The following is a 144,179-nucleotide window of genomic DNA, read 5'->3' as shown; positions in this document are numbered from 1 at the left end:
CCAGGCTGTGCTCTTGCTCCTTCCACAAGCAGTGTTTACTGAAGCATTTCTGTTTTCTGTCCAGAGGGAACTTAGTTCTTCCTACAAAAATAGTGCAGGAACTCCGTTCCCATGTGTTCCCGCTCGACTTGACCCCTGATGAAGAAGCCAATTGTCACCTTTGGATTAAAAAGAAAAAAAAAAAAGTCAAATTAAACCTTTGTGATTCAGATATGGGGGGTAGATTTATTACTAGTCGTGCGTATATGATTTGCTACAGCGAATCATGTTCACGCGACATCGCTAAATGCCGACAGTATACACTGTCGGCATATATCATTGCACAAGCATTTCTAGTGAAAAGCTTGTGCAATGCCACCCCCTGCTCACTGGCGGCCAATCAGCCTCTAGCAGGGGCTGTCAATCATCCCAATGTTATCATATCGGGGTGATTTCAATCTGTCACCTTTAAGGTGGCGGACAGGTTAAGGAACAGCAATCTTATGACCTCTGCTTCTTAACTTACATTTCAGGCAAGCCAGAAATGATGGGTCTCTGAAGCAACATTCACTGCTTAATAAATGGAGCCCATAGAATGCAATTATAAGCGACTTTTCAATCTAATTCTATTATCAGATTTACTTTGTTCATTTGGGATCCTTTGTTGTAAAGTTTACCTTTGTAGGCTCTGGAGCTAAATTGCACTACTGAGAGCTAGCTGCGTATTGGTGGTCCCACAAAAAATGCCTTTTGTCATCCGCTCACCTGTGTTTAACTAGGTCTCAGCCATGCATTGCTGCTGTGGAGCTGTATTATGGGGACATGAAACCCAACATTTTTCTTTCATGATTTAGATAGAACATACATTTTAAACAACTTTCCAATGTACTTCTGTGATCTAATTTGCTTTAATCTCTTGGTATCCTTTGTTGAAAAACATATCTAGATAGGCCCAAGAGCTGAGAGCTAGCTGCTGATTGGTATCTTCACATATATGCCTCTTGGGATTGGCTTACTGATGTGTTCAGCTAGTTCCCAGTAGAGCATTGATGCTCCTTCAAGAAAGGATAACAAGAGAATAAAACAAAAGTGATAATAGAAGTAAATTAGAAAAATGTTTACAATTGTATGCTTTATTTTTAATCATGAGGGGGGAAATGTAAAGAGTTTCATGTCTCTTTAAACTTAAACTGTGTTAAATCCAAATCAAGCAATAGTGCAATAATACAATGGATCATTTACTTTAATATCCCTTTTAAATCATCTAATGCACCTGTGTTCTGGAATTAAACAGGAGGCTCAGGGATATCTGAAGACCTGCAAAAAACAAACTATATCCCTGGATATTTCACTCTCCCCAGTAGCTGCAGTAGAACAGTCCTAGCATTATATACACTGACTGGGTTAGGATAGAATGGTTTCTGGATATAAATAAATTATATATAAAAAAAAACAGCAACACAAACGCCCAGTTAAAACATTATCTGGACACCCACACTCAAAACACTAACTTTTATAGAGAAATTACAACATTTGAAAAGCTCTGCCTCTTAAACCAGCTGCCTAAACATTATCTGGACACCCACACTCAAAACACTAACTTTTATAGAGAAATTACAACATTTGAAAAGCTCTGCCTCTTAAACCAGCTGCCTAAACATACGATTTCACTGACCTACAGGTTATTGTTAAACAAAGGCGACAACTCTCCCCCACCATATGCTATGAAGTGGAACATGGAACTAGATTCTCAAATATCTAATAAAGAGTGGAATAAAATTTTTACAATTAATGCAAAATCTTCTGTTTCAGCGAAAGTTCAGGAAATGAACTATAAATACTTATCTAGATGGTATCTTACACCCCAGAAACATAAAGCGATATATAAAAATTCTGACGGCAAGTGCTGGAGAGGATGCGGAGAGGTTGGCTCTCTCTCACACATCTGGTGGGGATGCAGTAGGATACAAAATTTCTGGAAGGGTGTCATAAGTATTATGAGTGCAAAATTAGGCATAATCATCCCTGGGCAACGTCAACTATTACTGCTCCATGGATTACCCAAGTTAACTGACAAAAGTAAACGAGATTTGCTCCTACTGATGCTGAATAGTGCTAAAATGTTGATCCCCAAAAACTGGAAATCAACCAATGTCCTTACTGTAGAAGAATGGAAGAAACAAGTAGAATGGCTCTTATAGTTAGGGAGATATAGATATGTTTGTGATGGGAGAGCAGAGATTCACGAGTATATACAACAAATGTGGAGAGGTGATTAAGCGTACAATCCTTTCACAATAATTAAGGTGTGTGTGAAATCCCCCCTCCCCTTTTTTTTTCTTCTCCTTCTCCCCCTAACTGTTCCCCCCCTGTTCTCATCCGCTAAACTTCTTCCCCACTCTATGCAAGGAAATTATACCCCCTCCCTCTGACTATTATCTGAGTAACATGTATCAGTCAACATAATTTAACATTTTTCCTCTCAAAAGGATTTTGGACTCTACTATTATATTATCAATTTGTTTAATTTTGTAAAGATAGGAAAGAAAAGAGAAGAGAAGAAATAAAAAGAGAAAACCTTGAGCTTACTGGATCTTGAGATGCGGAATTCATCTGATTCCAGGGGAAAAAAAAGAAAGAACTAAAGCAGTGAACATTATTAAGCTCTCTCTTTAGGAAACATAATAATAGACCACGCAATACGGTTTTGAGAAAATGTATTTCTTTATTGTCGTTGGCATCATAAGACATGTATTGTACATTTTTTCTTTTCTCAATAAAGCTCATTGAAGGGAAAAAAAACCAGCAACAAGAGAACGAGAGAAAAGCAACTACTTGGCTAGTATCTGTGGAAAAAGGATAAAGGTCACAACTATTTTTCTGGTGGTTGCCTGCAAAAATCCTTCGTTCAGAACAGAATTGCCTGGTATTTCGGGGCTGGACTGTTTTTATGGATGGGGTCAGACTGATATACTACAGGAAAGTTCTTTTCTGTGAAAACCACATCTGATCTAAAGGAGACAGCACCCTGGCTGGGTTTGATCCTATATGGCAGACTATTTATTACTGTCTTTTCCTAGTTGAGCACCTCTTTCCCGTAAAACATGCTAATTACTTTTTGGTACCTGGTCTCCCTACCATAAAGTTTTGGTACAAAACCATCCTTAACAATTCCTCAAAAAACATTATTTGTGCTGTAGTATATTCTGTACAATTAGCCAAAGCTCTTCGTACTGCAGATATGCCACTTTCATGTTTTATAGCAGTATATAAACTGCAAACATCTACACTGAAGATTATTTTGTCCGTACTTAATTCTAAAGATATCTTTAATATATGAATTTGAACTAACCACCAGGGGCTGTAGAAATTTTTCTAAAAAAGTGTCAATATTAGTGAAATCAGAGTCCACTCCTATCACAATAGGCCTACCTGATGGATTTGCTTGTGTACTTTAGGAAGCACATAAAAAACTAGTGCTATCGGGTGTTCTTTTATCAAAAAGCCTCCTTTGAAATAATCCCATCATGTACTGCTGCTGAAATAACCTTCTGTATCTCATTTTGTATCTTGTGTAAAATAGAAACATAGATATTGACGGCAGATAAGAGCCTGCTTAATATTACTTTAAAATATAAACTTATCTAGTTCGCAGGATAGCCTTATGCTTGTCCCATATGGGAGTTCACAGTACACATCTTTGTCATTCAATTGTCTCCTGATCTCATTGACATACATAGATTTATCCATAATAGTAATTGCTCTGCCCTCGTCACTATATTACTCTTAAGCAATTTTAATGCTTCCTTCTCATCTTTAGTAATGTTAAAAGTTACAGGGGTGGATACAATTTCATCCTTTAAGGATATAAACCAAACTCAAATTCATGTATGTAGCCACACTATGATTAATTATATCTGGTGAAAAAACACTTCTATTCCTTAGACCAAAATCTCTTATTTATAGTTCGGTTTCTTAATTTTTACATTTTGTGTGGACATAATTTTATCAGCAAAGAAAACCTTACGTTTATGGACCTTAAAAATGTCCAAGCCTTGTCTAGAGCAATATGACAGACCATTCTTTAATAATCTCTTTTGCTGTTCAGTTAAAGACACATTAGCAATATTAATCACCAAATTCTGTGCATGAAATACATTCTTACAATTTTTTTTTATTTTTAGATCATAGCAATTGTCCTGTGCTGCTGCCCCCAATGTACCTTGCATCACTTCCTCGGTCCTCCATTGTTGCGTGCCGCTCTTTTTGTGTTTATGCCTCCAACCGCCCCTGTGCCTTCTCCTTCTGACTCCTCTGTTAAAAAACTAATGTGAGGAGTCAGATTCACTTGTTCCCATCTCATTCTGTTTTCTGGATTGGTAGCGTCGTTGATTTTGCTTGCCTGTGTTGGGCTTCTGGCTCCTCAGCTCTTCATTACATGACCAGCGATACACAGCCCATGTCTGATAATACTGGGCATCCCTCTGGAACTTAGATCTTTTTATAAAATTCCAGTAATTTGTGATGCTCATTCTCCCGTTTTTCCACTTTCTTTAGCAGTTTAGACAAAGCCTAATTAGAAAATAGTCTGTCTCTTTCTGCCATGCTTTATCCTTCTTGTGGCTTTCTATTTCCATCTGTAGAAATTTTATTGTTAATACCATCTAGTCATAAGAGCACTTGTTCAGGATATTTGCAAATCATTTACAGTACTCCTCATTGTAAGCAAGTAATTGGGGCGTTCATTTATCCTTAACCACCTTGGGATCCTCTTCACATTACAATACTCTGTCAAAGTAAGGGCATGCAGTTCCAATGACACTTGCTTATTGGTTTCCTTTTCAACATTGGCAACCCATTGATGTCACACCCCGCAACTCCTAGCACACCAGTCTACACAGTATGAATAGTGAGCGACTCCAGAATACCAGCTGTATCAACCTGGAGCATGTAGTAAGTGGTGGATCACTCCCCTTACAAATCCAAACCATCCACTTAGAAAAACACACTACCAGTGTGCAATAAAACCAAAAATCTTTATTGTTGATTCAGTTAATACAGATAGCTGAAAACAGCATGGCTAGGAATCTCAGGAAACAACTGTCTAACACGTTTAGTGCTACCTGGTGGTGGTTACTCATAGACTGCAGGTGTATACAATACATGGTCTTAAATACAGCCTCAATTTAACCCTATATGGTAAATTAAAGGAACTGCTCATTTAAAAATGCATACAAGATAAATTCTGGCACCTCTAATGCACAATAGAATATCAGAATTTTTAGACATATTAATTAATGTAGACATTTATAATTAGATGTCTGATTTTATATTCAACTTAAACAAATGCATTCAAGATGTAAGAAAAATTACAAATAAAACACAGATGAGATATGGCTGACCAAATTTTCTTTTTTTTCTTATACTTCTATATGAAGCCATGGTATGAACAATGATATCTATCTCTAATTTATAAGATAATTAGTAAAACAATTAAGACATCTAATCATCAATAAAGAAATTGACATACTATTTTCTGTTCATGCCTGTTTAGGTGTTTTGAAAATTGCTGTACAGATGACCAACAAACCGTGAGTTAGTAAGAACTTTTTTTTTTCTACTTTTTTATTTATACAGGAGGACCGCATTTGAACTTGTGGAATTCACATAGTACCCAAAGGGACTGACTAAGTGAATGAGTTTATTGGAACAAGCGGCTAGTTGCAGTAATGTCTTTGGTTTGAAAGTTTGAAATAGAAAGCTTTTTTCTGTTATTCATACAATTATACATAAGTGAGCACTCAACACCGGGCTGAACATTTAATTACCTGTTAACAGTGTGCATACATATTTAAGCTGACAGCATGGCAGGCATAGGCACCAATAATACAGAGCAGATGACTGAAGAAAGTGTAACATCAGACCCTGCCTGTATAGATTTTACTACATTATTTTCTAATCAAGTATTATATGAGCGCAAGATAAGAATTTTTTGACAATTTTATTTCTAAAGAAAGTAATTAATGAATGATCTAAGACTAATGTGGGACATTGTTGCCTTTAAACATTATGTGCAAGCCCAGAGAATTCCAAGAGGCTTAAAGATAAAGAAATATCTGTCCTTTTCATTTGATGATGAAATAGATATAGAGGAATGGAAAATAGCACTAACAGGGTGCTCTTTCAAACTAATTAATATCCTAACTAGGGTTAAAGAGAAAAAGTGCCTAAAACCTAAAGACACCATCGTTATGGCAAAGAACCAACTGAAACCCTATGAAGGGTATAACAAGTTTCCAGTTCTTAAGAAAGAAATGGATGAGACAATTAACAAGTTTGATACTGAACAAGCATCAATAAAAGGCAATACATTCAACAGGGACAAGGAGGACTATGACTAAATTTGGGTCTACAATTGGGCAGCCCTATGCCGACAATAGGAATAATGCTAACCACCATTGGAACAATAACAATTCAAGAAGCATTAAAAAGTCCGAAGGCCCTAGTAGTGAAAACAACCAGATACCTAAGTCTATTCTAAAGAAGAAATCCAGGTGCAAAGTGGTGTTCCATCCTTCCGAAGGAGAATCTACAGATGTATATGAAACAAAATCCTTTGTTTCTAGTGGCTCTTCTCTTTCTTCTTCCTCTTGTGCTTTTTAACAGGACACGTCAGGAGAGGAATTAGAAGTGATCCCTAAGGTGGTGCGTCCAAGGAGAATAACATCGAAGGAAAGGCAAAGAGAAGAAGAAGACAAGGAAGCAGATCCAAGATAAACTCCATACAAGAGTGCTCAGGAAGAAAAGAAAACACTGTCCAGATACAAGAGCTAAAAGATCAGAATGAAGGACTCAATGTTATAAATCTATCCCATCATATATCAACAGAGTATGAACAAAATGTTTTAGCTAGAGGTTTGGGATTTGCCCCTACTAATCGTTTTCTCTGTATTTAATACCCTATTAGAAGTGAATAAGTTTGTCAGAAAATGAACAATAAAACAATACGTCTCCAGTTGTGACCAAGGCACAATCAATAATTGGCGTGACAAAGATTCTATAACAGAGGTATCAACACCACTTTCTTCATAAAAAGTTCCAAGATGCATGTGCCTTGGCCACATTATTGGAATTTTTAGATGAAACAGGGAACCAAATGGTACCTTTTGATATCACCAATCCTAAAAAATCAAAGTCTGACTTCTATCCAGTTGGATATATAGGACCTATGATTAATGTCTACCAGAAAGCAATACAAGAAACAAATAATAGAGACAATGCTTAACCCTTTAAATTGAGTTATAAAGAATAAATGGCTTTAAAGTAATTGCCAGATTATAAAGATATTATCATAAGAAATTCTGACAAAAAAGGGGGCGAGCATTGTAGTAATGAATAAGGCTGACTATTTTGGTGAGGCTTACAAACAATTATCGGATTCATCAGTTTATCTGAAATTAAATAGAAATCCGATATCACAAATTACAAAATAACTTGATCATTTGGTCTCAGAGAGAATAGCTTTAAAAAAATTCTGATAAAGATAGGGAATTATTGATTCCTATAAATCCTATTACTCCGATTTTCTATCATGTACCGAAGGTACATAAAGTTCTCTGCCACCCACCAGTGAGACCTATTGTGTCTGGTATAGGCTCTGTATTAGAACCTTAGGCAGATTGACTGGATTCAGTTTTAAAGCCTGTAGCAGTTCATTAGCTAAGCTACATTAAAGACACAGGGCACTTACTAGACACTCTAAGTAAGATAGAATGGAAAGAGAACTATTCCTAGATGGTGATAGATGTTGCATCACTATATACTAGTATCCCTCAGCACTTGGGAATTCCTGCAGTAGAATCCCTACTGCATAGGGAATATAATTGGGACAAGGCAACAACTACATTTATTTGTGAAGAGCTTTAATTTCTTCTGAGTAATAATAATTTTATGTTTGATGAGGAATATTACATGCAGTTAAGAGGCACAGGCACAGCCATGGCGGCAAATTTTATAGCATGGAGGAAATTGAACCATATTTTGACTCACAACAACCCTTTTGGAGATCAAATTATCTACTATTCTAGATATATTGACGATCTGTTGTTTGTAGTAAAAAGCCCTCTGAATGAAGATAGGTTTAAGTCATTTATGTATTATCTGAATGACAATACATTGGGTCCAACATTTACAGGCATTTATGATAACCAGAAAGTGAATTTTTTAGACCTTACCTTAATAGGAACAAATGAGGGTATAGTAACATCTACCTATAGAAAACCCACAGCTGGTAACACTATTTTACATGCCACTTCACAACATTCAAAACCTCTAATCAAGGCCATTCCTAAAGGTCAGTTTATACGCATTAGGTGGAATACGCAACACAATTCCATATATGAAAAACAATCCCTAGAACTAAAAATATGTTACAGTGAGAAAGAACTCAAAAGTTGTAGACAGGAAAATATAAATTATTCTAAGGTCCTACATTATTCTAAGGCTAATAAAGGTAGTTACAAAATTAAACTTTATACCAATTGTAACACAAAATTTGCTATATACTTACTAACTTGTAACCTTTGTGAGGACCAATATATACTGTAGGTCAGACATCCAGGGAAGTAAGGAAAAGTTTCAGTGAACATGTTAGAGAATTTACAATAAAGATCAGCCAATAGGATTGAGCTCGCATTCTATTGGCTGATTGGAAAAGCCAAGAGAATGCAAGCTCAATCCTATTAGCTGATTGCATCAGCCAATAGGATTTTTTCACCTTTAATTCTGATTGGCTGATAGAATTCTATCAGCCAATCGGAATTCAAGGGATGCCATCTTGGATGATGTCATTTAAAGGAACCTTCATTCTTCAAGAACCATCGAAAGAAGAGGATGCTCCGCGCTGGATGCATTGAAGATGGAGCCTCTCCGAGTCAGAAGGATGAAGATAGCAGATGCCATCTGGATGAAGACTTCTGCCTACCTGGAGGACGAATTCTTGCCGCTTGGATGAAGACTTCTCCCGGCTTTGTTGAGGACTTCTTGCAGCTTGGATGAAGACTTCTCCCGACTTCGTTGAGGACTTCTTGCCGCTTGGATGAAGACTTCTCCCGGCTGGATGAGGATGGATGTCCGGTCTTCAAAAACTGTAAGTGGATCTTTGGGGGATAGTGTTAGGTTTTATTAAGGGTTTATTGGATGGGTTTTATTTTTAGATTAGGGTTTGGGCATAGTAAAAGAGCTAAATGTCCTTTTAAGGGCAATGTCCATCCAAATACCCTTTTCAGGGCAATGGGGAGCTTAGGTTTTTTTAGATAGGATTTTATTTGTGTGGTTGGTTGTGTGGGTGGTGGGTTTTACTGTTGCGGGGCTGTTTGTATTTTTTTTTACAGGTAAAAGAGCTGATTTCTTTGGGGCAATGCCCCGCAAAAGGCCCTTTTAAGGGCTATTGGCAGTTCAGTTTAGGCTAGGTTTTTTTTTATTTTGGGGGGCTTTTTTATTTTAATAGGGCTATAAGATTAGGTGTAATTAGTTTAAATATTTGATAATTTCTTTTTTATTTTGTGTAATTTAGTGTTTATTTTTTTTTGTTTATTTTTTGTAATTTAGTTAATTGTATTTAATTAATGTAATTTATTTAATTTTAGTGTAATGTTAGGTGTTAGTGTAACTCAGGTTAGGTTTTATTTTACGGGTAATTTTGTATTTATTTTAACTAGGTAGTTAGTAAATAGTTAATAACTATTTACTAACTAGTCTAACTAGTTAAAATAAATACAAACTTGCCTGTGAAATAAAAATAAAACCTAAGATAGATACAATGTAAGTATTAGTTATATTGTAGCTAGCTTAGGGTTTATTTTATAGGTAAGTATTTAATTTTAAATAGGAATTATTTAGTTAATGAGAGTAATTTTTATTTAGATTTATTTTAATTATATTAAAGTTAGGGGTGTTAGGGTTAAACTTAGGGTTAGGTTTAGAAGTTAATATATTTATTTAGTGTTAGTGATATGGGAGGCCAGAGGTTTACGACGTTGGGGGCGGCAGATTAAGGGTTAATAAGTGTAGGTAGGTGTCGGCGACATTGGGGGCAGCAGATTAGGGGTTAATAAGTGTAATGTAGGTGTCGGCGATGTCGGGGGTGGCAGATTAGGTTTGTTTAGACTCGGGGTTTATGTTAAGGTGTTAGGTGTAAACATAAATTTTCTTTCCCCATAGGAATCAATGGGGCTGCGTTACGGAACTTTACACTCCTTTATTGCAGGTGTTAGGCTTATTTTTAGCTGGCTCTCCCCATTTATGTCTATGGGGAAATCGTGCACGAGCACATAAAACCAGCTCAATGCAGCGCTGGTATTTGTGTGCGGTATGGAGCTCAACGCTGCCATATTGCCTGCTAATGCCGGGTTTTTACAAACCTGTAATAGCAGCGCTATTAAAGGTGAGCGGTGGAAATAACTTGCAAATTATTACCGAGCCGCTCATAATGCAAAACTCGTAATCTTGACGTTTATAAATTAATATGTCTAAAGAATTCTTATATTCTATTGTGCATTAGAGGTGTCAGAATGTATATTGTATGTGTTTTTAAATGAGCAGCTCATTTACTTTACCATATAGGGTTAAATTGAGGCTGTATTTAAAATCATGTATTGTATACACCTGCAGTCTATAAGTAAGCGCCACCGGGGGGAGCAAAAACGCATTATACAGTTGTTTCCTGAGCTGCTGTTTCAATAATAAAATATCTTTATTATTCATCTTAGGCACATTGGAACTATACTCTGAATTCAATGCAACCTACAGTAATGAATAAAGAGATAGATTTCTTAGTTTTCTTATAGTTAAGCATTTCAGTGTTAAGGATTGAATTTGAATCTGATATAAAAAAAATTGCTGATTTTATATTTTATATAGTGTTTTGCTGCAAGTGATTTGGTATAGGGTTTTAGCTTTGGTATCTACAGGGTTAATTCATGTGTACAAGTGTATACATTTATTGTGACCACTAGGTCGCGATAAGAAATGTGAAGCTCCATTCATTTTTGTGGAGCTAAGAGAGCTATTTAAATGCAAATTCAATGTGAAGAAGAATGCATAATTAAGGGCTTGTAGCCAGAAACGTTGCATATGGCATGACCATAAGATGAACAATAAGGCATTTTATGATTAAAACATTCGGTGCTGCTGCACTTTGCTGTGTGTAAGAGATTGTGGAAGGGCTTTTCTGTAACCCCTGTCAGCCTGCACAGGAGAGAGGTACTGCACTTCATTTCTACATCTGTTAATACCTTGCTTGTCAAAGTGTGTCTATGATATTAGAAATATAGAAACATACAATTTGACGGTAGATAATAACAAAAAAGACCCACCAAGTCTACCCATATTACGTTACCTTTTTCTTAGAATAGTCTTATGCATGTCCTAGGCTTTTTGAATTCTTTTACAGTCTTTGGGGTACATTTATGACGCAGCGGACGCTGCTTATTCCGCGCAAGCCTTCAGGTTTACCGGAAATGTAAGTTAAGAAGCAGCAGTCTTAAGACTGCTGTTCCTTAACTCATCCGCCAACTCTGAGGCAGCGGACAGCAATCATCCCAATCAGATACGATCGGGATGAATGACACCCCTTGCTAGCGGCCGATTGGCCGCGAATGTGCAGGGGACGGCATTGCACAAGCATTTCACCAGGAATGCTTGTGCAATGTTAAATGCCGACAGTGTATGTTAAATCAGCCCCTTTGTCTTTACCACCTCAATTGGAAGTTTATTCCCCGAATCCACCACCCCTTCTGTAAAAAAATTGCGTCCTCACATTTCCCCTTAATCTGCTACTCTCTGACTGAAGATTGTGATCCCGTTTTCTGAAAGCTGCCAGTTTGCAAACCCAGTGGTTTTACTGTATCCAAGCAGGTGAGTAAAAATAGATTGTAAATGAATAACAAAATAAATTATTCCATTATCTATTGGTTAAGCTGAAAGGAAAATATCACCTGAGCATCTCTATGTAAAAAAGGAAGATATTTTACCTCACAATTTCCTCAGCTCAGCAGAGTTAGTTCTTTGTAAAATGTTATTCTTCAGCTGTTGCTCAGCTGCAGGTAAAAAAAAAAAAATGAAGAAATGAACAGCAGCCAATCAGCAGTGCTGAGGTTATGATATTTCATAGTAAACTTTCTTAAACTGAATAGGGAAATAAGATGAGTGTACACGTAAGCTAACTCCCTTAGCTGTCCTGGGACAGACATACTGATTTGCTGCTTAGAAGTCCTTTACAATGGGATGTGGCTACTGAGGAATTTTTTAGATAAAATATCTTTCTTTTTTACATAGAGATGTTCAGGTGATATTTTCTAGTCAGCTTTTCACAGCTATGCTGCATCATTTTCAAGTGTTTCAACATTTGGGTATCTAAACCCAAATTATTTATTTAATATTTCATATAGAGCATGCAATTTTAAGCAACTTTCTAATTTACTCCTATTATCAATTTTTCTTCCTTCTCTTGCTATCTTTATTTGAAAAAGCAAGAATGTAAGCTTGAGAGCTGGCCCATTTTAGGTTTAGCACCCTGGATAGCGCTTACTTATTGGTGGCCACATTTAACCACCAATCAACAAGCGCTACCCAGGTGCTGAAAAAAGCTACTAAGCTTTACATTGCTGCTTTTCAAAAAAAGATAGAAAAGGAACGAACAAAAATTGACAATAGGAGTCAATTAAAAGTTGCTTAAAATTGCATGCTCTATCTGAATAAAGAAATATTGATTTCATATCACTTTAAAATAGACTAGCAATATGCTATAAATAGTCATAGTAAACAGTTTGTGATTAAAGTGAAGGTCAATTTCGATGAATTAGTGCCCGATAATTAAAGTCAATAGAGTCTTTGATGTTGTGGGCACAATGGGATCACTGTTTAGCAACAAACAATGATAATCTTCAGTTTAGTGGAACACAAAAGTAAGGCAGGCAGCACTCTCTGGATAACAATAGCTATGGAAGATAGTCCTAGTAGACAAAGGAGAGGCGCTTCATGGTGTAATAACGTGTAACACCAGATTAGAATAGATATACAGATGGCAACTCACAATTTTGAGGAGCACACTTAGTGCTGCTATACACAGCGAACCGAGACCTAAGGTCGCTCGGTAGGCTCATTCACGGCACTGCTGGGCTGGTTTCTATCAAGGAGAACCACAAACTATCAAGGCACACCCGACCTCTAGTACTAGCCTCTAGTAGAGGTACTTAGGCGTGGAGATGAGTGACAGATCCCACTATCAGGATGACCAGACGGCAAAGTGTCCAAATGTCAGGATAATAAAGGAGTGGCAGCATGTCCATAAATAAAACAGGATTTAATTAAAAGTATAAAAACATATTAAGCAACAGCAATGCTTTTCTCGGCTTAAACAGCCATTTCATCAGTGCCGTGGATGAGTCTATCGAGCAACCTTAGGTCTCGGTCCGCTGTGTATAGCACTAAGTGTGCTCCTCAAAATTGTGAGTTGCCATCTGTATCTATTCTAATCTGGTGTTAGACATTATTACCCCATGAAGCGCCTCTCCTTTGTCTTCTAGGACTATCTGCCAATTTTAAATAAACACATAACGAGAAAGGAGAAAACAAAAAACAAAATGGCCCCTCCCCTCCAGAGAATTCATCATAGGAGATATCTTTATACATCTCTAAAACTAATTAGTCAAGTTGCAGGAAAAACTTCATTTAAAACCAGGTTTGCAAAGCTGTCTGGGTTCCTGAAAGGATAAACTGTTTTTAAGTGAAACAGCATACATTTTAATTACTGGTTGTCAGGGTGCCAGGAATCAGACAGACGAGAAGTGCAAAAATAATCACACCTTTATTAATAGCAAAAAATAATAAAAAGTCCACAAGTCAAATAACAAGCCAGGAATCAAAACCAGAGCTGTCAGACGAGCCGAGTCAGAAGCCAAAGCGAATAGTCAGACGAGCCGAGTCAGGAGCCAAAGCGAGTAGTCAGACGAGCCGGAATCAGGAACAAGGAGAACAGCAGAGTCAGGAACAAGCCAGGGAACAAACACAGCAGGGAAAAAACCCTGACACTGGTAACCTGTCAGGGTTTTTTTCCCTCCTTTGTTTGCCATGTGCTGCTGGCAGCCATTTTACTCACCTCTCTTGCTGACTCTGGTGCATACTGTGTGCTGCTGCTCATTTCCTGCACTCCTTTTATGGCCAGACTGGTGTTTATCATCAGTGTGAGACAGGATGCAGTCTCAGAATTGTGATGTCATCACTTATTATTTAAAGGGCCTCTGTTCAGTATGCTTTGCCCTTGCGTTGTCTCAGACCTGTTTGTGAAAGCTCCTGTGTATTATCTGGCTGTCTGACGTCCCTCCTGGTTCCTGATCTCTGGCTTGTTCCTGACTCTGCTGTTCTCCTTGTTTCTGATTCTGGCTCGTCTGATTACTCGCTTTGGCTCTGTGACTCGGCTCGTCTTACTATTCGCTTTGGCTCCTGGTTCGGCTCGTCTGACTACCAGCTCTGGTTTTGATTCCTGGTTTGTTATTTGTTTTGTGGACTTTTTATTATTTTTTGCTATTAATAAAGGTGTGATTATTTTTGCAATTCTCATCTGTCTGATTCCTGGCACCCTGACATAACCAATCTACATTTTTTTTTAATTTGTCTCTCCCCAGAGACATTTAAATGAACTGCTTAAAAAATAATTTGATTTTGAATTTCTCAGAAAAAAGCAAAAAAGCTGGCGCAGAATCTAGCTTCCAATTTTTGAGGATAAGGTGTCTAGCAGCAAGTATTATTGTATTCAATACTCTAACTCAAGAGATATGAACATCTTTCTGGAAAAATAAAAATAAAATATTATTTGTCGATAGGACCTTTCTTTCTTTGAAAACTTTGTTGAACCAGAATAATATTTTCTGCCACCCAAATTTTGGACAATACCAGAACATATGTAGAATATCTGCTCTAGGACTTTGACAGCGGGGGCAGACAAAATGAAGGGAGGGATATAACCTAGCCATTTTAAAAGGCGGGATATAGAAGTTGTTAATTAGTTTCATTTGTGATTCTTTTCACGTATAAGATATCTTAATATGACCTAACGCAGAGAAACTATCTTTAATATCCCCTGGGTCTAAAGTTGGAAAGGAAGCCCTCCAACTACTAAGTAGTTTTTCAATATAATTCTGACTTTGCTTGGCCAGCATAATATTATATAATAAAGAGATGGAAGTATTCCCTGCCACAAATTTTTGTACACATGCGTTGATATCAGACCAGTCACTAAGATCCATCCTACATTCCAAACTATTTATAAAATGTCTTATTTGAAACTAAGCAAATAGATCAGCTCAGGACATAACGTCATATTAAAATCACCTCCAACAAGGAGGTTCTCTGAAATAAAAGGGAACAGTTTAAGCTTATTATTGTCCCATAAGGCTTTGGAAAACATATTAGGGCCGTATACATTACATATTCTAAATTTGGTATTATTCACTTCTATTTGTAATATGATGTACAGTATCTAGATTCTGGGGGTCAGAATCAAGGCCTCGATCCGATATGCAACATCACCCGCAAAAGCCGTCGACGCCGAATTTTGCGCGGGTTTGGTATCCTATATACAGCGTAACCTAGAAGTTCCGCTCGTATATTTCTGCCTTCGGCCGTAGTTTTTTGGCCCATAGGCAGGTATACCAAACCCGTGCAGTTTGGTATCCAATATACAGTGTAAGGACTTACGTGGCGAAAATGGAGAAATCTTACTCCATTTTCACCTCGCCACAAAATGCAGCCGTAGTAAGCCTTACGCTGTCTATTGGAGCCCCGTAACTCCCTAAACTACCTGCTAAATAAAACCTAACACCTAACGCATGCGCAATGTCTATCTACCTGTCAACCCCGAACTGCTAAATAAAACCTAACACCTAACGCATGCGCAATGTCTATCTACCTGTCAACCGCGATCCCCCGCCGCAATCCCTAATAAAGTATTTAACCCCTAAACCGCCGCTCCCGGACCCCGCCGCCACCTACATTAAAAGTATAACCCCCTAATGTGATCCCCCTACACCGTCGCCAGCTACATTACATACCCCCTAATGTGAGCCCCTTACACCGCCGCCATCTACATTATCTACCCCCTAATGTGAGCCCCTTACACCGTCGCCACCTACATTAACTACCCCCTAATGTGAGCTCCGACCCCGCCGCCAGCTATATTACCTACCCCTAATGTGAGCTCCTACCCCGCCGCCAGCTATATTAAAATTATTAACCCCTAATTTAATCCCCCTACACCGCCGCCAGCTATATTAATTAATTAACCCCTAATCTAATCCCCCTACACCGCCGCCAGCTATATTAAATAGATTAACCCCTAATCTAATCCCCCTACACTGCCGCCAGCTATATTAACTATATTAACCCTAATTATATTAGGGTTAATATAGTTAATATAGTTATTATATTATATATATTAACTATATTAACCCTAATTATATTAGGGTTACTATAGTTAATATCGTTATTATATTATATATATATATATATTAAGTATAATAACCTTATCTAACTCTAACATCCCTAACTAAATTCTTATTAAAATAAATCTAATTAATATTAATATTATTAATTAAAATATTCCTATTTAAATCTAAATACTTACCTATAAAATAAACCCTAAGATAGCTACAATGTAATTAATAATTACATTGTAGCTATTTTAGGATTTATATTTATTTTACAGGTAACTTGGTATTTATTTTAACTAGGTACAATAGCTATTAAATAGTTAATAACTATTTAATAGCTACCTAGTTAAAATAATTACCAATTTACCTGTAAAATAAATCCTAACCTAAGTTACAAATACACCTACACTATCAATAAATTAAATAAACTACAAATAACTAAACTAAAATACAATAAACTAAACTAAACTAAATTACAAAAACAAACAAACACTAAATTACAAAAAAATAAAAAAAGATTACAAGATTTTTAAGCTAATTACACCTATTCTAAGCCCCTATAATAAAGCCCCCCAAAATAAAAAAATGTCCCTACCCTATTCTAAATTAAAAAAGTTAACAGCTCTATTACCTTGTGAATTTAGATAAGGCTTTTCAGCACACAGGCTTAGGTGCTGCACGTCACCCAGGGACCACTGCCTAGGTCCCCAGTTCACAAGTCAAAGGAAAAGCAAGCAGGTGACAGCAGATATATTATTCATTTATTAAGGAGGTAAAAAAAGGCAACGTTTCGGGATTAGTCTCCCTTATTCATGCCATACCTGATACAAACTAACAAGTGACTTATATACATGTATACCACTAGGTGGCGCTCAAGTGTATTTAACACTTTCTTGTCCAACACTTTAACTTACTCATAACTTTAAACTTACATTTATACATTTCCTATTCTGTATACATAGCAGTGTATCCATGATTAGTTAAATTACTAATTTCTTACCAAACCTTCACAACAATAAATTATAATTTACATCTCAACAATAATAATCATAGAAATACTGTGAGGTCCCAGTCTCTATTCAAACCTTTAGGCTCCAGACTCCCCAATTCATATATCCAATATGCAAATGTAAGTTTAAAGTTATGAGTAAGTTAAAGTGTTGGACAAGAAAGTGTTAAATACACTTGAGCGCCACCTAGTGGTATACATGTATATAAGTCACTTGTTAGTTTGTATCAGGTATGGCATGAACAAGGGAGACTAATCCTGAAACGTTGCCTTTTTTTACCTCCTTAATAAATGAATAATATATCTGCTGTCACCTGCTTGCTTTTCCTTTGACTTGTGAACTGGGGACCTAGGCAGTGGTCCCTGGGTGACGTGCAGCACCTAAGCCTGTGTGCTGAAATGCCTTATCTAAATTTACAAGTGTTCCTGCCTGTTTTCGTGCACCTGGCTTTCAAAATGGAGGAGAAACAAGATACCTGTATCACATTCTCTTACTCTGAACTAGAAGCAGCAAGAATAACAACTTTAACAAAAGGGTCAAGAGACTTTCTGAAGGTATCCCAGTCTGAACATACAACTCAGGAATATGAAAAGTTGTCTAAAAAGAACCTGGCTTTTAACCTGCATGCAAACACCCTGGCGGAATATCACCGGGTTAAGCGAATCCCAAGGGGCCTGAGGATGGGAGCAAGACCCACATTGATGAAGGAGAACCAGGATTATTGTAACCGCTTTGAACATATATTGAACAAATGTTCAATGGACATTATTGTCCTAACCGTAGAGTGCTTAAATAAAGAAATTGAAGAGCAAAATGTCAAACTGGCTGAAATGGAAAATAGCCTAAGAAAAAACTTACCGACAGCTGAGTTGGAGAAAATATTGCAAGACACCAATATGAAGATCGCTGAGCTGAAGAAAATAATAGAGGAGAGGAAACGCACAAAATTCGCCTGAGATGAATCGGATTACTCCACTGGTAAAGTGTATAGATGGCGCTATGACCCAGAGGGCGCCCAACGGAGATACACGCCGCGCACCAGAAGACGTCAGAGCCATGGGCCGACGCAAAGCGGCAGCAGCACAGAGTCACAGGATTCATCGCCAGGGGAGTCAGACCCAGACAAAGACAAGGTGGGCGCAAACATCGGCGGCAGCTCAAAGGAAACAAAGAAAGAAACCAAGAAGAAGACAGTACGACCAGTACGTTCAAGGCGAGGACATTAAAAGGGGACCACCATGATGATAAACGGGAAGAGGTCCGGTTACCAGGGGTAAGCAATGGTGCTGAGACTGTTATATCAACATTCACCCCACCAGAGACATACAAAAATAATGTTATTAACATCTCTAAACATGAACTTTCTAAGCCTGAACTAGAATTGTTAAACAAAGGTCTTTCATTCTGCCCAGTAAAAAACTGTAATTTTTTTCAGCTGCAAAAAGACCTGCACAGATTTATAAGAACTTTAAAGTTAAAAACTTTGAATTGGGCAGAAAATGTGAATTTAAATAATGAGAATCCAACGATCCATTTAAAACAGCTTGGGTTAAGAAAGAAAAGTAAATATAACCCTATTGTAAATAATCACAGTATAGGGACTTTTTCAACTCTAGTTCAGAGGGATATTTCAAAATTACAAACAAAAGTTGAGAAGTACAGAAAAAATGGAAATACCTTTAAACAGATGGGTAATAACATGACCATAGACCATCATCTAGCCCTAAAGAATTTACAGGGACACCCTGAAATTATTTTAAAAAGAGCGGACAAGGAAGGAGCAACAGTGGTGTTAGATAAAAATGCCTATATTGATGAAATTAAAAATCAACTGAACAATAAGGCAGTATATAAAAAACTTAACCATAACCCTGTATTTAAATTACAAAAAGAAATTAAAATGATTATTTCAAAAGCTGAAAACAAAGGGATAATATGTAAAGATGTTGTTTCTTTTCTGCAGGTAGATAATCCATATACACCTGTAATGTATGTTCTACCCAAAATACACAAGGATATTAAAAACCCTCCAGGGCGCCCTATTGTTGCAAGCACCAAGTAAGTCTTTACAAATATTTCAATATTTTTGGATAAGATCTTACGGCCCTATGTTGAACGTTCCAGTTCCTTTATTAAAGATACCAATGATTTTTTAAGTAAATTAGACTCCCTAGACCTTCCTAGCAGTAAATTTATTATGTTTAGTTTAGATGTAGAGAGTCTCTATACTAACATAAAACATTCAAGTGGCATTGATGCTGTAGAAAATGTATTAAAGAATGACATTCAATACACCTCTGCACAAATAGATTTTTTTGTCCAGCTTCTGACAATCATACTATGTGGAAATTACTTTCTCTTCCAGGATGACTATTTCCTCCAACTCCAAGGTACTGCCATGGGTTCCAACGTCGCCCCAAATTATGCAAATATTTTTATGAACCTCTTTGAGGAAAAATTTGTTTTCTCTAACGAATTATTTGTTCAATATGGCGCCACCTGGTGGCGGTATATTGACGATATTTTCGGCATCTGGTGGGGCGACGTTGGAACCCTTGAAAGGTTTGTGAATGATTTAAATTCATCATCAAGATATATAAAATTAAAATTGACTTGGAGTGAGAAGGTGGTTGATTTCCTGGACGTGAGAGTAATGAAATCAGACAATCAATTTAAAACTGATTTATTTAAGAAAAAGACTGACCGAAACAGTCTTTTGCGCTTTGAAAGTGCTCATCCGCCTTCACTCCTGAAATCTCTACCCCACAGTCAAATGTTGCGAGTGCGCAAAATTGTCTCAGATGAGAAAATATTAAATAAGAGACTGACAGAGATGGGTGAGAGATTCCTGGAAAGGGGTTATCCCAAAAGCTTAATAAAGAAAGAAATTGAAACTGTAAAATTAATCCCAAGAACAGATTTATTGCATCCTAAGGATAGAGCAAAGAAGGAAGATAACCAGAAAGATAGACTTATTCTTGTAACAGAATATAATGCACAGAGTAATGAAATACAGCGCATCATTAGGAAACACTGGAATATTTTGTCTGATTGTAATCCATCTATTATAGAATTTCAGAGCCCTCCTATGTCTGCTTTTAAAAGAAGTAGTAACATCCAAAATAAATTGGTCAAAGCTGACATTGGCCCTAGCACTAAAAACAAAAATAAACCTAGGTATATTACTACAAAAAATACCGGTTGCTATCCCTGTTTAGGGTGTTCATGTTGTAGCAACATGAGTAAAGGGTCAGTTTTCTATCACCCTCACACTGGCAAAAAATACAATATAAAAGGTTATTATACATGCTTGACCACTTTCATAATATATATGATTAAATGTCCATGCGGGGGGTCTATATAGGGGAGTCTACCAGATCCGCTAAGGAAAGAATAATTGAACATAAGAGCAATATTAGAACTGGTAATGTGAAAGCCCCTCTAGCTGCCCATTTTATAGAAGCAAATCATTCCATAAGTCAATTGAAATTTCAAATAATTGACAAAGTAGACATTCCACGTAGAGGAGGGGATAGAGAAATTCTATTAAAACAAAAAGAAGCATATTGGATATATGAATTGGGGAGTCTGGAGCCTAAAGGTTTGAATAGAGACTGGGACCTCACAGTATTTCTATGATTATTATTGTTGAGATGTAAATTATAATTTATTGTTGTGAAGGTTTGGTAAGAAATTAGTAATTTAACTAATCATGGATACACTGCTATGTATACAGAATAGGAAATGTATAAATGTAAGTTTAAAGTTATGAGTAAGTTAAAGTGTTGGACAAGAAACTGTTAAATACACTTGAGCACCACCTAGTGGTATACATGTATATAAGTCACTTGCTAGTTTGTATCAGGTATGGCATGAACAAGGGAGACTAATCCCGAAACGTTGCCTTTTTTTACCTCCTTAATAAATGAATACTATATCTGCTGTCACCTGCTTGCTTTTCCTTTGAGCTCTATTACCTTACCAGCCCTTAAAAGGGCCTTTTGTGGGGCATGCCCCAAAGAAATCAGCTCTTTTGCCTGTAAAAAAAACACAATACCACCCCCCAACATTACAACCCACCACCCACATACCCCTACTCTAACCCAAACCCCCTTTAAATAAACCTAACACTACCCCCCTGAAGATCTCCCCACCTTGTCTTCACCCAGCCGGGCAGAAGTCTTCCATCCGGCGATGTCTTCATCCAAGCGGAAAAGAAGAATAGGTGTAATTAGCTTAAAAATCTTGTAATCTTTTTTTATTTTTTGTAATTTAGTGGGGTTTTTTTTGTAATTTAGTTTAGTTTAGTTTATTGTATTTTAGTTTAGCTATTTGTAGTTTATTTAATTTATTGATAGTGTAGGTGTATTTGTAACTTAGGTTAGGATTTATTTTACAGGTAAATTGGTAATTATTTTAACTAGGTAGCTATTAAATAGTTATTAACTATTTAATAGCTATTGTACCTAGTTAAAATAAATGCCAAGTTACCTGTAAAATAAATATAAATCCTAAAATAGCTACAATGTAATTATTAATTACATTGTAGCTATCTTAGGGTTTATTTTATAGACAAGTATTTAGATTTAAATAGGAATATTTTAATGAATAATATTAATATTAATTAGATTTATTTTAATAAGAATTTAGTTAAGGATGTTAGAGTTAGATAGGGTTATTATACTTAATATATATATAATATCATAACGATATTAACTATATTAACCCTAATATAATTAGGGTTAATATAGTTAATATATATAATATAATAACTATATTAACTATATTAACCCTAATATAATTAGGGTTAATATAGTTAATATAGCTGGCGGCGGTGCAGGGGGATGAGATTAGGGTTTAATCTATTTAATATAGCTGGCGGCGGTGTAGGGGGATTAAATTAGGGGTTAATTAATTTAATATAGCTGGCAGCGGTATAGGGGGATTAAATTAGGGGTTAATGTAATCAATATAGCTGGCGGCGGGGTAGGGGGATTAAATTAGGGGTTAATGTAATTAATATAGCTGGTGGCAGGGTAGGGGGATTAAATTAGGAGTTAATGTAATTAATATAGCTGGCGGCGGGGTAGGGGGATTAAATTAGGGGTTAATAATTTTAATATAGCTGGCGGCGGTGTAAGGGGCTCACATTAGGGGGTAGTTAATGTAGGTGGCGGCGGGGTAGGAGCTCACATTAGGGGTAGTTAATGTAGGTGGCGGCGGGGTAGGAGCTCACATTAGGGGGTTATATAGATACTGTAGGTGGCGGCGGGGTCCAGGAGCGGCGGTTTTGGGGTTAATAACTTTATTAGGTGGCGACGGGGTCCGGGAGCAGCGGTTTAGGGGTTAATAACTTTATTAGGTGGCGGCGGGGTCCGGGAGTGACGGTTTAGGGGTTAATACATTTTTTATTGTTAGGATAGTGAAGGGGGATAGAGGGTTAGACGTGTCGGGCTATGTTTGGGAGGCGTGTTAGACAGTACGGGAGATTTAATAATTTAGTCAGGTTTTGTAAGCGCCGGCAGTTTCTAAAGTGCCGTAAGTCACTGGCGACTCCAGAAATTTGTACTTACGCAGATTTCTGGACATCGCAGGTTTATCCGACTTACGGCAGTTTAGCATCTGACGGCGCCGTATATAGGATAGCTCGAGTTGCGAGCTGAAACTACGGGCAGCGGGGGTTCCCTTGCTTGCGCCGCAAACTACGATCTTTATCGGATCGTGCCCAAACTTTTAAAATCTTATAATGTAGATCTTTATGTATCAAGATTGCTAAACCGCATTTCCTTGCAGTGCTAGGGGAGGAAATAATCTCACCTACCCACTTCGACTTTATCTTAGTGGTCTCTGCAATATTTAAATGAGTTTCCTGCAATAATACCATATCAGGATTAAATTTAGCCAGATGTTTAATTATTAGTTTACGTTTGCGTGGGGAAGATATACCCCAACATTTCAAGAAAGAACATTTAAACTCTCTATTTTAGTAGTCATGATAACAATTTACAAGGAAAATAAACCTTGCCAGGAGGGAGAGGGAACCACAGGCGAGAAGAAAAAAATAAAACTATAATCAAAACTAAAGCAGAACAGGAAAAAAAAACACACACAAAAAAAAGAAAAAAAATCCTAAAAACAATATTCAATAGGAAGATCTTTACATCTTGCAATAACACCACACACAAAATATAACCTAACATTAGCATCATATATAATTATGAATATCCACTTTGATTGAAAACATTTATCTAGGGCCATGAATGCTTCTGCTTCTTTTTCATTGTTCAATAATATTCTGTTACCATTTTCTTGTATTTCAATTTTGGCAGGATATAGTAATCAAGCTTTTACCCCTTTATTAAAGGGACACTGAATCCACTTTTTTCTTTCATGATTCAGACAGAGCATGCAACTTTAAGCAACTTTCTATTTTACTCCTTGCTATCTTTATTTGAAAAGCAAGAATGTAAGTTTAGAAGCCGGCCCATTTTTAGTTCACAACCTGGGTTGTCCTTGCTGATTGGACAGCACCAATAAACAAGTGCTGTCTAGCGTCCTTAACCATAAAATTGTCTGGCTCCTTAGCTTAGATGCCTTCTTTTTCAAATAAAGATATCAAGAGAATGAAGAACAATTGATAATAGGAGTAAATTAGAAAGTTGCTTAAAATTGCATGCTCTATCTGAATCATGAAAGAAAAATTTTTAGGTTTAGTATCCCTTTAATAAGCTGAGTGCATATAGAAGACATTTGTTTCCTTTTAGTGGAAGTTTCTATAGAACAATCTTGGAATAATAGAAGTCTATTATTATCCAAAGTAAAAGGTATCCAACCTTCTATATAGTTTTAACTAGAAAAAGTAAAGTAAAGATATATCTGTTTGTAAATTTCTACTTGTAGGCCTTGTTCTAATAATGTGTATTTTACTTTAGGTCTGAGACAAGTAGTTGTGCGGGAAGCATGTAATATATTAACAAGTTAAGGAAAAGCACCCACAAGCGTGTGAGTGTGCTCCAAGAAAGATATGCTTATGTGCAGAATATCAAAAGAGAAAACTGTGATATTAATAAAAATAATAACTTTTATTAAATTCATTTAAAATAGACAGCAGAATATTGCTTCTTACTGCACTCACACACAAATTTAAAAAAGCGGTTGCGTTTCACATACGCCGGCCCACGCCGGAAGCTCTCCAGTACTATCATTCATATACAACCTAAGGGTTCAAGTAATTTTAAAATTTAGCATGTATGTGTTGTGCCTGTTTGTAAATTCCTTAATAAAGAAGTATCAATGAATGATGAGCACGTGAATGTCAATATTATTATTTTATTTTTATATTAAATTTTTTATTGAGGTATAAAATGGTACAATACAAATAGGCAATATTTCCATAATCATCGAGAAGAAATAAAAATAAACAATTGTACATTAAAGTCTACTGCATCCCAGAGTAGATACAAAAAAGATAAAACAAAGGGTATACCTCATATTTTCTGGTCTTTTTCTTTTACATAGGATAAAAAGAAAATACAAATCTTTAACAAAACAGCTTGTATTAGATTTCTTAACAAGTGTAATATAATCCAACAAAACTAGAGTGGACATATCCAATGACAAGTCAGCCTCCTTATAAATAAAAAAATAAATAAAAAAAATATATAACTTATTATACTTTTATAAAGTGTTGAGGGAAAATGTGTTCCATTCTAGTTTAAGGATATGCCACTCCGTTAAATATAGTAATATAAGGGAATCTATCTTACAGTACCTCCAAACAACTATTATAATTAACTTTACTGGATTTGGATAGAGAGAGAGATGAGATGTCCCCCAAAAGAAAACAATCTGTTGGAGAGCTACTAATATCGTCTCTGCAGCTATCTGATATGAAGAGGAGGCACTGAGATACCAATATATATAAACAATAAAGGTTACCTTTTAGTGGGACAAATTGCAGCCGCAGGGTTTGTGCAAGTAAAAAATGATATCTTTATTGTAAGATCATAGACAGGGTGTCAAACAAACTCAGGGGTACATTGAAACAATGGCAAACGTCCGACGCGTTTCCTGCCCGGAGGCACTTCGTCAGGGACTGAACTTGTATAAACATTAAACAACTTAAAAAGGCTTGCCTGCCTACGTCACAATGAGAGCACCTGTGTACTTCAATTAAAGGGACAGAATAGTACTGTCAATGGAAACGGATTAATGCTCGGTCAAAATAAGAACCTTTTTAAAGGGCTTAGCATAAGTTAAAATTGGATTCTAAGTAATCAATGTGTATGAATCTTGTATCAATGTAAATTACTTATGGGAATGCAATATAAACGTATAATGACCGTGCTAGCATGTTGTTGATTATTTCAGTACACAGTTAATAAGATGTTAAAATAAAATAAAATAACATTGCTCCGTAGGTAGACAAAAGGAAATGTCAATAAAAATAAGTTGAAAAGAAAAATGTAGAATAAAATATCTAAACTAATTGTTATAGCAATGTACTGCAGACTCTCAGAGGAAATGGGAGTTGATTCTAATATCAAACTTTCAAAGAGTGAAATAAGTAAAATCTCATACGTAATTTCAATAATATTGGTAAGATACACGTAAACTATATTGGTACCAGGGATATAGTTATATGCATGTAGCAGACAACTGGAAATGGGAGATACTTAAACAAAAACAACTTTTGATACATTTAACTGATGTTATTTGATCAATTCCTCCGTTAACTAAGATATTAAGTTACATTGAGCATTAGGACACAAAGGGCAAGGGGTGTAACTTCGTGAAGAAAATGTGATGTTAAAATTCAAATAAAGTGAAGTAGAAAACCCATAGTTCTAGTGATAAGATGCATCTACATTCTAATTCTAGTGATAAGATGCTTCTACTTTGAACATTGGATACAAAATAAGACATGCCTCATATTGAGGTTTTGTGAAATGTGATGCTAACTATAGTATAGTAGTGAAAATTTGTAATTATTAATTTATATTTGTTATTTATGTTTTCACCAATTCGAAACATGAAATTGATTAAAAAATCAATTCATAAGTTTCAAATGATGTGTTATTATCCTTTATTTATGTGCCTTTTATAATACCTATATAGGTGGCATTATGACGTATTGGATAAGGATTGGCAAAAATCAAAATAAAGGTACAGAGAATGACAAACGCTTTAAAGAAATTTATGTGAAAAAATGGTGAAAGTTGTGCTTGTGAAAGAAACTAATTACTGTAAATAGTGGAAATAATAAAGCTAACTAATGCTTGAGGAAATACTCAGTGTATGTAACAGGTGCACAGTGTCTTCGCCTCTTGCCCATCAGAATAATACTCAATAGTAATAATAAACTAGCTTAAGCTAGTGAAAAACAAATGTTGCTTTTATAAGCTATGAGTAGACATAGGAGAATGGGATTAAGAACTGTAGGTGATATTTCTTTGGTAAACAGTTTAAGATGTTAATACACATTAAAGAAAACCATTAATCTACAAAATATCTGAGATCAGTAATTTTGTTAATGCCATTTGGTGCTCCAGTTAATAAGTTAAAGATCCAAAAGGCTTCTTTTCTGTTTAGTGTGGCAGACCTATCTCCCCCTCTGATGTCATGGGGGGGCGTGGTCAATGCCTTGAAAACTGAACATTCTCTTTAAATTGGTATCGTTAACAGTAATGCCTAGAGATATAAAGTGATTAGCAAAATGTTTAGCTACTGGAGTAGAGGGCGGATCATGTTTGATAGAGAGTAAATGCTCCCTGATCCTGTCCTTCAGAAACCGCGTCGTCCTACCTACATATTGCTTGTGACAGATATTGCAGCTAATTAAATAAACCACAAATTTAGAATTGCAGTTCAGTCTAAACCTAATGTCAAAACAGTTACCTGTGGCTGTGGTTTATTTAATTAGCTGCAATATCTGTCACAAGCAATATGTAGGTAGGACGACGCGGTTTCTGAAGGACAGGATCAGGGAGCATTTACTCTCTATCAAACATGATCCGCCCTCTACTCCAGTAGCTAAACATTTTGCTAATCACTTTATATCTCTAGGCATTACTGTTAACGATACCAATTTAAAGAGAATGTTCAGTTTTCAAGGCATTGACCACGCCCCCCATGACATCAGAGGGGGAGATAGGTCTGCCACACTAAACAGAAAAGAAGCCTTTTGGATCTTTAACTTATTAACTGGAGCACCAAATGGCATTAACAAAATTACTGATCTCAGATATTTTGTAGATTAATGGTTTTCTTTAATGTGTATTAACATCTTAAACTGTTTACCAAAGAAATATCACCTACAGTTCTTAATCCCATTCTCCTATGTCTACTCATAGCTTATAAAAGCAACATTTGTTTTTCACTAGCTTAAGCTAGTTTATTATTACTATTGAGTATTATTCTGATGGGCAAGAGGCGAAGACACTGTGCACCTGTTACATACACTGAGTATTTCCTCAAGCATTAGTTAGCTTTATTATTTCCACTATTTACAGTAATTAGTTTCTTTCACAAGCACAACTTTCACCATTTTTTCACATAAATTTCTTTAAAGCGTTTGTCATTCTCTGTACCTTTATTTTGATTTTTGCCAATCCTTATCCAATACGTCATAATGCCACCTATATAGGTATTATAAAAGGCACATAAATAAAGGATAATAACACATCATTTGAAACTTATGAATTGATTTTTTAATCAATTTCATGTTTCGAATTGGTGAAAATCATAAATAACAAATATAAATTAATAATTACAAATTTTCACTACTATACTATAGTTAGCATCACATTTCACAAAACCTCAATATGAGGCATGTCTTATTTTGTATCCAATGTTCAAAGTAGAAGCATCTTATCACTAGAATTAGAATGTAGATGCATCTTATCACTAGAACTATGGGTTTTCTACTTCACTTTATTTGAATTTTAACATCACATTTTCTTCACGAAGTTACACCCCTTGCCCTTTGTGTCCTAATGCTCAATGTAACTTAATATCTTAGTTAACGGAGGAATTGATCAAATAACATCAGTTAAATGTATCAAAAGTTGTTTTTGTTTAAGTATCTCCCATTTCCAGTTGTCTGCTACATGCATATAACTATATCCCTGGTACCAATATAGTTTACGTGTATCTTACCAATATTATTGAAATTACGTATGAGATTTTACTTATTTCACTCTTTGAAAGTTTGATATTAGAATCAACTCCCATTTCCTCTGAGAGTCTGCAGTACATTGCTATAACAATTAGTTTAGATATTTTATTCTACATTTTTCTTTTCAACTTATTTTTATTGACATTTCCTTTTGTCTACCTACGGAGCAATGTTATTTTATTTTATTTTAACATCTTATTAACTGTGTACTGAAATAATCAACAACATGCTAGCACGGTCATTATACGTTTATATTGCATTCCCATAAGTAATTTACATTGATACAAGATTCATACACATTGATTACTTAGAATCCAATTTTAACTTATGCTAAGCCCTTTAAAAAGGTTCTTATTTTGACCGAGCATTAATCCGTTTCCATTGACAGTACTATTCTGTCCCTTTAATTGAAGTACACAGGTGCTCTCATTGTGACGTAGGCAGGCAAGCCTTTTTAAGTTGTTTAATGTTTATACAAGTTCAGTCCCTGACGAAGTGCCTCCGGGCAGGAAACGCGTCGGACGTTTGCCATTGTTTCAATGTACCCCTGAGTTTGTTTGACACCCTGTCTATGATCTTACAATAAAGATATCATTTTTTACTTGCACAAACCCTGCGGCTGCAATTTGTCCCACTAAAAGGTAACCTTTATTGTTTATCTGAGCTTTTGCTTTTGGATGCCGGAGGAGTGGATCCTTACCTTTCATGGGACAGCCTGAGCGAAAGATCAGTCGGCGACAAGAGTGGTGAGATTAACCTGCTTTACTTTAATTTCAGTCTACATGCTGAAACCTGTGTTTATTTGAACTTTACTTATCACCACACCCGAACGCTGTATGATTCTACCCTCAGTTTGTTACAACTGATTACTTCCACTGACTGCATGCTACATTGATTACGGTTTTGATCAGAGCACCTGTTACAAGCTACATGATATCCACTCATTGTATCAGCTAAGCTACATTATTTGCATTGAATCAGTGGTTTAGTTACAAAGTGCAGCATCTGCATCTGTGTGTGTTTCTGGTTCATATTGAGATCTACGTGTCTCATTTCAACTCCCAGCAGAGCTGCAAAATCAACATGGCGGAGGCCATACACACCAGCCGCAGGGCTAAATTTAACTCATTATTGCAGGGTGTCAGCTCAGGAGGTGAGACTCCAGAGGACATTTGTTCTGTTTTTGTATCAAGGGAAAAGAAGGAGATTAAGGAGTTAAAACTTTGGTGGGACATCGAGTTTTTGAAACTGTACATTAATGAAGGTAAAATACCTAGAGGTTTGCGGATGAAAAAATATCCTGCGTATGCCTCACAACGCTTGGAGTTCATGACCGAATGGAATAATACCTTGAGTTTATGTTCACTTACCTTAATGAAACAGCTACTCAAGGACAAGGAGTTGGAATACACTAAAACAAGTCAAGAACTAACAGATATTAAAACCTCTTGTGAGTTCTTTATTCATGATCCAAAATATAATGATTATTCTGTACAATTGGAGACGACTCTGAAAAAACTTGATGATGAACTAACAGAGAATAAACTAAAGAAATACCATAGAGACTGTAAGGATTATGAACTCAATACAGTCTATAATTGGACCACAAGCAAACGTAATACTGGGAAGAGAAATAACAACAAAAGAAAGACAACTGACAAGAAAGTCACCTTTTCCAGTTTTGAAACTGATGTCAGTGATGAGAGTCCACGGGCATCCACTCCTATCAGTGAACAGACCAATGCAAGCGATTTAACAGTTAAACCTAAGAAGGGATCCACTCATAGATCCATAGAAGAGATCACATCAACTGCTCACACTAGCAGTTCACATGGACCAGCCAATGCTTTGGCAAAAAACGAACTAACTATGGAGGCGAGTCCAGTCACTCCAGCGAGATATCCAAGCAGAAGACCTTTAAGAGGAAGGGGTCGAGGTTCAAGGAAATAATAAGAGACATCCCTCACCAGGAAGATCTTAACGTGGTGAATTTATCGAGTACACAACTTAACAACGAAGAACTAAGCATATTATCCAAAGGCTTGGGGTTTGCGCCAAGCAGGGACTTTAACCTTTTTCGCACTCTTATCGATTTGAACAGGTTTACCAGAAAGCTTACACTAAAGAGACACTTTGCTATGGCGGAGAGGGTCTCTGCTCAAGAATCTGATGTTGACCCATTATTGAGGGATAATCTCCACGAAGAAGCTGTGAATGATATAAGTTTAAGTCTTCCTACCACTCATACAGATATTGATGAACTCAATTTTGTTGATCAATGTGAAATTGTCAATTTACTTTCACTTGAGAGTGAGAGTGCACGATCCAATTCACTTAACTTACACACACCTAAAGTTGCCACTAATGCCAGTAAATTTTTTTACCCCATACAAATGAGAGGTGACTTCATTGAAGTCTTTCAGAGCCTAGTAGAAAGGGACCTTCATGCCCTAGCAAAAGAAACCAATACCAGTCTTAATCCGAAACATGGCACAAGTAATAATCTGTCAAAGAAAGAGAGAAACACCTTGAGAAAATTACAAGACAATAAAACCCTTGTCATTCAAAATTCTGACAAGGGCGGCTGTATAGTTGTACAGGACAGGGCACAATACACTCGTGAAGCCCATAAACAACTTAGTGATAGTGCCACCTATCGGAAATTAACGTTTAATCCTACAAGACAATTTGTTAATGAATTAAATAACTTTCTTGACACGTCTGTTCAGGAGGGCATTATCACTAAGTTCAAAGCAGATTCATTAAAAACCCAATTTCCAACCACACCGGTTTTTAAACATCTACCCAAAATACACAAAAATAGGGAATGTCCTCCTGGTCGCCCTATCATTTCCGGTGTGGGGTCCCTTGGTGAAAAATTGGGGTCTTTTATTGATACAGTTCTACAACCGATTGTCCAGATAACCCCAGCATACCTTTGTGATACCAAACATTTATTGAGGCTTTTAAACTGTTTACATATTGATGAGGGTGACACCTTACTTACTATTGATGTCACCTCATTATATTCTTGTATACCTCATAACCTAGGTATAGAGGCCTTAAAAGCCATGTTGAAGATGTACACTACATATGATGATAAGTTCATTGGATTTGTATGTGATGGTGCAAATTTTCTTTTGAATCACAACAACTTCACATTTGAAGGCACACACTATGTTCAAAATCAGGGCACCGCCATGGGTGCAAAGTTTGCACCATCATATGCAAATCTATACCTAACCAATTTCGAATTTCTGAAAATATTTCACTATACCAATCCTTTCAGGTCACAGATAAAGTTCTACCGAAGATTTATTGATGACCTTGTAATAGTATGGAGTGGAGATATAAACTCCATACCTCCATTCTTAGAATATCTTAATGCAAACCGCTATAACTTAGGATTTACTTACACCGCATCTAAACATAGTATTCCATTTCTAGATATCACATTAACGTTAGACACTTTATCTCATTCAGTCCTTACCTCCACATTCAGAAAACCCACATCTGGCAACACAATTTTACGAGCTGACTCCCACCATCCAGTACATCTTAAGATGGCCATTCCCAAGGGACAATATATGCGTCTCAGACGTAACTGTACCAATCTTAATACATACAAAGAACAAGCTTCATCCCTTACACAGCGTTTACAAATTAGAGGGTATGACATGAGTACACTAGAAAAAGTCAGCAAAGAAGTGGAACTTATGCACAGGGATACTCTGTTGCAAGATGCCCCAAAAGATAAACATCGTGACAAAAAATGCTTTAAATCTCCTATAACTTTTTCAACTCGTTATAGTAGACAATTCAACTGCATTAATAACATCATCAGAAAATATTTACCTGTCTTAGACAGAGATGCATTGTTACATGATTCGTTACAGAACCAGGGCATCAGGGTTGTCAGTAAAAAAGCTACAACGCTTGGAAACTACTTAGGTAGAGATTTTTCAACTAAAGCAAGTTCTTCCTGGCTCCTGCCGGAAGTTGGATTTTTTAGATGCAGGAAAACCCCTTGCAAGAGCTGTGAGTTTGTAGTCCCTGGTAATGAGTTTAGGTCCACAGCCATAGGTAACTGTTTTGACATTAGGTTTAGACTGAACTGCAATTCTAAATTTGTGGTTTATTTAATTAGCTGCAATATCTGTCACAAGCAATATGTAGGTAGGACGACGCGGTTTCTGAAGGACAGGATCAGGGAGCATTTACTCTCTATCAAACATGATCCGCCCTCTACTCCAGTAGCTAAACATTTTGCTAATCACTTTATATCTCTAGGCATTACTGTTAACGATACCAATTTAAAGAGAATGTTCAGTTTTCAAGGCATTGACCACGCCCCCCATGACATCAGAGGGGGAGATAGGTCTGCCACACTAAACAGAAAAGAAGCCTTTTGGATCTTTAACTTATTAACTGGAGCACCAAATGGCATTAACAAAATTACTGATCTCAGATATTTTGTAGATTAATGGTTTTCTTTAATGTGTATTAACATCTTAAACTGTTTACCAAAGAAATATCACCTACAGTTCTTAATCCCATTCTCCTATGTCTACTCATAGCTTATAAAAGCAACATTTGTTTTTCACTAGCTTAAGCTAGTTTATTATTACTATTGAGTATTATTCTGATGGGCAAGAGGCGAAGACACTGTGCACCTGTTACATACACTGAGTATTTCCTCAAGCATTAGTTAGCTTTATTATTTCCACTATTTACAGTAATTAGTTTCTTTCACAAGCACAACTTTCACCATTTTTTCACATAAATTTCTTTAAAGCGTTTGTCATTCTCTGTACCTTTATTTTGATTTTTGCCAATCCTTATCCAATACGTCATAATGCCACCTATATAGGTATTATAAAAGGCACATAAATAAAGGATAATAACACATCATTTGAAACTTATGAATTGATTTTTTAATCAATTTCATGTTTCGAATTGGTGAAATTCATAAATAACAAATATAAATTAATAATTACAAATTTTCACTACTATACTATAGTTAGCATCACATTTCACAAAACCTCAATATGAGGCATGTCTTATTTTGTATCCAATGTTCAAAGTAGAAGCATCTTATCACTAGAATTAGAATGTAGATGCATCTTATCACTAGAACTATGGGTTTTCTACTTCACTTTATTTGAATTTTAACATCACATTTTCTTCACGAAGTTACACCCCTTGCCCTTTGTGTCCTAATGCTCAATGTAACTTAATATCTTAGTTAACGGAGGAATTGATCAAATAACATCAGTTAAATGTATCAAAAGTTGTTTTTGTTTAAGTATCTCCCATTTCCAGTTGTCTGCTACATGCATATAACTATATCCCTGGTACCAATATAGTTTACGTGTATCTTACCAATATTATTGAAATTACGTATGAGATTTTACTTATTTCACTCTTTGAAAGTTTGATATTAGAATCAACTCCCATTTCCTCTGAGAGTCTGCAGTACATTGCTATAACAATTAGTTTAGATATTTTATTCTACATTTTTCTTTTCAACTTATTTTTATTGACATTTCCTTTTGTCTACCTACGGAGCAATGTTATTTTATTTTATTTTAACATCTTATTAACTGTGTACTGAAATAATCAACAACATGCTAGCACGGTCATTATACGTTTATATTGCATTCCCATAAGTAATTTACATTGATACAAGATTCATACACATTGATTACTTAGAATCCAATTTTAACTTATGCTAAGCCCTTTAAAAAGGTTCTTATTTTGACCGAGCATTAATCCGTTTCCATTGACAGTACTATTCTGTCCCTTTAATTGAAGTACACAGGTGCTCTCATTGTGACGTAGGCAGGCAAGCCTTTTTAAGTTGTTTAATGTTTATACAAGTTCAGTCCCTGACGAAGTGCCTCCGGGCAGGAAACGCGTCGGACGTTTGCCATTGTTTCAATGTACCCCTGAGTTTGTTTGACACCCTGTCTATGATCTTACAATAAAGATATCATTTTTTACTTGCACAAACCCTGCGGCTGCAATTTGTCCCACTAAAAGGTAACCTTTATTGTTTATCTGAGCTTTTGCTTTTGGATGCCGGAGGAGTGGATCCTTACCTTTCATGGGACAGCCTGAGCGAAAGATCAGTCGGCGACAAGAGTGGTGAGATTAACCTGCTTTACTTTAATTTCAGTCTACATGCTGAAACCTGTGTTTATTTGAACTTTACTTATCACCACACCCGAACGCTGTATGATTCTACCCTCAGTTTGTTACAACTGATTACTTCCACTGACTGCATGCTACATTGATTACGGTTTTGATCAGAGCACCTGTTACAAGCTACATGATATCCACTCATTGTATCAGCTAAGCTACATTATTTGCATTGAATCAGTGGTTTAGTTACAAAGTGCAGCATCTGCATCTGTGTGTGTTTCTGGTACCAATATATATAGAAAGGAAATTAGTAGCAGTGTTTGCAAGGGAAACCACGGTTAAAGGGGCAGTATACACTAATTTTCATATAACTGCATGTAATAGACACTACTATAAAGAATAAGATGCACAGATACTGATATAAAAATCCAGTATAAAACTGTTTAAAAACTTACTTGGAAGCTCTCAATTTAGCTCTGCTGAAAAGGTAGCTGGAAAGCCCACTGCAAGTGGGAAATAAGACCCCCCTTCTTTTGCATATGAAAAGACCATTTACACAAACAGGAGCAAGCTGGAGTAGGTATACATCAGTATTCTCCTAAAACTTTGGGGCTTGGTTAGGAGTCTGAAAATCAGAGCAATGTTATTTAAAAATAAGCAAAACTATATATATATATTTTTTTTTTAAAAAAAAACCTTCATGGGCTATATAAATAGATCATCTGCAAAACATTTATGCAAAGAAAAAATGAGTGTATAATGTCAAGAATTTTCCTCTAATTTCTGATGGTATTGAGGTCATTTAATAGATTATTTATAATATAACTAAATATATGAGGGGATCATCGGGTATAAAAAGCATCAGCCCTCAACTAGTCAACCACTACTAAAAGTATACTTAGCTGGCAGCATACACAAATGTTATTGATTGTAGAGCAAATAAATTCAATAAAATTGTTGATACACATCTGGAAGAGTACCTCATAAAATAGTACCTAGGGCGTGCAAAATATATTCTAAATGGAAGTACCCCCGACATGAAGCTGCAACAGTCCCCACAGCAGCAGAATGTGATGTGGCTAACGGTGGCTCTGAATAAAACACAAAACATCTCTATTAAATATAAATCCTGTTATCTGGGTGTGGGCCCTACACCCATCAGCAGGTAGGCGCTACAAGTAAACAAGATTCTATAACCTAAAGGGGGATAACATAGTAAGCTCCGTGAGGTTAGCACACGACCAGGGTTGTTAATTAGTATGATACATATGGTATTCAGCTATTTGAAAAGTTCAAAGAAACACCTTTTGTCTAAATAGTAGCATATTAAGAGATGAGTATAGTGAGGTGAGATTATCGTCCATGGGCTCATTTGCATGTACTAAGACCAACCGAAGAAAACCTCTTTAGCGTATCCAGGGTAGTGATATATCATTTTTATATCTGTAGCTGATGATACTAAGGTGGTGCTGCAATCGCTTAATTTAATGTTAGTTATATTCTCTTGTCATATTGAACATAGGCACTGTGCAGTAGGTAAACATACAGGTTACAACATAGCCCAAATTGCTTCAAATTAGCTCATGTAACAGAAATATAATATGCATAATAACAGTCTATAAGAGCTGTTAGTGTTATATAAGATCTTAAGTAAAGAAAACGGGTGGGATACGCACAACCTAGTCCAAAAATAGGAATCTTCTAAATATAGATTAGGTTCGGTGCAACACCTTATAGGACCACCCTTAAGGCCCAAATGTAGTAATATAGAAAAAAGGAAAAAAGGTGGCACACGGTTTTAAAAGGCTAAACCTTTATTATAGAGCAACGTTTCAAGGCTTCTGCCCCTTTCTCAAGCTTGTGAAAGGGGCAGAAGCCTCGAAACGTTGCTCTATAATAAAGGTTTAGCCTTTTAAAACCGTGTGCCACCTTTTTTCTATATAAGATCTTAAGCGCATTATTTATATACAGGCTCACAAACAGCATTATACTTTGGAGTTACAGTATCATTTCTGGATAAGCTATTTCATGTAAAATAAAATAGTAAAAATATCACACTGAAAAAAGCAGGATTTAGATAGCCGGCAACCTACACAATAGTATACTAAGCAGTAGTTAAAGTTCAAATTAAATAATATGGGAGTATATCAGCCAAATACAGCCACCAACATAATATGGTTTATGCATATTATGTTTTTTTTTTTTGAGGGTATATAATATTTGAGGGTATATAATATTAGCCCACTAAGAGCATACTTATACTGTCTTCCAGCAGTTGTATATCTCAAACATAACACTTAAACAATACTACCTTTTAACTTACAGAGTTGCAGCATATGGGACAAATATCCTATCATCTCAAAAAATTAAAGCATATTGTCTCTGAGGGCAGTTGATTAACGGTGTCTAGAAACAGAGGAGCTTACATATAATGTGTACGGAAGGTAAAGTGGTTGCTATTGTACAGCATCCTAGCTTTAAGTCCACAAGCATAACGAAAAGAGAAGTCTATATAGAAACAACACCATCTTGAGCTTTCCCATAAGTAAACTACACAGAAGGATCTTCAGATATCTGAAACCGAGAATTAAATTGCAATGTGGAAGTCACTAGTTCCCCATACCAGCTGCCTGTAAATGTCGGTATGTTCTCACAAGTTCACCCAACTCTGATTCTTTCAACTCTTAATGGGCGGAAGGGCACAGAAACTCAAGCAGATAATGTACATGCAGGCAAACATAATTTTGCAGGCATATAAGAAAGGACAAACCCGTGTCTCCACATAAATGGCCACAAACTGGTATCTCTCAGAAGGCTGGATCTGGAGCGGAAAGCGAGCAGGGCCGAGGTTGCAACCGCAATGAGTGTCCACTTCCTATTTCCCGGTGTCGACTTAACGATCTACGGCATCAAAGCGGTTGACGGTTCAGTGATACATAGATCTATTTGTTCGCTCAGCTTAGAGTAATTCAAAGCTGTCGTAGGATTCGAATATGGGACAGCAGGATATTGAGCGGGTATCAGGGCCGCCACTAGAAATTTTGGGGCCCCTGACTTAACCATTGATCAGGGCCCCCCCCCTCCTTTGACATGTGCAAATTTTGACCAAGTGACTAAAACGTATATGCACCTTATTCTTAAGTGTCTATTTAAACTTGGAAATGTTGTAAAGGTAGTAACATACACAAACACAGACACACTCATTCACTGAAACACACACACACTCACACATAAGGATTCACATGTAGACACTCTAGCAGACACGCAAAGAAACACACTCAGACACAGACACCCAAACAGACACTCAGCACTTGGTTACATTGACCTGACAAGTAATGAGGTAAACTACAGTTTTGTAAAAAAAAAAAGGAGATTTAGAAAACAAAATAAGGAGTTCTGATTATCTTTTTGTAAAAGGAAGATGCCAACTAAATGATGACAACAGCATGCAGTGGCTGAAAGGAAAGGCCCTGAAATGCCTAAACAATAATTTAAAGATTAAATTGTGGATTGGTGACTTTCAGAAACGGTCTCAGTCTCAAAGTCTGTAGAAAGATGTGAATAATCAGTAGTAAGGTCAAAATGTCCTAAAAAGGAACAGACAATGAACACACACACACACAAACACAAACTTGCACATACACCCAAGGAAACACCGACAGACATCCTCAGAAAACACACAGACATACACACACAGAGAGACAACCACATAAAACACAGAAAGACATACATACACACACCCTCACTGAGACATCCACAGAAAACACACAAACACATACACATACCCTCACAGAGACACCCACAGAAAACACACACCCTCACAGAGACATCCACAGAAAACACAGACAGACATACATACACACACACACACACCCTCACAGAGACATCCACAGAAAACAGACGTACATAACACACCCACCCTCACAGAGGCATCCAGAGAAAATACACAAAGACAAACATACACACACCCTCACAGAGACACTCATAGAAAAAGCTCAGACATATGCACATACCCTCACAGATATCCACAGAAAATGCACAAAGACATACACACCCACCCTCACAGAGAGACCCACAGAAAAAAAATACATACACACTCATAGATACACAAACCAAAGCACAAAGACATAAACACAGACACCCACAGAAACACTCACAGGAGGAAACATTTATGCACCTTGCATCCCCTAAATCAACAGTGTGTGACATGCATGATAAAAAAATTGCAGAAATTAAGAGATCACTTTTTAAAGAATCATATTTGTAAATGTGCAAACAAAAATAATTCTGTGAATTCAAAATTGACTCAGGCACACACTGTACAAACAAAGTGCCAAGTCTGTCTCACACTGTGCATAGTGGTTTAGTGCTCAGAAATCCTCTCAAATGCTAATACTTTACTCTTTGTAATAACATTTCCCATGCTCAATTAGCACTCTGCTGTAGTACCCACTGGTGGCTGCCAAAATTTAAAAAAAAAAAAAAAATTTTTTTTTTTAGTTCTTGCCTCATGGGGCCCCCCTAGCCCATTGGGCCCCTGACAGGAGTCACCCCTGTCACCCCCTGATGGCGGCCCTGGCGGGTATGAGTAGGTTTAGTATATCAATCTCTGCTCCGTGCTCAGGCCGAGTTGTTGCAAATGCTCTCTCCAAATGTTACTTATCTACATGAGGTCGGTGAACTCCAGCATAGGGTCTGCCATGTTAACATTGTTCGTGTTCGCTGTAGGGTCCATGCCATCCTCCATTACACACATTGTATTGACTTCCTTTGTAGACTCAGTTCTGCTTGTAAGTATTAGGTTATCGAGGCTGTGTTGCGTCTTCTCTGCAAAGTTATCAAGCAGTGCTTGTACCTGCATATAGGAATCCTCCATATTTGGTTATGTAGTAGAGAGTTCCACTTATAGCAGGCTGCGTCTGGAAGGCCAACAGTCACTGCTACTTCATGGCCGTTGCAAATGGCTGAGGTCCGGATAAATGTAGTAGTAAATGTTTAAAGTCTCATCAGATGAGTCTTTATAGAAGTTGCTCTACCCATATAAGTGTATATAGATCAGAAACTTTGCTGGAATTTATTATTTATACCCCCAAATCAATTAGTTTTTCAGGAGCCCATGAATTGTGTGTCTTGTCTCTTCTGTAGCTGGCTCCGCCGTCAATATTATTTTTAATTGCACTAACCTACGTTTAAAATAAGAAGGCAAGCAATCTTTTTTTGCACAATCTATTTTGTTTTTATGTAAAGCAATTTTTATTCACACCATTATGGAAAAACTAACAATTCCCTCCATTTTTCTCCTGGTTAGCACCCACAGGACACCAACATTTATATGAATGCTCCTATTTATTTAGTTTTATTAGTATTGATTTAGGTATTTATTAAATTAAATGTAGCACGCACATAATTTAAAAGATCACATGAATTACACTTTTCATATCTAGAGGATGTCATTTGCTCTTTAAAATGTTATCATGTGCAGTAGTGTTGCTTTATTTGTTCAGGCCCCCAAAGTAATACAATTGGCTTTATTGAAGAAAAAAAAATCACTTAATAGCTTCACATTGCATAACTATATGAAGTTATATATCTGCAAACATAAGGTTTTAAATGTACTTTTGCAAAGAGGTGCAGAAATCCAAAACCAGTCAAAACCATGGACAAACTTACAAACCTAATTTTCCCACTCAGGGCTTGATTAACAGGGGCGTGCTAACTGTTGCGTGCTAGCAAAAAGGGGGTTATCCCGGCTCTCTTCGCGCACATCGGAATTAGCGTGCATATAAAGAGTTGAAAGTAAACGCTTTTGCTACACCACAATTGAATTTACTGTGCAACTTCAGAGCTCTGGTTTACTGTTATGCTCAACTAAAAAATTGCAAATTTTTTTAAATACATTTAAAAGTACAATTGTACTCATAATAACACTATCTAATAAAAATTATTTTAAAAAAAGTTGCTTTCAAAAGTTATAAGGGCTCAAAGATATGAGGTCTCAGGTGTTAGAAAAAAACTGCAATGGGCTTTAACATAGAGATGCAAACATTATGTTCAATGCAAGGCTTACAGTTTACACTGAGTCACTACGTCCCTGCCCTCCTCACCCTCACACGTGACTGCTCATCTCAATCCTGTTGGCTTTCCACCCGGCGCCCAGACATCCTAGATGATGACATAAAGAGCAGGCTGCTGATTAGAGAGCAGCCTCGTTGGGAGCTGTATGGGCCGCGAAAAGACTTAAGTGCCACTGGGTGGCGCAGTCTCTAGCGGTTAATATGAAATTAGCTAAGAGACATCCATATTGCGCAAAGGAGGGGAGCTGAACGGCTCACAGCTTCTCTTTTTTTGCGCAATATATGGATGGATTGCTATTCGCTGCAGGCAACCTTCATGGTGGCGGAGTCGGGGGTTTGGTAGGGGGGAGACATTGGGGTAATTTTTTTTTTTATATAAAATCTTTAAAAAAATGTTTTTTATTAAATATATATGTATGCCTCCTATGACAGTACGTCACTGATGTATATGTATGTATGTGTATGTATATATCACATACACTCACGGTTAACATTTCATCCACCCAGGGTGATTCCATGGTATTGATAGTAGTTAAGAATGGGGATGCACTCACCAGGATTTCCAAAGTTACCTTTAATGTAACGTTTTGGGGTGTTACCCCCTTCGTCAGATAATACAAAATAACAATGTAACTTTGGAAATCCTGGCGAGTGCATCCCCATTCTTAACTATATATATATATATATATATATATATATATATATATATATATATATATATATATATATATATATATGTCAAATAAATGCACTCACAGGAATTTTGGATAATATAAGTGACACTTATGTTTTCCAAAATGCCTGTGAGTGCATTTGTGTGATGCATATTGTTGTTGATGTTGGAGGGTGGAATTGTTTTTTGGATTGATATATACATATGTATAAGTGCATTGGATCCCTTTGCAGTCAAGTTGCTGAAAACATGAGAAAGCATATTTATATACCATTTTATATATATATATATATATATATATATATGTATTTATGAATAAATTGAAATGTGAAATATTATTTCATGCTGGGTTAGCGCACTTGAGAAAATGCAGTCGGGTTTTGCGTGCAAGCTTTCGAATGTCATTTAAGTCTATGGGGGGAATACATTATACCGGACGCAATATTCCAATTTCGTCTTTTTGCGCACGTCCGGTTAGCGCAAGTGCGAAAACTTTTTACTTTCAACTTGTAATATGCGTGCTACCCGACACACGCAAAAATTTTACTTCCAGCAGAGATTGGAGGGTGGTGGAGGGGGGGGGGGTGATGAATAGCACTCCACACGTAATTTAGCCCTCAGCTTTGCGGGTGCTCCATTTCAGTCCAGACACATTACTTATAGTTATACTGCACCAGGAATGTGACCGGAGAGAAAAAGGGAGGAGCATGATGAACTCCCCGGCAGTGCAGCCTAGGAGGACAGAGGAGGAAGTGAGCCAGAAGACAGCAGCTGCACTCAGTCTTGCGTTCTCCAGTTACTCTCTTTGCAATTGCTACTACTTATGGGTAACAATCCATGTCCACTGCACTGTTTATACTTGAGGAGTGGAGAAAGGACTTGCTTGTTGAGACACAAATGCTGACTTACCTGTACTCACATAGTAGGTATAGCCATATCCTCTGGCCTTTCTTAAACAGTGGTGGTTTTAAAATGTATTTTTGGGGCCATATACTGCAGAGCTCTGTGCAGAGAGCAGACAGCTGGGGACTAAGTCAGGGAGTCTTTTGGCTGAGTTGCAGTTTTTTGTTGTTGATAGAAGTGGAGTCAACTCATTGGTATTATGTGGGAGAAGCTGGGCTATCTTTGAGTATGGATAAGAGGTTTATAGTGTGGTTAAGAAGTCCAGGGGTTTGGCTAGGGCTGAAGGACAGGAGCGGCCATTTGTTACCCTCTTCCTCAGCTCAATGGGGGTGAAAAGTAAAAAATTTGAGTGTTTTTGAATCCTTGTGCATCACCATAGCACTTCCCCTGCTCTTAAGCTCTCTGGGATAAACATTGGAATCTCTGTATCTTTATACACCTGACTGCTACCACCAGATAATGGTTGTATTTCATTTACACCTTGCACAAATCAAAATGCCATATTATATAATCATGTGTTTATTGTTAATTATGCATAGGTGAATGCTTCTAATGTAGTTAAAAATGACACAGTTTTCCATTCAAGCCAGTTTAAACAGTAAGAAGCAGGCTCTGTAAAGATTATTTTTTAACTGTATGTCTGAAGATGTTGACCCATCCTTCATAGCATTTCCATTTGTTTTTTAATTTGACTTTCTTTGCATCAATCATTTTAGGACACATTACATTTGACTGTAATTAAAATTAGTTGGGTGGTAATTATCAGGAGCCCTGTTACTAATTTAGAAAGGGGGAGAGATCAAAATCTCCAATATATAATATTAACAATCTCAGTTTCCCTAAACCTTTACAAGTTTTACTTAGCCGATACTTATAATAGTCCTCACTAAACTCACTTTTCCCTGCAGCCACAATCAATTAGCTAGCAAGAGAATTGTTTGCCCAAACAGTCAATTTCTTATAAGATATTTATTTGTGAAGACGTTACAAGTAGATCACTCAGGGTTGGAGTGGGCTGGGGGTGCAGGGAGTCCGCACTGGATCTGTTTTATATGATTGATATAAATTATTGTGCTACAAATGTTTAGGATCGTTATTTTTAACATGTACAGCGCTCTACAGAATTGAAGCAAAGGCATAAAGAAGGGACAGGACAGGTCCCTTCTTTATGTCTCTGCTTCAATTCACTGCTATGTGTTACTGACAGCTATGAGGAATAATATCACTGCTGTGTGTTACTGACAGCTATGAGGGATAATATCACTGCTGTGTGTTACTGACAGCTATGAGGGATAATATCACTGCTATGTGTTACTGACAGCTATGAGGGATAATATCACTGCTATGTGTTACTGACAGCTATGAGGGATAATATCACTGTTATGTGTTACTGACAGCTATGAGGGCTAATATCACTCTTAGTTGTTACTGACAGCTATGAGGGATAATATCCCTGCTATGTGTTATGGACAGCGATAAGGAATAATATCACTGCTATGTGTTACTGACAGCTATGAGGGATAATATCACTGCTATGTGTTACTGACAGCTATGAGGGATAATATCACTGCTATGTGTTACTGACAGCTATGAGGGATAATATCACTGCTATGTGTTACTGACAGCTATGAGGGATAATATCACTTTTATATGTTACTGATATCTATGAAGGATAATATCTCTGCTATGTGTTACTGACAGCTATGAGGGATAATATCACTGCTATGTGTTACTGACAGTTATGAGGGATAATATCACTGCTGTGTTACTGACAGCTATGAGGGATAATATCACTGCTATGTGTTACTGACAGTTATTAGGGATAATATCACTGTTATGTGTTACTGACAGCTATGAGGGATAATATCACTGCTATGTGTTATTGACAGCTATTAGGGATAATATCACTGTTATGTGTTACTGACAGCTATGAGGGATAATATCACTTTTATATGTTACTGATAGCTATGATGGATAATATCAGTGCTATGTGTTATGGACAGCTATAAGGGATAATATCACTGCTATGTGTTACTGACAGCTATGAGGGATAATATCACTATCAAGTAATTTTACCCATTGGCTGCCAGTAAAATACAAATTAATGCTTTTACCTCTTTAGCTGCCAGTAACAAGTAAAAAGAAGTGATTTTAACCCCTTGTCTGCTCCTTACTACTTTATGCTCCATACTGTATATAGGCAGGGTGAATTTTTTTTTTTGCACAAGCACTTGTTAATTTACAATATTTAGTTCTTCTTAAAAATATTTAAGGAAATAATTGTCTCTTTATATGGCAATTAAAAAACATGGTGGGGGAGGGACATATGAGATGGGAGGGGCAGAGGAGGTAGGTAGGTGGAGCAAAGAGGAGGTGGGGGGCCTTGCCACACTTTTGCCCGGGGGCCCTGGTTGGTCTCAGTCTGCCCCTGCTTCCAGGCGGCATCTGTCATCAATATACCTTGGCAATATTGAGCATCTTGGTAAAGTGGAATCTATTGTGATAGAACCTGCACACGTATTGAAGCTGATGAGTCATATAGCCTTGATTCCAGTTACCAGTTTAAGAGATATAATATTGAGCAAAGTGGAACAGATGAAAAGTTACTGGAATAAAAAAATCGACACAATTGTTTTGCTTTCAAAAACTCTATGTGTGATTACCTACACATACAGCAATACTCTGCATTCCAAATGTGAGAGTGAACCAATGTGTAAAACTATATACGGGCCATGGTAGTCTGGGATGCTGGAGAGAGATTTTTGCTCACAACTTTCAAACTGGCTTTTACATCTCCCAAAAAGCAGGAGTGGGCTACAACAGCAAAGACAATCATAAGGGTGTACATACTACGAACTTAGTCTGATTTATTGAAATGGGATACTAATAGACACCCCTTGTATGTTGCCAATAACCTCAGTTTTATGTGGAGGGGATGTGGATGCAAATAAATGTTGAGTCATGCATAGTGGTATCGTCCTTGTCGTACCAATGATGATCGGTGCTATCTGCATCAGCAAAAGCTTCTCTGCTTTTTGTGTTACTTTTGTTATACTAGTTTCCTGGACACACCTAATATCATCAGGTGGCCCTTTATAGCACAACTCGGCATGGGACTCAGATGCCCACTGGAGATTATGGGTGTGGTACCTAACCTTGGCCTGTCTGACCTCTTGTCTGCTCATGAATCCTGTGTATCCAGTCCTTGACCCTGGCATGGGCATTCCTCCAGTCCTTGGCCCCAGTGTGGGCATTCCTTCAGTCCTTGGCCTTGGAGTGGGAATTTCTCCAGTCCTTGGCTTCGGTGTTGGCATTCCTTCAATCCTTGGCCTGGGAGTGGGCATTACTCCAGCCCTAGACCCCAGTGTGGGCACTTTACAAGTCATGTGTCTTGTGCTCAGCTCTGCAGATTCCAAGTCCTGTGCTCAGCTTTAGAGATTCCAAGTTCCTTGGTATTAGCTGTTTTTAGCGCATCCTTTTTATCAAGTATTGTTTTTTCATATTCTTTGGTAATATGTGTTAGAGGGACACATTACTCCTCAAAGGGACCATACCTATATTTTGGCACTACATAGAATATCTTTCCATAGAAAATGCTGACCCTTGTCTACCTGACCACTCTATTGAATTTGGACCTGTAGCTTCTGACCCTTGTCTGCCTGGCTACTCTCTTCAATGTATTTTCCTGTGCTTGGACATTGCTAAGCTGCTTAGCCTTGATTGCCTGACCACTCTCTAGGACTACTCCTTCTGTAACATGACACAGTCTGTAAATAAATTACTTTGTTTATAGTGCCAAGTACTTGATTATTTTATACTCATCTTTTTTTCAGTCTCCAGCGCACCACCATTCTTTGTGTGTCACATCCTTGGTTTCATCCAGCATGCTAAGGTAGTTGTCTTTCAATTACTTCTTAGCCTCTGGGTCCAAATCCAGGACTGATTAATTTAACAAGTCTGACAATCCAATAATTTTTAGATTTTGATCATACTCCATATATAGGCTGATAACTCTCTCAGGACCCATGTATCCCCTTTCTATCACAATACCATCAATATTACTTATTAACTGAAATCTCTGCTGCTAATTATTTAGAGAAATGTTGTTATAAAAAGCTGTTCAATATGAACATAATATTTTCTAATAAAAAAATAACTCTGTGACACAAAGCTTGCTGCTTATTTTACAGTCCAGCCACTCAAGGGTTAAAAAGACAGTTTCTAGCCACAAGTTCTTTTATGTCTTGCCTTTCTGCCCTATTAAATTATGTTCCCCATCCCCTTATAAAACCACCATTTTTAGGATTTTTTTCTAGCTGTGTTAATGTGTTTTAATTTACTAGTGATAGCCTCCTACCTATCCTGGCTATGCTACCTTGTGAGCAACCGGTAAACACACAATAGGCTTGTCACTCTCACACCATGTGACTAAAATGCACCAAACCAACACATGAATGAGAGCTTTAAAATGATACCAAACACTTGGGGATGCTCCCTCTTGAAGCCGGGTGCTTCGCTGTTAAAGTTACAGGACATAAAAAAGGGTGGGGCTAAATGTTATGCCCGGGAAACCTTATCTCCCGGGGTGTTCTAGACACAAGGGGACAGAGCAGGTGGCAGTATTTGAATGTCTTTTGCATTTTTATATTTTATACCTTGTATTGTATAAAAACCATGTGTCTTGACCATTAACCCTTTGAGTGCTAAGTACCTTCCCACCTGGGTGCTAAGCTGATTTAAGTTGTTTTTTAAATATATTTTTTTAACTTTTTTTCCCCAGATCTCCAAGACTTACTTTGGAAAGGTTTGGCGATTACCTTTCCAACGGTGGGTCTTGGGGGTCAGTAGCTGCTTAGATGCCTGAGATACAGGCTTCTAAGCAGCATGCCCCTTTCCCTATACTTGTCATTTTCATTTTTAAATAAAGTTGCTCAGTGATGTCATCACGTCATTGCGTGTGACGTCACCACGCAAACCGTGAAGCACCGGTGATGCCTGTCACTATACAGGCCCGATCGCCAGGGTAGGAGCGGGTGGGAGCCCCCAGATCTCCATCAAGGTGGGAGAGTGCTAGTGACGGCTCTGAGCCGTCGTTAGCACCTGAGTGGGAATCTTTGCAACGGCTCAGAGCCATTATTAGCACTCAAGGGGTTAAAGTATTTTACTCTCTACTACACTAAGCCTTGTCTGGTGTTTGTATAGAAGGGAAAGAGCTTCACTGCAGAGTTTAATCCCTGCAAATAGGGCTATTAGTCCAGTAGACTGGTCCTTGAAGCTCTCTGGCGGTACTTGGAGAAGGGCGAATGGCACAGTGGGACAGATCCTCAGTTTAGGATGCAATCCACTAGGTCCCATTGAACGCTCGTTATTGGGAGCAGTTGTGTCTATATTACCATGACCCTTGTCTATTTTACCACACACTAGTTTGTTGTGATAAATTACCACCACAACCACATTTTTACCAAATAAAACATTTATTAATGTTTGTAACAAAATAACTGTAAGACATTGCAAAGTCATTAAGAAAAGTCAATATTAAATGCATTTTTTTTATATTGCAATACATTTTAACATTATTTTTTTATTAAATAGATTGTGTTGTTACAGCAAAAATAATGATACTTTATATTTAGCAGACATTAACACTGTCATATAAAAGTTTCAAACACAAATTAAAAGTATCCATGCCCTTTCCCAATCTGGTAATATTTAACAAAAGCATTTTTTCCATAAGTATTCTGTTTTAATAGGTTGAGAAAATGCTTGTTTCATCTGAGAAAACTAGATAAGAAAACATCTGTCTCCTGTACAGGAGATGTCAAAACTAAATGGCCTCACTTTGAGTGGCATAAACCATTAATATAACAGGTATACAAGACACCCCTGTGTAAAAAGATGGTTTGCTCCCAGATTATTTTAAGATGATGTGTGGCTATCAGGGGCATATGTGATACAGAACTATAGGAGCAATGGCGTGGCAGCTAGTTATATGTTTCTTGGCATTGTGCTTCAGTGCAAATGCAACAAACAACAGCACAGAAACAGAAGAAATAAAAGACACAGAAATTGCCAGGGGAACAGTGATAGTAAGTATTTATTTATTACTTAACACATTAATGTGCCACTGTCTAAACTGTTAATATATTGTTTATCAAACTGCAAGCATGTCCTTTATTTATAGGTATTATTTATCATTTTAAGACAGGTACAATCACATTCATTTATTTATTTTTTTACTTCATTGAGACAGCTTTATATTCTTAACAAAACTGCATACAAGTGGGTTTACTTAATTTAATTCATTATCTGTGGAAATTTAATTAATGGTAATTGGAGGCTATGTGCTTTTCACATATTGCCATAACTTTTTTTGAGCATAATTCCTTTGATTACTATTTGTATAAATAAAGCAATATACCTTTTAAGACAAATTAATTGTTTGCATCAACATATAGTTTGATGTAAAAAATACAATATTTCATATGAAATATACAAATGGCTAAATAGATAACATCTTTTAAAATGTTTTCATATACAATTTGTATATAGATATAAATGTATTATATATGTATAAAGCCTTGATTTGCCTGAGTACATAAGGGCCACATTTTTCAATTTTTACATGGACACATGCTCATTAAGATGACATATTTTACCTTTTTGTGACTTTCCTTATACAGCACAAGGTATTAAGAATAAGGTATAAATTGCATTTTTAAGCAAAATACAACTTAGAAAGTGTATACTTCAAGAAAATAGTTACCCTAAACATTTTAAAACCGCACACAACACACAATAAGCTGACTAGTATTGTCTAATCAAAATTTTAGATGATGTAAATCAATTTGAAGAGCAAATTGATACACAACATTAATACAACAAATACCCATAAGATAAAACAAATGTGTTGATTACATAAGCACCTTATTGATATCCGTGCAAAGCAATTGACACATGTAAGGATTCTATGGTTAGACTTAGACTTTTCTTCTTGTCTACCATCTTGCCCCCACTTATGACATACGCGGATCTCAAGACACTCCCTATACCTCTGTCTCCCTTAAGCTTTTTTACTAGCTGTATCCCATCTCTGGGGCTTCCTCCCGACCCTTTAAATCTTTTTCTGTATTTCAGTTAGTGTTCTGTGCATGAACCTGTACTCTCCTCACGCAGACTTCTCCTCAGATATCATGTATTTTCTTATTTGTCATGTATCATATTTCCCTTTTACCTACCACATCTCCTACAACCCAACAAACTCTGCTTCCCACCTCCTTATGTGTTCCTGTAATATAGTTCTCACATATGTCTTATTAACCCATTGTGCAACCATGTGTCTCACTCCATGTCCATGTTTCCTGATTAAATGTTACCCAGGATCACATGATGCTTCCTTTAAATTATTTGTAGAATTTTGGTCTTATGCCATTTCCAATGTAGGGAACAGCTGATCACCTTCCCTATGTTGCAACAAAGAGGGTGTCAGCTGTGTTCCTTCATATGGGAAACTCACATCTGTAGAGCCCTGATGATCAGTTGTTTCAATTATAACTTTGAAGTATGGAGTGAGAAATGATCTCTTATTTTCCCCACACTTGCAGGAAGAAGTATTTCATTAAATTTCTTCTACTCAACATTTTTAAACGATTATGGCTAGTTCTATTTTCTACATTAGAAAAACATTTAAGGTTGAATTTAAAAATCTAGTATTAATAAAAATAAATAGTATCATTACATTTCATATAGATAATTAATAAAGATATAAAACATACCATAGTGCAGAGAGTATATACAAGAGCTGACTAAATACAAAGAAAAATCAGCAGCCATATAGAAGAGCAATAATCTGTATTTGAGAATGCTTTTGTTTTGTATTTAGACCTGGGAATAGACTCTTGGTAGCTATTTCTTCTAAAATGAGACTGGAGTAATTTTAAAATATGGTTTAAAAATATTGAAAGATTTATTTAACAAATTAATTATTAATGATTAAATGACAATTAAATACAGTCGATTTGCATAGCCATGTTTTATAATAAAAAGACAATGCAATAGCAATTACTTTGAATTTTAAAACAGAAGTAGATTTAAAAAGAACAAAAAACACTTCAGTTTGCTGCCCCTTGTATCATGTGACAGGCACTATTGCACATGCTCGGTAGTAGCTGGTGCCTCAGAAAGTGTGCATATGAAAAGACTGTGCACAATTTGATAATTGAAGTATATTGGAAAGTCTATTAAAACTGCATATTGTGTCTGAATCATAAAAGTTTAATTTTGACTTTAGTGTCAAAGCATCTACAAGATTTACTATTACAAGGTTGAACATTTTTTTCTCTCTAAAATCTAGTATATTTTTTAGACATTTCCCCTCCTTATTTATGAAACTTTTACACGCATTTGATTATTTATTTTGAATTTGATTGCTATTTTCTGTATATAATGACAAATAACTAAATTAATTCATAATTAACTTTTCTTCTTTTTATAGGCTCCAAGTGTTGTGGGATGCCGCATAAAAAGCAATACAGAGCTTTACAACTTCATGATGGAGATCTTTGGATTGTAGTATCCTTTTTATATTTAAAAACATGATCGTCCCTTATATTTCCATTTTTTTACTGTAATTGTTAATACTATAGTGTTGCTGAATGGTAAGACGTTTTCATTAGATTACTGTTCTTCTTTTATTTAATTGTCTAGGTGCCTCCGTGATTGGTTTAATAAATCCAACCATAAATACAGGAAACTGGCTCTTCAACGAGTGATGAACCTATAGCTAATTAAATAATAATAATAATAATAATATATAGGCTCAATTTTTTAATTCCAAATGTATTTACCCATCATAACACAATTAAACCAAATTTAAAAAAAAAACTTACCTGATTTTTCTGTAACTTAGGCCTTGATTTCTTTGGAAGCAAATTGTGCGCATGCAAGAAACACGTCAGATCAATAGAAATATCCTGTGTGTACTTTATTGAATGGCATTACTTTAACAAATTATTTTGTTGATTTCAACTTTTTGAGAGCCTGCCAACCCTTTTTTTCACACTTTTTATATGTTTGGTAGTGGGTAGTTTTTCCCGGAAGGCCCTTACATACAGTTACAAATATCACACTACCAATTGGTAAAGCCACATTTGAGGTGGCATTGTAAAGTTTATGGACTTTGTGACTGTGACGCTTACAGATGGGGCTTGGTATCGGCCTACTTGCTAGTCCTAGTGCTGTACTATACGCTATACAATATCTGCTGGAGTTTGGAGAGGGTCATCTGTGACCATGCCTTCCAATTTGAGGACCACAGAAACAAGTGAGGGTATTGGGTTACACACTTAGACATCGCCGCACTGGGGTCCTTCTCTCCACTAGGACAGGTGCACAGTAGTTAACCAAAGTAAACACCATAGTAAATGTCCTTAAACTGAATAGGAAAATAACATCACTGTGCCTGCACATGCCAGATGCACACTCCCTTGCAAGTCCTGGGACTAGCATCTTAATTGGAGGTTTAAAGTCTCTTTACAGTGGGGTGTGAAATTTTTAGGTAAAATATCTTCCTTTTTTACATAGAGATGTTCAGGAGATATTTTCTACTTAGCATTTTACAGCTATGCTGCATTACTTTCAAGTGCTTCAATGTTTTGGTATCATTCATTTTAAATGCATGACTAATGTACTGTAAACTCTGGCATCAATATAAATTTAAGACAGATATGTAATATGTAAGTTGACTTTTCTTGCACAATATTATGATTATGCTTTTTCCAAGTATTTTGTAATGGTTAACATTTTTTTTAAAGGTCATTTAATCTTTTTGAAGAGTCTAGAACACTCTAGTGATAGATTGAATGTGTCTGTGATAATACACTGAATGGATAGTTCAGCACATCAAGGCAAAAAATGTGCACATAGATATTTTCCTTAATCCTATATTTCTCAGTCATAATCTTAAATATGACTCCAGAGAAGATAAGGAACCTCAGATAATCTTCTACAATTATAATAATGAAGTACTCAAGGTTAGTATCTTGCTTATGCTGTATTAAGTTAATAATTAATCATAGCCTGTGTATTGTTAACTGCAATAAATTACATGTACAATTTCAAGGTACATAATTATGAAATAAGTGCATTGGGTTATATATATATATATATATATATATATATATATATATATATATATATATATATATATATATATATATATATATATATATATACAGTATATATAAATGTCATATACAGAATTAACTTGACTTATTATTTTACATATTTTTTTAGGTTTTTTACTTCTTTCCTAGTATATTAGGCATGATAGCATCTTTTGAAAAGACATAAGGGATAAGCATGTTGTCAACCATGGAAAATATGCCATTGTGAGGCATTTTTTAATTAATACTAGATTATTGTTATGATATTCTTTTTTCTAAAAGATATCATGGTACAATTAAAGAAATTACAAAAGTCATATTTGTTCAATGTTTTTATTGATTCTAACAATATTTTATTTAAAACAAAATATAATTTCATAAGTGTAGATAAGCAAAGAGTTTAGCATAATGTGTAATGTTTGGTACTGGAGGTAACAATTTAGTAATTTAATAGATAGGCCATAAAAATAGTACTGGTGCTGGTAAGCAAAAACATTACTAATATGGACCAGTTAAAAAATACTGTTGTGTTTGTACAATGGTTGAAAATATTTCCGTAATTTGACAATTTCTCTGTGAGGTTTAAAAATGTTTAATGAGAGTGAGGATATGGCAAATGGAAGTAATTACTTTATTTTAAGAATTAGGATCTATTTATGGTAAGGGAGGGGGGGGGAGTTCAGGGTTTATGCACCAGTTAACGGTTGGATGTGAGCATATAATTGTTAAACAAAAAAAGGGCTGCAATGGATATGATTATGATCTTTGGTAAATGTTGAGCTGAATATAGTTCAACAGTTGCTCAGTAGACAACTTGTAGCTGCCGCAGCCATGTTTCATTAGGGAACATAGGAATCATAATTATGATTACTGGGGGCGTGGGATAACATTCAGTTTGTAAAGACAAGACAGCTGAATTCAATTCAGAAAATAAAGGACTTAATTATTTATTATTTAAACACATACAACGTACAGCTCACCCGACATGCACACATCATTAAATGAACAAGGAACACAACCTAAAAGCATAGGCAAGGTACAACACAAACACACACAATGCACACAGCTTTAAAGGGACATGGAAAGTTCACATCACATGCACAGGACACACAAAACCTTAATAGGGATATCCAACTCCACACACCCTCATTTACACACACAGTCTTAAAGGGACAGGTCCCAACATTCATGCACAACCTTAAAGGCACGGCATCACACACACAACAATGAGCTTTCCCTTGAAGGCTGTGTATGCTATGAGTTACACATTTTTGGCTGTTTGTGTGCATGTTAAGAGCTGTCCTTTTACGTCTTTGCATTGTGTAAGTGCTGTGATCTGTCTCTTTAAGACTGTGCTTGTTGTGTTGCGTGTGTGAACCTGTACCTGTGTATTTGGTGGGAACTGTTCTTTTTAGGGTGTGCGTTGTGTTAGTGTTTGTGCATAGTGTGATCTGTCCATTTATTTACCAGATTATTTGGCATAGGGTCACATATAGTAATAGAAGATTAAAGGAGCAGTCTTCTTGAACATTTTTTATTGTTTAAACATATAGATAATCCCTTTATTACCCATTCCCCAGATTTTTTTTAACCAACACTGTTATTTTAATAGACTTTTTACCTCTGTGATTACCTAAACCTCTGCAGATTATCCTTCTTATCTCAGTGCTATTTACAAATTTGCATTTCAGCCAATTAGCTGACTCATGTATAACTCTATGAGAGTGAGCATATGTTATCTATATGGCACACATGAACTAGCACTGTCTCACTGTGAAAAGCTAATAAAAGGCACTGAAATAATTAGTGGCCTTCAAGGGCTTAGAAATCAGCCAATGAGCCCACATAGGTTTAGCTGTCAACAAAAATTCTCAGAGAACAAAGCAAATCCTATAATATAAAAGGCCAATTGTGTTTGTCCGAAGCTGTCATGCGCAGTAGAGACAACACAAAGACAAACACACCTGGCCTTCAACACACTGACCTCCTGGCATCTGGGCCTGGGCCGACTGTGCGTGATGGAGGCGGGGCCGTGTGTAACGCAGACGTGAAAGGGTGGGGCCAGGGGTGACTCAGACGGGGCAGGGTGTGACACAGGTGGGGTCGGGCATGACATGGGCAGGGCCAGGCGGGGCCGAGCCAATGGGAGAGAGAAAGCTCAAAAGAGGGGGGATAGAGAGAGAGCAAAAGAGGGGGGATAGAGAGAGAGGGAGAGAGACAGCAAAAGAGAGGAGGGAGAGCAAAAGAAAGGGGAGAGAGAGAGCAAAAGAGAGGGAGACAGCAAAAGAGAGGGGGGAGAAAGGGGAGAGAGAGAGCAAAAGAGAGGGGAGAGAGCGCAAAAGAGAGGGTAGAGAGAGCGCAAAAGAGAGGGGGGAAAAGAGAGGAGGGGAGAGAGAAAGCAAAAGAGAGGGGGAGAGAGAGAGAGCAAAAGAGAGGGGAGAGAGCGCAAAAGAGAGGGGGAGCTGTCCTTTCATTATAAGCTTCTCTTAGACTCCCCCCATTTTGTCAAACCGGGAGCCGTGAGGGACTGGGAGAGGGACCTGGGGGTGGTGCATCGGGATGCAGTTTGGCAACGAGCCCTCCGAGACTTAAAAATAGCAGTCCGCTGTTCAAATCTATTTGAGTTATATATAAAACTAACCCTGCGTTGGCACTGGGTCCGGACTAGGTTGCATAGGGTATTTCCCCTTAGAAGCGCAGATTGCTGGAGAGGGTGCGGGCAGAGGGGTACCCACCTACATGTGTGGTGGGATTGCCCCAAATTGAGTGCTTTTTGGAACTCTGTTGCAGATATGCTCCGCCAGCTACAGCTGTTACAACAGTTAACTGGAGATGTTGCGCTCTTTCACCTAGGGCTTCACACACTCCAAAAAAACCCTAGAATCTTATGTACTATCATTTTGCTAGCAGCCAAACTAACCATAGCTAGACAATGGGCTAGGGACTCTCCTTTAACTCTAGCTCCAGTCCTCGAAACACTAGATTACCTGCAGAGGATGGAGGAATACTCCCTGAGAGTGGAGGCGCGATCTGACTTCTACTCCTCAGTTTGGTGCCCATGGGACGAATATCAGAGACCTAACCCGTAACCGAAAGGTAGTCGCTCTAGACCCCCTAACCTTCAGTACCCATCCCTCACCCAAGGCCCCCTTATCTGTTTACTTCCCTACTCCTCTTTTCCCCTTCTTCCCGCACTTACCCCTCCCCCTCCCATACTTATATATATATATATTTATTTTTATTTTATTTTTTTTCTCTCTCTCTCTACTATATGGGACAGTTTATGGTGGAGCTCCTCGGACCTTGCAACCAGTAACATTATTTATGTGTTCATATTAAACACAAAATCTTTTTTATTTTCCCCTTCCCTTGTCATCCTGCAATTCCTGAACCCCGTGAACAATATCTCGCTGCCCACTGGGAGGCAAATACTTTGCTCCCCCGTGTATGCTTGATAACTTTATTTGCATATCCTGAAACTTATATTTGTTATCAAATATCTCCTTTGTCCTTTTCAACGATGACTATTGAGTTGTTTGACTATTGAATTGCACATTACGCCTTATGACCTTTTTATTCTCTCGGAAGTCTTGATCCCACAGTAGGATCGGGCAGCCATAGAGGTCAATGTGAATTCTATAGTAATAAAATGAGGTGATTTAGACTGCTCACACATATCAGTCTGCTGTCTATAGTACTGTGTGTATTCTCCCACTACAATGTAAATTCTGTTTGTACCTGTAATGCACTACCTGTTGTCTGATATGTGTTGTTCTGTTACTGTTTACCGCCTCAATAAAAAAAAATTAAAAAAAAAAAAAAAGAGAGGGGGAGAGAGAGAGCAAAAGAGAGGGGGAGAGAGAGCATAAGAGAGAGGGGAGAGAGAGAGCAAAAGAGAGGGGGAGAGAAAGAGCAAAAGAGAGGCGGAGAGAGACAGCAAAAAAAAGGGGAGAGAGAGAGCAAAAGAGGTGGGATAGCGAGAGCAAATGAGGGGTGGATAGAGAGAGCAAAAGAGAGGGGGGAGAGAGAGAGCAAAAGAGAGGGGGAGAGAGAGAGCATAAGAGAGGGGGGAGAGAGAGCAAAAGAGAGGGGGAGAGAAAGAGCAAAAGATAGGGGGAGAGAGACAGCAAAAGAGAGGGGAGAAAGAGAGCAAAAGAAAGGGGATAGAGATAGAGCAAAAGAGGGGGGATAGAGAGAGCAAAAGAGAGGGGGGAGAGAGAGAGCAAAAGAGAGGAGGGAGAAAGAGAGAGAGAGAGAGAGAGCAAAAGAGGGGGGATAGAGGGAGCAAAAGAGAGGGAGAGAGACAGCAAAAGAAAGGGGGGAGAGAGCAAAAGAAAGGGGGGAGAGAGATAGCAAAAGAGGGGGGGATAGAGAGAGCAAATGAGAGGGGGAGAGAGACAGCAAAAGAGAGGGAGGAGAGAGCAAAAGAGGGGGGATAAAGAGAGCAAAAGAGAGGCAGAGAGACAGCAAAAGAGAGGGGGAGAGAGCAAAAGAGAGGGGGAGGGAGAGAGACAGCAAAAGAGAGGGGGAGAGAGAGCAAAGGAGAGGGAGGAGAGCGCAAAAGAGAGGGAGGAAAAGAGAGGGGGAGAGAGAGAGCAAAATAGAGAGAGGGGAGAGAGCAAAAGAGAGGGGAGAGAGAGCAAAAGAGAGGGGGGAGAGAGAGAGGGGGAAGAGAGAGCAGAAGAGACGGGGAAGAGAGAGCAAAAGAGAGGGGGCAGAGAGAGCAAAAGAGAGGGGGGATAGAGAGAGAGCAAGGGGTGGTTATAAAAGTAAAACGGAAAGTTGTTTAAAATTACATGCCATATCTGAATCATGAAAGTTTAATTTTGACTATGCGGGGAGTGCTCGGGAAATGTAGAGCTTGGTACAAATACAGGGAAGATAGAAGATTTAAAAAGACAGAGCAAGGGGGGGGGGGTAATGTATTATTTAATATTTTTCATATGTGAACAGAGCAATACAGTAGATATAGAGACAAGAAGAGAGATAAGCATGCAGAGAGATAGGCATAGAGAAACAGAGAAACTGAGACACAGATATAGAGAGACAGAGATAGGGTGACAAAGAAATAAAGAGAGAGGAAGAGAGAGGCAAGCAAGAAGAGAAAGACAAGTAGACAGAGGGAGACAGAGATAGACAAGCAGAGAGACAGACAGAAGCACAGGCAGAAAAAAAAGACAGGCAGACACTATTACATTCTATCAATTTTAAATACATTATTAAACATTTTATGTGCATTTCTTTTTTTATAATTCTAATACATTTGTCACTAGATGATGTACTATACTGGTTCTTTGGCAAAAACCCCAATGTGAAACATTTTAGTACATATGTATTTTAATGTAGAAATGTAGGTTATAGAAACTTAGCAAAAAAGAAAAGTTCAAGACAAAACACAAAAAAACACTAAATTTAAAAAACAAATGTAATATTTTAACATAATTATAAATTCATTTTGATATAAAAAGTAAGGAAATGCAATGGCAAAAAACTTTCATTAATGCCAGAGTTTAGGTTCCAAATCAAATGTTAAAAAGCATGAACATGTTTAAAGGGATAGTAAACACCAAAAATGTTATTGTTTAAAAAGATAGATAAGCCCTTTATTTACCATACTCCAGTTTTGCATAACCAACACTGTTATATAAATATAATTTTTTCCTCTGTAATTACCTTCTAAGCTTCTGCTGACTGCCTCCTTATCCCAGATCTTTTTACAGACTATTAGTGCTGACTCTTAAATAACTTCACGTGCATGAGCACAGGGCTATCTATATGAAACACATGAACTAATGCCCTCTAGCTGTGAAAAACTGTCAAATGCAGAGTCAGACTTCAATGGCTGAGACATTAGCATATGAGCCTACCTAATATGTATATTAACAACAAGTATAAATGCATGCTTTCAAACAAACCAACTGGGAACCTCTAAGGGTGACACAGGCATTTGTAATTTCCTTGGGTACATACAAAACACAGGAATGAACCGCACTCTCAGACCGGAAAAGGTACACATCCTAAGTCACTATAAACTCTACAGTCCTGAATACTGACATACAGCTTTACAGTTCCAATCAACCTAGGCAGTTAACCCCTGAGCCACCTAGGTGACAGGCCCATAGGCAAACTTACAAAAATTATTAATAAAACACACTTTTAAACATTGCTGGTGCCTGATGGTGAGTGCCAGGTATATGTAAAGGGAAAAGGCTTTTGAGAATTTCTGTATAATCTTAAAAGGCTCTAGAATAAACCAACTGAGAACTTTACTAATGGCTAGATTATGAGTTGTGCGTTATGAGTGAAAAAGCAGCGTTATGGCTCTTTTTCACTACCGCTGGTATTACGAGTCTTGTAGGTATAGCTGTACCGCACACCTTTTTGGCCGTAACGCAACGTAACTACTGCACCTTTTAAAAAGTCCTTTTTCAATGGGACTTCCACAGCGCCGGTATTATGAGTTTTGCCTGGAAGGCCAAAAAGTGAGCGGTACACCCTATACCGACAAGGATCGTACCGCCATCTAAAGTCAGTAGTTATGAGTTTTACGTTACAAAGCTGTAGCATAAAACTCATAGCTAAAGTGTTACAAAGTACACTAACACCCATAAACTACCTATTAACCCCTAAACCGAGGCCCTCCTGCATCGCAAACACTATAATAAAAATATTAACCCCTAATCTGCCGCTCCAGACATCGCCGGCCACTATAATAAACATATTAACCCCTAAACCGCAGCACTCCTGCATCATAAACACTAGTTAAATATTATTAAGCCCTAATCTGCCACCCCCAACGTCACCACCGCCACTATACTAAAGTTATTAACCCCTAAACCTAACCCTAACCCTAAATCTAACCCTAACACCCCTAACTTTAATATAATTAAAATAAATCTAAATAAAAATTGCTATCATTAACTAAATAATTCCTATTTAAAACTAAATACTTACCTGTAAAATAAACCCTAAGCTAGCTACAATATAACAATGCAATCAGCCAATAGGATTGAGCTTGCATTCTAATGGATGATTGGAACAGCCAATAGAATGCAAGCTCAATCCTATTGGCTGATTGGATCAGCCAATAGGATTGAAGTTCAATCCTATTGGCTGATTGCATCAGCCAATAGGATTTTGTCACCTTTAATTCCGATTGACTGATAGAATTCAAGGGACTCCATCTTGGATGACGTCATTTAAAAGAAAATTCATTCTTCAAGACCCATCGAAAAAGAGGATGCTCCGCGCCGGATGTCTTGATGTCAGAAGGATGAAGATAGAAGATGCCGTCTGGATGAAGACTTCTGCCTGCCTGGAGGACGACTTCTTGCCGCTTGTATGAAGACTTCTCCCGGCTTCGTTGAGGACTTCTGCCCGCTTGGATGAAGACTTCTCCTGGCTTGATGAGGATGGATGTCCGGTCTTCAAAAACTGTAAGTGGATCTTCGGGGGTTAGTGTTAGGTTTTATTAAGGGTTTATTGGGTGGGTTTTATTTTTAGATTAGGGGTTTGGGCACCGAAAAAGAGCTAAATGCCCCTTTAAGGGCAATGCCCATCCAAATGCCCTTTTCAGGGCAATTGGGAGCTTAGGTTTTTTAGATAGGATTTTATTTGGGGGGTTTGGTTGTGTGGGTGGTGGGTTTTACTGTTGGGGGGTTTGTATTTTTTTTACAGGTAAAAGAGCTGATTTCTTTGGGGCAATGCCCCGCAAAAGGCCCTTTTAAGGGCTATTGGCAGTTTAGTTTAAGTTTTTTTTTATTTTTTTGGGGGGATGTTTTTTTATTTTGATAGGGCTATTAGATTAGGTGTAATTAGCTTAAATATTTGATAATTTCTTTTTCATTTTGTGTAATTTAGTGTTTATTTATTTTTTGTAATTTAGTTAATTGTATTTAATTAATGTCATTTATTTAATTGTAGTGTAATGTTAGGTGTTAGTGTAAAACAGGTTAACTTTTATTTTACAGGTAAATTTGTATTTATTTTAACTAGGTAGTTATTAAATAGTTAATAACTATGTACTAACTAGTCTACCTAGTTAAAATAAATACAAACTTACCTGTGAAATAAAAATAAAACCTAAGCTAGCTACAATGTAACTATTAGTTATATTGTAGCAAGCTTAGGGTTTATTTTATAGGTAAATATTTAGTTTTAAATAGGAATAATATAGTTAATGATAGTAATTTTTATTCAGATTTATTTTAATTATATTAAAGTTAGGGGTGTTAGGGTTTAGGGGTTAATAACTTTAGTATAGAGGTGGCGGCGACGTTGGGGGCGGCAGATTAGGGGTTATTAAATTTATGTAGGTGGCAGCGACATTGGGGGCGGCAGATTAGGGGTTAATAAATGTAGGTAGGTGGCGGCGATGTCATGGGCGGCAGATTAGGGGTTTAAAAGTGTCATGTAGGTGGCGGTGATGTCAGGGGCGGCCTATTAGGGGTTAATAAGTGTAATGTAGGTGTCGGCGATGTCAGGGGCAGCAGATTAGGGCAGTTTAGACTCAGGGTTTATGTTAGGGTGTTAGGTGCAAACATAAATTTTCTTTCCCCATAGGAATCAATGGGGCTGCGTTATGGAGCTTTACGCTCCTTTATTGCAGGTGTTAGGCTTTTTTTTTTTTTAGCCGGCTCTCCCCATTGTCTGTGGGGAAATCGTGCACAAGCACATAAAACCAGCTCAAAGCAGCGCTGGTATTAGTGTGCGGTATGAAGCTCAACGCTGCCATATATATGAAATAGCACTGTAAATTTGTGTATCATGTAATCTGTCTGTCTATCCGTCTGTCTGTCTATCATCGATCTACTCATGCATTCTGCTTAATTAGTATTCTTGAATTTAGTTTATTGTCTAGAGTCATTTCATTATAGGAAATCTTTTAACATTTTTCACAACTATTGTCTAGACCATTCCCATACAGGATAAGAAAGCAAGTGAAATCAGTGCCATACTGGATGAGGCTGGGTTTTACAAAAAATCACAGAAAGGAGAAGAGGTGCCTAAAGAATTCCAGCACCTTCCTTTGAAAGCACCACGGGATGAGCTTTAATTATTCCCAAACCCAATCAGAAAGAAACAAATGTCAGAGCCATATGATCTCCCCATGGGTGGTAAAACACCAAAGAGAAAAAAATATTAATTGTAACAACAAGGAGCTGTATGTGATTATGTACTTTTATATTAAACTTATGCTGATCATTTTACCTGAAGATGCTGTCTTGTTTTTATACCTCAAATTAGAGAAATATAAAAATGTTAAGCAGCTACACATAGCAGCCACTCATAAATATACTACAACAAAAAGATTATGGACAATATCCTGTTTATGTTTATGCATTTTATTTCTGACACATCTAATACACTTGGGCCTAGATTGCAAGTGGAGCACAGAGCAGGGTGCACTAATCATATTGCGGTCCTACGCTAAGAATAGCACGCAATCTTGTATTACAAGTGTATGATAATGCTAAGATAACTTGTATTACAACGGGTGAGTTATGTGTGGTTTGTGAGTGCTAAAAAATGTATTATGTCTACAGACCTGTAGCCAAGTGTATTAAAATAAAGTATTTCACACACATATATGTATATTAAATATATATATATATAATTATTATTAAAATGCTTTAACAGCGATTTAAAGGGATATGGTATATGACAAGGTGTCGAACTGGGAAGGACACAAAGGTGAAAAGAAAAATGAGATCACCACTTATAATCTGGCCCAATGTCGGTAATAACACAGAGATATTGTAGTGCATACCATGTTGTCTCTTTAGCAATCTTCATCAAGTCCCAATAGTGTTGGACTAAAATATAACCTGTAAATCAAATAACACCATTCCATTGGTGGAAAATACAAAAGCAAAATAGTGTTAAATAAAATGTGTCAAAATCAAAATCAAATACAGACCTTCAAAGTGTCAGATATCAAGCAAAAAGAGACTCTTAGACTTTTTGCTTGATATCAGACACTTTGAACCCTAAAAATTGTATAACATGAGGAGATAGAGAAATCCTGATTTTTTTAAATTAATTGTAATAGTTTTAGAGATTTGACAGTTTCTTAGGGTCCATCACAAAATAAAGCATATTAAATACAACAGTTGGCTAATCTTTAAGTGATGCAGATTGCTACAAATCCTATTCAGAGATTATAATCAGCAAAGGAGGTGACAATTAATCCAGTCTGATCTGTACAGAAGACTGTTGTGGCCATGACTCTTCGCTCTCCGTTGCCACATAATGTAAGGCAGGGACTGGCTAGCATCAGTAGTTCTTTGTTCATCCAAAACAAAACCAGAGACTGTGGGGATGGACATTCATATCACACAGGTATGAAAACATTAATTAACAGACTGTATTGCTGAATGTTTCTTTATTACTGTTTATAATTAGTCTTAATGGAGAAAACCAACATATAAAGACTAAGAACATGATTTAATTAGACACACTGACAAGAGAAAAATATATTGTCTTTTATTTTTGTCTCTGTATACTAATGATTGATAGTGGATATCGTTATAAGCATTGGTAAAAAAATAAATCCCTGACGCTTTAGTTTATAAATGTTTTAGCTGGTTTTTAAAGTTGCAATTGTGTTTTATTAATACATTTTGGTGACAAGAAGAACAACCAATCTCAATCAGAAGGCACAGCAGCTCTATATCATAAGCTTTCTTCAGACCTCTGCTGTTATTTATGTTATACTTAATGTATACAGCTTCTATTCCTGTATACAACGGTCTGTGAGATTTCAAATGATCCAGCAACAAATTAGCAGATGGTGAAAAAAGTACAGCCTTGTTGTTGTATCACAATTATGGAAACAGTACATCCCAACAAAGGCAAAGTAGTTGTGAGTTAAAGGGACAGTACATTGAAAATTAAACTTTAATGATTTGGACAGAGAATAGAATTTAAAAAAAACTTTCAAATTTACTTCTATTACCAAATTTGCTTTGTTCTCTTGATATTTTTTTGTTGAAAAGCATAACGTGGTAGGATCAGAAGCAGCAATGCACTATTAGCTCACTGGTGATTGGTAGCTGCACACATTTGCTTCTTGTCATTGGCTCATAGATGTGTTCAGATAGCTAACAGTAGTACATTGCTGCTCCCATGTTTATATTTAACAAAGGATGCATAGAGAAGGAAACTTATTTAATAATTGAACTAAATTGAAAAGTTACTTATTATTTACTGTTCCTTTAATAAGACCTTAGCTATATTGAAGAAAAATGCCCATATACAATATTTGCCACAGCTTCCAACCACAAAATAGGTATACATTTAACTTCAACAATTTAATATTACAACAGTTCATCCAGGGTAAATATATAGCACACCTTTACAACAATTCATAAAGGGAAAACCAATAGTACACCCTTACAACCATTCATCCAGGGGAAACTTATAGCACACCCTTACAACAATTCATCCAGGGGAAACTTATAGTACACCCTTACAACAATTAATCCAGGGAAACATATAGAACACCCTTACAACAATCCATCCAGGGGAAACCTATAGCACACCCTTATGACAATTCATCCAGTGAAAACATAAAGCACACCCTTACAATTATTCATCAAAGGGAAACATATAGCCCACCCTTACAAACAATTCATCCAGGGAAAACCTATAACACACCCTTACAACAATTCATCCAGGGAAACCTATAGCACACCCTTGCAACAATTAATCCAGGGAAACATATAGAACACCCTTACAACAATCCATCCAGGGGAAACCTATAGCACACCCTTACAACAATTCATCCAGGGGAAACCTATAGCACACCCTTACAACAATTCATCCAGGGGAAACCTATAGCACACCCTTACAACAATTCATCCAGGGAAACATATAGAACACCCTTACAACAATCCATACAGGGGAAACCTATAGCACACCCTTACAATAATTTATCCAGGGAAACCTATAGCACACCCTTACAACAATTCATCCAGGGAAACCTATAGCACATATAGAGAGAAGAGAGAAAAAGACGACGGCACTACTGGTGTTGTGTCCCTTATGCTATTGATTTCTCTAATATAATGATAGAGCTAACATTAATATAATCAGGGACTTAGGTGCTGTACACTAAAAGAAGCAAACTGAAGAATACCAATTGCTGGAAGCAATTGAAAGAGTGTACTTAGATAGCACTCAACAACACAGGTAGGTTACTAGCAAATGTTACCATAGGTGAATAAGCCCAAAAGAGGCGGTATTAAAACTTAACTTTTAATAAAACAGTTAAAAATAAAAATAGTTAAAATATTCAGACAGTGTGAGAGAGAACGAGGGTGATGAGGAGGGGGGAGGAGTCTCCAAAATCACCATATATCTAATATAGGAACCCGGTATGTTCCACAGAGATTATACCCTCAGTCAATGGGGGACAATTTTAGATTTGTACCTGTGTTCTGTGTTATTCCGAATGTTTGAACATATATCACATTCAGAATGTAAATGTCCTTATTGTTGCTGTAACTCAGAAAACGGGAGTATCTGCTACAGTATACCTCCGTGTAAATTATATGGTATAATTCCCTATGGGTAATAAGTGTGAGTAATAATGTTCTCTTATCGGGTGTCAGACTTGTAAGTATCCCTTATTATCATAGATATCAATGGTGTCCTGTATGGTTCACCGCCTGGCGATACCTCACTGTTATAGAGCTGCTTGTTGTATCGATACACTCATACTCACACACATACCGTTTTAAATTAAATTCTATAAACACATTCGTTCAAAAGTCACATATAGAACACCCTTACAACAATCCATCCAGGGGAAACCTATAGCACACCCTTATGACAATTCATCCAGTGAAAACATAAAGCACACCCTTACAATTATTCATCAATGGGAAACATATAGCCCACCCTTACAAACAATTCATCCAGGGAAAACCTATAACACACCCTTAAAACAATTCATCCAGGGGAAACCTATAGCACACCCTTACAACAATTAATCCAGGGAAACATATAGAACACCCTTACAACAATCCATCCAGGGGAAACCTATAGCACACCCTTACAACAATACATCCAGGGGAAACCTATAGCACATTATTCCAATAGTTTAGTCAGACCAGCTCTAAGGATACCTGATATAATCTATATAAAGATAGGATTACCTATGACTACTAATGTATGAGTCAAGGGTGCAAGGTGGAATCAAAAGGTTACAATTTACTCAAAAAGACAGTTAGAAATTATAAGATAAGATAAAAAGTCAGAAAAATACAAGGATTCCATAGCCAGCACTATCCTATTCTAACATAATCTATACTGGGAAAGTATAGCACCAAAGAGATATACAAAACCAGGTACACAGCAATGATTCACACATGCACATGTCCAATTACAAAGCAAAACTCATTTATTGATCACCTACATATAGAGAAAGAAAGGCATACTGGTAATACCCTGAATGCATATAGAATATAAAATAGTTAAAACAGACCTATGGCCATAGGGGAAAACTGTATGTCTATATAATTATACCATCACAAAATTAATAGATATCAGTATCATGCAGAAAATGTCATAAATAACATGACATTCAATAACGGTATACAAATTACAGACAAAATTTGTAAGAGACAGATATAGTAATGTGCCTGTGGTTATGTATATCTGTTAGCAGACAATGCAATTAGCAGCATGGCATAAACAGTTAGATTAGATGCAATCATTAATAAATTCAAACAGTGCATGCATATGAATAGCTATTAGTGCATATCGAAGATGCATATGTATGGTCATTAATGAATCAATGCAGTCCAAGCATCCTTACATTAAAGGGACATTAAACACTAAATACATGCTAGATAGAATGATGCATTCAAAGAAAAGATTAGTCCATGACTAACATGTAGATGTATTTTTTAAAGTTTCATTAGTTGTTTAAAAAGTGACAAAATAAGTGTAAAGTTTTAGTGTCTATAAAACAATGGGAGCTGCCATGTTGTAACTTGTGTTACCTTCTCTGCTGTGGCCAATTAGGGTCAGTTATAAATAGGTCACTAGAGTGTGCAGCCAATGGCTGTGCTGGATTTAACAGTGTTCTGCACTTCCATTTCTAACAGGAACTGAAAAGCTCATATTTTCAGAATGGAATTACAGGCAAAGAGGACAAAATAAATAATGAAAGTATATAGCAGAGTTGTTTTATTATATACAATTTATCATTTTATATTACCATCTCAAAGTGTTTAATGTCCCTTTAAGACAATTTGCAATATTGCCCTGTTGTTATTGGATTGAAAAAAAGCAATATGGATATATACAGTTCAGCAGTTCATGCAAATGTAGTGAGTGCAAACAAAGTCATATGTTAGTCAAAGCAGTTCATGCATCTGTCATTTAGCTCCCTCAGGACACAATTCTGTAGTCACAAATAGCTGTAAGTTGTTAGAAAGCAGTTTATGCAAATGCGGTCATTGAGTAGATATATAGCATTTCGTGTATAGGTTCACAGTCATCGGTATTTGGGGATAATCCTACTGAAAGATATACTTCCATCTAAGGGTCCCATATACACTCTCACCACCTCTTGGGCTATGTGATACCAATTCGTTATGCTTCTGCGTGGCCTCTGTTGCAATAATCGTCACTTTCCAAACCACTTTGGTGCTACAGCTGTGTCCGTTTCCCTTTTCCAGGGCCCGGTCAAGGCACAACAGATCCTCTGTTAACTCGGGCAAGCCATCCCGAGTAGTGTTTGAAACAAGTGTAAAAAGAAACCTATAGCACACCCTTACAACAATTCATCCAAGGGAATCCTATAGCACTCCCTTACAACAATGTATCCAGGGGAAACCAATAGCACACCCTTGCAACAATTCATCCAGGGGAAACCTATAGCACAACCTTACAACAATTCATCCAGGAAAAACCTATAGCATACTCTTGCAACAATTCATCCAGGGGAAACGTATAGCACACTCTTACAACAATTTATCCAGGGGAAAACTATAGCACACCCTTACAACAATTCATCCAGGAAAAACCTATAGCATACTCTTGCAACAATTCCTCCAGGGGAAATGTATAGCACACTCTTACAACAATTTATCCAGGGGAAAACTATAGCACACCCTTACAACAATTCATCAAGGGGAAACCTATAGCACACCCTTACAACAAATCATTCAGGGAAAAACTATAGCACACTCTTACAATTATTCATCAAGGGGAAACATATAGCACACCCTTACAACAATTTATCCAGGGGAAACCTATAGCACCCCCTTACAACAATGTATCCAGGGGAAACATATAGCACATCCTTACAACATTTCATCTAGGGGAAACCTATAGCACACTCTTACAACAATTCATCCAGGGGAAACCTATAGCACCACCTTACAACAATGTATCCAGGGGAAACATGTAGCACACCCTTACAACATTTCATCTAGGGGAAACCTATAGCACACTCTTACAACAATTCATCCAGGGGAAACCTATAGCACACTCTTACAACAATTCATCCAGGGGAAACCTATAGCACCCCCTTACAACAATGTATACAGCGGAAACCTATAGCACACCCTTACAACAATTCATCTAGGGGAAATGTATAGCACACTCTTACAACAATTTATCCAGGGGAAACCTATAGCACATTCTTACAACAATTCATCCAGGGAAAACCTATAGCACACTCTTACAACAATTCATCCAGGCTAAACGTATAGCACACTCTTACAACAATTTATCCAGGGGAAAACTATAGCACACCCTTACAACCATTCATCCAGGGGAAACATATAGCACACCCTTACAACAATACATCCAGGGGAAATCTATAGCACACCCTTAAAACAAATCATTCATGGAAAAACTATAGCACACCCTTACAACAATTCATCCATTAACACAAAAATCCTGTTTAAACCTTAGCAATTGCTACCCCAAATAGGTATAATCCCACAAATATACCTGAATAAGATAATAACAACGGTGAGGGTGCGCTAAAAAAAGCCGCTAAGAGAGGTTAATATGTAATAGTAGAAGGTACAAATGATGAATTATGAAAAGAGTTAAAAATAATACAATTTAATAGACATAAAAACATATATACTAAAAAGAAAACATATGTATTGACCACCGGTGGAAAATTTAAAATGCTCAAAAAAAATGTTAATATGTAAAAAAAAAAAAGGGAAAAAAAATCAATGATGCTGTGTCCCAAAAAGTGCGATGATGTTCATACAAAGAAGTATGGAAAGTTCATTCAGTTAAAAGTTTATTTATCTGAATGAATATTGTCCATGATATCAAATGAATGTAATATTAAAGTCCTGATATAATGATATTAGTGATGGAGGTATGGGGTTAAAAATGTATTGAACTATAACGTGCCAACAATGAATATTTGTTTAGAAATCACCACTCACCCGGGATACCAAACCAGTATTCAGCTCGGTCTCTCCAAGCTTTTCTTATCCACAGAAGTAACACGTCTCGACCCTCCATTGAGCCTTTGAGGCCAAATTATCAAATGTCTGTCAGACCTGATCCGACAGTGCGGATCAGGTCCGACAGACATCGCTGAATGCGGAGAGCAATACGCTCTCTGTATTCAGCATTGCATTAGCAGCTCACAATCGGCCGCCAGCAGGGAGGTGTCATTCAACCCGATCGTACTCGATCGGTTTGAATTGTGGCGATTCCTGTCCGCCTCATCAGAGCAGGCAGGCAGGGTTATGAAGCAGCGTTCTTTAGATCGCTGCTTCATAACTGCTGTTTCTGGCGAGTCTGAAGACTTGCCAGAAACACGGGCCCTCAAGCTCCATTCGGAGCTTGATAAATGGGCCTCTTTGTTTCATGCAGGTTTAGCGTTTTAGCGTGTAACTTGTATTTCGCTCACTGAGTTCCGGGTCACGTTATAAGTTGTTCAACCAATCTGGGAGCTGGATTGTCGGGTCTCAATAAGTGGGGATGTTTTACCTCGGTTCTCTGAGTAGCAATCTTGATCCTTTAAAACAGACTTGCTGCTTTGATACAAGGTTGCAAATGTAGGTAGATCCTGGTAGTGTGTAATAGCAAATTCTCTGCACTTACTTGCAAAAAAACTTCTTGAGGAATTCCAAAATTGTTACAGAGCGCTCTGTTAGTTGGAATTCTTAATGCAAAGGTAACTGATTCATCAACGCGTTTCAGCTGCTCACAGCCTTTCTCAAGATGAGTTGAAAAGACCTCCTCATACCTCCTTTTATTTGTGATTCCATAATTACATTCTCCTCCTATTTTTAAAAAAAGGAATATAAATTTCCTATTTGTTTGTCACAAACAATAAAAATACATGTGTAATAATCGTTTTTGTTCTGAATCTTAGATTTCACTGATGAGATGATGTAGAAAATATCTAGAATTTGATATTCTTGAGCATTTTATAAAAACTGAGCATAAAGAATAAATAAAAAATATCTAAGAAAGAAGCAAAATGCAATATACTCTTAAATAAATATGTAATTATAAACATCTATCTATAAGACTCTCAAAGAATAAAATTTAATTAAACTTAATAAATTTACATACAAGTGGGGTGTCTACTGTTCAAAATTCATAACTCTTGATTCATTTTTTATTAATTTTATTATTTTCCTGTGGTTATTTAACAAGGGGTGCAAAAATGCGAAAAAATACATGTCTAAATCTTGAATTCTGTATTTCTATGTGAAGATAGAAAATTTGTATTTTATTATGTGAATGTGAAAAGTGACCAGTGTGTCACTAAGGGATACTTATTCTTTATTTCATTTCATAATCCAGTGTTCCTTGAATGCAATATTAGTTCTTGATTTCTTTTGAAAAAAATATTTATTATATATATATATATATATATATATATATATATATAAATACTAAAAAATGTGAAAAAAATGAGAAAATAGTGTATTATTTCTAGATCAAAAAATTATTAAATTTCTCATATCATAACTTTCATGTAAATAAATTATTAGAAATATATGAATCGTTTAAAAAGGACCTCTACCAAAAGAAATGGACATTTTCAGAAACCAGAAAGAATTCTTTATATATAATAGATATCTGAGGGAATGTAAATATTCTGATATTTTCCATTTATATCTTACTCCATAATGGAATTAAGGTCAAGTTCGGCATTTAAACCTAAAGGTTCTAGTTTTTTGAATTTGAAGATTAACTCGGCTTGTGTACGTAAAAGTTTTTTTATTTAAATCTCCACCTCTCCAATTTCCAAGAATTTTTCTTATACCCCAATATTTGAAGACTGTTGTATTATGATCGTGATGTTCTTTAAAATGTCTTGACAGAAGATGGCCCATGAAGCCATGTTCGATATTTAATAGATGTTATATTTTTGAGGGGACGAGTAGTCTCCCCCAAATATTGTTTTTTACATGGGCATTGAATTAAATAGACCACATTTCTGTCTGAGCATCTAATACAGTCTCTTATTTCATATTCTTTTTTTGTAATGTTGGACGTTACTATTTTGGTTTTAGTGCTAAAGCCACAAGCTTTACAACTAATACATTGATAGAATCCTGTGATTTTTTTTGTTTATAAAGATCCCTTTGACTATAGTTTTTTGTTTTTGAATTTCTAAACGTACTAGGGGCTAGAATATTTTTCACATTTTTTGCTTTTTTAAAAACGACATTGGGTTTTTTGCGGAGTAATTCACCAATAAAGGGATCTCATTGTAAAATATACCAGTGTTTGTTCAAAATGGTCCTAATTTGATTATGACTATTTTTATAATCTGTTATGAAAGGTACCCATAATAGTTCTGTGTTTTGTGGAGTTTTTATTTTGCGTTGTAGTAGATCTGTTTTGCTTTTGATGAAATGTATTCTCTAAATGTATAGCTTGTTCATCGAAGTCCTCAATCCTTGTACAATTCTTTCTGATTCTAGTGAATTGATTGATAAGGATATTGTCTAATCATTTTTTTTTTAATCAAAGATTTTTATTGAGGCAATACAAGAAAAAGAAAGAACATGAACATAATATACAATTTGCATCACTTTGGTACATTTTGCATACAGGACATTATTTATCCATTGGGAAATGAAACCTTTACATAGAAGAGAATAAAGAAATCTTAAATCAGAGATTATACATGTATCTCACCAAAAGAACAAAATAAATATAGGACATTGTATGCGAGTACAAAATCAAATACATATAATCAAGCATTACCTCTTTTTTCTTTTTGTTTCCTATATAAAAACATAATAAAAAAGTAATAGATTTTAAACAACCCGGAAAACTTATACTTCTTATAGAATAAGATATTAATTATAAAATAAGTGTATTTATTATCTAAAAATTTACAAATTATAGGGAGTCATAACAAGTTGCTCCTACTAAATGCATGTAAGTGGAGGGCAAAGTGCCTCATTTTCTTTGTAAACAGAAAGCTAAGAGCAACTTATAACAGAACGATATCAATAGCGGATAAATACCGCTTAACATAAGGGTGGACAGTAGCTAAAGATGAGGGCGGGGGGAGGAGCCATAAGTTATATTGGGTGAGCCCCTCTCCTGGGGAAATGTCAGCAATAGACGATATGGGAAAAAGGAGAAGGGGTATGACCCGCAGGCAACCAGTACCGGCGGGAAAGGAAAGAGAGGGGCCCATCAATAACAGATAAATTGTATAAGCCATAAAGTCACCGCAGAGAATATAATTTTCTTGAGAAAGAACGATAATAATACTTACAGTGTAACTCTCATATATATCCTTAGTGTATATAAAATGGGAGTTATAAATAGGAGTGACATCACAACCAAGGAATAGTATAGACTGTCTCTTTAAGGCCCAAACTGGCATGATATTAGCTAGTATACATCACCTAAAAGTATATAACGATAATGGTACAAATATATACTGTGCAGGACAATTATCAGTATTCTCCTAGCGTGACAATAGGTAGAAAATTTTATATATTTAAAAAAAAAACCATTAGACCTTATAACATACCTGGGCATGTCACATTGTTTATGCTATAAACTCAGATACACATACACACACAGTTGGTGACAATTATCCCTTGCACATAGTTGTCATAATATCCATACAGAGACTCAACATTAAACTGCATGACACAGGAAGGTTTAAGCAGGGCGTAATTAGGCAGAAATTCTTTAAGTAATGCTCAGTCTTCTAGAGAATGATAATGAAGGTCTGCACCACGCTACTCTAGCTATAGGGACAACACATTTTAAAGTAGGGAGATAATACTTAACTATGCCATAACAGGGGTACATAGAGCTATATTTTAAGGTGACTAATATATATACAGATTAAGTCTAAATCTATATTTGTCACATAATAAGCCTCTTCTTACCTGAACTCAATGCAAGTATGGCTTAGGGTAGTATTGATATAGGCTATAGAATGCTAGGTCTGGCAGAGAGTATGTAACTAGTCATTGAGGGTATATAGAGTGGTGTTCTGGTAAAATAACAGATCATGTATAGAACACAAGAGCTAACAGGGATCATGAGCTATATACATAATAGAGAGTATGTGAGAGTGGATCTATAAACTCATAAGCTTAATTCAACAGTAACAACACCATTTTAGCTAGGCATAGATAACCAGGATATATATAGGCATATCTAGAGAAGGGAATATTATGAGTCTTGAGGGTTAATTATGAAAACAAATACTGCTGGCTTACACAATCTTCAACCTCAGGCATCCAAGTCTCTATTTAGAGAGCAGCGTAATTCAAAACAGGGCATTATAACAACTTAACTGTCCAAGAGCTGGGAAATATTTAGAAGCATAGGTTCTAACATTATTAACATACAGAGTCAGGATCCACTGCAAAATGTGGAAGTGTCCCCAGATATAAGTAACAATGTTCAGCCAACACCAATTTTCCGGCTCCAGCAGGTCTGCAAATGGTGTCTTATCTCAAGCAGTTTCAGACCGCTAATGAACTTTAGATAAGGGCTGAGGCACATAGTGAGGGGATGTTCACGATAGTACATCTCTTGCTGGGTCCCAGTGAAACGGCAAGGCAAACAGACTCTATCGTGACACAAACGTGTTTCAGGCTCATTAATAAGTCTCACTGTGACGTTGTCGTGGATTTGACTCCCTATTTAGGAAACCTCAGTTTGTCCTGATTGTTGTGCTTCGCCCGATCTGAATAAAGGAGATTCCTCCACCTGGGTCCCATGGCAAGGCCACCACAGACAACAAAGTTTGCAATCTCTGCTCGCAGCAACTGTCCCACTTCACTGATTCAGGCGTATGGTCGCTATGCTGCTTTATGTAATCAAGCCGTGTTGAAAGTCCAGATATGAGTAGGAAAGCAGGTTTCAGGATTAGGTGGATAAGTGGGTTAGGTAGAATGTCACTCCCACATCGCTGAAGGATCCCGAGGTGCTGCACCGGCCCAGATTCAAAATTACACGGGAACACCATGAAGCTACGAACATCTTCCCACAGATGATATGAAGTGCCCAAATGAGCTACTCCATTAAAGATGTGTGATTTCACTCCCCCTATGTCCTCCGCAGGCAGACTCAATTCCGTGAGCTCAGCTTTTACCAGATGCGGTGAGTTATAGCCGAGATCCAACGCTCTCCTGTTATCCTGTGATCTGTCGACCCTTGACCCGGGGCTAAACACACATACTCCTGCCCAAGTAGCAACTGCAGCAGAGGGTATAAAATTATTCAGTGGGAGTAGGTGAATCAGGCGCGTTGTCTTCTTGGTTCCTTGATCGCCGCCGCCATCTTGCGTGCCGTCACCGTGTAATAAGTGAATTTGTTTAAGAAGCTGTGCAAATGACAGTCTAAGCTCAAAAAAATGCTCCTCCAAAATCCCATAAACTTTGTCTTCAAACTTGCGCAGGGCAGCCTCCGGATCCATTTAGATAGTATCAGAAAGACACTACTTCATAAATATTAGGAGAGATCTCGGCCACCTAATCCAGTCCACTGCTGTAGGCCCCAAAACGCAATTTCACTGAAATAGCTCCACAGTTCATATATCCAAACTCACGAAGGAGCTGGCATATGCATTCATCCTCACTCTCTATGGCCTAGATTTAGAGTTCGGCGGTAAAAGGGCTGTTAACGCTCCGCGGGTTTTTTTCTGGCCGCACCATAAATTTAACTCTGGTATCGAGAGTTCAAACAAATGCTGCGTTAGGCTCCAAAAAAGGAGCGTAGAGCATTTTTACCGCAAATGCAACTCTCGATACCAGAGTTGCTTACGGACGCGGCCGGCATCAAAAACGTGCTCGTGCACGATTCTCCCATAGGAAACAATGGGGCTGTTTGAGCTGAAAAAAAACCTAACACCTGCAAAAAAGCAGCGTTCAGCTCCTAACGCAGCCCCATTGTTTCCTATGGGGAAACACCTCCTAAGTCTGCACCTAACACCCTAACATGTACCCCGAGTCTAAACACCCCTAACCTTACACTTATTAACCCCTAATCTGCCGCCCCCGCTATCGCTGACCCCTGCATTACACTTTTAACCCCTAATCTGCCGCTCCGTAAACCGCCGCCACCTACGTTATCCCTATGTACCCCTAATCTGCTGCCCTAACATCGCCGACCCCTATGTTATATTTATTAACCCCTAATCTGCCCCCCACAACGTCGCCGACACCTACCTACACTTATTAACCCCTAATCTGCCGAGCGGACCTGAGCGCTACTATAATAAAGTTATTAACCCCTAATCCGCCTCACTAACCCTATCATAAATAGTATTAACCCCTAATCTGCCCTCCCTAACATCGCCGACACCTACCTTCAATTATTAACCCCTAATCTGCCGACCGGAGCTCACCGCTATTCTAATAAATGTATTAACCCCTAAAGCTAAGTCTAACCCTAACACTAACACCCCCCTAAGTTAAATATAATTTTTATCTAACGAAATAAATTAACTCTTATTAAATAAATAATTCCTATTTAAAGCTAAATACTTACCTGTAAAATAAATCCTAATATAGCTACAATATAAATTATAATTATATTATACCTATTTTAGGATTAATATTTATTTTACAGGCAACTTTGTAATTATTTTAACCAGGTACAATAGCTATTAAATAGTTAAGAACTATTTAATAGTTACCTAGTTAAAATAATTACAAATTTACCTGTAAAATAAATCCTAACCTAAGATATAATTAAACCTAACACTACCCTATCAATAAAATAATTAAATAAACTACCTACAATTACCTACAATTAACCTAACACTACACTATCAATAAATTAATTAAACACAATTGCTACAAATAAATAAAATTAAATAAACTATCTAAAGTACAAAAAATAAAAAAGAACTAAGTTACAGAAAATAATAAAATATTTACAAACATAAGAAAAATATTACAACAATTTTAAACTAATTACACCTACTCTAAGCCCCCTAATAAAATAACAAAGCCCCCCAAAATAAAAAATTCCCTACCCTATTCTAAAATACAAATATTACAAGCTCTTTTACCTTACCAGCCCTGAACAGGGCCCTTTGCGGGGCATGCCCCAAGAATTTCAGCTCTTTTGCCTGTAAAAAAAAACATACTATACCCCCCCCCCAACATTACAACCCACCACCCACATACCCCTAATCTAACCCAAACCCCCCTTAAATAAACCTAACACTACCCCCCTGATGATCTTCCTACCTTGTCTTCACCATGCCAGGTTCACCGATCCGTCCTGGCTCCAAGATCTTCATCCAACCCAAGCGGGGGCTAGACATCCACTGAAGAAGTCCAGAAGAGGGTCCAAAGTCTTCCTCCTATCCGGCAAGAAGAGGACATCCGGACCGGCAAACATCTTCTCCAAGCGGCATCTTCTATCTTCTTCCATCCGATGACGACCGGCTCCATCTTGAAGACCTCCAGCGCGGATCCATCCTCTTCTTCCGACGACTAGACGACGAATGACGGTTCCTTTAAGGGACGTCATCCAAGATGGCGTCCCTCGAATTCCGATTGGCTGATAGGATTCTATCAGCCAATCGGAATTAAGGTAGGAATTTTCTGATTGGCTGATGGAATCAGCCAATCAGAATATAGTTCAATCCGATTGGCTGATCCAATCAGCCAATCAGATTGAGCTCGCATTCTATTGGCTGATCGGAACAGCCAATAGAATGCGAGCTCAATCTGATTGGCTGATTGGATCAGCCAATCGGATTGAACTATATTCTGATTGGCTGATTCCATCAGCCAATCAGAAAATTCCTACCTTAATTCCGATTGGCTGATAGAATCCTATCAGCCAATCGGAATTCGAGGGACGCCATCTTGGATGACGTCCCTTAAAGGAACCGTCATTCGTCGTCTAGTCGTCGGAAGAAGAGGATGGATCCGCGCTGGAGGTCTTCAAGATGGAGCCGGTCGTCATCGGATGGAAGAAGATAGAAGATGCCGCTTGGAGAAGATGTTTGCCGGTCCGGATGTCCTCTTCTTGCCGGATAGGAGGAAGACTTTGGACCCTCTTCTGGACTTCTTCAGTGGATGTCTAGCCCCCGCTTGGGTTGGATGAAGATCTTGGAGCCAGGACGGATCGGTGAACCTGGCATGGTGAAGACAAGGTAGGAAGATCATCAGGGGGGTAGTGTTAGGTTTATTTAAGGGGGGTTTGGGTTAGATTAGGGGTATGTGGGTGGTGGGTTGTAATGTTGGGGGGGGGGTATTGTATGTTTTTTTTTACAGGCAAAAGAGCTGAAATTCTTGGGGCATGCCCCGCAAAGGGCCCTGTTCAGGGCTGGTAAGGTAAAAGAGCTTGTAATATTTGTATTTTAGAATAGGGTAGGGAACTTTTTATTTTGGGGGGCTTTGTTATTTTATTAGGGGGCTTAGAGTAGGTGTAATTAGTTTAAAATTGTTGTAATATTTTTCTTATGTTTGTAAATATTTTATTATTTTCTGTAACTTAGTTCTTTTTTATTTTTTGTACTTTAGATAGTTTATTTAATTTTATTTATTTGTAGCAATTGTGTTTAATTAATTTATTGATAGTGTAGTGTTAGGTTAATTGTAGGTAATTGTAGGTAGTTTATTTAATTATTTTATTGATAGGGTAGTGTTAGGTTTAATTATATCTTAGGTTAGGATTTATTTTACAGGTAAATTTGTAATTATTTTAACTAGGTAACTATTAAATAGTTCTTAACTATTTAATAGCTATTGTACCTGGTTAAAATAATTACAAAGTTGCCTGTAAAATAAATATTAATCCTAAAATAGGTATAATATAATTATAATTTATATTGTAGCTATATTAGGATTTATTTTACAGGTAAGTATTTAGCTTTAAATAGGAATTATTTATTTAATAAGAGTTAATTTATTTCGTTAGATAAAAATTATATTTAACTTAGGGGGGTGTTAGTGTTAGGGTTAGACTTAGCTTTAGGGGTTAATACATTTATTAGAATAGCGGTGAGCTCCGGTCGGCAGATTAGGGGTTAATAATTGAAGGTAGGTGTCGGCGATGTTAGGGAGGGCAGATTAGGGGTTAATACTATTTATGATAGGGTTAGTGAGGCGGATTAGGGGTTAATAACTTTATTATAGTAGCGCTCAGGTCCGCTCGGCAGATTAGGGGTTAATAAGTGTAGGTAGGTGTCGGCGACGTTGTGGGGGGCAGATTAGGGGTTAATAAATATAACATAGGGGTCGGCGATGTTAGGGGTAGCAGATTAGGGGTACATAGGGATAACGGAGGTGGCGGCGATTTGCGGTCGGAAGATTAGGGGTTAATTATTTTAAGTAGCTTGCGGCGACGTTGTGGGGGGCAAGTTAGGGGTTAATAGATATAATACAGGGGTCGGCGGTGTTAGGGGCAGCAGATTAGGGGTACATAAGTATAACGTAGGTGGCGGTCGGCAGATTAGGGGTTAAAAATTTTAATCGAGTGGCGGCGATGTGGGGGGACCTCGGTTTAGGGGTACATAGGTAGTTTATGGGTGTTAGTGTACTTTAGGGTACAGTAGTTAAGAGCTTTATAAACCGGCGTTAGCCAGAAAGCTCTTAACTCCTGCTATTTTCAGGCGGCTGGAATCTTGTCGTTAGAGCTCTAACGCTCACTGCAGAAACGACTCTAAATACCAGCGTTAGAAAGATCCCATTGAAAAGATAGGCTACGCAAATGGCGTAGGGGGATCTGCGGTATGGAAAAGTCGCGGCTGAAAAGTGAGCGTTAGACCCTTTAATCACTGACTCCAAATACCAGCGGGCGCCCAAAACCAGCGTTAGGAGCCTCTAACGCTGGTTTTGACGGCTACCGCCGAACTCTAAATCTAGGCCTATGTGTTTGAGAGGTTTAAATAATTACAAAATTAAATATTTGCCCATTTTAAGTCAGTTTAATCAGGAGAGCTCCAGATCTACACGTCTGCTCTCTTTGCTACCAGGCTCCGCCCCCGTCTAATCATTTTTTATGATGGCAGCTCGAACTATGTACATATTTGTTTGATTCAACTTTTTTAAAATTAGTTTTTGTATGAATTTCTTGATTAATGAGTTCAATGTTAATATCCAGATAGCTAAGGGTGAGTTTACTTTGTTCAAAAGTGAAACTCAAACCAAATTTACTACTACTAAGATCTTCTATTAATAAGTCAAACAATTCGAGATCACCCTTCCAAATTATAAAAATATCATCTATAAATCTGCGATCAGTGAAACCTAAGATTCAGATCAAAAGCGATTAATACACACATATTTTTATTGTTTGTGACAAATAAATAGGAATTTTATATTCCTTTTTTCAAAAATGGGAGGAGAATGTAATTATGGAATCACAAATAAAAGGAGGTATGAGGAGGTCTTTTCAACTCATCTTGAGAAAGGCTGTGAGCAGCTGAAACGTGTTGATGAATTAGTTACCTTTGCATTAAGAATTCCAAATAACAGAGCGCTCTGTAACGATTTCGGAAATTCCTCAAGAGGTTTTTTGCAAGTAAGTGCAGAGAATTTGCTATTAAACGCTACCAGGATCTACCTACATTTGCAACCTTGTATCAAAGCAGCAAGTCTGTTTTAAAGGATCAAGATTGTTACTCAAAGAACCGAGGTAAAACATCCCCACTCATTGACACCCGACAATCCAGCTCCCAGATTAGTTGAACAACTTATCACGTGACCCGGAACTCAGTGAGTGAAATACAGGGTACATGCTAAAACGCTAAACCTGCATGAAACAAAGGCTCAACGGAGGGTTGAGACGTGTTACTTCTGTGGATAAGAAAAGCTTGGAGAGACTGAGCTGAATACTGGTTGGCACGTTATACTGCAATACATTTTTAACCCCATACCTCCATCACTAATATCATTATATCAGGACTTTAATATTACATTCAACTGAATGAACTTTCCATACTTCTTTGTATGAACATCATCGCACTTTTTGGGACACAATATCATTGATTTTTCCCCCTTTTTTTTTTACATATTAACATTTTTTTGAGCATTTTATATGTACCACCGGTGGTCACTACATATGTTTTCTTTTAAGTATATATGTTTTTATGTCTATTAAATTGTATTATTTTTAACTCTTTTCATAATTTATCATTTGTACCTTCTACTATTACATATTAACCTCTTTTAGCTGCTTTTTTTAGCGCAACCTCACCGTTGTTATTAACAATTCATCCACGGGAAATATGGAAGTGGCTCTCTAGAGAATGAGTAGGTACAGGGAATGACAGTATTAATGGTGCACAGGAAAGATCCAAATCAGGGTGAAAAAGCAAAGCCAAGATCAAGTCAGGAAGTCATTGCATACAAATAACAGTAAAGGGGTTACAGCATAAAGCATAAATCAGAATAAAGCGCCAAGGGTAAAGAAACCATAGGTTAGCAGGATACAGAGTACTGAAAGAGAATGGGTAACAGGGACAGAAACCAGAAGAATCACAGAGGGTTTTTGGGAGTGAGGGAGTTTTACACTAGTGTATCACAATTGCTAAGCACAAAGGGTTTTTTGTTGTATGAATTTATAGTCTTATACATGATGAAACCACGTAGGTGTGAACCCAAATAACTAATTTAGTGCAATCACTGGCCCATTAACAACAAGCTTAAAGTCTCATGTGCTCATGCATGCAAATGAGGAGAATTACACGACTGGGACATGCTGATGCGGTAATGTACATGGGAATTACCTCCTATCATCTTAGGTTAAAATGGGGTTTATGGGAAAGAGGTATGTGTACACCCTGAGTGATAACCTGACATTTTGGGAAACGATAAAATATAAAACCAAGCCCTGAGTGTTAACCACAGCCTTTCATGTACTTGACAAACACTGAACAAAACACTTTGCATACTTCATTCTGTGCCTAGAAACTTGCACCTTATTTGGCTTCAAAGATCAGGAACTACAGTCTCTTATTGGCTGTATCATCCCTTTCTTTATTCGGCATAAAAAGATGCAAAAATGCCAATTGATACTTAAAATACAAAAATACTATACATGGGCAGTATAAAAAATAACATATTATATTTACAGAACTGAAAATAAAACATTACATTAAGGCATAATTTCCACGTCCCTTTAATAAGTCAAACCATTTGCCCCTAAAAAAGGTGTCCAAAAGATCAGAGGCAATCCATACAAACACACAGAAATTAAAAATAAGCAAAGCAAAGTAATTCAACTTGGTAAGAAATCAAGAAGTGAAGGGCATATACAATATAAATGATAAATGAAGAAACAGAAAGCTTAAAGCAACATGCAGCTAGGGGCGGAACTACAGGGGGTGCAGAGGTTCCCAACTGTGACTGGGTCCCCGAGGGTGGGGTCCAAACTTAAAAAAAAAAAAACAGCAAATTACAGACCTTGTTACTACAGCATGGGGGGGGGGCGGGGGGTAAACAGTGTCACTATACAGTACCACTATATACAGTACGGGGGGGCAGGACCATGTCACAGACTACTGTGGTCACTTTATAAAGTACTGGGGCGGGTAAGGTCAGGCCAGCCATCTCACCGGCAGATTACAAACTGTGTCACTAACTCACTATATACAGTACTGGTACTTAAACAGTGTCACTATATACAGTAATAGGGGGTTAGACCATCTCACAGACTGTGGGCACAGGGTACCTCCTTTTGCACACATGTAATCTGATTCACATTTTTTTTTCTGTGTTAGATGTTAGAAAAAAAAAAAAAGATAAGTATCAAATTCACCTTTTTTGAGGGGTGGGGGGTCCTTCTTAGATTCTTGCACCTGGGCCCTGTGGTTTCTAGCAGCTGAGCAAGGTTAAAACTAGAGATGTGCATTTCTTTTCTTACCAAAGCAATAATAATAACAATATTAAAGGGAAACTTAACCCAACATTTTTTTCTTTCATGAGTCACATTAAGCATGCGATATTAAGCAACTTCCTAATTTACTCCTAATATCAATTTTTTTTTTCATTATCTTGATCTCTTTATTTGAAAAAGCAGGAATCTAAGCTTAGGAGCCGGCCCATTTTTTATTCTGCACCCTGGGTAGCGCTTGCTGATTGGTGAACCAAAAACGGGCCGGCTCCTTAGCTTACAGTCTTGCTTTTCGAATAAAGATACCAAGAGAATGAAGAAAATTGATAATAGGAGTAAATGAGAAAGTCGCTTAAAATTGCATGTTCTATCTAAATCATGAAATAATTAAATTGGGTTTAGTATCCCGTTAATAATAATAATAATAATAATAATAATAGTAATTAATAGTAAAAACTAACTAACTGATGCTTCAACAAGCTTTGGGGTCAATCACAATCCTTAAGAAAACTTTGTCCAATGATTTTTTTTTATGAATTTCACAATGAAGGTCTATGGGGATTTTTGTAGATAAATTATTTGATAAACATTTCTACAGGATTGTGGTTGGCAAGGATATTGTTTATTTTCTGTCTTCTTGCAGTTTTCAGTCAGGGCGTTTCAGTGGAATGGTTCAGACTTCTTCATATAAGGCTCTGTGGTCTCGCTGCCAGAGTTTTATTTCCTTTCCCTCTACTCCTGAGGGCTTTCACAGTGTGATGAGTTTTTTTTTGCACAGAGATGAATATCCATTATCCCTGAAGCTATAGAATGCACCATGTGGCACTTAGGGGACCCTAAGAGAATGAGGTGCTTTATAGGAACCGTAAACCGTTGCTCGCTATCAATGTGCAAATGGTTTGGGATCATTCAATGTGTTCAATAAATGTTTATGCAGCATTCCCTGGAAGTAGTCATGACTCATATATCCTATGTTCCTCTGCCCAATAGTTTGAGGTGGGCAATTTCTCTCAAGAAACACAAACATCTAAAAAAAAAAATGTAAACCATACATTTGTAAATAAAATGGTAAAATTGTATCATACATTATTCTGCCCATATATATTACCAAATACATTCCAGGGTATTTTTGTTTAAATGTATGAAATGAATATGCTTTTAAATAAGTTTATTTAATTCATACAGGCAGATGTCTTGTACTTACCACCAAATATGTTTTTAAATGAATTAGCTTTTTTTGTCAAAAAGGTCATCAATGTATTACATCGAATCTGCTTTTACAATGTGTAACATGCACATGTTTTGTATGCGCTGTATAACTGGGTTTCACAGAATTGTAAAAAAAAATGTAATTAAACAAATAGCTCAAATTATCATTTTAAATCACAATTGCATAGCATAGATAGGTTAGCAATTTGAATTTCCCTATGATTTAATAGTTGGGCTGAATAAACCTGGTTACTCTGACCTGTAACTTTCAATTTAGGTAAAGGGGAGAGAACATATCATATTTCCCATATATGAGGCAGATCCATGACTGAGTGCACCACTTGTATACTTAAAGGGATAGTAAACCCCAATTTTTTCTTTGATGATTCAGATAGAGCATGCAATTTTAAGCAACTTTCTAATTTACTTCTACTATCATTTTTTGTTGTTCTCTTGGTATTTTTATTTAAAAAGCAGGAATTTAAAGCTTAGGAGCCAGTCCATTTTAGATTCAGCACCCTGGATAGCGCTTGCTTATTGGTGGCTACATTTAGCAAACCATTAAGCAAGCATAACCCAGGTTCTCAACCAAAAATGGGCCTGGTCTTTAGCTTTATATTCCTGCTTTTTAAATACAGATAGCAAGCAAACGAAGAAAAATTAATAACAGGAGTTAATTAGAAAGTTGCTTAAAATTGCATGCTCTGAGTCATTAAAGAAAAAAATTGGGTTTAGTATCCCTACGTTTTTTGGTGTCTGAACAATTCAGGTTGAGCTTTATTTTTAGAATTTAATTTCTGTTACAGCACTTAACCTTTTGGCTTCCAATGAGTTGCCATGGAATGGAATGTTTTGCATCTCTTTCTGGCTAAGTGGTTAAAACCTGGAGTTATACGAATTGCAGGCTACTATTTGTGTGCATGGTAATGGTTATTATCAGACTTCTGTACCTTCCACTGGCATTGTCCTATTAGTATTTGGATTGCATTTGAAATTATAATTTTATGTAGCCCCTAAAGACTGGGGCTGTCACTGTGCCAGTGTGTGTGGTTGAAAACAAATAGAATGAGTTCAGCACCCAATTTCTTTAGAAACTTTCACAAATACTTTTTCAGAGAGCACCCTGCACGCTGTTGTAGGGGTCCTGCTCACCCTTAAAGTCAGTGTAAATGACATGAAGAAACAACAGCACTTCTGTGCAAATGAACACATCGTTCTTTATTATACTGATAGGTCCAAAAACTGTTTTTGGACAGGACCTATCACTATAATAAAGACATTTGTGTCCATTTGCACAAAAGTGCCTTTATTTCTTCACGTCATTGAATAAAAAGATCACCTAGCGCCTTATTGCACTAACCCTTTGCTAAGATAAATTGACCCCTAGTGGTCAATGCATAAATATTCAAGCTAACAGTTAACTATCAAAGCGCCAATAAGGCAGGGTCTGAAACTCATACGTTATATTTAATCAATATTTATTACAATATAGATTTAAAATGGATATATAATTATCCCTTCACTAGAACAATATTAAAACATATAAAACATAAATGGATGACGGTTGCTGAATATTATCAGGTATTGTATTACAATGATCCTCAACTCGGATTCATGCAATGAATTAAAAACAGTGAGATGTTCCCTCATGGATCCATGTTAACAGTCTAAGATATTTACAATAATAATGATTGTTATTGTTAGGGTAAACCAATAGAACTGTGGGTCTATTACCCCAGTTGTGAATTTAATTAATTGCATGAATCCGAGTTGAGGATCATTGTAATACAATACCTGATAATATTCAGCAACCGTCATCCATTTATGTTTTATATGTTTTATATGTTTTAATATTGTTCTAGTGAAGGGATAATTATATATCCATTTTAAATCTATATTGTAATAAATATTGATTAAATATAACGTATGAGTTTCAGACCCTGCCTTATTGGCGCTTTGATAGTTAACTGTTAGCTTTCTTCACGTCATTTACACCCGTGTGTGGGGTTCCTGTATGACAAAGATCATGTATAGGTGATTAACAGTAAGAGGAGCTGCCTATGGTTATGGTAAACAAGTTATAGAAGGAGGTACATAGTGCACAGCGTACACTATTAGTACACACTGCACAACATACACATGTACACAAACATTCTCACACACACACACATGTACACAAACATTCACACACACTGCACAACATACACATGTACAGTTGTACACATTCACACACACACACCGCACAACACACACATGTACACAAACACACACACACACTGCACAACATACACATGTACAGTTGTACACATTCACACACACACACTGCACAACATACACATGTACAGTTGTACACATTCACACACACACACTGCACAACATACACATGTACAGTTGTACACATTCACACACACACACTGCACAACATACACATGTACAGTTGTACACATACACACACACACTGCACAACATACACATGTACAGTTGTACACATACACACACACACTGCACAACATACACATGTACAGTTGTACACATACACACACACACTGCACAACATACACATGTACAGTTGTACACATACACACACACACTGCACAACATACACATGTACAGTTGTACACATTCACACACACTGCACAACATACACATGTACAGTTGTACACATTCACACACACTGCACAACATACACATGTACAGTTGTACACATTCACACACACTGCACAACATACACATGTGCAGTTGTACACATTCACACACACTGCACAACATACACATGTGCAGTTGTACACATTCACACACACACTGCACAACATACACATGTACAGTTGTACACATTCACACACACACTGCACAACATACACATGTACAGTTGTACACATTCACACACACACTGCACAACATACACATGTACAGTTGTACACATTCACACACACACACTGCACAACATACACATGTACAGTTGTACACATTCACACACACACTGCACAACATACACATGTACAGTTGTACACATTCACACACACACTGCACAACATACACATGTACACAAACATTCACACCCACTGCACAACATACACATGTACAGTTGTACACATTCACACACACACACCCACTGCACAACATACACATGTACACAAACATTCACACACACTGCACAACATACACATGTACAGTTGTACACATTCACACACACACACATGTACACAAACATTCACACACACACACTGCACAACATACACATGTACAGTTGTACACATTCACACACACACACCGCACAACATACACATGTACAGTTGTACACATACACACACACACTGCACAACATACACATGTACAGTTGTACACATTCACACACACACTGCACAACATACACATGTACAGTTGTACACAGTCACACACACACTGCACAACATACACATGTACACAAACATTCACACACACTGCACAACATACACATGTACAGTTGTACACATTCACACACACACTGCACAACATACACATGTACAGTTGTACACATACACACACACACTGCACAACATACACATGTACAGTTGTACACATTCACACACACACTGCACAACATACACATGTACAGTTGTACACAGTCACACACACACTGCACAACATACACATGTACAGTTGTACACATACACACACACACTGCACAACATACACATGTACAGTTGTACACATTCACACACACACTGCACAACATACACATGTACAGTTGTACACATTCACACACACACTGCACAACATACACATGTACACAAACATTCACACACACACTGCACAACATACACATGTACACAAACATTCACACACACACTGCACAACATACACATGTACACAAACATTCACACACACACTGCACAACATACACATGTACACAAACATTCACACACACACTGCACAACATACACATGTACAGTTGTACACAGTCACACACACACTGCACAACATACACATGTACACAAACATTCACACACACACTGCACAACATACACATGTACACAAACATTCACACACACACTGCACAACATACACATGTACACAAACATTCACACACACACTGCACAACATACACATGTACACAAACATTCACACACACACACACACACACACTACACAAGGTGTTAACTTTCAGATTTTAATAATGCATCATCTAGGAAAACAAAAGGAGGTTCATTGTGTAAAGCCATACATTTTTTACTGCCAGTGTTCTACACAAACTTTTTGGAAAAGATTAACCAGCATAATACACATTACTTACTGTTTTCAGTAGGAGTGGGTTTAATCCTTGTGCCTCTGAAGTAAAAGCATCAGTATGTGGGCTAGAAGCACTGGGCAGATTTTCAATCAAGTAGCTGCAGAGGGGAAAGCAGTGAGAGAACAGCAGAGACTCAGCAGAGAAAAGAAAACTGAGTGAAACTAACAGTCTGATCCTATCACTGTTTCTTTTTCCTCTGCAGAATCTCTGCTCTCACTGTCATTACTTTTCCTTCTGCAGTAGAACTGAGGTTGCAAAGCTGCCTAGTGCTTCCCAGCTCACACAGCCACAGCTAGCACAGTGAATTCAGAATACACAGGAGTAAGCCTGAAGCAGGGAAGTCAGTGATGCGATGTTACAAGGAAGACCTCAGTGGGTTAAAGGTCAGCCAATAGAAGGAGCAGGGAAAGCTAGCTAGAGAGGGGGAAGCTGAAACTTGTCTGCAAGCTCAAGTTACAAGCCCGTTCATAACAGCAGCTGTAACAAAGTGATCACACCGGCATCTTTGTGCAGCAATAACAAAGTGATCATACCGGCATCTTTGTGCAGCTGTAACAAAGTGATCACACCGGCATCTTTGTGCAGCTGTAACAAAGTGATCACACCGGCATCTTTGTGCAGCTGTAACAAAGTGATCACACCGGCATCTTTGTGCAGCAATAACAAAGTGATCACACCGGCATCTTTGTGCAGCAATAACAAAGTGATCATACCGGCATCTTTGTGCAGCAATAACAAAGTGATCACACCAGCATCTTTGTGCAGCAATAACAAAGTGATCACACCGGCATCTTTGTGCAGCAATAACAAAGTGATCACACCGGCATCTTTGTGCAGCAATAACAAAGTGATCATACTGGCATCTTTGTGCAGCAATAACAAAGTGATCACACCAGCATCTTTGTGCAGCAATAACAAAGTGATCATACCGGCATCTTTGTGCAGCAATAACAAAGTGATCACACCAGCATCTTTGTACAGCAATAACAAAGTGATCACACCAGCATCTTTGTGCAGCAATAACAAAGTGATCACACCGGCATCTTTGTGCAGCAATAACAAAGTGATCACACCGGCATCTTTGTGCAGCAATAACAAAGTGATCACACCGGCATCTTTGTGCAGCAATAACAAAGTGATCACACCGGCATCTTTGTGCAGCTGTAACAAAGTGATCACACCGGCATCTTTGTGCAGCAGAACAGCTAATCGTCTGCCTTTCCTTACAGAGACACACATGGCTGTCAGAACTGTGGTGTTTTTCACACCAATTTATAAGTTATGCCATTTATTAACCTTGTTTATTTTATATAACATTTTTGCTGCCTAAAACCTAAGTTAGGCAGCAAAAATGTTATATAAAATAAACAAGGTTAATAAATGTCATAACTTATAAATTGGTGTGAAAAACACCACAGTATAGTATAAAAACACTGACAAACAGTAACAGTTACTAAAAATAGTAAGACGTTCTGAACGAGGGTGGCTAAGTTGAAATGCAACCCACCACCCCTCCGTGTCTGTGACTATCTGTCACCACGCACGCACCACTCAGCTCCCCTTCCTCTCTGGCTAAGCTCCGGCTCCTAGTAGTCCTCCTGTCCGACTCCTCCTGACACCACCAATGCGGCTGCCCAACTATTTCCCGCCCGGCAACTCAGCCTAGAGACTCAGACATACTGATGTCTGATTGGCTGAGGGGCGGGCAGGCAGGGGTCCCGAGGCTAGCCTCCGGTGTGAGCAGTTATGGGCTGCAATAGAGACTGCTGCATTAGCTATTATTCCCCACTGGGTGGCAGTCTCTAAAGCAGCCCATAACATAACAGACTATTACATTCATATTGCGCAATGGAAGGACAGCTGGCCTCTACCTTTTTGCGCAATATGAATGTAGCAACTTAATGTAACTTTTTTTTTTTTTAAACAATAAAATTACAATAACATACATAATTTGGTGGAGGGGTGGGGGGGTAGGGGGGTCACCTTTTCATATGAAAAAAAAAGAAGAAAAAAAAGCATTTTTTTTTTATTTTTTTATATAAAAAAGCATGTAATTCCCACATTGGCCAGGGGAGGCACTGCCTCACCTGCCTCCAATGAATGCATGTCACTGCTTGAAATAACATATTTGTTCACTAACTTAAAAAGTGAGTGTCCTGTGTAGGCTATTGTAATCATTGATATTGTCTGCTATACTGAGTTGTGTACAAAAAAATGAATCGGGTCTCACTTTGTTCTCTTGCATTAAACAATCTATAACACAAAGAAAAACATAATTTATGTAAGAACTTACCTGATAAATTCATTTCTTTCATATTGGCAAGAGTCCATGAGCTAGTGACGTATGGGATATACAATCCTACCAGGAGGGGCAAAGTTTCCCAAACCTCAAAATGCTTATAAATACACCCCTCACCACACCCACAATTCAGTTTAACGAATAGCCAAGTAGTGGGGTGATAAAATAAGGAGTAAAAAAGCATTTAAAATGTGGAACCGGAAATATAATTGTGCTTTTATACAAAAATCATAACCACCATAAAAAGGGTGGGCCTCATGGACTCTTGCCAATATGAAAGAAATGAATTTATCAGGTAAGTTCTTACATAAATTATGTTTTATTTCATGTAATTGGCAAGAGTCCATGAGCTAGTGATGTATGTGATAAAAATACCCAAGATGTGGAAGTCCACAGAAGAGTCACTAAAGAGGGAGGGATAAAATAACAACAGCTATTTCCACTTAGAAATTAAATCCACACAATAATTAAGTTTTTCTTAAAAAACTTAAATCAAAAGCAGTAGAATCAAACTGAAACAGCTGCCTGAAGAACGTTTCTACCAAAGACTGCTTCAGAAGAAGCAAAATACATCAAAATGGTAAAAACAATAAAAGTATGCAAAGAAGACCAAAATACTGATTTGCAAATTGATCAACCGAAGCTTCATTCTAAAAAAAAAGAAAGAAATGGAGACTGAACTTAATAGAATGAGCTGTAAATCTCTGAGGCGGAGTCTGCCCTGCCTCCAAATAAGCCTTGAAAAACAAAACTTTAACCAGGATGCCAAAGAAATGGCAGAGGCTAGAAGTCTTCTGAAATCCTAGTAACCTTGATATAGAATCATAAAGCTCTTACCACATCCAAAGGATGTAAAGAACTCTCAAATAATTCTTTAGGATTAGAACACAAAGAAGGAACAACAATTTATCTACTAATGTTGTTCAAATTCACAACCTTAGGAAAAAAAGAAGTCCACAAAACAACTTATCTAGATGAAAAAAACAAATAAGGAGACACACAAGAGAGAGCTGATAAATCAGAGACTCTTGTAGCAGAAGAGATAGTCATAGGAAACAACACTTTCCAAGAAAGTAGATAATCTTCAAAGAAAATATAGGCTCAAAAGAAAAGAGCCTGCAAAAGCTCAAAAACAAATAAGACTTCAAAAAGGAGAAATTAATAAATGAACAGGCTTGATACGAACCAAAGCCTGAACAAAACAGTGAATATAAGGAAGTTTAAACAATCTTTCTAGAAAATAAAACAGAAAGATTTGACCCTTTAAAAAAATTGTAGACAAACTTATCCAAACCATCCTGAAAAACTGTAAAGTCCTAGGAATTCTAAAAGAATGCCAAGAAAATTTATGAGAAGAACACTATAAAATATAGGTTTTCCAAACCTGATAATACATGTTCCTTGAAACAGACTTATAAGCCTGCAACATAGTGATACAAACTGAGTTAGAGAAACCTCTATGACTAAACACTAATCAATTTCCATACCACCAAATTAGTAATTTGAGATGGAAAAATAGCCCCTAAAACAAGAGGGCTAGCCAAAGAAAAAACAGCCAAGGATGGCAACTGGACATCCGAACAAGATCCACATACCAAACCTGTGAGGCCATGCGGATGCTATCAGAAACACATGACACTGTTCCAATATGATCTTGGAAATCACCTTTGGAAGAAAAAACCAGAGTTGGAAAGATGTAGTCAGGTTGCAAATTCAAGACACTGCTAATGCATCCACCATCTCCACCTGAGGATCCCTGGACCTGAAAAGGTAACTGGGAAATTGAGAAAACACATCTGTATAGAGACACCACTCTCCCCGCTGAGATAATCCACCTCCCAAATGTCTAAACCTGAGATACAAAATCATAGAAAATAGTCAGGAGATGAATTCCATCTAAGAACGTATTCAAGATACTTCTTAATTGCTAAGGAACTACGAGTCCCTATTTGATGATTGACATATGCCACAGTTGTGATATTGTCTGTCTGAAAGCAACCAATGAAAAAGTTCTCTCCTAAAAAAGGCCAAACCTGAAAGAGCTCTGAAAAATAGCACAGAGTTCTAAAATATCGATTGGAAACCTCGCCTCTTGAAGTTTCCACACCCCTTGTGCTGTCAAAGACCGTCAGACAGCTCCCTAACCTGTACAACTTGCATCCATTAAGAATACAGTCCAGGAAGGATGAACAAAAGGAGGCCCCCTGAATAAAATAATGATAGACTAATCACCAAAACAGAGAGAGTAGAGTGTTAGGATTTAAGAATATCAACTGTGATATCTGGAAACAATCCCTGTATCATTGATTCAGTATGCAAAGCAAACAGAGATCTGAGATGAAAAACGAGCAAAGGGAACCATGCCCGATGCTGCTGTTATAAGTCCTAAAACTTCCATGCACATAGCCACTGAAAGAAATGTTCTAGACCATAAGTTAAGAGCAATATACAAAAAATACAGCGCTAATTACCTAAAGTATTTATCCTGGCCAATCCCACATCCACTTTCCCTAAAGTGGAGGTAAACATATAAAGAAAATTGAAGAATGGATGGGATGGCGCTAAAAAGCTGGATAAATCACCACACCTATTAATGTATATAAAAATCTAAATAGAAAACAAATGTATGGAAACACTGGGTTAATAATATAAAAAATATTTATTATCTAACATGAAATCAGATGAAAATTACCGTATAAATTAAAATCTAAAAACCACTTAAATTACAATAGGGACGTCTCCCCAATTGAAACCTAGTTGCCACCTTAATGTTCCTATTGTAAATCCGTAACAACTTGTGATGTGTTATTCCTGGATAAACAATATCTCAATTTGTTGCAAAGATATAGTTAAAGGCACAGATGAGACTTCGATGACTGTATTCAAAGGCAAATAAAATGTTAAAAACAATCTCAGGATTATCAACAGCCAAAGTTCACCAAGTTCACAAAGCTTCAATAATGGAGCACTTTTTCGCTCTTTCTTAATTTTTTATATTATTAACCCAGTGTTTCCATACATTTGTTTTCTATTTAGATTTATATATACATTAATAGGTGTGGTGATTTATCCAGCAATTTTCACTACACCATAGGTTAGACAGGCTAACACCAATTACAATTGACTTTTGTCCGATAAAGACAAAGACATAAACACAGAATCCATCTAGAAACCCAAAAAGAAGTGACCCTTGTCTGAGGAATCACAAAACTCTTAGGTAAATTGAATCCTCTAACCATGTCTTGAAGAAACAAAACTTAGTTGATTCATAAGAGATTCCAAAAAGTCCATATATTTGAATACTGCTCTTTCATATGTATGTATTGGGTACTTGTAAAGCGCCTCTAATTACCCGTAAGGGACTCAAGATGCTGCCCATTTAATTGACCTTGGAAGGAAAAAAGGCTGAATGGAACTCACCGGGAATCGAACCTGCAACCCTCAGGTTGCTACAGAGCTCAGCCACAGTGCATTAGCATGCTGAGCTACCTGTCCGGTTTTAATACAAGAAAAATGTAAGCTAATACCAAAATACCATACAAATAAGGAAGCACCACAATACCCTACATGTCTGAAGACAGAAAGAAGGGCACAAAGAACCTTTGAAAAGATTCATAAAGCTGTCACTAGAACAAAGGGAAAAGCGACAAATTAGTAAAGCTTAACTAAAAAAGAAAATTTCAGAATCAACAAGTGGTCTGAATTAAATAAAATATGAGGATAAACATCCTGAAAAAAGGAGTGGACATGAAATGACCTTAACAAAAAGGCATACTAGTCCTTATAATCGCCAACTTAAAAGTTGAGACTCTAACAAAACAATATAAAAGTCTTCAGGTCCAAGAATGGACTGAATAAACCTTTCTTCTTAGAGACAAAGAGTAGAATTGAATAGAAACCCAAATCCTGTTTCTGCAAAAAGAACTGGCAAAATCGCTCCTGAAAAAAATTCACAGAGTGTACTGAGAAAGAAAGATTCTTCCCATAGGAGGTCTCATTCTAAAAATCTATTCAAACCCTAAGAATAATATAGATTTTTGGACTAAGTTCATCCAAAAACAATTTAATCTGCCCCCCACCAGAAGGACTGGTCTCCTTGAGAATCTCACCTTCATGCAGTCTAATAACTAGAAATTATATAGCATTTTTCTCCCAGAAGGATACAAAAAAACAATTTTCCAGTGCTTAAACTCGGAGTTAACCAAATTAGCAGCTGAAAAAAACAGTAGTTATTATTACCCAAATAAATGGTACACAATAAATGCCGGGAAATTAATCTACAGGGAGTGCAGAATTATTAGGCAAATGAGTATTTTGACCACATCATCCTCTTTATGCATGTTGTCTTACTCCAAGCTGTATAGACTCGAAAGCCTACTACCAATTAAGCATATTAGGTGATGTACATCTCTGTAATGAGAAGGGGTGTGGTCTAATGACATCAACACCCTATATCAGGTGTGCATAATTATTAGGCAACTTCCTTTCCTTTGGCAAAATGGGTCAAAAGAAGGACTTGACAGGCTCAGAAAAGTCAAAAATAGTGAGATATCTTGCATAGGGATGCAGCACTCTTAAAATTGCAAAGCTTCTGAAGCGTGATCATCGAACAATCAAGCATTTCATTCAAAATGGTCAACAGGGTCGCAAGAAGCGTGTGGAAAAACCAAGGCGCAAAATAACTGCCCATCAACTGAGAAAAGTCAAGCGTGCAGCTGCCAAGATGCCACTTGCCACCAGTTTGGCCATATTTCAGAGCTGCAACATCACTGGAGTGCCCAAAAGCACAAGGTGTGCAATACTCAGAGACATGGCCAAGGTAAGAAAGGCTGAAAGACGACAACCACTGAACAAGACACACACGCTGAAACGTCAAGACTGGGCCAAGAAATATCTCAAGACTGATTTTTCTAAGGTTTTATGGACTGATGAAATGAGAGTGAGTCTTGATGGGCCAGATGGATGGGCCCGTGGCTGGATTGGTAAAGGGCAGAAAGCTCCAGTCCGACTCAGACGCCAGCAAGGTGGAGGTGGAGTACTGGTTTGGGCTGGTATCATCAAAGATGAGCTTGTGGGGCCTTTTCGGGTTGAGGATGGAGTCAAGCTCAACTCCCAGTCCTACTGCGAGTTTCTGGAAGACACCTTCTTCAAGCAGTGGTACAGGAAGAAGTCTGCATCCTTCAAGAAAAACATGATTTTCATGCAGGACAATGCTCCATCACACGCGTCCAAGTACTCCACAGCGTGGCTGGCAAGAAAGGGTATAAAAGAAGAAAATCTAATGACATGGCCTCCTTGTTCACCTGATCTGAACCCCATTGAGAACCTGTGGTCCATCATCAAATGTGAGATTTACAAGGAGGGAAAACAGTACACCTCTCTGAACAGTGTCTGGGAGGCTGTGGTTGCTGCTGCACACAATGTTGATGGTGAACAGATCAAAACACTGACAGAATCCATGGATGGCAGGCTTTTGAGTGTCCTTGCAAAGAAAGGTGGCTATATTGGTCACTGATTTGTTTTTGTTTTGTTTTTGAATGTCAGAAATGTATATTTGTGAATGTTGAGATGTTATATTGGTTTCACTGGTAAAAATAAATAATTGAAATGGGTATATATTTGTTTTTTGTTAAGTTGCCTAATAATTATGCACAGTAATAGTCACCTGCACACACAGATATCCCCCTAAAATAGCTATAACTAAAAACAAACTAAAAACTACTTCCAAAACTATTCAGCTTTGATATTGATGAGTTTTTTGGGTTCATTGAGAACATGGTTGTTGTTCAATAATAAAATTAATCCTCAAAAATACAACTTGCCTAATAATTCTGCACTCCCTGTATTACCCTTAGATCTAGAACAAGCGTTTGTAGTCAGGACATTCACCAACTGATCTACATCACTGGACTAAAAATAGGGCAGAAAAAAACTCTAAACCTCCAAAAATAGTGGAGATAATAGAAATCAAACAAAAAATTATCCTAACAAGACAGAGATAATACAATATATTTGAAATCATAATAATAGATATAGTAAACATAATTAAATGAATACATCTAAAGTAAATAGAGTTATAAACTTGAGAATATGAAACTGCTTATGCTATCTGTTCAACAAAGGTTGAGAGAACAGTAATGTCAGCCACAGATAAAGCTGAGCTAAAAATATAAACAGAATGTGAATATGCTCTACTAAGGTTATATTCAGATTCTAAAGAATCCTGAAAATAAGTACCAATTTCCATAGAAATAGTAGTACAGTCCCAAGAGGGAATCAGAATAACCATTCTCTAGAATATAATACAGATAGCATATTGAATAGGAAATAAACCTTAAGAGCAAAAATGTTAAAATTGGATCAGCCAATAGAATTGAAGCTCAATCCTGTTGGCTGATTGCATCAGACAATAGGATTTTTTCACCTTTAATTCTATCAGCCAATCGGAATTCAAGGGACACCATCTTGGATGACGTCACTTAAAGGAACCTTCATTCTGGAAGAAGACTTTGATTGAAGAGGATGCTCTGCGCGGGATGTCTTGAAGATGGAGCCGCTCCGTGCCGGATGGATGAAGATAGAAGATGCCATCTGGATGAAGACTTCTGCCCCTCTGGAGGACCACTTCTGCTGGCTTGGATGAAGACTTCTCCTGGCTTTGTTGAGGACTTCTTGCTGCTTGGATGAAGACTTCTCCCGGCTTTGTTGAGGATGGATGTCCGGTCTTCAAAACTGTAAGTGGATCTTCGGGGGTTAGTGTTAGTTTTTTTTAAGGGTTTATTTGGAGGGTTTTAGTTTTAGATTAGGGTTTGGGCACTTGAAAAAGAGCTAAATGCCATTTTAAGGGCAATGCCCATCCAAATGCACTTTTCAGGGCAATGGGGAGCTTAGATTTTTTTAGTTAGGATTTTATTTGGGGGGTTGGTTGTGTTGGTGGTGGGTTTTACTGTTGGGGGGTTGTTTGTATTTTTTTTTACAGGTAAAAGAGCTGATTTCTTTGGCGCAATGCCCCGCAAAAGGCCTTTTAAGGGCTATTGGTAGTTTAGTTTAGGCTATGGATTTTTTTTTTGGGGGGGGGGGCTTTTTTATTTTGGTAGGGCTATTAGATTAGGTGTAATTAGTTTAAATTTCTGATAAATTTTTTTGTTTTTTTTGTAATTTAGGTAATTGTATTTAATTAATGTAATTTATTTAATTGTAGTGTAAGGTTTGGTGTTAGTGTAAGACAGGTTAGGTTTTATTTTACAGGTAAATTTGTATTTATTTTAGCTAGGTAGTTAGTACATAGTTAATAACTATTAAGTAACTATTCTACCTAGTTAAAATAAATACAAACTTGCCTGTAAAATGAAAATAAACCCTAAGCTAGCTACAATGTAACTATTAGTTATATTGTAGCTAGCTTAGGGTTTATTTTACATGTAAGTATTTAGTTTTAAATAGGAATGATTTAGGTAATGATTGTAAGTTTTATTTAGATTTATTTTAATTATATTTAAGTTAGGGGGGGTTAGGGTTAGGTTTAAGGGTTAATAAATTTAGTATAGTGGTGGCCACATTGGGGGTGGCAGATTAGGGGTTAATAAATGTAGGTAGGTGGCGGCGATGTTAGGAGCGGCAGATTAGGGGTTAATAATATTTAACTAGTGTTTGCGATGCGGGAGTGCGGCGGTGTAGGGGTTAATATGTTTATTATAGTGGTGGCAACATTGGGGGCGGCAGATGAGGGGTCAATAAATACAATGTAGGTGTCGGCGATGTTGGGGGCAGCAGATTAGGGGTTAATAAGTATAAAGTAGGTGGCGGCGATGTCCGGAGCGGCAGATTAGGGGTTAATAAGTATAATGTAGGTGTCGGCAATGTCGGGGGCGGCAGATTAGGGGTTAATAAGTGTAAGATTAGAGGTGTTTAGACTCGGCGTTCATGTTAGGGTGTTAGGTGTAAACATACATTTAGTTTCCCCATAGGAATCAATGGGGCTGCGTTACGGAGCTTTACGCTGCTTTTTTGCAGGTGTAAGACTTTTTTTCAGCCGGCTCTCCACATTGATGTCTATGGGGAAATCGTGCATGAGCACGTAAACCCAGCTCACCCCGGCTTTCAGCAGCGCTGGTATTGGTGACAATAATGTGCAAATTAGCACCGCACCCCTCATAACGCAAAACTCCTAATCTAGCCGAAAGTTAATAGGAGGACTAGACTCCGAAAAGCTATAAATAACAAAATTTCCTTAACAAAGAACAAAAAATTGTTCAAATGAAAAATAAGGAGAATTTTTAACAAACTGTCTGATACAGGATCCTTTGAGCCAAAAAAAACTTCATCAGTAGAATAAACTTAAGTATGCTGTCGGTCGGAACAAAATTAATTCAATCTTAACAATTTTGAAAAGACCTCGTAAATTTACTTAAAGGCAAAATAGCAGTCATAATCTTTTATGATATAAGCAACAACATGTGATGTTTGCAGATGAAATCAAGTACATGAACTGAATATGTAAAAAACAGTAAATGTTATTGTACATGTAGAAACATTGCTAGCATAAAACATTATAAATAAATGCCACATAATTGAGCCGAAGATCAACAGCTTAAAAATGAAAAGAACACACTTAGCTTTGTAGAATTGTGTTCCAGGGCATCATAGTTTCTACAGTAACATCAGAGTCAGGATCAGAATTAAACATCTCGCAAAATGTAACAGAAAAAGAAAAATAACATTAGGCAAAACATTCAATTTCCACAATGTAACAGTTTCAGTAGAGAAAAACAAAAGATAGTACTTCTTTCTTTTTTTTTTTTTTTTTAAATAAAATTAAAAAGCAGGCATAATAGCTTTCAAAGTTCATGAAAACAGCGAGCAATAGAGGGGTAAAATAACTAAAATTTGGCACCAAGAATGACGCATTACGCAAAAAAAGTTTACATTTTTTGGCGCAAAACTAACACCAGGAAATGACACAACTTGCGTCATAACAACCGCGATTTCACGCCAAAACAACTAGCGTCAACAAAGACGCAGGAAATTATGAAATTTGCGCCATCAAAGGCGCAACTTCGTGGCAAAAAATTTTGCGCCAAGAATGACGCAATAAAAAACAGCATTTTTATGCCCTTGTGAGCCTAGATTTGCCCGCGAAAAAATGAAAGTTAAATTAGAAAAAGACTAAACACCAAGTATGAAAAAAGTTTAAATAAACTTCCCAAACATGATTCCTATACTGAAACTGTTTAGACTGCAAAGGGAAATACACATAGACCTTACTCATGGCAAATATAAGCAAAATACATATATTTAAAAACTTATATTACTACATAAAGTGCCAAACCATAGCTGAGAGTGTCTTAAATAATGATACATACTTACCAAAAGACACCCATCCACATATAGCAGATAGCCAAACCAGTACTGAAAACTATCAGCAGCGGTAATGGTATATAAGAATATATCATCGCTCTGAAAAGGGAGGTAGGAGATGAATCCCTACGACCGATAACAGAGAACTCTTGAAAAGATTTCCCGTATGAGAAACCATAAAATCAATAGGCAATACTTTCTTCATATCCCTCTGACAAACACTGTACTCTGAGAGGAATTGGGCTTCAAAATGCTTAGAAGCGCTTTTAATAGAACAAATCATAAAAATCAAGCACAAACTTACTTCACCACCTCCATAGGAGGCAAAGTTTGTGGGTGTGGTGAGGGGTGTATTTATAGGCATTTTGAGGTTTGGGAAACTTTGCCCCTCCTGGTAGGATTGTATATCCCATACGTCACTTGCTCATGGACTCTTGCCAATTACATGAAAGAAAATTCATTCAAATAAGAAAATTATCACTGCTGGGTAAAGGACTGAACTAATTATCAGTATTAAGGCTCAGTCTCAGTAGTGAACTCCCGTCTAGCCCAGACAGTGATTAGGCAACTTTGGTATAGACACTGTGCAATCTGTGCTTTATGCAAATTTACAATCTGGTACAAAACATCAATCGCTTTTCAAAGTGTTGTTATACCTAGTAAACTGTAAAAGTACCTTGGGACCATGATGGCCTTCCGTGTATTATTACCGTAAAGATGTAAATCCGCCTCCGAGCTCCACACTCGCTTCACTCGGCAATGGTCCTGTGACCAATCCGGAAGTTCAGTTCCCAGGTTCAAAAGACAACGGCAGCTGCAGGATCGTAAAGAGACGTCCCAGCCTCTTGTCAAATACGATACTCAAAGAAACAGGAAAACAAGCCAATGGTGTAATTTATTTCACAAGCGGTAAACAGCAACATGTCATATGTGATACAGCAGGTCAGGTAAACATCCTATGCGTTTCATGCCGACAGGAACTTCGCCAGGGATAGTGAATACACTCCTCCTCCATTTTATCAGGTATACAATCTAGTCAATTTGTAATCAGTGTTCAGGTGCACAACTAGTTTTAATTCAGGTGATACATATATTTCAAAACATTGCATAAGCTAAAAGTGTCAGCATTTGGCCACAAAGTATTATCCTCACATTGAGCAAACACAAATCTCTATGGAAGAACAAAATAAAGTCCCAGAGAATAGTAAAAGTGGTGACAGTGCATCACGACACAGAATATCATCCCCTACTATTCAGAATATATGAAAAAAACATATAATATAACTTTGTCTATTTCGTAAACCATATAAACATAGGGTTAAATATTCTAATACCGTAATGCAAAAGTAAGCACACACATTCGTCTATGAACAAGCGAGGAAACACAGAAAAAAAAACGCAACCAATATAATATACAAAAACACAACAAGAATATTAATGAAAGATGAAGACTATCAGAACTATTCTAACCGGACTATGGGAATAAGTAAAAAATATCATAAAATAGATACATACTTGCTTGTACAGAGATACAGATATTACTGGTTACATTTGATGTAATCTATATCGCAACTGCATATTATGAATCTTAGTATATATATTAACGCATAGAAATACAAAATATCTTTGCAGACATACCAAAACTCAGGGTATTTTATTGCCTTTGACTTCACACATAGGGTATTGTAAAGATATCAGGTAGGAAAGTATATACATAGATATAAGAAACTAACTGTTTCAAAAGTATACATGTATGATGTGTTGCTGTTTACAGCTAGTTAAATAAATTACACTATTCGATGACCACCATTGGATCGTTTTCCTGTTTCTTTGTATAACACAAAGAACACTTGATCTCCCACTACCAAGTGTTAACATAGCTAGAAGTTAACTTTTTAAATGACTCGGTAGTGCTGGTACTACAAGTTGAAAGTAAAAATTTTGTGCTTGCACGAAATCCGCTGCACACAAACAGTTAACCAGAGGATATCTTGTTCGCAATATCACAAGAAACCCTAATAAAGTCAATAGAGCAGTGATGTAAAAAAAAATCTAACAACTACACTCGCGGTTAACCCCCATTGGAATAAGCCCCCTACTCTAATGACTCCTAAACTGTCACAACCCCCTCCAATGGGATGGCAATGGGATTTGCATGCTACAACGCTTGCAGAGTACTACCGTGTAAAACGAATTCCAAGAGGACTTAGAATGAGCACTTGTCCAACACTCTTAAAAAATAAGTATTGCGACAAATTTGAGGCCATTATTAAAGGACAGTCAACACCCGACATAACAGTGTCCCATATTTTTTAAACACAAACTAAGATCCGCCTGCACCGCACCATTTCTGTCTTACCTACTTCCTTCTCCTATTAATTATCGACGATACATGCAATAATCTGAACTAAATATGGCCGCCTAACTCCCCCCACGTTACGTAGCTACCTTCTTTTTGAAAGCATCCGCCAATCAGAATGCAATCCTCGGTTATAAATTCCAAACTCGTTCACAGAGTTTAGCGCATGCACAATTGCATAGGAACCAAAAAGCGGAACTTTATTGCGCAAATACGTTTCTGCCGGATTCAATATGTAACAGTACCTTATTACGCTAATACGAGGTAATTGTCATCGGCATTGAAAGTTTTATTTTGGCCGTTCTCAATGTTAAAATCTATATAATTATTTTAATTCTATTGGTTCAAATTCATTGTTAAGTCATCTATCATCTGACTGCTAACAACAAATGTGCATGCGCAATGACGTATGATGAGCGTCATCAATACTTACATGAACGTGCCTGTAATGGCATAGAGATGGGGAAGAAGGATGAAGGGGAGAAGTTAGGCGGCCATATTTTGTGCTGAATATAACAGATAACGTGAACGATTACTAGGACGAGTGAAAAGGTAATAAAGAAGGGATGCGGTGCAGGCGGATCTTCTATTGTGTATAAACAATATGGGATCCTGTTATATCGGGTGTTGACTGTCCCTTTAACAAGTGCTCTTTTGATATTATAGTCCCCACGGTAGAATCACTATTGAAGGAGATCAATAAACAGGAGGTAGAGTTAGCCACCAAGAAGGAAGCTGTCAATACTAATAACAGTGGAGGATATGGATAAGCTTATACAACAGATGGATGAAAAGATAAATCACCTGCAGAAAGAATTGAAAGAAAGAAAAAAACGCATAAAGTTCATACGGGATGAACAGGATTACTTACAGGGCAGAGTGCACTGATGGCGACAGAGTTACTACAGCAACCGCAGTAAACAACCAAGAGGAAAGCGGGTAACCAATCAGTGCCAGAAGAAAGGCCCACGTGACCCGGAAAGAGAGACGGCAACGGAAACAGCGTCGAGTTCCATGAGTCTGAGTGGAGAAGAAACAAGTGGAGAGCTGGAAGGAAACACAGATGCAAAGCAATTGCTAGTGAGGAGGTCAAACAGACAGGGCCAATGGAATCAGAAAGTGAGCTAACTCTACTGTATAGAGGACTGTCATTTTGCCCAAGCACACAAACAGACTTTTTTGAGATCAATAAAGATCTGAACAGGCTATACTGTAATATTAAGCTTCAAGTACAATTTGCTAGTGAAGGTAGCTAAGAGATTACTCATTGCATTGACTCTAATCTGTGGACTAAAGACATAAAACAACAGTTTAGCGACACAGCCACATATAAGAAATTAGAACAAAATCCAGTACATAAGATACAGTGGGAATTGTTGGCCTGCCTGCATAGGGCAGAGAAGAATGGTATCATTAATGCCAAATTCAAAAAAGTTTTTCTACAATAAAGAGCCAAGAACACCAGTATTTTATACGGTACCAAAGATACATAAAAACCTGACTGCTCTCCCAGGCAGGCCAATAATAATAATAATGTGTCAATTTTTCTACACAAACTGTTGCAAACAGAAGTTGCTAAATGCAGCTCATATATTAAAGATACAGGAGACTTCCTTGAAAAAGCGAAAGAATTGTTTCTACCAAATGAGAAATTTATAATGTATACATTGGATGTCAAAAGCCTGTATACATGTATAAAACATGAAACAGGTATAGGTATCATTAACAGAGTACTCAGAGTAGACAAGAAAATATCAGAGCAGCAATGCATGTTTGTAGAAGAGTTGTTAAGACTTATTTTGTACTGGAACTACTTCCTTTTTCAAGATGATTGGTTTATTCAGATTAAATGAACTGCCATGGGGTCCAACGTTGCCCCATCATAGGCCAACCTATTCATGAATATGGTAGAGGAAAAGATCATGTATGAGAATGGTCTATTCAAATTTCATGGAGGTGCCTGGGGGTGCTTCATTGATGATGTGTTTGGCGTATGGTGGGGCAGCATGGACTCCTTGTTAGAGTTTGTTTCAGGATTAAATGTGGCAGACAGAGGCTTGGAATTTACACTAAATTACAAAAAAGGTGCTAGATTGGAGTTTGACCTGTACACAAAAGAAACCGACAGAAATATCTTACTACAATATAATAGCTTTCATCTGCGTAATCTAGTAGAATCTTTTCCTAAAAGCCTATTGATAAGGGTCAATAAGATAGTAACAGAACCACACAATTTAACTATAAGATCCTATGAGATGCAAAATAAATTTCTAGATAGAGGGTATCCCAAGGCTGTGTTAGACAAGTGCAGCCAAAATCTAGAAAAGATTGTTTCAAAAGTAGACAAAAAGAAAATGTTTTTTTTCCTCTCAATAGTGCCCATGGAAATCAAATAGCTAAAATAATAAACAAACATTGTCCTATACTTAAAAATTGCAATAGCCAGGTTAAGGAATTTCAAGAACGCCCCATTATTGCATACAAGCGAGTAACACATTTAAGGGACCATTTCATCAGGTCTGACATAGGCACTACTAAGCAGAAAGAACAAAGATTTCTGGGCAAGAAAAACCTAGGTTGCTACATCCCAGAAGTGGTCAAAAATGAGAAATTAGCATGGACTCCATAGACTTTGATCAAGTACGCTTAAAACCCCCCCACTTATCACATGCTTACCTAACACTGCATTAGACCTAAAGCACTAAACCCGAAGGTAGTGAAGAATATTTTACATTACAATGTTCTTCACATAGAAGAAAATGTTCTTTTAATTTTTAAATGTATATTTCTATATATATTTGATTAAGGGCTAAATTACGAGTGGAGCGCTATTTATCGCTCCCTCTCGCGTTAAAGGGACAGGCTAGTCAAAATTAAACTTTCATGATTCAGATAGGGCATGCAATTTTAAACAATTTTCCAATTTACTTTTATCAACAAATTTGCTTTGTTGTCTTGATATTCTTTGCTGAAAGTTAAACCTAGGTAGGCGCATATACTAATTTCTAAGCCCTTGAAGGCTGCCTCTTATCTCAGTGCATTTTGACAGTTTTTCTTAGTTAGACAGTGCTAGTTAATGTGTGTGTCAGATAGATAACATTTTGCTCACTCCCATGGAGTTATATATGTCAGCACCGAGTGGCTAAAATGCATGTCTGTCAAAAGAACTGAGATAAGGGGGTAGTCTGCAAGGTAATCACAGAGGTAGAAAGTATATTAATATAACAGTGTTGGTTTAGTTATGCAAAACTGGTGAATGGGTAATAAAGGAATTATCTATCTTTTTAAACAATAACAAATTTCAAGTAGACTGTCCATTTAACTGCAGAGGACTCCAATGCATTTATATATATATATATATATATATATATATATATATACTGTACATATATATATACATATGTATTTATGTGTTTATATGTGTATATATGTCTGTAAATACATATAAATACATAACTACATATGTGTACATATATAATATATATATATATATATATACATATTTAGAAATGTATATATATGCATTTCTATGTTAAAGTCATTTGAAGCCTCTTTTTCTAACACCTATGACCTCATATCTTTGAGTCCTGATAACTTTTGATTGCATTTTTTTTTAAATATAATTTTTATGTATTTTTATGCAACTTTTTTGTCGAGAATAACAGTTAACCAGAGCTCTAAAGTCACGATAAACCCCTTATCACTCGCTCACGCACAACAGTAAGCACTCCACTCATAATCTAGCCCTAAATTTTTGTAAAATATATATCTATACCTATATATCTATATGAAAAACCTCTATTATTGAGCTGCTCAAAACAGTGAAGACCAAAGTAGTTGATCACTACAACAATGGTTACTATGGCAACACTCAGGCCATAAAGTATACACAAGCAAAAACAAAAGCCCCTTGCTATTGCTGCATCATGCTAGTGTTTGTAGTTCTGCAAGTGGTGGGCTGCAGGTACAAAGGGGGGCAAAATTAAATTTTCTGTGGCGGTTATTGAACCCCTTTAGAACCGCCACTGAAAATATCTCCTTTAAAAAGGCTCCCAGTGTATTATATTTATAACTAGAATATAAACTATTTCAAACTTGTGACAAGATGAGAGACTAAGATAAATAAATCTTGCCTTTTACACTTCATCCCATTGTAACTTCAAAATGTGGCATAAAACTCACTAAAAGACATTCAGTGAAAGATAAAGCTCACACACTTTACTCCAATAACACTGAAACAAACAAACATGCTGGTAAATTATGTATTTGAAATATCACTTTTATAGGAAGCCCTAGTGTTAGGCCAAATAGCTTAAGGCCATGCTCATGATAAAGACTCACAGAGGGGCATTAAAAAAATATGCTTTTGTTTCTTTTCTGTTTTTGTCCTGAGACGTTAGTTTTTGGTAGTTTAGGGGCTCCTGGTACTGCTGATATTCTAACCTTCATAGCCTAATACACAACTGCAAAATCTCTAGCAGTCAAGTGCAGGCTCCTTACTTTCCTCCCCTTTCTGCTTCTCACTGTTTTATGCTGTCAGCCTCATCATAATAAGGAAGTGAGGGGGGGGGGGCACAGGTAACAATGAACATATAATATCTAGGGTGGGGGGGCTGCATCCTTTGCAACCAGAAGTAAAAAGCATTTCTTATACTCTCTTCTTTGTGCCTCCTCTTACACTCTGCTTTATTTACTCTCTCTCCAGCCAATCTTTCTCTTATCTCTCTCGATCCCTTCTCTTTCTGCCCTCTTCTTTCTCCTACACCTTCCCTTTACTTTCTTCTCTCTTTTTCATCTATCTCCCTATCCTCTCTCTTCATACTCCCTCTCACCTTTCTCCCACTCTCCCTCCTTTCTCTTCTCTCTCTATTTACTCCTCTGACTCTATTTCTCCTTCTTCTCTCTTTCTTCCCCTCTTCTTCTTCCTTATATTTTTCTTTGATCTCTCTCTGCATTCTCTTCTCTAAACTCAACTCTGTCTACTCCTGTTGTCCTATCTCTCGCTTCTCTTTTCCCTTCTATCTCTACACTTTATCTCTCCCTCACTCTCCATTCTCTATCAATTCTGTCTTTACTCTCTCAGTTATCTTCACCTTCTCTCTTTTCCATCTCTCTCCCTCTCCTCTTCATCCCGCCTCTTACCTTTCTCGCACTCTTCATCCCTCATCCTTTGTCCTTCCTTTCTATTCATTCTGACTCTATTTATCTTTCCTCTCCCCCCTCTCTGTTGTTTTTCCTTTTTTTTTTAAACTTAACTGTCTTCTCTTGTTGTCCTCTCTCTCTCTCTCTCTCTCTCTCTCCCTTCTCTTATCTTTTCTATCCCTCCTTCTCTATCAACTCTGTCTTCTCTCTCTCCCTTCTCTAACCATTCTCTTTATTCTCTCTTTACTCTTTCTTTTCCCTATCTCTTATCTCTCCATCACTCTGTCTTCCTTTGTCTCTCCTCTCTCATCCTCCCCCTCTCTTTCTCAATTCTTCCTCTCTACTTTATTTTTCTCCTTTTGACTTTTTCTCTCTCATCACGGTTTATTTTCTCTTTCTTTCTCTTTTTCTCCTTTCTCTTTTCCTTGCATTGTTATTGAAATATTTGGTACAATGGAAGTACAGATATAAATTACTTTCTAAATAAAGAAAGAAAAAGAGGAGAAAATATTGCACACAACCAGGTGTAATAAAAATTACTTGCCAATTCTAGAGCCTTTGATCACTTTTTTTTTTTTTATTAGGCCATGAAGTGCTGTCAAACCTTCCTCTTCAGATGATGCTGTATTTCAACCTTTTTTACTTCCCATTCTGGTTTTTATCAGAGATCATAATATTGGAACTCAAGGTGAGCAGTTGATTTTTGCCTTGATATATGCAAAACATTTAGGCGTACAATATAATAAAAGGGCATGGTCACCATGATTGTTTCTTTTGAAAAATCTTTTTCTTCCTTAAAAAAAAACAATCAAAATGCAGATTTCACAAAGGATCTGATGATCATAAACTTGGGGCCTGATATTCAAAACCTTGCAGTTCAGGCGAGATATTCTAAGAAGTCTCGTCGGTACGGTGAGGCCCTTAAAAAAAGTTTAGAAACACAAATTTTATCTTGAGAATTTATCTTTATGTTGCTATGTAGTGTAATCTATGTAACACTACACAAACAGAGACTTCTACATTACAATACAAGGTCTAAAAAAAAATCCCAAAATGTTTGTGTGATTTCTCTCACTGCTGGCAAGGTGAATATTTGCCCATGAAGAGAATTCTTGTAGAATATTTGGGATCTTCTTTTGGGCATTAGATTGAAATGTGGCTTTTGAGATATATATTGACCCTTGGAGTTCTGGCTGTATGGGAAAGAGGTAGTTTGGCTTCAAAATCTTACAGTGATAAGTATATTGATGTTTTAGATGAACAGAACATTTCTATAATGCATATGAAAGATTGCTATTTAAATAAATTAAATAATAATGTTTGATAGGCCTTGTGGTCTTATTCCTCACTGTCTGATAAGCAGATATTCCAAGTGATCATTTCTATGCATTTTTTTTTACATTTAAGTATGATTGGAGCCAGTTAATTAGATTTATTATGAGATGGAAGAAAGGGAGTTCCTTATGTTAATTTGAGCATTCCATACACACTGTTTCTAAACATGGCTGGATTCACTACAAACCCTGAAAATTTTAAGTAAATTCTCTAATACACATTTGTTATGGGAGGGAGATAATTAACATCATACACTCCTACAGTAAAAAAATTGAATAGCTGAATGTCAATTCTATGGCAAATATCTGCCATTGTGGACGGTGCACTTGGCTCATTATTTCAAACAGAGTTCCATGGGGTCTGGAAGAAAGAACTACTAGAGCAGAGGTCAGCTATATTCTATGGCATGTGTGCAGAGTGTGGCACATGGAGTCATTTTGAATGGCAACACAACCTTTTAATTCTACCACACTACATTGTAGGGAACTAAAAGCAGTATATTGCGAGGCTTGGGGGAAACTAAGATTTGGGGATCACAGAGGAACTTTAGGGTTGACAAAGACTTCAGGTCTAGTATGGTTTTAGGGTGACAGAGGGGCTGTAGGGCCAAGGTTCTGATCTGACGTGAATAAGTGGGAACATAATGGCTGCAGAGCTAGGAGTTCAATTTGATGTTTGGTCTTTATTATTATTATTATTATGGAAAATAGAAGATAATATATCATTCCATAGAGACAAAATGGATTTGGAGACTGGATACTATGTCACCAAAGAGTCTCAACTAGGAGTTTAATTTGCTACCTTTTATTAAATATAATTTTGTACTTTGGAATAAATCCCTATACTATAGGTTGCTAAATACTGACAGAGTTGTGGCCCCTTTAAACAAGCTGTTTTTCCTTTTGATTGTTTTTAATGGGTGGTCCAATTTGATTTTGTCAATCTAGGGTTAAAATTGGTACTTTAGAATTTGTATAATTAATGTAGATACACGCCCCTATGAGGCCTGATAATTAGTCACCTGCTATAATTGGAGTGTGTTTTATTATGTGTTAGCTTGAGAACGGGGCATGAGCACCGAAAAGTTGCTGCAGCTTTATTAAAGGTTGTTCCTACTTTATGGAGTGCTACCTTCTCTTATATTTTCTATATCCATTGGTAGTGGATTTATGAGAGGATTCCTGAAGGTGTAAGCACCTTTTAAAAGTCTGAATCTCAGCTCATTTGCACAATGTTGGAGTGCTGATCTGAACTTTGTTTTCAACTATTATTATTCAAGTAAAAAGATAAGGCTGGCACACATGGTCTCATTATAGTATTACTTTGGCACAGCGCTCATAAAAGTTGCCAGCCCCTGCACTGGTGTAAGAAAGAGAGGGTCTGTCTGAGAATGTTGTAAACTTCTGGGTATAGCCGGGCTCTTCAGAACCCTTCATGTGCCAAGATAATGAATTTGGATTATTTCAGTTGTATTTAAAAAAAATAAAAAATAGCGTAAATTGGAGAGTTTAATTGTGGTAGAGGACTCATTTATTACAACCGTCTTGTTGTAAAGTATCCTCTGTTGTTTAGTGTGTAAGTACAATTTTATTATCATCCCCTGCATTATAAAGGCTCAGATAAGGACCCTAGAACCCCTGCAATATAAATAATTTGTCACCCTAACAATGCATAAGACAAGTTAAGATCTCAGTGACTTGATGCAAATGACTGTGATCTATATCTACAGTTAAGGAATTTAAAATAAATACTGTTGCAGTAACAATTTATGTAGCCCAACATTTCTACTGGAGCTGGCAAGGTGTTCCTAAAGAAGAGTGAAGTAGTTAAATTGTGTTATTGACACCTTGGGGTAGATTTAACAAGCAGCGGATGCTGCAATCTACCCCCAAAGTTTTTCTGAAACTTAAGTTAAGAAGCAGCGGTTGTAAGCAATGTCGGGCGGACATGATTTGCTACAGCGAATCATGTCTGCCCGCCATTTAATAAACTACCCCCTTGTATCTATCTTTTCTCATGAACCCATTTTTAGCTTCAAACCTGCCTCCATTAGTCTCTCAGTCTTGTGTTCTCTTAAAGGGACATGAAACCCCAAAAAATTCTTCCATGATTAAGATAGAACATACACTTTTCAATATCTTTACAATTTACTATTATTATTACATTTGCTTCATTCCGTTGTATCCTTTGTTGAAGAAGCAACAATGTACTACTGTGGACTAGCTGAACAGTTTAGTGAGCCAATGACAAGAAGAATAAATGTGCAGCCATCAATCAGCAGCTAGTTCTCAGTAGTGTGTTGCTGCTCCCGAACCTAACTAGGGATGCTTTTCAACAAAAGATACCAAGAAAACAAAACAAACTAGATACTATAAGAAAATTGGAAATTTGTTCAAAATTGCATGCTTTATGTGAGTCATAAAAGTTACATTTTTACTTTACTGTATTTAAGGCAGAAAATAATTGTAAAATCAGTGAGGATAAATACTTTTATGCATGAACATTATTGTAGGAGACTTCATGCTGGAAGTAGGTTGTCTTTATATATAAATATATATTTATATTATTATTAGTTGTAGAGTTAAGATTAAAAAGAAACATGAGCCTGTCTGTTTAATATAGCTGTTTAATAAGATATAATTAATTAACTAAAAATGCTAAGTGCAAAACATCCTTATGGGAGGAAAAGAGTGTTGTATTGATATCTATATCTCTGTTCTACTGCACATGTGTGAACCAACATGCATTACTATTACATCCATATGGAAGTGCGTTGAATGGTTAGTAAGGATATTTTTTTTTCCATAGCAAGGAAATTAGTGAAAAATGCCATTAAATATAAATAATACTCATTTGCCAAACTAAAGCTGCATTATTAATGGGTAAATGCTTGCAAAAAAAAACATTTGAGATGCAAAGCTGCAGTTTTTTGTAGTTTCTAATTTGTATGCACTGTTTCTATGCACATTATAAATAACCAGATTTTTTTCAGTTTCATTTGCTTTCTAGCTACTATAAGTTTCTACTTGTCACAGCTTTGGTCGTACTTATGGTAGTTGAAATTCTGAGATTGTACCTGGGATACATTGGAAATTTACATGAAAAGGTAAACACACATTTTCTTTTGCATATGCTAACAAATTCAGCAGTATAATAATGCATACAATTTAGGTTATATAGCTGATTCAGGGCCAGATTACGAGTGGGGCCATAACGTTTGCGTGCAAGCGATAAGGGGTTTATCATGGGTGTACAGCTGGTATTACTAGTTGAAAGTAAACGTGATTGCTGGAGCACAATCACAATTTACACTACAATTACTACCGTGTCCTCTGTTAACTGTTTTGTGAATCAAAAAAGTGTCTCAAAACACATAAAAATACACTACAAAATACAGTTACATTCATAATAACACCATCTAATAAAATAATTAAAAAAATATATAGCACAAAAAAGTTATAAGGGTTCAAAGGATATGAGATCTCAGGTGTTAGATATCATTGACAAGGGAGTCAAATTTGTACCCAAAAAGGCCAAAATGTTCAAAAACATTCTTTCCCCCTCTATGCTTCCCACACGTAGACACAGTACATAGTTAAAACAAAAACATGGTTGTTTTAAATGTCGAGGGACATGCTGTAAGACATGTGAACATGTTCTCCAGGGCAGTACTTTTGAGTCAAGGGCAGCTGACATTAACTAATCATTTGACATACGGTACTTCATAAATTGTAATACAACTCATGTAATATACCTGCTCACATGTATTGGCTGTACATTCAGTACACAGGGAAAACAAAGAGGGCACTCAGGGATAGCTTCTTGCAACATCTGAGATCCATTGAGGATCCTGAATCTAACACCCCCAAAGCCAGACATTTCAGAACACATCACAATTCAGACAGTAAAGATCAAGATCAAGGTATTGATTTTGTCCCAGTTGGTAGACGAGGTGGCAATAGGGAGGACAAACTGAATGAAAGGGAGGTATTTTGGATTTTAACTCTGGGTACCAGGGTACCCAATGGTCTAAATTCCCGTATGGATGTGGATCTGTTTATAAAACAAGCCAAATATATTTTCATGCGTAATGCAGTTTATATATACTATTTGACATTGATAAAAACATAATTTATGCTTACCAGATACATTTCTTTCCTTCCTAGCAGGGAGAGTCTACAACTTCATTCCTTACTGTTGGGAAATACAACACCTGGCCACCAGGAGGAGGCAAAGACACCCCAGCCAAAGGCTTAAATATCCATCCCACTTTCCCTATCCCCCAGTCATTCTGCAGAGGGAACAAGTAAAAGTAGGAGAAACATCATGATATAAAGGTGCCAGAAGAAATAATATAAAAAGAGAGCCGCCCATCAAAAAATAAATTACGGGCGGGGTTGTGGACTCTCCCTGCCAGGAAGGAAAGGAATTTATCTGGTAAGCATAAATTATTTTTTTCCTACCATAAGGCAGGGAGAGTCCACAACTTCATTCCTTGCTGTTGGGAAACCTATACCCAAGCTCCAGAGGACACTGAATGAATAACGGGAGGAAACAGAAAAAAGAGGCAGGCCCTATTCTGAGGACACCACAGCCTGCAAAGCTTTTCTCCCGAAAGCTGCATCAAACTTGTAAAATTTACAAAAAGTGTGTAAGGAGGACCAGGTAGCCGCCTTACAAATCTGATCCATTGAGGCTTCGTTCTTAAAAGCCCAGGAGGAAGCCACTGCTCTAGTGGAATGAGCCGTTGTTCTCTCAGGTGGCTGTCGTTCAGCTGTCTCATAAGCTAAGCGGATGACACTCCTCAATCAGAAAGATAGGGAAGTTGACTTGTAGTAGCCTTCTGCCCCTTAAGCTTCCCCGTATAGATGACAAACAAAGAGGAAGATTGTCTGAATTCCTTAGTAGCCTGAAGATAGAACTTCAAGACACGAACCACATCCAGATTGTGAAGCAAGTGTTCCTTCGCTGAAGAAGGATTATGACAAAAGGAAGGAACAACAATTTCTTGATTAATGTTATGGTCCAACACCACCTTAGGGATTAACCCTAATTTAGTATGTAAAACCACCTTATCAGCATGGAAAACAAGGTAAGGGGAATCATACTGTAAAGCAGAAATCTCAGAAACTCTGCAAGCAGAGGCAATAGCCAGCAAAAAAGAACCTACCAAGATAACAATTTAATGTCAACAGTATGCATAGGCTAAAATTAAGCCTGATGCAAAACACTAAGAACAAGATTTAGGCTCCAAGGTGGAGCCCCAGATCTTAACAAAGGTCTGATCCTAGTAAGGACTGCACATCCAGAAGCTTAGCCATTCTCTTGTGCAGTAACACTGACAGGGCCGATATCTGTCAGGGAACTAGCAGATAGACCCTTCTCCAGTCCATTCTGGAGAAAAAGTAAAATTCCTTAACCTTATGCGAGGAAAAAAACACGCTCTTCACAGTATAAGTAAGTCCTCCACAGTTTATGGTAGATACAATGAGTAACTGGCTTACGAGCTTGAACCAGAGTGTCAATAACACTCTCAGAGAAACCTCTCTTGGCTAAGACTAAGCGTTTAATCTCTACGCAGTCAGCCTCAGAGAATCTAGATTTTGATGAACTAAAGGCCCCTGTAACAGCAGATCTCTGCAACAAGGCAACCTCCAATGAGGAGATGAGGACACCCCCACCAGAACCGCAAACCACATCCTTCAGGGCCACGATGGAGCAATCAGACTGAAAAGGGCATCTATCAATTCCGCCTGAGGATCCCTTGACCCGTACCTGGGTAGCTTGGTATTGAGGCGGGATGCCATGAGATCTATTTCTGGCGTCCCCCACTCGCTGCATATCTCTGCAAACACCTCAGGGTGGAGAGACCATTCCCCTGGGTGAAAAGATTGCCTGCTGAGGAAGTCCACTTCCCATTTGTCCATACCCGGAATGTGAATCGCTGACAGTGTACATCTGTGAGACTACGCCCACTCTAGTATCTGAGATACTTCTCTCATCGCCAAGGAACTTCTCGTTCCCCCTGATGGTTGATGTAGGCAACCGAGGTTATATAGTCTGATTGGAATCTGAAAAACTGGGACAAACCCAGAAGGGGCCATGCCTTCAAGGCATTGAAGATTGCCCGGAGTTCCAAAATATTGATCGGAAGGGAGGACTCCTCCTGAGTCCACAGACCTTGTGCCTTCTTGGCACCCCAAACGGCTCCCCAGCCAGAAAGGCTTGCATCCATAGTCACCCTCTCCCAGGACGGTCTCAAGAAGCACGTGCTTTGGGACAGATGATCTGTACAGAGCCACCAAGAGAGTGAGTCTCTCAACAGGTTGACCAGCATGATCTGTTGAGACAGATCTGAATGGTTGCCGTTCAATTGTCTCAGCATGCATAGCTGTAAGGGTCTGAGATGGAATCTTGCAAAAGGAATGATGTCCATACAGGACACCATGAATCCAATCACCTCCATAAACTGAGCCACTGAGGGTCTCAAGGAGGCCTGAAGGGCAAGACATGCCGACGTTAGCTTGCAACATCTCTGATCTGTGAGGAATATTCTTATGGATATGGAGTCTATTATTGTCCCCAGGAAAATAACCCTTGTACTTGGAGTAAGAGAACTCTTTTCCAAGTTTATCTTCCATCCATGTGATCGAAGAAGATTGAGAAGGGACTCTGAATGTTCTTCCACTAGATGAAAAGATAGTGCCTGTACCAAGATATTATCCAGGTAAGGCACTACTGCAATACCTCGTGTTCTGGCAACGGCTAGAAGAGCCCCCAGAACCTTCGAAAATATCCTTGGAGCAGTAACTAGACCAAACGGAAGAGCTATGAACTGGAAGTGCTGGTCCAGAAAGGCAAACCTCAGGAACGGAAAATGTTCCCTGTGTATCGGGACATGAAGGTATGCATCCTTCAGGTCTATTGTGGTCATAAACTGTCCTTCCTGAACCAGAGGAAGGATTGACTGTATGGTCTCCATCTTGAAAGAGGGAACACTCAGAAACTTGTTTAGGCACTTTAGCTCCAGAATTGGACGAAAAGTTCCCTCCTTCTTTGACTTTGCATTTATGCGAATAATCTGCATATTTGCGTAACAGATGAAGGAGTTAGCAATTCTCAGAGCCTTAATTCTCTCCTGAATATCCTTGAGGGGAGTCTGCACTCAATGAGCTCTGACAGAGTCACGCTGCTCCTCTGTTCTGCTGTGGCCGTTGCCACAGACACAGGCACTCCTCCTGTTGCTAGGGATACGGTAGTATATCTGCAGCACAGTGATGACTTCATCACCGCCCGCCCTGTCTTCCCTATGTAAAGGCCTCAGTCTCTCTCACCTGTGCCCAAGTGTAGGTGTTACTTATTGTGCTCCTCCTGTGCTGTATATCTGTATGTAGAATTGCTGTATTTATTCACTGTTGTTGAACTCTGCCTATTTTGACTACTCTGCTTGCCTTAAACTCTGCATTGCTGGATTGCTTAACTGTTGATGACCTCTGCCTGTTTGACTACGCTGCTTGCCTTAACCCGTGAATTGCTGGATTGCTTTACCGTTGATGAACTCTGCCTGTTTTGACTACTCTGCTTGCCATAACCACCTGAATTGCTGGACTGCTTTACTGTTGGTGAACTCTGCCTGTTTTGACTACTCTGCTTGCCTTAACCCTAAAATATTGGATTGCCATTCTGTTGCCGAACTCTGCCTGCCTGACCATTCTATTGATTTACCCTTGAACTGCCATACCGCTGGATTCCCTACCTATTGCCATCAGAGACTATCCTGTCTGTTTCCAGTCCTTTAAGTGGTTTACATTTGGCTAGATTACGAGTTGTGTGTTAAGGTAAAAAAGCAGCGTTAACAGGTCCTAACGCTGCTTTTTTACTACCGCTGGTATTACGAGTTTTAAAGGTTTAGGGTCACCGCACATTTCTTTGGCCTTACCGCAAAATGACTTATGTAAACTTTGTAAAGTCTTTTCTATGGGACTTCCATAGTGCTGGTATTACGAGTCTGTCCTGGAAGGCCAAAAAGTGAGCGGTACATCCTACCCTGTCAAGAGTCCTAACGCATTAAAAAGTCAGTAGTTAAGAGTTTTATGGTACAACGCCATAGCATAAAACTCATAACTATAATGCTAAAAAGTACACTAACACCCATAAACGACCTATTAACCCCTAAACCGAGGTCCTCCCGCATCGCAAACACTATAATACAATTTTTAACCCCTAATCTGCCGCTCCGGACACCGCCGCCACCTACATTATATTTATGAACCCCTAATCTGCTGCCCCCAACATCGCCGCAACCTACATTATATTTATTAACCCCTAATCTCCCGTCCCCAATGTCACCGCCACCTACCTACACTTATTAACCCCTAATCTGCCACCCCAACGTCGCCGCCACTATAATAAACATATTAACCCTTAAACCGCCGCACTCCTGCCTCGCAAACATTAGTTAAATATTCTTAACCCCTAATCTGCCTTCCCTAACATTGCCACCACCTACCTACACTTATTAACCCCTAATCTGCCGCCCCCAACGTCGCCGCCACTATACTAAATTTATTAACCCCTAAACCTAAGTTTAAACCTAACCCTAACACCCCCTAACTAAAATATAATTACAATAAATCTAAATAAAAATTCCTATCATTAACTAAATAATTCCTATTTAAAACTAAATACTTACCTATAAAATAAACCCTAAGCTAGCTACAATATAACTAATAGTTACATTGTATCTAGCTTAGGGTTTATTTTTATTTTACAGGAAAGTTTGTATTTATTTTAACTAGGTAGACTAGTTATTAAATAGTTATTAACTATTTAATAACTACCTAGATAAAATAAATACAAAAGTACCTGTAAAATAAAACCTAACCTAAGTTACAATAACACCTAACACTACACTATAATTAAATAAATTAACTAAATTAAATACAATTACCTAAATTAAATTAGCTAAAGTACAAAACCCCCCACTAAATTACAGAAAATAATAAAAAATTACAGATATTTAAACAAATTACACCTAATCTAATAGCCCTATCAAAATAAAAAAGCCCCCCAAAATAAAAAAAAAAAACCTAGCCTAAACTAAACTACCAATAGCCCTTAAAAGGGCCTTTTACGGGGCATTGCCCCAAAGTAATCAGCTCTTTTACCTGTAAAAAAAAAATACAAACAACCCCCCAACAGTAAAACCCACCACCCACACAAACAGCCCCCAAAATAAAATACGATCTAAAAAAACCTAAGCTCCCCATTGCCCTGAAAAGGGCATTTGGATGGGCATTAACCTTAAAAGGGCATTTAGCTCATTTGCAGGCCCAAACCCTAACCTAAAAATAAAACCCACCCAATACACCCTTAAAAAACCTAACACTAACCCCCCTGAAGATCGACTTACAGTTCTGAAGACCGGACATCCATCCTCAAGGAAGCGGCAGAAGTCTTCATCCAACCTGGCCGAAGTCCTCAACGAAGCCAGGAGAAGTCTACATCCAAGCCAGGTGAAGTGGTCCTCCAAATGGGCAGAAGTCTTCATCCAGACGGCATCTTCTATCTTCATCCATCCGACGCGGAGCGGCTCCATCTTCAAGACATCAGACGCTGAGCATTCTCTTCATCTGATGACTAACTGACGAATGAAGGTTCCTTTAAGTGACGTCATCCAAGATGGCATCCCTTAGATTCCAATTGGCTGATAGAATTCTATAGGCCAATCAGAATTAAGGTAGAAAAAATCCTATTGGCTAATGCAATCAGCCAATAGGATAGAGGTTCAATCCTATTGGCTGATTGGATCAGCCAATAGAATGCGAGCTCAATCCTATTGGCTGATTGCATTTGCCAATACGATTTTTTCTACCTTAATTCCGATTGGCTGATAGAATTCTATCAGCCAATTGGAATCTAAGAGACGCCATCTTGGATGACGTCACTTAAAGGAACCTTCATTCTTCGGGTAGTCGTCGGATGAAGAGGATGCTCCGCGTCGAACGTCTTGAAGATGGAGCCGCTCCGCGTCGGATGGATGAAGATAGAAGATGTCGTCTGGATAAAGACTTTAGCCCGTCTGGAGGACCAGTGTTAATTTCGTCAACTAAAACTAGACTAAAATGACTATAAAACTAAAGACATTCTAATGACTAAAATACGACTAAAACTAAAATGACATTTTAGTCAAAAGACTATGACTAAAACTAAATCAAAATTACATTTTAGTCAAAAGACTATGACTAAAACTAAATCAAAATTTGCTGACAAAAACATTTTATGCAAGTTGTTATAATCAATCCATATTCAATTACTGCTCTTTTGTAAAATTTACAAAACTTCATTTTATTAAATTTTAAGATAAAGACATGTTATTTACCACAACAGTTAAATCTGTTAAATCTGTATTGCATGTTCAAACCTTAATACCATAAAAGAAAACAGGTTAATAAACCTTTACTCCAGGAGTTTATAATAAGTTTGGAAGTTCTAGAGCAGTGCTAATATTGTTGTCGAAACGTTTTTGAATCTGTGAACAATCAATTGATTCTTCCTATAGAAATAAGCATAACCCACGAGTATGGGTTTAAGTTATGCTGTGCCTGTGGTAGCTGCAGAAACTTTTTGTTGTGTTGAGTTTCTTGATACTTGTTTTAATTATTAACAGAGAACTGTTAAAGTTTATATATTGGGTAATATGTTCAATACAGCCAATACAGTTTTGTTTTTTTTAAATTTTAAAGTTGCACTTCTGTTTGTTTATGAAACTTGGTTTTATTTAATTTTAAGTTTAATAAAGATGTTACATATCACAACGGCTAAATCTGTGTCTGTATTGCATATTTAAACCTTAATACCATAAATATTAACAGGTGTTATGTTTACTCCTGGAGTATGTAATCAGTTTGCAAATGATAGAGAAATGCTTAAATAATGCATTACACTTTAACTAAACCCCTTAGATTTTAGTTGACTAAAATCTACTGGAGATTTAGTCGACTAAAATGTATTGGAGATTCAGTCGACTAAAACTAGACTAAAACTAAAACAATTCAGATGACTAAAATATGACTAAAACTAAAATGGCATTTTAGTCAAAAGACTAAAACTAATACTAAATTGAAACTTGCCGTCAAAATTAACACTGTGGAGGACCACTTCGCCCGGCTTGGATGAAGACTTCTCCCGGCTTCGTTGAGGACTTCTTGTCGTTAGGATGAAGACTTCTCTTGGCTTCGTTGAGGATGGATGTCAGGTCTTCAGAACTGTAAGTCGAGCTTCAGGGGGTTAGTATTAGGTTTTTTTAAGGGTGTATTGGGTGGGTTTTATTTTTAGATTAGGGTTTGGGCCTGCAAAAGAGCTAACTGCCCTTTTAAGGGCAATGCCCATCCAAATGCCCTTTTCAGGGCAATGGGGAGCTTGTTTTTTTTTTAGTTAGGCTTTTATTTGGGGAGTTGGTTGAGTGGGTGGTGGGTTTTACTGTTGGTGGGTTGTTTGTATTTTTTTTTTACAGGTAAAAGAGCTGATTACTTTGGAGCAAGGCCCCACAAAAGGCCCTTTTAAGGGCTATTGGTAGTTTAGTTTAGGCTAGGGTTTTTTTTTATTTTGGGGGGGCTTTTTTTATTTTGATAGGGCTATTAGATTAGGTGTAATTAGTTTAAATATCTGTAATTTGTTTATTATTTTCTGTAATTTAGTGGGGGGTTTTTGTACTTTAGCTAATTTAATTTAATTTAGGTAATTGTATTTAATTTAGTTAATTTATTTAATTATAGTGTAGTGTTAGGTGTTATTGTAACTTAGGTTAGGTTTTATTTTACAGGTACTTTTGTATTTATTTTAGCTAGGTAGTAATTACATATTTAATAACTATTTAATAACTATTCTACCTAGTTAAAATAAATACAAACTTGCCTGTAAAATAAAAATAAACCCTAAGCTAGCTACAATGTAACTATTAGTTATATTGTAGCTAGCTTAGGGTTTATTTTATAGGTAAGTATTTAGTTTTAAATAGGAATAATGTAGTTAATTATAGTAATTTTATTTAGATTTATTGTAATTATATCTAAGTTAGGGGGTGTTAGGGTTAGACTTAGGTTTAGGGGTTAATACATTTAGTATAGTGGCGGCGACATTGGGGGCGGCAGATTAGGGGTAATAAGTGTCGGTAGGTGGCGGCAGATAAGGGGTTAATAAATATAATGTAGGTGGTGGCGATGTTGGGGGCAGCAGATTAGGGGCTCATAAGTATAATGTATGTGGCGGCGGTGTCCGGAGCGGCAGATTAGGGGTTAATACATATAATGCAGGTGTTGGCGAAGTCGGGGGCGGCAGATTAGGGGTTAATAAGTGTAAGATTAGGGGTGTTTAGACTCGGGGTTCATGTTAGGGTGTTAGGTGTAAACATACATTTTATTTCCCCATAGGATTCAATAGGGCTGCGTTAGTGAGTTTTACGCTGCTTTTTTGCAGGTGTTAGACTTTTTTTCAGCCAGCTCTCCCAGTTAATTCCTATGGGGAAATCGTGCACAAGCATGTACGACCAGCTCACCGCTGACTTAAGCAGCGCTGGTATTGGAGTGCGGTAATGAGCAAAATTTTGCTCAACGCTCACTTCTTGTATTTTAACGACGGGTTTGTAAAAACCCGTAATACCAGCGCTGTAGGTAAGTGGGCGGTGAGAGAAAACTGCTCGTTAGCACCGCATAGCCTCTAACGCAAATCTCGTAATCTAGCCGATTAAAACTTAACCTTTATTAAAGGGACACTGTACCCAAATTTTTTCTTTTGTTATTCAGATAGAGTATGACATTTTAAGCAACTTTCTAATTTATTCCTATTATGAAATGTTCTTTATTCTCTTGGTATCTTTATTTGAAATGCAAGAATGTAAGTTTAGATGCCAGCCCATTTTTGGTGAACAACCTAGGTTGTCCTTGCTGATTGGTGGATAAATTCATCCACCAATCAAAAACTGCTGTCCAGAGTTCTGAACCAAGAAAAAAAGCTTAGATGCCTTCTTTTTCATATAAAGATAACAAGGGAAAGAAGAAACATTGAAAATAGGAGTAAATTAGAAAGTTGCTTAAAATTGCATGCTCTATCTGAATCACGAAAGAAAAATTTTGGGTTCAGTGTCCCTTTAAATAACAAATAATAAAAAGTAACATGAACTACTAGTGTAGTTAGTGTGACACATAATTAAAAATAAAATAAAAAGTGAGCCAGCATATCCATGTAATACCCACGATAGGATCTATCAATTAATACAATCCTAAACAGTGAAAGGATCATAAGAGGTTCTAAAAACCATCCATAGGCAAAAGTAAGTAATAGATAAAATTAGGCAAGTGTATACCAAAAAGGGCTCATGGATTGCACCAATAAACTAGCTATAAAAGGAGGATTGACCTCAACACATGTATTCTATCTAGGTGCAATACTGGAGCGGTATAGACCCGCCTACGTAACTATTCTGCAAGTAGTTATAACAATATCAGAAACCATATATAAACTCTTTTAATAAAATAATTCACAGGTGTATAGCTGAGCTCAAAAAAGCACCTGATGCGCATTTCGCCGAACTAGGATTTCTCTGATAGTGGAATATCCCACAAGCATTACAGACAGAGTGTCGCACCAGTAGGTAGCTGCTCCAGCAACCGTGGCTACAGTTGCTGCCGGTTGAAATAAAAAACCCATATGTTGAATCATCTTCCTAAGAAAGGTTTCCATTTTCTTATGTATAGGTTCTCTAAAAGAGGAACTATCCTCCAGAGGTATAGTAGTACTCTTAGCCAGTGTAGAAATTGTGCCATCCACCTTAGGGATGGAGCCCCATAAGTCTAATTGAGAGTCAGGGACCAGGAATCATTTTTAAAAGTAGACGAGTGGGAAAAAGAAGTTCCAATTCTTTCCCATTCATTACTAATAATGTTCGCCATCTTAACTGGCACAGGAAAAGTCAGAGGGACCTTCCTGTCTTCATAAACCCTGTCTAATTTAGTGATCTTAGATTCCTCAGGGAGAGTAGCCTCTGGAACCTCTAGCGTAGACACAACCTCCTTTAATAAAAAATGCAGATGCTCAATTTTAAATCTAAAAGGAGGGTTCCTCCGCTGAAGGAGGTATAGAAATATTTAATCATTTGGCTGGGGTGTCTTTGCCTCCTCCTGGTGGCCAGGTGTTGTATTTCCAAACAGTAAGGAATTAAGTCGTGGACTCTCCCTGCCTTATGGAAAGAAAATAGAAGTGTTTTTCTTACGATATATTTACTTTATATGTTCTCCATTTGAGAGCACATCTGAATGGTTACGCGCATTAATTTGTTGTTTGTGTTTTTGGGTTTTCTCCTTTAAGGCAGCCTGAGAAACGTGACTAGGGGTTAATTATATGCTCAAATTTGATTGGTCTATTTTTCTTTAAAAGGTTAAGACCCTAATCCCTCTGATTATCAGTGATCAAGTGCTTACCCAGCATGAAACATGTCTGATGTTGAGGGGCTTGGTTACCCCTTTATTGTATTGTTTCTATGCACAGGTATACCCTGTTTATGCTATTAACCAGTTGATTTAATAAACCTTTTTACTTTTATATCTGAATGTGTGATCTCTACAGAAGTGCTAGGACTACTAGTTTCCTATATATAATCATCTGTATATATAGGTATCGATAAATATTGTACCAAAATATCTTCAGATATATAGAAATATGTATTAATGAATAAATAGAACATATTCTTCTATGTGAAGAACATTGGAATGTGAAATATTCATTTTTTTACATTGGGTTTACACAGTGCAAGGCTGACAGAAAACCAAGTGATAACCAGGTTTTTCTAAAAGAGTGGAATATCTTCAAATTTGAAACTTCAGCAAAAAGCCCTGCAACCCTCCCCCCCAAAAAACCAAAAAAACCAAACATACTTTGCATGGCTCACCTAAAAGATTGAATTATCCACATTGACACCAATAAATTTAAAGGATAAATCTTGGAGAGCTGAAAGGTTTTCAATGAAATGTTTTCCTTTAACGAATAATACAAGGGATCTGTCAGACTCCGCAGCAATTTACAAAGCAAAAAAGCTTTACTATATTGTGTTGTCTGAAAGGTACAAAAATCATTTCCAGCTTATATTTTATTATGTCTTATTGCCAAAGCGACAGAAGGGTTTGTCACAGTCAATTTTAGTGGGGCTGTTAAATATCAATTTGGCGTTTGATAAGTGGAACCACTACCTAGAGCACTGTGCCCAAAATGTAGATTATTTTGTCTACAGATAGATTTCCAGAATGTTGTGTGATTTTCATGATTTTGTGCAGTGATAAAGAGAAGTTAAAAAACAAACACACGTGAATAGGTATTTTATTCGCTATAATTAGAGCCTCAGATAGAAACAAGGTGTTTCGCATGAATGACTTCTAATTTGGCACAATGACACTGTAACATTATGCATACAAGTCAACCTCACTGACAAACTTCTCTAAAAAGTAGAGTATAACTCAAAAAAGCCTAACTCAATAAAGTCTGGCAGATGAACTTACAAGGATCAATTCTCTTGTTTACCAATATCACAGAGAACCGCAATCTGGGATATCTTTGTGCCAGCAAGAAGCTCCCCCAGTAAGAAGCTCATGATTCCCATTGTTTAACTTCCACAAAACTGGCTGACTCCAAAATAATCCTGATGCATCTCATCTCCCTGGCACTATACAGTTTACTGTACATTAAGTATATATTTATTTTATTTAAATGAGGACTTTGTGCCTCTTCATTTAGCTTCCTATTTTTGAGAAGCAATTTATTTTTATTTTTTTATTTTTTGTTTTTTTAAATTAGCTTTATTGTGTAAAATAGGAAATTGGATTTACAAATTTTGGATACGCAGCTCCAGATAATACACATGAATAGCTTGACAGTGTACGTAAAGGCTTATTAGCTAATTAATTTTAATAAAACAACTTAACTTGGACTGGTGCAACCCACCTCTAGATAAAAACACTTTATCTAAATTTCCTTGTGAAGCTTTATGTGAGATATGAGGACTGCCTACTGATTATACTCGTTAGGTTACAAGTCAGTGAAGGGAGCATAGGGCTACTCTGTATATTTACACCACACCCAATACCGTCAGATGTAAACTTGGAGCTAGACTATGTGCCTCTAATGTAAGATTCCCAAGTTGTCAGGATATCTGAGTATGTGTCCATTCTGTCATGTTTCATAAGTAAAGCTCCTCAAGATGGATTGACTCAGACACCTTTTGTACCCACATTACCATTGTGGGGGGGTCCTTTGCTTTCCAATTTTTGGCTATTAAAAATGTCACGCTATTAGACATGATATAGAATAATTTAAGAGAGGGTTTATGCTTTATCTTAGGAGGTTTGTTCAGTAGCCATAGCAAAGGGTCTAGGGGAAATTGAGTCTCCAGGATGTCCTCTATTTCAGTGATCACAGACCTCCATAGATTTTGGATAACTGTGCACCACCACCACCACATGTGAATCATGCCACTATTAACATGGCCACACCGCCAACACTTATTGTTAGCTCTATGATATAATCTGTGAATTTTTTGAGGTGTGAAATACCACCTATGAAGAATTTTCAGATTGATTTCTAATGCAGCTGTGGAGATAGAAGTTTTCAGAGTGGATTGGACTATCTTCTTGCCTATTTGCTGCGGGATTATTATTCCTATGTCTTTTTCCCAGCTATTTAGGTATGGTAGGGGGTGTCCTGGGAATGAGGTGATCAATATCTTGTATATCGTCGAAAGGGTGTGACGGGTCGGTGGGCTTCTAACACATAACTGTTCATAATTAGTCAACGGTCTAGTCATATTTGGAGATTGTTGGTGGGATGTGATAAAGCTGTGAATGTGCCTAAATGTGAACCAGTTAGTGAGGCATGTAAAACCTTGTTGAATTAAGTCGGGTTGTGATTTAATCTGCTCGTTTTGTATGAGCCAGTATACTGGGAAATCCTTAATGTGAGAAGGGTAACAATGTCTCTCTATGCTTGGGCCTAGATCAAATTCACCATTTGCTACTAGGGACGTTAGCGGGGAGGGTCTAGAAGTAAGATTCGGAAAATGTATCATTATTTTATTCCACATCGTGTAGGTTTCTGATATAATGGGGTTAGTATTAGAGTGTTTAAATTTTAGTGATGGGAATGTCCAGCAATATCTGCTAAGGTTTGGTGTACGAACCATTTCATGTTCCATGTCCACCCATCGTTTAAACTTTCTATGTATATTCCAATCAACTATTCTTTGTAAGAATATTGCGTACCTATAGTAAGTTAGGTTAGGTATACCGAGCCCTCCTTGTGTTTTGGGTAAGGACATAAGTTGCTTATTGATTCTAGGGTGTTTCTTGTGCCAAGTGAAATCGCTAAGTGCTCGTTGAAGCGAGTTTAGATAGTTTTCTGATAGAGGAATTGGTAGTGTTTGGAGAATGTACAAGATTCTAGAAAATATATTCATTTTTATCAGGTTGATACGCCCCAACCAAGATAGGCTCTTGGATCTCCAGCTCGATAGGTCTCTTATGATTTCCCTTTTAATTTTCTCATAATTAAGTTCGTGTATTGTCTCTATAGATGTGGCTAGAGAGATTCCTAAATATTTAAGAGAATGCGTATTCCATTTGAATGGTGTGAGTGTCTCAGCTATTTTCTTTTTTTGAGAATCTAGTGTGATATTAAGAATCTCTGACTTGGGGATATTGACTAGGAAATTCGATTGGATGTGAAAATGGTCAAATTCTTGTATTAAAAAGGGCTAGGATGTTTCCGGGTCTGTTAATGTAAATAGGATGTCATCCGTGAACAGAGAGATAACATAATTTTGATCATCTATGGTGACCCCCTTAATCCCAGGGTGAGATCTAATTCTGACCGCCAAAGTCTCTATTACACAAGCGAATAGTAAAGGGGACAATGGACACCCCTGTGTCGTCCCATTAGATATTTTGAATGAGTCGGACAAGGTGCCATTTATTAGTATTTTCGCACTTGGGTGGGTATATAAGGAAAATATCTTTTGTACTATGCCCTCTCCAAATCCGAATGTTTGTAGAGTTAGCTGTAGGAAGTCCCATGCAATCCGGTCGAAGGCCTTTTCGGCATCGACCGACAACATGATTAGTGGAAGTTTCTGATTTTGCTCGAAAAAAATTGTATTAAGGGCCCTGCTTCACTTCCCACTACGAACCCCACTTGATCAGGGTGTATAAGGTCCGGTAACAAGACATTAATCCTGTTTGCCAATAGTTTGGAGTACATCTTGATATCAGAATTTAGGCCGGTAACTTGTGGTTAAGTCAGGGGGCTTATTTGGTTTCAGTAAAGTAGTAATATGGGCTTCTAGTGCTGAATCCGGGAAGGGGTGAGCGAGATCTATTGAGTTAAAGTAGTGCAGGAGGTGTAAAGCTAACTGTTCTGCAAACACTGAGTAGTATTTATATGTGAAACCGTCTGGTCCTGGCAATTTGTTGTTAGGGAGATTTTTAATCACTAATTGCAGTTCTTCTAATGAAAAGGGTTGATCTAATGCCTCCTTTTGCACTTGGGTCAGTTTGGGGAGGCTCAAGGTGGAAAGATAATCTGTGATCATTTGTTGGCGGGAGGCGGCATCTGAGACCGGGCTGGGGTTTGGTTTAGGCAAGTTATATAATTTTTGGTAGTAATCCCTAAATGTTTCTGCTATGGCCTGTGTTGAACTATGTGATTTATTTTTATTGTCTTTTATATGCAGAATGTAGTTGGAAGTGTGCTTTTTCTTTGTATATCTAGCCATAGAACATCCTGGTTTGTTTAGATCCATATAAGAATGTTGTCTTGACAGTAAAGCGTACCTACTCTGTTCTTTATTAAGGATAGAGGCTAAGTTAAAACGTTTAGCTTGTAGGGTTTGTAGTGTGGTGTCTTCTTTAGCGTTTTTTTTATGAATATCTTCAAGTTGTGTTATTTATTTAATGAGGGTAGTAGTTGCTTCCCTTTTTTGCTTATTGAGACGAGCTTTGTGGGCTATGAATTCACCTCTTATGGTACATTTATGGGCCTCCCAGTTGTTTTGTGGAGAAGTGTCTGTGTGTTTGTTGTGGAGAAAAAATTCATCTATTCGAGCTTGAAGTTTTAGGGTAATGGTAGGGTCGGATAGCAGGCTATCATCTAATTTCCAGATATATTGTTTCAGGGGTTTGGAAGGCCAGCTGAAAGCGCATTGCACTCCTGCATGATCGGACCATGTTATTGGGGAGATTTTTGCTGATTTTACTAAGCTCATACTGGTAATGTCTGTAAATATATAATCAATTCTCTTGTATGTTTTGTGGGGGAATGAATAGAACGTGTAATCTATAGAATCTGGGTGTAGGGTTCTCCATACATCTAAGCAGCAAAGTTGTTTTAAAAAATTATTTGACTTTTTAATGCTTAATTTAGTGTTAGAAGATGTATGTGATGAGCTATCTAAAAGTGGGTTGAGGGTCAGGTTGAAGTCTCCTCCTATCAATAGCATGCCTTTTTGATATTCTATTATGGTATTTGACACTTTTTTAAGGAAAGTATGTTGCTTTGTGTGTGGGGCGTATAATGAGACTATTGTGATGGGAAGGCCATAAAGCACCCCTGTTAATAGGATATATCTACCCTCCTTATCCCTATACACTGATATCTCTTGCCTACTCCTTGGATCTTTTTATGGGGGTGAGAGGCGAAGTAACTTTTACCAAATTTGAAATTGAATGTTTTGGGTTCTCTCCCTTTTAAAAAGTGGGTCTCCTGGAGCAGGATTATGTCACCCTTCTTGTGTTTAAAATCTGAGAGTGCCGTTGTCCTTTTTCTGGGGGAATTAAGTCCCTTTGAGTTGATAGATATGAAGTTTATAGACCTAGTGTCGATTACCTTACGTGTCTGTGAAGCCATAGTACAAATGAGTTGTTGTAATAGAAAGTAATCTAAGGATCTTAGTGAGAAGTGGTTGTAGAGTAAAACCATTAAAAACATGACGTGTGGGTGCCCAGTCCGGAACAATCTTTAAACATAATAATTCAAACCAAAACAATAGATGGCATGTGACAGTATAACACATTTCTGAATAGAGAGACAATAACACATAAAAGTGAACAAAAAAACTGAACATTGAAAACAATAAAAACAATGAGAATATCATCCTCCTTCTAGTAAGGACGAGAAGAGGAATGGCCACTCTTCCCCATCGGCCGGGTCTTAGTGAAGACTGTGATCTTTGACCGCTTGTATATGCAACCTTAAAGGGGTGTTTACCTTTTAGAGTGGTAAATAACATACCCAAAACATGGTTAAAAAGGTGAGGTAGAACTATTAAAACATGCTACATTTAACCTATTCAGTACTATTACCAGCTATTGTGAGTTCTCGCTGGGGTAAGGGCAATATAAAGAATTGCATTAGCATTTTTCGACTATTGTGGGCAGATTATGCACGCCCCAACAGAACAATGTATGATTTCTCAAGATTAACACCTAAAGAAAACAAATAAAACAAAGAACGTTTATAATCAATTCGTATGTTATCAATCTCCCCTCTGTGGGGAAAATTAACTCCAAGGAGCAGATAGATATAACTTTCATCCATTCTGTGAAGGTGAGGAAAATAAACAGTTATTTAAGATAGTACTTATCTGATGAGAAGCTGTTGGTGCACATGAACTATGTGCAGGATCTCAGGGAGGCAAGTCTTGACGACCAGGAGAGGCCCGATTTTTGGATTTCCTAGACACTGTAGACCAGTTAGAGCGTGTCCCTGAGGACGTTTTACCTTTGGAATAGACCGATGGGGGATTCTCCGTTTCTGAGGGTGAGGATGGATTGACAATGTTAATGCCTAAAGCCTTTGAGAGAGTGTCCAAGTCCGAAGACTCTCTGTATACTAGCATTTTGCCAGTGTGTGGTATTAGCAGGCTAAAAGGAAATCCCCATCGATATTTGATATGGTGTTCTTGGAGAGCTGAAGTTAGAAATTTCAAGGATTTCTGCTTTTCAATGGTGGATGGGCATAAATCTTGGTATATTTGGAGTTCTTTGTCTTGAAACGAGATGGGATGAGTGTTCCTGGCAGCTGCCCAGATGGTTTCTTTGTCTTTAAAATAAAGTAGTCTGATGACAACATCTCTCGGCGGAGCAGAGGGGTTAGGGCGAGGTCTTAGTGCCCTGTGGGCTCTTTCAATAGCTGTTTCAGTGAAGGAGGTAGATTTGGTGAGGTGATTGAAAAACCTTGTTAAACAGGAGTGGAGATCTTCAGTAGATATGTCTTCAGGGATTCCACGAATCCTTAGGTTGTTTCTCCTACTCCTATTCTCCAGATCCTCCACTTTATCTTGTAATGTATGGATCATGGAAGCTTGTTGCGACAGGCCAGTTTCTGTTGTGTCCAGCATGGTATTGATAACTTCCTGGGTCTCTTCCAGGTCATCAAGTCTAGTGCCCAAAGTGCCGATTTCTTTTTTAACCGTGGAGATTTCTGATTGTATGAAGGATTTAAGATCCGCTATGTCGGACCTGGAGGGTAGTTTATCAATAGTGGCTTGTAGTATTGTGAGTTGTTGTTGTGTGACAGAGAAATTTGCTGTTTGGTCTGGCGGTGGGGGAGAGACAGGCTGTGAAGCATATTTTATCAATGAGGAAGCATCTGTTCTAGTTTGTTCTGAGGGAGAAAAATAAGCAGACATAGACGCTGCTTGGGCTGTGGTTTTCCCATTTTTGTCAGGCTTCGCAGGTCTTCTAGACGCCATGATTTTAAATAATGTGCAGTGTTAGTGCTGAGTCTTAACGAATAATATGATTGGGAGCCTCAGTCTTTGTTGTTATACAGTTTAATTAACTCCAAGTTTGTTCCCCCCCTGCAGGGATCCTGTAGTTTTCTCTCTTTGCCCCCCAGAGATAACCTGCACAGGCGTTATGGTTTTTGTGTATAGGAGCGTTTATAACACATCTCACATCTCTGCCAGATGAACCCAGCTGGGGTATTTCATTTTGTTGTGACACTTACCGCTCTAGCCTCCAGTTGTTACAGACTGAGTCAGTGTGCCATGTCTTAGGCCGTAAACAGGGTGCAGGCGGGTCAAAATGGCGACCGGGACTTCACCGCATGGAGAATCCTCCTTCCTCCACACTTCCACTCGGTGCTGCCGTGCAAAAGAGTATAGCTACCTGCTGTCGGAGCTCTATTAATATGCAGCAGGCTCTACATGCTGCGAGTACGCTGTGTTAGGGGATATTATGGTCCCGCGATCCAGATCGTGGACACAGCGTTTCCCAAAGAGCTTGTTTTAAAAGCTTCTTAGTGGGCTAAGGCACTTAAGGCATATTATCGCCGTCTTTTCGAGGTGGTAGGGCTTCTGGTACCGGTCAGTGGGGAAGAGCTGTCCCGGAGCTCACACACTATGCGGCCATGTTCTAGCACGGCCAGGCTCCGCCCCCTTGCAATTTATTGTTTTTTTAAATTGCTTTTCCAATATGACACATTTCCTTCCTTGGATTTTCTTTATGAGGCTGAAGCTGCTCCACTCTTTGTACAAACGTTCCTTTGAATCAACCACAAATAATATCATAATATGCAATGCACATTTAAAGGGACATGAAACCCAATTTTTCTTTCAAGATTCAGAAAGAGAATACAATTTTAAAAACAGTTTCCAATTTACTTACAGTATATTCTCATGTTATTCCTTGTTGAAAAGATATCTGTATAACATTGTTGCAAAACTGCTGCCATATAGTGCTGAAGAGATGGGCACACTCCTGAACTAACCCTCCTGCTTTTCAACAAAGGATAACAATAAAACAAAGACATTTGTTTAAAATTGTATGTTCTATCTGAATCATGAAAGAAAAAGTTTGGGTTTTATGTCCTTTTAAGCTTTGATGCAAATGCTGCAACATCTTGGCTAGAAAACTTTAAAGCTGTCATAGACTTTCAAACAACCAGTTTATTTTAAGTGCTCTATGTGTTTAATACCAACTGACATGCAATTTGCCTCAAGTAATAGATTCCTTATTAGGGCCTAAACTAAAATTATTCATGTCAGATAACTCAAATTTGCAGAACTGCTACAGCACAAACATTCTGCTTAGGTAGTAGGGGTTTATGGTTCATTCTTTGCTATACACTTTACATGTTAATTGTACATATTAGACTTAAAGGGATATGAAACCATTTTTTTTTTCACGTTTTAGCTAGAGCATACAATTTTAAGCAACTCTCCAATTTACTTCAATTAGTAAGTTTGCTTCATTCAATTGGTATTCTTTGTTGAAGGAGCTGCAATGTGCTCTACAGGAAGCTAGCTAAATACATGGGGTGAATCAATGACAAGAGGCATATATGTGCAGCCACCAATCTGCAGCTAGCTCCCAGTAGTGCATTGCTGCTCTTGAGCCTACCTATGTATTATTTTCAACAAAGGAATCTAAGAGAACAAAGAAAATAGAAGTAAATTGGAAAGTTGCTTAAAATTGCATGCTCTATCTTCATCATGAAATATTTTTTTTTGGGGTTTCATATCCCTTTAACACATATACCTCTTAACCATTTCTATAGCCCACTACCTTCCTTGTCATATATATTACCTCTACACCCCTTGACCAGTGCCTTAATCCTGTTTTTTGCTTCCCTTTGCTTCACATTCACTAAGCTTTTATTCACCCTCCATTTGTTTATTTCTAATTTTCAATATCATTTATGGTATATGTGTTTGGATGTACAATAGCAAGGTATAATAGTTAATATCAGGTGCTAAATGAGAAAGCAGTATTTTGGATTGCATGTAAGTGAAAAATGTGAGGATTGATCAATATGAGATAGCTTCTATTGCTTCTGCAATCCTTTTTCGTTAGCCAATAAACGTATTACTTACACAATTTATTGGCTATTTTATTTTGCACTTTCCTATAAAAGTATAGGGCTATATATATATATATATATATATATATATATATATATATCACATACAATAAAGAAGGCATTGGTTACAATTTTAACCACCGACTTAAAGGGATACTGAACCCCAAATTTTTTATTTCATGATTCAGTTAGAGCATGCAATTTTAAACAACTTTCTAATTTACTCCTATTATCAATTTTTCTTTGTTGAAAAAGATAGTCCATGACCCTGGACAGCACTTGTTTATTGGTGGATGAATTTATCTACCAATCAGCAAAAACAACCCAGGTTGTTCACCAAAAATGGGCCGGAATCTAAACCTAGATTCTTGCTTTTCAAATAAAGATACCAAGAGAAAGAAGAACATTTGCTAATAGGAGTAAATGAGAAAGTTGCTTAAAATTGCATGCTCTAAATATGAAATCTTGCATACCATCACAGACCCAGAGGGGAGATTTTTAATGTTGAAAATAAAAATAGCTGGAATTTTATATACATTGTGTAATATTTACGCTCCCAATGTTTTTGATCCAATATTTTAGGATACATTACAATCAAAAATTCTTGTAAATTCTGAGGGATACCTGATCCTAGGGGGGGATTTTAATATGGCACCACTTTACACATTAGATGGGCTAAGGCAGAATCCTAGGCCGGGAAAGAGTAAGCGAGATAGCTTGGAGACTAAGATGTTTAAGATTTCCCAAAATTTGGCGATTAGGGATATATGGAGATCACAGAATCTATTTTTAATTGATGAAAGGCTTTGTAAACTGCAAGTTAAAGCAGTAATCTCCCTAGTTTGTATATCAGACCATGGCCCTATCTTCTTGGAATTTCAACTTAATAAATTTAAGTCAGGGGTTTCTCGCTTTTTCTTCGCAACATATTTAGCAAATGACCTAAAATTCAAAAATTGGCTTAAGTTTAAATATGAAGAATATGTACACTTTAATAAAGCATACATCAACCATGCGGTTACATTTTGGGATGCTGCAAAGGCAGTTCTTAGGGGAGAAATAATTGCTTTTAGTGTCAATAGATCTAAAAAATTTAAAATAAGAGAATCAGAAGTATTAAAGTCAGTAATTAATTCATATAATCTCTATCTCCTTAATAGTTCTTCAGAAAGTTTGGCCAAATATACTAGATCAAAAAGTGAGAGGGACACGTTCCTAGTATACAGAGAGACACAGAAGGAGTTAAGATTATATAGATATGGCAATAAGGACGGGAAATTACTGGCAAATTTGGTAAAAAAAGAGAGAAGATCCCCACTGATTGATAGGTTGTATCATGAAGGGAAAACTTTTACAAATCCAGAAGACATCGCAAAAAAAATTTCAGATTATTACCGAGAGCTCTATTCTTTTAGAAACTCAGACAAGGGTCAATATGCTAACTTCTGGAGTAAAATTACCTATCCTTCCCTTAATCGTGAATTAGTCACAGCTGTGAACTCCCCTATTTCTGAGATGGAAATTTCAAAAAGCTATTCAAGATCTCCCATTAAACAAAACAACAGGACCTGACGCGCTACCTAACAAATTTTATAAAATTCTTTCACCATCTATTGTTCCATTTCTAAGCAAATTTTTTTTAATGATATGTATACTGATGGCAACCCAGTCTCCCCTTATTTCACTGCATCTTACACTACTCTAATTCTGAAACCAGAGAAAGATCCTGCAAAAAAAGAGTCTTACAGACCTATAGCATTGTTGAATTCAGATTATAAGATCCTCACTTTTATTATAGCCAAGAGACTACAATCTGTACTTTCTGATTTGATTCACAAAGATCAAGCCAGGTTTTTGCAGAAACGGTTACTATATATAGTTTTAGTTACTATAGATTATTTAAAGACCCTGGAAAAGATGGATCAGAGGAGAGGGGGACACACCCCTGATCTAGCAATTATCTCAATTGATGCTGAAAAAGCTTTTGATTGAATTCATCATGATCATTTATTATTTTCTCTTTTTCAATTTGGCTTCAGAGGTAATCTTCTTAAATTTGTGGAGAATCTATATAATAAACCGCACACAAAGATAATTGTTAACAATATGCCATCTTCGGAGATAATACTTGAAAGAGGAACAAGACAGGGGTGCACCCTCTCTCCTCTTCTTTTTGATATTTCTATTGAACCCCTGGCAATCATGATCAGACAACAAATGGAAGGTATAAAAGTAGGTAAAAAGGATCTTAAAATTGCTTTATATGCTGATGATATCCTTCTTTATATCTCCAAGACCCAAACTAATATAACAAAACTCATCACAATTATAAATCAATTCGGCTCCTTCTCTGGCTATAGGATTAATATTTCAAAATCGGAACTTCTATGTGTTAGGAAAAATAAAGTTTCCCCATTAAATATACCTTTTAGAGTCACAGAATCTTTTAGATATCTTAGAATCACTGTTTCGTCTAATCCTGATAATTGTTATAAACTTAATATTTCGCCAGTTTTGACAAAAATTAGAGATAGTCTGAAAATGTGGCAGAATCTACAGCTCTCTATTGCAGGTCGCATTGCCGTGTTTAAAATGATTCTTCTCCCAAAATTACTATATGTTCTGCAGAATATTTCAATAATCCTGAAGGGAAAGGACATTGAAAAAGTTAATAGTATGCTGAGAAGTTTTATATGGCAGAATAAAAAACCTAGGATTTCTCTAACTAAAGTTTCTTTATCTTGGAAGTCTGGGGGCTTTTCATTACCAGATCTGCGTTTATACAACTTGGCCTTTCTTGCACGAATTGTGGTTGACTGGATTCTTAATATAGATTATGTGATCAATAATGAATTGGAAAAAAGTGTGTTATCCATTTCTTCCCATGGCTTTAATTCATTGCAATCCTAGATCAGTACCTCAGGAAGTAAAAAGATTAAAACAATTATGTGTCCCTTAGGCATGGTGGAAGATAGGTAGGCTATTAAATAGGAATTGTGATGTATCTAATTATATGCCATTTCTGGGGAACCCCAAATTTCAAGCAGGATTGCAATCTACACCTTTTCAAAGATGGCACACCTTGGGGTTGGATAATATCTCCCAAATGGTAGATAGAGAGAGACAATGTGTTAAAACATTTGAGACCCTGAAAGGAGAGTTTAATCTTTCTGATAAAGATTTTTTTTGCTTATTTGCAAGCAAGACATTTTATTCACAAATTAGCAAACGCGTTTGGTTGGAATTGGTCTCTTGGGAACATGGAGAATTGGCTTGTGATGGCAAGAAATGGGTACATGTCAATTTCGATATGCTATCAACTCTTGAGCTCTAATAAGGGTGAGCTAAACTTAGAAAGTATTTCCGCTGCATGGAATTTATTAATACCTCATCATCATATTGATGCAAGGCTTATTCAAGTTTCCATCTCTAGAGTTAAACAAACTACTCTATCCACAACATGGAGGGAATCTCATACTAAGTTATTATCTAGGACTTACTTCACTCCAAAGAAAGGTCTTAGATATGGGAATTTAAATTTTAATAAATGTCCAAAATGCTCTTCACTATCAGCCGATCTTATCCACATGATGTGGGATTGCCCCAAGATTAAACATTTTTGGCTTAAAATATAATACTGGATCAACAAAGTATTGAAGATCTCCCCTCTGGTACTAACTCTGACCCACATAGTCTTTCTTGGAGAACTTACAAAAGATCTCCAGTTACATAACAAAATCATCAATATGACCATTCTAGCGGCAAGATATCTAATCTTTAAGAATTGGAAGAAAAGTGCAACCCCTAATATAATAGAGCTCAAAACTTGTTTGAAGAAACAGTGTATGTTGGAACAGATAGACACTAACATTAACAAGGAACCAGATATCAGATGCTTTTTAAAAAGTGGTCAATATTTATTAAAACGCTTCCTGTCAATGAGATAGAATATTTGATTTTTCCATTCAGAAATTCAGAACTAGTGTTATTAGGGGTTTGGTAATCTACCTTTCTTTCTTTTCTTCTCCCCCTTCCCCTGGGGTTTTAAATGGGGTTGGGGTGGCTGGTTGATTGGACTTGTCCCTAGAGTTCTTTTCTCTGGTGCCTGGTTCTTGATAAGAAGTGAGGTTAATATACTGTAGAGAATGAAATTCAAAACTCATAGGATTAGGGAAGGTTCGAAGAATGTTATTCATGATAATATTCCCCTTAAAGGGACAGTCTACCATAGAATTGTTATTGTTTTAAAAGATAGATAATCCCTTTATTATTCATTCCCCAGTTTTGCATAACCAACACAGTTATATTAATATACTTTTTACCTCTGTGATTACCTTGTATCTAGGAACCTTCTTCCAGCACCCTGATCACATGACTGTGACTGTTTATTATCTATTGTCTTGCATTTAGCATTGTGTTGTGCTAGATCTTAAATAACCCCCTGTGCCTGAACACAGTGTTATCTATATGGCCCACGTGTACTTTCTGTCTCTTTGTGTTGAAAAGAGATTTAAAAAGCATGTGATAAGAGGCAGCCCTCAAAGGCTTAGAAATTAGCATATGAGCCTACCTATGTTTAGTTTAAACTAAGAATACCAAGAGAAAAAAGCAAATTTGATGATAAAAGTAAATTGGAAAGTTGATTAAAATTAAAAGTCCTATCTGAATAATGAAAGTTTAATTTATACTAGACTGTCCCTTTAAGGGTAATCTTATTTTTTTCGGTTGAATTTTTAAGACAAAATAGAAAATACCAGCACAGTGAAAGGAAGAATATAGACTTACTTTTCTCTGAATTAGCTTTACTGAGGATTTGTATTTGTGTTATACTTTGACTCTTTATTGCAAAACATTAATCCTATTATTAAGATACCTTGCATTTAGGGTTATAGGAACATAATTGTTTGATTTTCTTTGTTTTAGCTACTTAAGGAGAATCTCCATATGGTTTATATGTATAAGGTATGTTGTTTTTGTTTTTTTAGCAAGGTGTTATGTACATGTTTTTTGTTCTTCCTGTGCTGGAACATAAATAAAATTGCATGCTCTATCTGAATCACAAAAGAAAAAATTTGGGTTCAGTGTCCCTTTAAGATTGAGAGTTAATGTTTGCTAGAGACTCCAAAATAACGCACCCCCACAACTTTTAATAAAGCAGCGTAAGCTGCTTCGGAGCTATTGTGGGGCAGGTTTACACATGCAATGCAAGCTGCGTCCCGCAATGTAAGAAGCTGCTTCTTACACTCTCTGCCACATCTGTTTTGGTGGAGAGCAATCATCCTAAAAACTTTCGCTCGGTGATTGACTGGCCATGCGATAGGTCACGCGAGAGAAGGGGTGGCAATAAACGATTGTCGAGTGTGTAATGATACATATGTGCAGCGGATGAACATGCAAATGATCAAGTTGAGAACCTTGTTCGCACGCCTTTTAGTAAACAATGTCACAGCGCTGGTTAAAAGAAACTCGTATAAAGTAGTAGCTATAAGGATTCCCAATCCCTTATAGATAAGTAGCACAAAAACTTTACTACTAGAACTAGAAATAACTACTGCACTGCTCCAACAGGCAGCTTAATATATGTAGTACCTTACTGAAATGGCAAAATGAAATAGCACAATAAAGAGCAAGTGTATAATATCCAGCTAAATGGCAAAATGAAATAGCACAATAAAGAGCAAGTGTATAATATCCAGCTAAATGGCAAAATGAAATAGCACAATAAAGAACAAATGTATAATATCCAGCTAAATGGCAACAAAGTAATACAAAATATTTAATACAAATGTCAAAGCACATAAAAACATTTCACAAATACATACAATAAGATAAGAAGTTAAAAAGTCCATAGTGTCTGAAGCTTTCTATGCAAATTAACCATTTCGCTTATGAGGTTTAGTTTGCAGAAAGCAGGTCAGTCATGAGCACAGGAAGCCCAGATAGGAGCACAATCGTTTTGCTGTTGGTATAAGCAGACAGAGAAAACTCCTTTTACAGGAAGAATAAAGTTCGCTAGTATAAGGTGTATTCCTTACTTACACCGGTAATAGGTTGCTGATCCTCAGATATCACTGACCGTCCTTGCTTGTCTTTTCAAAGGAAAATGTTTACGCTTCTCTGACCGGCTCTTCTCACTATGCGAGCAAACTACGGAAGCCCAAATGGTCCAAAAGAAAGAGCAACTTGTTTCGGCTTTGCACAGCCTTTGTCACGCCTTTTAGTAAATGGGGCCCATTTGGGTTTTCAAATTCACTAAATAAATTTATAGTTTTAGCGGTCTGATATTTAGTATATATGGGATGGTGTGGGTACAATGACAAATGCTTTCACATTTCTAGGATTATTATTAATGTAATGAAACAAATATATAGTGTCAATTGGATTTGACTACACTATTGCATTAGTTGTGAAATACATTATTAAATACATGATGAAGTGTATGATGCAAATCATAAGTTAGTGGAACCAAAAATCATACAGTTTTCATTAAAAATGGTTTATATATATATGTATATATATATATATATATGTGTATATAGTATTGGTATAGTATAGTATTAGTATTGGTGTTTGCCCCATAACAATCCAACATCACAGTTTAATAATTGTATAAAGGTTGTACATTAGCAGACTTTGCTTTATTTCATCTTAAAGGAACACTGAACCCAAATTTTTTCTTTCGTTATTCAGATAGAACATGCAATTTTAAGCAACTTTCTAATTTACTCCTAATATCAAATTTTCTTCATTCTCTTGGTATGTTTATTTGAAAAGCAAGAATGTAAGTTTAGATGCCGGCTCATTTTTGGTGAACAACCTGGGTTGTCCTTGCTGATTGGGCACTACCAATAAACAAGTGCTGTCCATGGTCTGAACCAACATTTGCTGGCTCCTTAGCTTAGATACCTTCTTTTTCAAATAAAGATAGCAAGAGAACGAAGAAAAATTGAGAATAGAAGTAAATTTGAAAGTTGCTTATAATTGCATGCTCTATCTGAATCATGAAAGAAAAAATTTGGGTTCAGTTTCCTTTTAAGTCTATCCCGTTACACACCCACTTCAGTGCTATAACTTTATAATCTCATTTTCTCTAATCACTAGTTCTGTAGTCCTCAGCACAACCACCAGGTGGGGTAAGCACTGCACTATTGAAGTGAAAGGAGTTTTATGGATAGATAGGAGGACAAGGCACAGTTCTATTTCAATGTCAGTTACCTATTTAAATGTGTGATCAATGCCATATTGACATTTGCTTAAATACTGCTCTGATATTATTCATTTTATTAAACGCAGGTACCAGAGCTGGCGGGATGCCTGTTGTTAACCTTCCTCATACAGATGCCTCTTCTCCTATTCCTTCTGACTGATGAACAAACCCTGATTTTGCCTCTGGAGTATGCAGTTCATTCAATTTACATGATTTTTCTTAACGCCGAGCTAGTAGTTTGTTTCTTTGCTCTGAAAGTGATGACAAGACAGCTTGCAACTCAGTTTTACTTACAACATTCAGAAGATTTAGCAAATAAAGAGATATATACCCAGCGTTCTCAGGCAGAAATGCAATACAGTCATGGTAATGTGAGAGAAGTATTGGAAAGGGATGCATTGCTGTACTGAAGATAGGAAGTTTTTTTTTTTTAATACTTTTTAATATATTTTTTGGGGTTTGTTTTATTCATATTTCAATTTCATTGTTTTGAACTTTTGTGCATAAATAATATAGGTTAAAAAGAAAAAAAAAAGTACATTAACCTCCATACCATCCTAACAGCGATGGGCTTTAACGACGTTAGGACGGCATGGAACGTGCTTCCATATACACAGCGTCCTGCAGCTTCCCCCTATGACGTAGGCAAGGATGGGTCTGGGGGGCGTGCCTAGCCTCTTAGGCAGTCCCCAATGATCTGATCCCGGCCTTGAAATCACGCAATTGCAAAGAAGATCGCGTTCCGATGTGAACACTATAGTACCGCTACAAAGGGGTTAATGATAAAAGTTGAAACAACAATTGTAAAGCAAGAACAAAACAAAATATTCTATTTTAGACAGCTGTTGTCTTCCTTAAAAAAGGTGTTTTAAAAAGAACATTAAAATCCAACATTTTTCTTTCATAATTCAGAAATAGCATCCAATTTTAAACACCTTAACAATTTACTTCTATTATCTAATTTGCTTAATTCTCTTAGTATTCTTTGTTGACAGAGCAGCAGTGAAATACTGGGAGCTAGCTGAACACATCAGGTTAGCCAATGACAAGAGTAATATATGTGCAACTACCAATCAGTAGCTAGCTCCCAGCAGGGCCGTCTTTAATATTGACTGGACCCTGGGCAAAAAAAAACTTGCCCCCCCCCATGCAATTTTGCTCTCCACCCCAACATCCCAAAAAACAACTAAATCAATTAATTTTATTAAAAAAATGTAAATTATTAGCCCAGCAGTGGATCATCAAAAATTGCAATATGTGAAACTGGACCTAAGCAGTACTAATAAGTAAATAACTATATAAATTCCTCCACTGTAGATTAATTTAATATTCTTTTGAATGTGATTCTTGTGTGAGGTTAGCTGGTTAAAGAGATTTAGGGCAGCCAACAGGAGAAAAGCAAGGTATAGACTGAGGAGGAAGCATGGAGGTGCAGACAAATATAAGTTTACTGACTGGAACAGCAGAACTACTATGGGAAGCTGTAAAATCTGAGACAGAGAGAAAACAAAAACTATAAAAATAAACCTTACATTAATGTGTGATGTATCAGCATGACACTATACATCAGCCACAGCAGCACATATCACTTCTTTGCTAGGAATAAGTTCCCTCTCATCCTGCACTAGACAATGCTGCACGGGGAGGGGTGTGTGTGCACTCACTTATTCTTCCCACTGACACCTTTCTACAAAGCACTGTTCCCCTAACAAACTTCCGTTAGTTGATCTTAGGGCCACAGCAGAAAGAGCAGGGCTAAGGGGACCAGCAGACTGGATGCTGTCTGCCAAAGGCTGCATGGATACAGTGTGAAATGTGTCACACAGCCTCAAGACTGAAGAGAGCAGTGTATGCAGCTGCACGGATGCTCAAATCCTCATGTGCCTGCCACTCCAGCTTTCTGCTGCATGTGCCTACAGTCAGCCCTACCCAGACACAATCCCCACCACCAGAGCAGTTACCTGGTAACAGTGGTAACCCCAGTAGGACCTTTTCTGATGCAGTGGGAATGGCTGGATGCCGAGTTAGGGGTTTGCATTCAGTGCTGCACAGTGCACATCTAAAGCAGCACATGGCAATAGTTTGGCATGTCACATGACACCGGCACGGTCTGGCACAGTTTTTTAAAAAAAATATAAGCAAGAACTTTTGACTGTGACAGTATTAGGACTGAATGTGTGTGTTCCCCATGTCACATCAGCAGTTTGGTATTAACCAAAAAAAAAAAAAATTTTTTTTTTTTAGGACTCTTGGGCCCCTCAACAGAGACTGGGCCCTGGGCAGCTGCCCCTTTTGCCCTGTGTTAAAGACGGTCCTGGCTCCCAGTAGTGCATTACTGCTCCTGATCTTACCTAGGTTTGCTCTTCAAAACGATACAAAGGGAACCAAGCAAATGAGATAATACAAGTCAATTGGAAAGTGGTAAAAAATTGCATGCTCTCTTCGAATCATGATAGAAAAATGTTAGCTTTGTTGTACCTTTAAAGGGACACTAAACACAAATTGTAAACTACATAATTATAAACCTTCATATATAACAATAATTGTGCCATGAAAACTGCAGCTTTATTTTATCAAATTAGTATATTGTTTTATATTTATTTTTTTCACTGACTTTTCTGTCCCCCAGAACAAAAGAACCCCTGCTAACCAATCATAAACTAATATTCAAAACTAACACAAACTCTTAAGGTGGTTTAGCATGGATACAACTTGGTTACTATTTAAAAGAATGATTTGCCTACCGATATTCCACATTTTAAAAGCATGTGACACCATAGAAGCTTAGGGAGGGAGGGAAAAGTAAACAAAAGCTCACATAAATTGTCTTACAGTATTAACCTAAGCCTTCCTGGGAGAAAATGAAACAAACACATTTTTTAGATGTATTTTACAACAAAAGGCTGAAAAATAAATAATGAATGTATATATATTTATATTGTTAAAATGTAGAGTTTAATGGTCCTTTAACTGATAAAAAGCATGTATCACATGTGGTGGCCAAACAAGGTGTAGGACCCTGTGCTAAGCCAGTTACAATATAGCTAATCCTAAAAAAGTTACGTATCCCCTAGTACACAAGCAAATCTAGTTCAACATCAATAAATAAAGGATAGTGCTTAAAGGGACATTGAACCCAAATTTTTACTTTTGTGATTCAGATAGTTGCTTAAAATTGCATGCTCTTTCTAATTTACTCCTATTATCAATTTTCTTTGTTCTCTTGCTATCTTTATTTGAAAAAGAAGGCATCTAAGCTTTTTTTTGGTTTAGAACTATGGACTGCAATTTTTTAATGGTTGGACGAATTAATCCACCGATCACCAAGGGCAACCCAGGTTGTTCACCAAAAATGGTCCGCCATCTAAACTTTACATTCTTGCATTTCAAATAAAGATACCAAGAGAATAAAGAAAATTTGATAACAGGAGTAAATTAGAAAGTTGCTTAAAATGTCATGCTCTATCTAAATCACGAAAGAAAAAATGTGGGTTCAGTGTCCCTTTAAAAATAGCTATTGCAAAAGAAACAATCATTTTAACAAAATATATTTGTATTATACATCTAGTAAAAATATTTGCATAGATTTTTTAACATCTCAGAAGGTAAGAATACATTTCCCATATACTACATATTTGTTAAAAATATGTAAAAATAAATAAAAATGTTTATTATATTTATGTGCGCACAAAAAATAATAATACATATATTAAAAAATGCTAATATTGTATATAAAAGACGTTTATAAAACTGGCTTATGTAGAAAGTGTCTTTTTATTTAACAAATGCGTGAAACTTCCCAGTAGTAAAATGTATGCAACTTATGCTGCCAGTCTTATGTTCTGTCCACCCAGATCACCTATTCTTTTTTACAAATATGGTAATGTGGAGTGCATATCTATATTCACTCTCTTCCCTCCCCACACTGCTTACAACCATCTTAGGTAGTGGCAGACAGTCAGTCTGCCAGTATGCAGTTTTAGGGCTTTTTTTTTTTTATTAAATCTCCCCCCCCATGGTCTGCTGTGTAGGAATCCCCCCTTACACTCCCCCCTGGTCCCTCCAAACAGCTCTCTAACCCTCCACTCTCCCAAAGGTCACCACCATTTTCGGTAATGGCATCTGTCTGCCAGTACCTAGTTTACATTATTTTATTGTATTTACTAAAACATTTTTTTCTGTAGTGTAGGGGTCCCCCTCATCCTCCCCCTCTAAGTGATTGTGTGTAGGGCCGCCCTCCTATTAGTACCTTTGCTGCAGAGTAAGGCCTCATCCCCTCATCTCTCCCTCGCTCCTAATACTTTTTTTTCTGTAGCGTCGAGAACCCACCCCCCCGCCACTCCCTTATTATATGAAGGCAGGTGCCTTCTGCCCTTGACTGCAGTATCCGCTGTCAAAGCTGATAAGGGAGACCGTAGCATGCACCAGAGTGTTGGACGTAGGTACTACATCAATGCAGTTCGCTGAGCAAAGTACTGTGTGACATAGTCCCTACATGCATTTGGTGCAAGGGGTTAAACAATTTTTCAGTTTCCTTCTATTATAAAATTGGTTTAATTATCTTGGTATCCTTTATTGAAAGGGCAGAAATTCACTACTGGGAACTAGCTGAAAACATCTGGTGAGCCAATGAAAAGAGGCATATTTATGAAGCTACAAAGAGATATGACAACAGAAGGAAGTATTGTGGATTAAGTTTTTAAATACCCTTCAGCCAAATGGACTGAATAAAGATTATGATTTGCATTGGTTTTTAGAAATTCTCTTATAATGTAATATCTTACTGTTACCACTAGATGTCACTTGTATATTGGTTCATTGTACTTATACCCAGGAATGCTGGGGTTAAAATGTGTAAAATATAATCAGTGATTTGATTGGATAAGGCAAGCTTTTTAAGTTTGTATGTTCACCTGTATAACTATGCATGATTAAGGACCATGTAGTTCTTAAACGTCGCTTTTTCCTGAGGTCTCATATACTCTAATAAAAGAGTATCACCAGTTAAAATTTGTGGTGCGGTCACATGTCTTTTGTGGACTGTATTATTTGGAGGATCCAGATACTCCATTGTAACTTGAACAATCTCAATACATTGGCTTGGGTGCTGGACTCTACCAGTATTTGTTATATTTATGAAGCTACCAATCAGCAGCTAGTTCCTAGTAGTGCATTGCTGTCAGAGTCTACCTAGGTATG

General features: G+C 37.2%; 2 protein-coding genes across 2 annotated transcripts; both read left to right on the top strand.

Moving 5' to 3' along the window:
* The first annotated feature begins 48,376 nt into the window (after positions 1-48,376).
* LOC128647767 (selenoprotein M) lies at positions 48,377-61,792 on the top strand. The gene is made up of 4 exons (XM_053700489.1): positions 48,377-48,532; positions 50,938-51,014; positions 52,396-52,474; positions 61,518-61,792. The coding sequence occupies exons 1-4, from the start codon at positions 48,416-48,418 to the stop codon at positions 61,659-61,661; spliced, it is 417 nt and encodes a 138-aa protein (XP_053556464.1). The 5' UTR covers positions 48,377-48,415; the 3' UTR covers positions 61,662-61,792.
* A 1,037-nt stretch (positions 61,793-62,829) lies between these two features.
* Positions 62,830-139,390, top strand: LOC128647766 (transmembrane protein 17B-like). Its single transcript, XM_053700488.1, has 4 exons — positions 62,830-62,947; positions 107,125-107,228; positions 110,868-110,981; positions 139,067-139,390. The coding sequence occupies exons 1-4, from the start codon at positions 62,830-62,832 to the stop codon at positions 139,388-139,390; spliced, it is 660 nt and encodes a 219-aa protein (XP_053556463.1).
* Positions 139,391-144,179: the final 4,789 nt, after the last annotated feature.

The sequence above is a fragment of the Bombina bombina genome, chromosome 2 (genome assembly GCF_027579735.1).
Source record: "Bombina bombina isolate aBomBom1 chromosome 2, aBomBom1.pri, whole genome shotgun sequence".
Taxonomy (NCBI): Eukaryota; Metazoa; Chordata; class Amphibia; order Anura; family Bombinatoridae; genus Bombina; species Bombina bombina.
This window is presented reverse-complemented; position numbering and strand designations above follow the sequence as displayed.

Coding starts and splice junctions, on each gene's coding strand:
- LOC128647767 (XM_053700489.1), top strand. CDS start 48,416: ATGGCGTGGCAGCTAGTTATATGTTTCTTGGCATTGTGCTTCAGTGCA. Junction 48,533..50,937: donor TTGCCAGGGGAACAGTGATA/GTAAGTATTTAT, acceptor TTCTTTTTATAG/GCTCCAAGTGTTGTGGGATG. Junction 51,015..52,395: donor ATGGAGATCTTTGGATTGTA/GTATCCTTTTTA, acceptor TATATTTCTCAG/TCATAATCTTAAATATGACT.
- LOC128647766 (XM_053700488.1), top strand. CDS start 62,830: ATGACTCTTCGCTCTCCGTTGCCACATAATGTAAGGCAGGGACTGGCT. Junction 107,229..110,867: donor TCATAATATTGGAACTCAAG/GTGAGCAGTTGA, acceptor GATTTTTTTCAG/TTTCATTTGCTTTCTAGCTA. Junction 110,982..139,066: donor TTGGAAATTTACATGAAAAG/GTAAACACACAT, acceptor TATTAAACGCAG/GTACCAGAGCTGGCGGGATG.